The sequence below is a fragment of the Antechinus flavipes genome, chromosome X (assembly GCF_016432865.1).
Source record: "Antechinus flavipes isolate AdamAnt ecotype Samford, QLD, Australia chromosome X, AdamAnt_v2, whole genome shotgun sequence".
NCBI lineage: Eukaryota > Metazoa > Chordata > Mammalia > Dasyuromorphia > Dasyuridae > Antechinus > Antechinus flavipes.
In genome coordinates this window covers 19637369-19781547 of record NC_067404.1, presented here as the reverse complement: position 1 = coordinate 19781547, position 144179 = coordinate 19637369, and the positions used below count along the sequence as shown (strand labels likewise).

Genomic DNA, 144179 nt, shown 5'->3' with positions numbered 1-144179 from the left:
ATAGCTTCTTTGCCGGACTTTGCCTCCAGGGAACTGTGGGTTTGCTCCATTATTATTGTTCCTGAGCCAGATCTGTTACTATCTGCTTTTGAGGTTATATGTGAAGTTTTATTTATAGCTCTCCAATTTTGGCTTCTCCTTCTAATCCTCTTCTTGGTTTCTCTCTCTCTCTTTCTCTCCCTCTCCCTCTCCCTCTCTCTCTTCCTCCCCCTCTCTCTCTCCCTGCCCCGCCCCATCTCTGTCTCTCCCTCTATCTCTTCCTCCCTCCCTTCCTTCTTCCCTCTCTTTCCTTCTCCCTTTCTCTCTCTCCCATGATATTTTCATTATTTTAATAGTAAGATTTTGCCCTTTGGAAGCTTGGGGTACATCTGTGTATATGTGTAAGCACTCATAAGACCAGTATGGATCAGAGCCTTCCAGATTCACCAGAGTTGGTCCTATGAGATGCCCTATCCAAGATATCTCCCTCTAAGTTCACATTTGCTATTGTGAAGAACGGATTGGGAAATAAAAGTCACTGAAAGACCTCAGGGCTCTTATACTGGCTTTCCTCTTCACCGTGACTTTAGGCCTCAATTTCTACCTCCACAGAGTAGGGAGTAGCAATCCTTGCTTTGCTTACCTCATGATATGTCATGAGATTCCAAATAAATCAATGGAGGTGGAAAAGGTTTTTGAAAAGTTCTAAGTACCACACACACACACACAAAGAACAATTACAATCTTCTTTTATGGTTAATTCAGGTTAATTTTCTATATAGGACAGCCAGGGACCCATTCAGAAAAGGAACCAGGCCATCATTGGAACCAACAGCTCATCCCCTGTTGGCAATGGATCAGTAGGTGTATGTTAAGCACTTGTCAAATTGAAATGAATCAACAACCTGGATTTTAATTCTATTTGTCAACCCCAAAGTAATCTTTCTTAACTGCTTAGCCCACCTTATCTACTCTAATCTGTACATATAATTATGTGTTGGTTATTGCATTCTTTATGTTCCACTTCCCATTTGGCCTTTGCATACAGTTGCTCAACAGTTTTCCTATATATTTTCATAACCTATTTGTTCTGGTTGGCTATCTTCCCTGGGTCTGACCATTCTAAGTTGAATGCACTGGGAAACTAGACTGACAAAACATGACGGATCTGTTGCCTTAGAATTTACACTACGGGCAGCCAAGTTACCATGTGCTACCACAGAGAGTGGACAGCAAAAAGAATGGGCAAAATGTCCTGTGGCTGGCTGGAAGCCCAACTTAAGGTGGCAAGAAAGAGTTCAAAACCAGGTGAAGCATGTTCCACTTGAGCACAGAAGTGATTGTATGGAATAATGAACCAAAGACCAGATAACCTGGGCTCTAAAACCCATTGAGTCAATGAATCCCAAGAAGCTCCTAACAAAGAATCAAATAGCAGGCAATGGGAGAGACAACTGAGTACATGCCATCTATTCTACCAAATATCGGCCACTAACTTGTCTCCCCACTTAGCCTTTGTCTCATGGCTCCCTGTATCTGATCTGAATCGTTTGAACTAGCTATTTTGTTATGTGACTTTGGGCGAGTCACTTGGCTCCTACGGATCTTATTTTCCTTCTCAAATGTAAAATGAGGCAGCAGGGATGAAGTCAACTTCTAGGGTCCATCCCAGCTTTACCATTCTTTTTGTCTCTCTGAGTAGTAATGACAAGAGATGATGGAAAAATAGAGCCACAAAGTCAGAGAGTGATAAGTGCTTCTAAGCCATCAAAGACAGAACCGAAATCAAATTGTCTCATGCTATATAATGACATAGAGAATGTTGGAGCTAGAAAGGAACAGAAATCACCCAGTCCGACCCTGTTTCCATCTATGTAGCCTACCTTCAGCACTGACTGCTTAAATGTTTTTAGTAACAAGTAACTCACTACTTCAGAGTTCCACATCGGCCAGTTCTAAATATCAGGACATTTTCTCTTTAATTCAGGGTATAATCCTATTGGTTTGGGCCAAAATCTTAGAGAGAGAAAGACATAGGAAATCATAATAACCATCAATCGTAATCATAGTTAATATTTATATAGATGCTTTAAGGTGTCTAAAGCATTTTACATATTTAAACTCATTTGATCCACATAGATACAACGTGATCTTTCAAACGAATGTCAAAGATCAAAACAACAAAATCCTAGTGAGAATCAGAAGAGATGAGTAGGTAACATGTTATAGTTGATTACATGAAGGGAGTCGTCAGCCCAATACATCACTGTGCTGTTTTTAACTGCAATGATTGAAAGTGCCTGAGGTCTGATTACAGCAAGACACGTGGATGTGAAGCGCAGTGCTACTGCTTACTAGCTGAGCTGGATTTTCTTAGGCTTGTCACTTAATGTTCTGAGCCTTGATTCCATCTTCTGTAAATTGGGGGGGTGTGCTAATCCTTGCACTACCAACCTCGAAGGATTGTTATGGGAAAATAAAAAGGACTTTCTAAATCTTAAAGTGCTCTGGAAATGCTGAGCTAGTGGGTGAAGCCATAGCTTTTCTGCCTCCCCCACCATCTATGGACTCCCTGAAAGTCACCCCAGTTTTTATTCATGTTTCTGGGCAGCATCCACTCAGAAACCATAGCTTGTGAGCCTTCAGCAATGTTTCTTTTATCTGACTAGTTAGAGGACATGATAATTCAAAACAAAAGATATTTTATTAACATCATAGTACAATAAATTGCCGAGAAACTCTCATTTACACAGGGTATATTATTCCATACATTCCCATACCATAGATGGAAGAAGGAGGAGCAAAAAATGCAAACCAGAAGAGACATGCAGGTAAGAAGCACACATGGAAGGGCGAAGGTGTGTAGCTAGAACAACACATGTTCTGAAGGCTGCATCCCAGCTGAACCTTCATTTATGAAATAATCAGTATTTACAAGACACTTTAAAAAGTATTAAATTCATTTTATCCTCATGATAACCCTACGAGGTAGGTGCTATTATTATACCCAATTAACCATAGGGAAAAAAACCAAAGCAGACAGAGGCTGTGACTTGCCCAGAATTACACAATATTAAGTAATATGAACTCATATCTTTCTGACTCCAGGTTCGATGCTCTTTCCAAAGCACCACCTAGAGGTCCCTCTTTATTTCTGCTATTCCACCCCCACACACACCAAACAAACAAATAAACAAATTAGTGGTGTCATCTGCTATTCTACTGCCTGCTGGGCCATTTTCCCAATCCTTTCACCTCCTGGCTCTCCCCAGCACTGTCATTTCCTCTGGGCTACTCTCTGTGAGTCCTATGCTGCCTCCTGCTGATCATCTACTAAACAATATTTGCTATGTATCTTCCCCAAGTGAGCAGGATAGGGTTTGGAGGAGGAGGGAGGTGCTGGGAAATATCCTCTCTTATAACCCACAGCTTCAGAGGCTATTTCAGTTCTTTTGTGACCAAGATCCCAAGCAGCCAGAACAATTTTTAAGCACTAAGAACATCTTTTGCACTGTTTGGTCCTCCCTCAGTTGCCTGATCCTTGAATTCAATCCACTCATTGAGTCAGTGAGATTTCTTTCAACTCCCAATCATATTCACTATGGTCCATGAAAATCACTTTGCTTTCAGACTTTGCAAGTCTCAAAAGCTCTGAGTGAAGCTCATTATTCCTGTCTTCAATGAAGTCACTGCCCTCACAGCATATTAATATCAATCATAATATCATTAATATAACTACTGCTAATAATAATAGCTATCCAATAATAATAACACTGTCCAACACAGCATTTTTATCTTAAGTTCTCTTTCTTGGTATTGTTCTTTCTAGTTAAATTTTTTTTTCCAGAAACTTCCAACATGGTTCAAGACTTAGAGAGACTTAGAGATTTAGAGACTTACACTTAGAGAGACTTAGAGAGAAAGTAAAGTGAGGGATTCTCTGTGTAAGGATCTTGGGATCCTCCTCCTTTTCTGACTCTGTATAAGTTAATGTCTTTCCATGATTCTCTGAATTCCTAATATTCAGTGTTTTGTGGTACAATAATATTCCATTTATTATAGAAAGAACCCTTGAGTATTACAAACAAGATGTGACTGTTTTGCTGACCCATTTCTCCAGGTAGAATAAGATGATCAAAGGCAATCCTAATAGTCCAACCTACCTTATTGACTTAACCTTTTCCAAAGCTCTGCAGGGAAAAATTACCTCCTGTGTGCAGAACCCTGATCTCAAGGAGCTCAGGCAAACCTTCACATAACTTATCTTCCTAATTCTGCCCAATGTCATGATCCAAAGTAGCTACTACCAGACTCTCTGATAGTCCTGCCAGAGAAAACAACTGTTTCCTGCAGTCAGTGGGGTGAGTGTGGGGTAGAATGGGGAAAGAGTTGCATGTAGGGAATAGAGTGCAACTGAGACGTAACAGGAAGGTGCAAGCAGCTGAGATTCCCAGAACTGGTTTGTCATCTTGGTGAACATTGGAGACAGACTCTTGGGATTCAACTAGACCCCAGATACCTTGAAATCCCCTCATTAAAGGCAGCTTTCAAGAGAAACTAGAATCACATGGATGGGCCAAAAACATAGCCCTGCCCACTTGCCCACAGCTTCCTCTGTGCCTCTCACAGTGGACTGCCCTTGTCTCATTGCTGTGGATTATTTCACTGCACTCCCCTTTGACTTATACCAACAGGAATTAGACTTGATTTCTCACCCATCCAGCCCCTTTCAGGATTCAGTGAGCTGTCTCCAATGTTCACCAAGATGACAAACCAGTTCTGGGAATCTCAGCTGCTTGCACCTTCCTGTTAAGTCTCAGTTGCACTCTATTCCCTACATGCAACTCTTTCCCCATTCTACCCCACACTCACCCCACTGACTGCAGGAAACAGTTGTTTTCTCTGGCAGGACTATCAGAGAGTCTGGTAGTAGCTACTTTGGATCATGACATTGGGCAGAATTAGGAAGATAAGTTATGTGAAGGTTTGCCTGAGCTCCTTGAGATCAGGGTTCTGCACACAGGAGGTAATTTTTCCCTGCAGAGCCTTGGAAAAGGTTAAGATCAATAAGGTAGGTTGAACTATTCGGATTGCCTTTGATCATCTTATTCTATCTGGAGAAATGGGTCAACAAAACAGTCACATCTTGTTTGTAATACCCAAGGGTTCTTTCTATAATAAATGGAATATTATTGTACCACAAAACACTGAATATTAGGAATTCAGAGAATCATGGAAAGACATTAACTTATACAGAGTCAGAAAAGGAGGAGGAACAATATGTACAATGACAACAATATAAAGGAAACAGCCCTAAAAAAAGTAGCTGAACTCAAATGGAATGACCAATCTTGACTGATTGCTAAGGAAATATAATTTCCTCCTCCATCAGAGAAGTGATAGACTACAGGTACAGAAGGTTATATATGCTGCCAGACATGATTGTGAAGTCAATTTGTTTTGCTTAACTAGTTTTCTTCAGTAAAAGGAAGGTTTCTATTGGCAAGCGTGGGTTATTGTTGCAATTTTAAAATGGCATTATTACAGGTTCTTTTTTTAAGTACAGGGAACTAAGCAGCTCCTTCCCTAAAATTGGGGGTGGGAGGGTTGTGGAGAAAGGTAATTTTTTTAAGCTATGAGAAAGTAAAAAAAAATTCCCTTTCCTTTTTTCTAGGTCCTCCCATGTGAACAGGAAAATCACAGGGGACATAGTTTAGAGAATTACACCTCAAACCAGGACAGGAATTTGGGAAGAGAAAAGATGGGATTCTTTTGTGGTTTACCATAGCTATATCCCCTGGGATAATGCTCCTTTGCCAAGTAAGAATTGTCCTAGAAGTGTCTGACCTGACCAAGGTTTTTACATCCAGAATTTCTTCTGGACTCTAATGAGTCAGTCTTGCTTTGTAGTAAAATTTTTCTTCCTAGAATTTTTTCATTGAATTCAAATAGACTGCCCAGTTTGGTCCTAAAAACACAACCAACCTTTCCTCTCAAAGTTTTGGTTGTTTTACCTCAAAAGTGAAAGTTTTGAGACTTTCTCCTTAAAATTATTCCCCACAAATCCTTGAGTTAACATATATGTAGGCTGAAGACACAATGTGGAAAGGAACAATAAACTGTACCTTCTTAGAGGGTAAGAACAAAGATTTTTGCAGAGCAGACATATAAAGGTTTGAAGAAAATTTAAGTAGGGTCTCACAGACTAAAATTACATAGCTCAGGAGGAATGAGAAACTCTCAAGAATAAAAGTCTGAAGACAAAGAGAAACACTTATAATGAGAAAGAAAAAGGGTAGTTGATTAATGAGACTTATGTATGAGGAGCCCATCAATCAATCTCAATATTAAATAAATCTGTTACTTCGTCAATGAGAATATCCTCTCCATCAGTGCAAGTCAAAATCCATCTTCACCTACTCATCTTATATGATTCTCATCCATCTTCTTCCATAATTCCTCCAGAAAGAATCCAGCCAAAATTCTGGAAACCTTCCCTTAGGTAATTATATATTTCAAGAATACCAATTGAACATTTAAGATATTCCATCTGAAAATATTGCAAGTATTCAGAAATAAACAAGTATAGTGAAGCACAGTCAGGATAACACAAGATTTAGCAGCTTCTCCATTAAAGGACCAGAGGACTTAGAATATGATATTCCAGAGAGCAATGCAGCTAGGATTGCAACCAAGAATCACCTATCCAGCAAAACCGAGTATAATCCTTCAGAGAAAAAGGTGGTCATTCAATGAAATAGAAGATTTTCGAGCATTCATGATGAAAAGACCAGAGCTGAATGGAAAATCTAGTTTTCAAATATAGGACTCTGGAGAAACATAAGGAGGTAATCAGGAAAATGATATCATAAGGGACTTAAAAAGGTTTATCTGTTTACATTCCTACATGGGAAGATGATACTTGCAACTCATTAGAACTTTCTCATTATCATGGCAGTTAGAAGGAGTATATATAGACAGAGGACACAGGTGTGAGTTGAATATGAAGAGATAATGTCCTTTAAAAATATATGAAATTAAGGGGTGAGAGAGGAATGTACTGGGAGAAAGGGCTTTTGGAATGGTGCAAATTATCTGCCATAAAAAAAGAGGCAAGAAAGAGCTTTTACAGTGAAGGGGAAGAGAGGAGGAGAGGAGGAGTAAGTGAACCTTACTCTCATCAGAATTGGCTCAAGGAGGAAATAACATACATACTCAACAGGGGAATGGAAATCTATTTTACTCTGCAGGAAAATAGGAGGAGAATGAGATAAAGAAATTGGGGAAGATGATAAAAGAGAAGGCATATTAGGGGAGGGAGTGGACAGTACCTAAGCACTTTTGAGGAGGGACAGTGTAAAGGGAGAGAGAGAATAAAGGGGGGAAGGCAAGAATTATAGTTAGCAATAGCAATTGAAAAAATGTTTGAACCAAATTTCTCTGATAAGGCCTCATTTCTCAAACATAAAGGGAACTGAGTCAAATATAAAAAAAAAAAGGCCTTGCTCCAATTGATAAATGCTCAAAGGATATGATCTGTGCCCAAAGGACTGTAAATTCATGCATATCCTTTGACCTAACAACACCACTATTAGGCATGAATACCAAAAGAGATTCAGGGGAAAAAAAGGAAAATGACCTATATATACCAAAAAATATTCATAGCAGCCCTCTTCTCAGGGCAAAAAAAAAGGAAATTGAAGGGATACCCATCAATAGGGGAATGGCTCAATAAACTGTGTTTTTGTTGTTATGTTTGTGACGGAATATTATTGCTCTATGGGAAGTGATGAGCAGGATGCTCTCAGAAAAAAAAAATCCAGGAAAGTTCTCCATGAATTCAAGCAAAGTGAAATGTATTATATACAAAGTAATAGTAAACATTCTGGGATGACCAGCTGCAAATGACATCGCCATTTTCAGCTGAACAATCCACAACTATTCTGAAGGACTCATGATGAAAAATCTTATCCATACCTAGAAAAGGAACTGATTGTGTCTGAATACAGATGGAAGCATTCTCTCTTTTAAAAAGATGTCCCATCTGTTATCCTTTGCTCATATCACACGACTGCCCCACCTCCTTTTCTGATCATACATTTCTTCAGTGATATATTTTCTAATCCTTCCTAAATAATGGCTATAAGTATCTCTCCATTGCTTTTTGGTAACTTGGACCTTTAATTCCTGGCACATAGGAGGAACTTAATTGATTGCTACCTATTTTCCTTATGCAAAAACTTAACCTCTGTGGACCTCAATTGAACCAAATGACTTCAGTTTCTCTTCTAGCTCTAAAACTATAAGCCTGCATCAATGTGAAGAGAGGCTCTACTGAAGGCTCTGGTGCTTGCCTCTGCTCTAGTTAACATTTTTATTAATGAGTTCAAGAAAAGTATTGATAGCTTGGATATAAAATGTGCAGATTCTTGGTCTTGATCACAATATTTGTCATGAAAAAGTCTGAAGACAATACTTGCATTTTTGGAGGGTTAGAGCATCTTGGGAGTTAAAAACTTAATTTAACGACTTAGATTTTTACATCAACAATTTTTGGAATTGCCTCCCTTCCCAAACAACCTGTCCTCTAAATCAAACTCCACCTTGTAACAAAGTAAAATAGTCAGAAAATGCCCAGTACAATGACCATGACAAACAATGTATACAACATTTTGCCCTAGTAGGCTCTCACTTCTCTGTTGAGAAGGAGGCAGATTTCATCATCTATTCTTTAGGAACTTGCTGCTTTTTCAGTTATTTGGAGTTTTGTTTCCTTTGAATGATCTTTTTCATTACATTGTTATAGTTACTGTATATATCTCTTGGTCCTGCTTATTTCAGTCTGTATAAATGCTTATAAATCGTAACATCATAGATTTCAAGTTAGTTGGATGAACCCTTAAAAGTCCATATGATCCAATCAACCATTTCATTTCATAGATAAGGAAAGCTACTTGGCCCAGATTACCCAGATAAGAGTCAGGATTTCAACTCAGATCTTCTATCTCCAAATCCAGAGTTTTGATAGGTAGGCTTTTGTTTTGTTTCCAGTTCTTTGCTACCTCAAACATCACTGATATGAATATTTTGGTGAATACTTTGATCTGTCATTGACTTCCTTGATATGAATTTCAAGTGGTGGTACCTCTGGATCAAAATATATGAACAATATTTTTCACAATTCTAGATAATTTAATAATTTTTTAATAATTGATAATAATTTATTGTAGAGAGATTCTAGAACATGTGGACCAAGCCACAGGTCCCATTTTATTCTCATCTTTTCCAATTTAGAGATTTTGAGGTGAAATGTCTTAATTATTTTAATTTGTATCCATTTTACTATTAGTGACTTAAGGTAGATTTTTATTTGGTCACTTAGCACTTTCAATTCTTCTTTTGAAAATTGTTCATATCTTTTGACCACTTGATTCCCAGATGTCTTCTGATCAATTGCATTTATATCTCTTTCTGTTATTTCCCTAAATGTCTTAGATAGTAGACCATTATCATTGACATTTAATACAAATATTTTTCTTACTTGACAGTTGTTCTTATTCTAAGGTCATGAAATTTTCATGTCAAAAAAGCTTTTTTTAAAATTGTATGTAACCAAAATCATCTATTGTCTTTCCTCTCAACTCTTTCCTTTTTTAGATTAAGAATTTTTCCCTAGCCATAGATGGATAAATAGTCCCGTTGTCCTCCATCATTTTTATGATGTGACTTTTTTTACATTCAAGTCACCAGACCACTTGGAGTTCATTGCAATATATAGTGTAGGAAATCAGTTTAAACCTCATTTCTGCCAAATTGCTTTCAAGTTTTTCCAACAGTTCCTGTTAAATATATCATATTTTCCCATAATGATTGATTTATGGTTTGGAGCTTATCAAATGCTTGGCTACTATTTTCAGCAATTTCTTCTTTTTGAAGATAAGAAAATTGAACCCCTGCAAGATGGTGGAGAGGAGACACTCTTTCTAAGGTCTCCCCATGTTCCTCAAATTAACAGCAGATTAAGCCTCTGAACTGGTTTTGGAGTGACATAACCCACAAATATTTTGAGTGTAATAAATTTCCAGCAGAAGATAATTTGGAAGAACTTCAGAAAAAGTCTGTTTGAATCAGGCATAGACGGAGGGGCTGAATGCAGGCAAGTGTAGGGATCCAGAACAGACCCAGGGTAGTGTGGCATCCTGCATGCTGGGGAATCTACAGGGAGGAATCTACAGCAGTGTTGGCTACTCTGTCTAGGTTGCAAGACAGTAAATGAACAGATTAGCTGTAAGACATCCAGTTCAAATACAAAAGGCAAATAGCCCCTAAACCCCAGAATATCGTGGGATGTGGCCTCGCCCACCCAGCACCAGAAGTTAGTTAGCATGAACCCAGCATGGTCAATGGTTGGACAATCTCCCCTTTGCTCTAAAAGCAGACCTCAACCTTTAAAAAAGAGCAAAAAAGCAAAAAGAACTCGACCATAGATAGTTTTTATGGAGAAAGAGAAGAACAGACTTCAAACCCTGAGGACACTAAAAGCAGATCTCCAGATGAAGCCCTAAAGGGTGATATGAATTGGTCCTCATCTGACAAGGCTCTCTTGGAAGAATTAAAAAAGGACCTTAAAAGAGTTATTAGAAAATGGGGGAAGGAAATGAGAACTTTGCAAGAGAGGTTAGAAAAGGAAACACAGAAATTATCTGAAAAAACTCCTCAGAAAATAGATTTAGTGAAATGGAAAAAGCACATGACTCGTTACAAAGTAGATCTGACAAAATGAAAAAGAAAACAACTCCTTGAAAGACAGAATTTGTGAAATGAAAAAAGAAAACAACTCCTTGAAAAAAACAGAATTTGTGAAATGGAAAAAAAATCCATGTAACAAAACAACTCATTTAAAAATTCAATTGGCCCAATGTTTGTGGCAGCCCTTTTTGTGGTGGCTAGAAACTGGAAAATGAATGGATGCCCATCAATTGGAGAATGGTTGGGTAAATTGTGGTATATGAATGTTATGGAATATTATTGTTCTGTAATAAATGACTAGCAGGATGAATACAGAGAGGCTTGGAGAGACTTACATAAACTGATGCTAAAGGAAATGAGCAGAACCAGGAGATCATTATACATTTCAACAACGATACTGTATGAGGATGTATTCTGATGGAAGTGGATTTCTTTGAAAAAGAGATGATATAACTCAGTTTCAATTGATCAGTGATGGACAGAAGCAGCTACACCCAAAGAAAGAACACTGGGAAATGAATGTAAACTGTTTGCATTTTTGTTTTTCTTCATAGGTTATTTTTACCTTCTGAATCTAATTCTTCCTATGCAACAAGAGAACTGTTCAGTTCTGCACACATATATTATATCTAGGATATACTGTGACATATTTAACATGTATAGGACTGCTTGCCATCTGTGGGAAGGGGTAGAGGGAGGGAGGGGAAAAGTTGGAACAAAAGTGAGTGCAAGGGATAATGTAAAAAAAATTACCAGGCATGGGTTCTGTCAATAAAAAGTTATAATTGTTTAAAAAAAAATCAATTGGCCACTACAAAAGGAGCTAAAAAAGGTAACTGAAGAAAATAATTCACTAAAAATTAGAACTGAACAAATGGAACTGAATTATTCAATGAGACATCAAGAATCAATCAAACAAAATTTAAAAAAATGAAAAAATAGAATAAAATGTAAAATACCTCATTGGAAAGATAAATGATCTGGAAAATAGATCTAGAAGAGACAAGCTAAGGATTATTGAACTTCCTGAAAACCATGATGGAAAAAAAGAGCCTAGATATTATTTTTCAGGAAATCATCAAGGAAAACTGCCGTGATGTCCTAGAATCAAAAGGCAAAATAGCCATTGAAAGAATTCACTGATCACCTCCTGAAAGAGACCCCAAAATGAAAACTCCAAGAAACATCATAGCTAAATTTCAGAATTATCGGACCAAGGAAAAAATACTGCAAGCAGCCAGAAAGAAACAATTCAAATATCAAGGAAACATAGTCAGGATTATCCAGGACCTAGCAGTTTCCACCTTAAAGAATCAAAGAGTTTGGAATCTGATATACCGAAAAGTAAAGAAACTTGGATTACAGCCAAGAATCAATTATTCAGCTAAAGAGAGCATTCAGTAATACAGGTGAATTTCATTTATTTTTGATGAAAAGACCAGAGCTGAACCAAAAAAAAATGATCTACAAATACAGAACTCAAGAGAAGCATAATTTACACTCTTTCTGTTATCATTTGCTTGCATTTTTGTTTTTCTTCCCAGGTTATTTTTACCTTCTTTCTAAATCCGATTATTCTATGTAGCAAGACAACTGCATAAATAAATATACATATATAGTATTTAACATATACTTTAACATATTTAACATCTATGGAATTACCTCCCATCTAGGGAAAGGGGTGGAAGGAAGGAGGGGAAAAGTTGGAACAGAAGTTTTTGCAAGGATCAATGTTGAAAAATTACCCATGAATATGTTTTGTTAATAAAAAGCCATAATAAAAAACAAATATAAAAAATGTAAAGAGAGAAAGAGAGAAGCATAAAAAGGTAAAAAGGAAAGAACTCTTGAGAAGTATATCTCTGTTTTGGATATACATAGAGAGTGCAGATATAATTTTATTTTACTGGGAAAATATAAAAAAGAAAGTAGAGATGGAAAGGGAATTGTAGTGGAAAAAGAAGAAAATGGAGATAAAATGAGGGAAATTAAATGAGAGAAATTACATCTCATGAACAGGCAAAGAAGACCTACTATAATTGAAGTAGAGATGGGGATGAACATTGTGTAATCTTATTCTCATCAGATTTGGCTCAAAGAGAGAACATTAGACATATTTGATTTCAAAGAGAAACTTGTTTCACTTTACAGGGAAGTGAGAGGGGAAAGGAAAGAGGGAGGCTAATAGAAGGGAAAACAAAAGTAGTAGGGGAAAGGGAGAGGGGCTATAAAGGGGGAGGAAAAAGAAATGCATAATTTGGGGTAAATATGATGGCGGGAAATACAGAATTAATCATTTTAACTGTGAATGTGAATGGGATAAACTCCCTCATAAAACGGAAGTGGACAGCAGACTGGATTAAAAGTCAGAATTCTAAAATATGTTATTTATTAGAAACACATTTAAAGCAGAGTGATAAATACAGAGTAAAGGTAAAAAGCTGGAGCAGAATCTATAATGCTTCAGGTAAAGTAAAAAAAAAAAAGCAGGGGTAGCAATCCTGATCTTAAATCAAGCAAAAGCAAAAATAGATTTAATTAAAAGAAGTAAGGAAGGAAATTATCTTGCTAATGGGTACCATAGATAATGAAGTAATATCAATATTAAACATATATACACCAAGTGCTATAGCATCCAGATTCCTAGAGGAGAACTTAAGAGAGCTGCAAGAAGAAATAGATGGCAAAATTATAATAATGGAGGATCTCAATCTTGCACTCTCAGAAATAGATAAATCGAACCACAAAAATAAGAAAAGTTAAGGAGTTAAATGGAATTTAAGGAAAGTCAGCTATGATAGATCCTTGGAAAAAACTGAATGGAGACAGAAAGGAATACACTTTTCTCGGTGATTCATGGAACCTATACAAAAATTGACCATATATTAGGGCATAAAGACCTCAAAATCAAATGTAGAAAAGCAGAAATAGTCAATGCACTTTTCAGATCATGATGCTAAAAATATTATATGCAATAAAAGTCCAGGGAAAATAGATGAAAAATTAATTGGAAACTAAATAATCTCATCCTAAAGAATGAATGGGTGAAACAACAAATCATAGACACAATCAGTAATTTCATCCAAGAGAATAACAATAATGAGACAATATGCCAAAATTTGTGGGATGCAGCCAAAGCAGTTATGAAGGGAAATTTTTATCTCTTGATGCTTACTTGCATAAAATAGTGAAAGAGAAGATTAATGAATTGGACTTGCAACTAAAAAAGCTAGGAAAAGAACAAATTAAAAACTCCCAATTAAATACCAAATTTGAAATTCTGAAAATAAAAGGGGAGATTAATAAAATTGAAAGTAAGAAAACTATTGAATAAATAAAACAAAGACTTGGTTTTTATGAAAAAACCAGTAAGATAGATAAACTTTTAGTTAATTTGATTAGAAAAAGGAAAGAAGAAAATCAAATTGTTATTCTCAAAAATGAAAAGGGAGAACTTTCCTCCAATGAAGAGGAAATTAGAGCAATAATTAGGAGATGTTTTGCCCAACTATATGTCAATAAATTTGAAAATCTAAGTGAAATGGAGGAACATTTACAAAAATGTAGATTGCCCAGATTAACAGAAGAGGAAATAAATTATTTAAATAATCCCACTTTAGAAAAAGAAATAGAACAAGCTATTACTCAAGTCCCTAAGAAAAAATCTCCAGGGCCACATGAATTTACATATGAATTCTACCAAACATTTAAAGAATGATTAACTCCAATACTATGCAAACTATTTGAAAAAATAGGGAAAAAAGGACTCCTACCAAATTCCTGTTATGACACAGATATAGTGCTGATACTTAAACCAGGTAGGTTGAAAACAGAGAAAGAAAATTATTGTTCAACCTCCATAATGAATATTGATGCAAAAATCTTAAAGAAAATATTAGCAAAGCGATTACAGAAACTCATCCCCAGGATGATACACCATGACCAAATAGGATTTATACCAAGAATGCAGGGCTAGTTCAATATTAGGAAAACTATTAGCATAATTGACTATATCAGTAACCAAACTGACAAAAATCATATGACTATCTAAATAGATACAGAAAAAGCATTTGATAAAATCCAACATCCATTCCTATTTTAAAAAACACTAGAGAGTATAGGAATAAATGGACTTTTCCTTAAAATAATGACAGTAGCATTTATTTAAAACCATCAGTAACATCATATGTAATGGGGACAAACTAGAACCATTCCCAATAAGATCAGGGGTGAAACAAGGTTGCCCACTATCACCATTACTATTCAATATTGTATTAGAAATGCTAGCTTTGGCAATAAGAGAAGAAAAAGAGATTAAAGGAATTAGAGTAGGTAATGAGGAAATTAAATTATTACTCTTTGCAGATGATATGATGGTATACTTAGAAAACCTTAGAGAATCAACTAAAAAACTACTAGAAACTATTCACAACTTTAGCAAAGTTTCAGGATATAAAATAAATCCACATAAATCATCAGCATTTTAATATATTACCAACAAAGTCCAGCAGCAAGAGATACAAAGAGAAATTCCATTTAAAATAACTGTCGATAATATAAAATATTTGGGAGTCTATCTGCCAAGGCAAAGTCATGAATTATATGAACACAACTACAAAACACTTTCTACACAAATAAAGTCAGATCTAATGAAGTTCTCTTGGGTAGGCTGGGAGAATATAACAAAAATGACAATACTACCTTAATTATTCTACTTATTTAGTGTTATACCAATCACATTCCCAAGAAATTATTTTACAGACCTAGAAAAAAATAATTAAAAAGTTCATCTGGAAGCACAAAAGGTCAAGAATTTCAAGGAAATTAATAAAATGGCAATGAAGGTGGCCTAGTTGTGCCAGACCTAAAACTATATTACCAAGCAGTGATCATCAAAATCATTTGGTACTGGCAACGAAACAGAGTCGTTGATCAGAGGAGTAAGTTATGTTCACAGGACAAAATATTCAATGACTATAGTAATCTAGTGTTTGATAAACCCAAAGACCCCAGATTTTGGAATAAAAACTCACTATTCAACAAAAATTGCTGGGAAAATTGGAAACTAGTATAGCAGAAAATAGGCCCACACCTAACACAATATTCCAAAATAAGATCAAAATGGATTCATGATTTAGACATAAAGAGTGATATTATAAGCAAATTAAAAGAAAATTGGTTAGTTTATCCTCAGATCTGTGGAGAAGGAAGGAGTTTGTGACCAAAGAAGAACTGGAGATTATTATTGAGCACAAAATAGATAATTTTGATTGTATTAAGTTAAAAAGTTTTTTACAAATGAAACTAATGCAGACAAGTTTGGAAAGGAAGCAATAAATTGAGAAAACATTTTTATATTCAAGGATTCTGATAAAATATATAGAGAATTGACTCAAATTTATAAGAATTTAAGCCATTCTCCAATTGATAAATGGTCAAAGGATATGAACAATTTTCAGATGAAGAAATTAAAACCATTTCCAGTCATATGAAAAGGAGCTCTAAATCACTTTTGATAAGAGAAATGCAAATTAAGACATTAAGTAACCACTAAATACCTCTCATATTAGCTAAGATGACAGGGAAAGATAATGATGACTGTTGGAGGGAATGTGGGAAAACTGGGACACTAATACATTGTTGGTAGAGTTATGAACTGATCCAACCATTCTGTAGAGCAATTTGGATCTATACCCAAAGGGCTATCAAACTGTACATACCCTTTGATCCAGCAGTGTTTTTACTGGCCTTATATCCCAAAGAGATCTTAAAGGAGTGAAAGGGACCCACATGTGCAAAAACATTTGTGGAAGCCCTTTGTGTTGTGGCAAGAAATTGGAAATTGAGTGGATGCCCATCAGTTGGAGAATGGCTGAATAAATTATAGTATATAAATGTTATGGAATATTATTGTTCTATAAGAAATTATCAGCAAGATGATTTCATAGAGGCCTTACATGAACTGACATTAAGTGAAATGAGCAGAACCAGGAGGTCATTGTACATGGCAACAGCAAGATTATACAATGATCAGTTCTGATGAATATGGCTCTTCTCAACAACGAGATGATTCAGGCTGGTTCCAATCATCTTGTGATGAAGAGAGCCATCTACCTAGAGAGAGGACTTTGGATATTGAATGTATATCACAATATAGTATTTTCCCTCTTGTTGTTGTTTGCTTGAATTTTGTTTTCTTTCGCATTTTTCCTTTTTGATCTGATTTTTCTTATGTAGCAACATAATTGTATTGGATTTACATATATTTTACCATGTTTAATATATATTGGATTACTTGCCATCTAGGGGAGAGGGTAAGGGAAGGGGTAAAAACTGAAACACAAGGTTTTGCAAGGGTCAGTGTTGAAAAATTATCCTTGCATGTGTTTTGAAAATAAAAAGCTTCAATTACAAAAAGAAAAAAAAGAAAATTGAACCCTCAAAGATGTGAAATTATGCTTAAGTCTCTGTATACATACACACAGACACACCAACACACACACAACATACATAAGTAATGGTTTTGGGGGCAGGAAAGAGGGAAGGAAGTAAAGGGAACAAGGTACTAAACACTGGGGAACAACAAAAGTTTCCTGTAGAAGCTAGTATTGAAGTGAATCTTGAAGGAAAATAGGGATTTAAGAAGCAGAGGTGAGAAGAGAATACAATCTAGGCATGACACAAAAACAGGAGACGGGGTATCATGTGTGAAGAATAGCAAGAAGGTGAGCTCATCTGGGCCATAGAGTACATGGAAGGAAGTAATGTGGAAGCTGGAAAGGTAGGATAAAGCCAGGTTGTGAAGAGTTTTAACTGTCAAACAGAGGAATTTATATTTTATCCTAGCGCTAATAGTGAGTCATTGGAGTTTGTTGAGTAGAGGAATGACATGGTCAGAATTACACTTTTAGAAAATCAATTTAATAAAAAGTAGCAGAACCCAGATTTATAACCAAATCTGGCTCCAATCTCAGTGCTCCTGACACCATATATTACCCAACATGGAGAAAGAAAGGAACTAAGATCAGAAACAAAATTAATGAGAGAGAAGGGGAGAGAGAGACAGAGAAGCAGAGAGACAGAGAAGGAGGGGAAAAGAGAGAAGGGAAGGGAGAGGGGGGAAGGAGAAGAAAGGAGAGAGAAGTGGGGGAGAACATATGACAGAGAGGGAAAGAGGGAGGGAGGGAGAAAGAGGGAGAGGGAGAGAGGGAGGGAGGGAGAAAGAGGGAGAGGAGAGAGGGAGGGAGAGAGAGAGAGAGAGAGAGAGAGAGAGAGAGAGAGAGAGAGAGAGAGAGAGAGAACGAGAACACTAAACATGGAAGAGCGGTAGAGCAAAGAAATGAGAGAAAAATCAGAAGATTTGAAAATGTTAAAATACCTTGGAGACCACCTAGTTCAGTCTTCTCATTTTATAGATAGGGAAACTGAGGTAAAGGGGGTAAAATGATTTGCTCAAGACCATTTACCCAGCTAGGAATTAACCCATGTCTCCAGACTCCAAATCTACTGCTCTTGCCACATTGTTTAGGTAATAGATAAACAATAAAGATAGGGGGAAAAAAGAACATATCAGCCCTAGCCAGGGTAAATAATAGTTTCCTTGGAGTGGGTTAATGACTGAGATTTATTGTTCATTTCTCTTCAGTGATTTTTTCCCATCATCCCCCTATTACTGGGTGCTATTTCAGTGGTGAGAACCTAAAGGATTCTAGAGAATTCTGTCTGTTCTGCACATATATGGACAGTTCAAAAACAGAACCTTACGTGTGTCCTAACCCTATCTCAAGGGTTTTCAGTCTCCATAGGGTTGTGCTCTCTGATAACTGCCAACATGAAAGAGTTGAGGAAATCAGAGAGTGTCATGGCATCTGGGTCCATCCCATCTCAGTCTAATCCAGGTGGGAGACTAAGCAGCACTAAAGGCAGTTTGTGAGAGCAGCCAGTCAGCCAGTCAGCCAGTCCTAAGTCACCTGGAGTGGTGAGTTGGGGGAAGTTAGGGGAGGGAGGAATAGAGGGGGAATACATCTTGCTGAGAGGACAAGTTCCAAGCTGGTGGTGTCAACATGGGGACTCTAAGGGACTGGGTCAGCTGTGTGCTGCATCTGTCCTACCTGGCACTGACATTCAGCACTTTCTAAATCTATGATCTTATGATCTTGGCTAGAAAATGCCAAAGAAGGAAATCACTAACCATTTTAGGCTCTTGTGTTGAACAGGCCATGAACCCAACCAAGTGTTGCATCATGGTGCAGTGGCAAGAATGCTGGATTTGGAGCCAGAGGACTTAGATTCAAACCTCATCTCTGTGTATGACCTTGGGTGACCTTGGAAGCCCCTGAACCTCAGTTTTCTTACCTAGAAAATGAGGAGGTTGGACCAAAAGATCTCTCAGGTCCCCTCCTGCTCTAGATCTAAGATCCTAAGTGTGACCTTGCACAAGTAACTTCTTTTCCCTGGGTCTCAATTTCCTCATCTGTAAAATGAGGGGGTTGGACTAGCCAGCATCTAAGGTCCCTTCCAGATCTACATCTCACATATAAGCTCTCTTATTTCCAAACCTAGCATCCCATAACCTTAGTTGGAAAACTTAACTAGAAAGACTACTTCTATCCTCCCCCAGGTCTCAGGTTGAGTGACTTCTTTAAGGGATTCCTCTGGTGTGTTGATGATTTCTCTACCATGGACAGTTCTACAGAGCAGAGTGTTTATAGTGGGACATGACAGAGAGGTCCAGTGGCCACTGCCTGCCCCGATGTTCTATCAAATCCTAGAAGTGAGAGGGGTAACTTTGTTTCAGAACCCCTCTAAAGAAAACTGAAGACTTGCCCCGCCTCCCTGACTGGAGAGAGTATTTCCACTAGAAAAGCTCAGGGCAGTCTGAATTTTCCTGGGTCAGTGCATGTCAGCAATTTCTGGAGAATTGTAGCACCAGGAGTTTTTTAAGTGAAATCTCACATCAGCTAATTTAGCTCCTGCTGTCCTCATCTTCTTTTGTTCATGAATAAGGGCCCTTTCTCTTGTCACTATAGCTTTAAAGCAGCCTATCACTGGGGTTCCTCCAGTACAGCAAGTAGGCAGCAGGACCATTTAAGATGAAGAAAGAGAGACCTAAATGACCCTGGCCCTCCCCTATGGAAGCCCAGGCCCCTGAGAGGAAAAGCGAATTGCAGAAACTTAGAGCTGAATGAGACCTTAGAGGTCATCTCTTCAAGCCTCCAACCCAGGACAAGAGACTCCAGTGCCATTATCTTTGACAGGTAGTGAACTAGCTTGAATACCTCCAATGATGGGGGAACTCAGTGCTTCGGAAGGCAGCTCTTTCCAGTGTTGGGAGATTCTAGCTGTTAAAAAAAGCTTCCCAATATTTAATCAAAATCTATTTTTGATTTTGGGTGCTATTTCAGTGGTGAGAACCTAAAGGATTCCAGAGAATTCTGCCTGTTCTGCACATATATGGACAATTCAAAAACAGAGCCTTACATGTGTCCTAACCCTTTAGGAGCAATTCAAAATTAATGTAATTCCCCCCTCTACAACTAGATAAGATATTTGAACATCATTATCAAGACCGTCTTTACACTTTTCTTCTCCACGCAAAATTTTCCCTTTTGTTTGACCGTTTTTTATATGTACTGTATCTAGTCCCCTTGACATCCTGGATGTTCTTCTCAGCACTGGTCCCAGTTTGTCCATGTCACTCTTTGAAATGCAACACCCACAAACGGGCACATTTCAGATATAGTCCCACCAGCAGGGGACATAGGGATTATAGCATCCATATTCAGATCACTATGTTATTATTGCTTCAGCTTGATTTCATTAGCTTTTATTTTTTAATAGCCACTGTTGGCTCATATACAGGATCTTATAGTTCACCCTATTAAATTCAATCTACAGAATGGTGATGATTAGCTGGTGTTGAGTGCTTGTTACATTGTTTAGGCCAATGCTATGTGACATTAAATAAGTCACTTAACTTTTCTGAGGTTCAGTTTCCTCATATGTAAAAAGAAGAATAATGTGCTTGCTATTTGCTTCATAGAGTCACAAATGAGGCACATATATCCTAAACTTCAAACTTCTATGCAGATATAAGTTATTGTTATCTTTTTCATCTATAAACTAAGGTTAGTAATATTTATACTAATAATTCCCTCACAGAGTTGTTGTGAGCAGAGTGTCATAGAAATGTAAGATTACTGCCCATATGACCTTGGACAAATCACTTTTCCTGGATGAGCCTCAGTTTCCTCATCTATAAAATAAAGGGGTTATACCAGAGGCCCTCCAGTTCAAATCTATTAATCTATAAAATTCCTTTTCATTGTTTTAGGGTTTAGTTTGGTCAAGTAAGGACTAAATGTGGAGTGGAATCTTCTGAATGTGTGCCTAGAATAAGCTGGGAATGAAGTTTCTTTGGTGTTTGCTGCAAAGTCTGATGGCAAATGTGTACCTGCAGCTAGTGTGCATCTTGGCAAGAGACTGCAGTAAATGGAATCTGGATTTGTCACTGAGTCCGCAATGAGTTGGGAAAAATCTGAATTTAACATAAGACTGACTCTGCATCCAGGGCAATTGAAAAACAGGATCGAGATTGATTTCAAGGAGACCAGTCGCATTTTGGTCCTGAGTGAGCTAAATCCCCATATGGCCCTGAGGACAACTCTGAATAATGCATAGAAAAATGGCTCTGCATTCCTCTTCAATTTCATTGACTTTCAAAAAACATCTGACCAACATCCCAGAAAGATGCTAGGGAATTCTAGCACCCAGGCCCTCTGAATAACAGGGTTGTCAACACTGGGCGGGGGGTTGGGTGGGGAAGGTGTGCAGAGAGAGGCAAAGCATGCTCCACAGAACAAAAGTCAATCATGAGTCTTTTAAGGAAGCTCTGCCATTTGTCAATAGTGTTTGGAATTGGCCCAGACTGGTGAGTGAGATAAATCCAGGGTAGAATTTGGCCAACTTTCAGAGATGGTGGGCCAAATTTCATTCAATCCATTCACAAGCAACCTCAAAAGTATTTACAGACTACTTGCTAAATCTGCTAGTTTTTCTCTGTATGACTTTGAATAAATTCTTGTTATCTTTTTATGACTTTAGTTTCTCTCTCTAAAATGAGGAAGTTGGTGAAGAATAAGGAAACGCTTTAAGATAGACCAGATGAAACTCATTTGAAGGAACAGAGAGAGGCAGGCAACGTGCTGAAGTGGAGAGAACAAGCCCTGGAGTCAGGAGGAGTCAGGGACAAATCTCACCTCATACATGAGTTGTGCAAGTCACTTCATTTCTCAGTCTGTAAATGAGAGGGTTTGATGCAATGACCTTTAAGGAACCTCCCAACTCTAAATCTATTGTAATAATTATAATAATAATAACATCTATATTGTGCTTACTATTTAGCAGGCACTATGCCAAGTACTTTATAATTATATCATTTGCTATCCACAATAACCCTGGAAAATAGGTGCTATTATTATAGCTTCCCCCTTTTTTGCAAATGAGAAAAGTGTAGCAAGCATAAGCTAAGTGACCTGTCCAGGGTCACACAGGGAGTGAGTAGCTAAGGCCACCTTTGAATTCAGGTCTTCCTGACTTCCAACCTTGCTCTTTATCCACTGCAGTGCTACCTAGCTGCCTGTGTGCTGCAAAAACTTATCTTGGAGAAAAGATTTGGAAGATGAAGGCTAGCAGGACATGAGTGCTGTCTTAAAGTACCTGGAGGGCCTTAAGAATGATCAGGCTTGTTCTACTCGGTCCCAGAGGTGTCCAAGTTACGACGCAGATTGTAGAGAAAGCTTCATAACAGAACTCTCCCAAAATGGAATGGGTTGTCTCAAAAAGCAATGAGTTCCATCTCACTGAAGACTTTCAAAGTCTGAGCAGAGATTCTCATTCAGGTATAGATTGGGCCAATTGACCCCAAAGGTCCTTACCAACTCTTCCATTTTATCATTCACCTCTCTTAGCTGGCTTTTATTTCCCTCACCTATATAATGAAGGTATTGAACTACATGACTTCCAAGCTCCCTTTCAGTTCAAAATCACTGTGCTAATCACTTCAATAGGCAATGTGGAGAGATGGGAATTGGCCCTTGCCTTCCAAGAATCTCACAGACTTAGTTGAGGAGGCATCATACACAAATGAAATACTTCAAGGACAGATCACAGAATGCAGTTCTAGACTTGTCTCCTCAAACCTCTACATGTTATTGGAGTTCAGGGAACAAAAAGGTCATTGTGGGCCAGCACTGTGAGCCAAGACTGAAGACCTCACAAAGTTAGAGCTGAGAGAAGCCATGGAGACCAGACTGCAGAGGAAAGCCATAAGGACCAGACGTTTGGACATGTAAAACACCCTAGAATTGGCAGGGACTACCATCACTGGTTGCCTGATTTGGGCTAGCTCACATCTTGGCTAAATCAAGATGCTCAAAGTTAGAGAGTACACCCCAAATGTACACAAGGACTATTTGTGTCTGACCTGTGGCCAAGTGTTCTGAGCTTGTCTTGGTCTGATCGGCCACAATCGGACACATCGTAACTGGACTCTAACACAGTGATGTCGTTTTGGTCCTCTTCGAATACGAAGGACAACATCCAACAATCCCTGCAACTGTCACCTTCTGACAGTGCCATACAATTTCTAATCATGGAACTCCACAGCCTCAAAAGGTTCCAGATTTCAAGTAATCTAAAGGGTAACAGAAAGATGTATAGTGGGTGTAAATAAGCATGCCATCCAGCAATGACACACATGCCAAATGTCACAAAAGATACTGGAAGATGTCAAATCAGAAAAGAAGGTGGGCTCATGTCCCAAGGACTATTATTAGTTTAACAAATCATTCTGGGTTTTACTGGGACTTGATCATGTAGAACATTATTTCTATGAGAAAATGCATTTTGAACTCAAAAACAATTCTTCGTATGTTGGGGGTGACCTGTCCTTTGTCTGGTATCCACTTCCTCGTCCCTTCGGTGATGGCCATTGAAAATACAAGATCTTAATATTGGTGAATTCAAAGAATTTTCATTTGGACTAAACCATAGCTGTATTGCATCCAGATCCTCATAGGGTAGAAGCGTTCAACATTCTGGTCTTCTCTTATAAGATCTCCAATGCACTGACATTCTTCCTAAAATGTGGGTCCTTGTACTAACTACAATATTCCAAAATTCTGTCTAACCAGGGCAGGGGATGGCACAATTCTCATCCCCCTGTTCCCCCACACTGTGTCTCTCGATACAGTCTAAGACTGCACTAACTTTTTGGGCTGTCATAACTATCACAATTCTCTGTTAATTGACTTTGCAGTCTACTAAAACAATCAGAATTTTTTCCACACAAAGCAACATGCCCCACTCCCCATCCCGTCTTTGTGAAACTTAATTTTGGAGCCCATGTATAGAAGTTTACATTTATCCTGATTAAATCTTACTTCTTTCTATTCAAATTCAGCCCATCATTCTAGACTGTTGAAGTCTTTTTTGGGTCCTGGCTCTGCCATCCAGTATGTTATCGCTTCTTCCTCACACTGTGTTTTCTGCAAGTTTTATTTGCATGCAATCTAAACTTTCCTTTAAATCACTGACAATGATGTTGTCCAGCACAGGACCACGGTCAACTTCCTGGGCTTCCTATGCTTCAGACAGTAACTCCTCCAACTTGACTGACTATTGTCCTTTACCCTCTCTTCACTTCACCCCTTTGCCTCTCAATATACTGATGGTCTTGTGCTATAGAACTTTAAGCCACTGAGACCAGGGAGCTGGAAAATCAGACCATGACTTCTAGACAGCATTTCAAATAAGAACATAGAAACTATGCCTCAGTTTCTCTATTTGTAACGTGAAGGGATTAAACTAGATGATCTCAAGTGAGTGGCAACTATTGGGGATCCCTTGCTAGCTGTAGAATGATGCCTAATAGGGGATTGCAGATCATTTTTGCAAAATGTCCTTGGCTGATTTTGGTTGCCTGTACAGATTCCCATTGATCTTCATAAGCTGCAGAATCTACTCCTTTGGAATCCTGAAAAAGCTGAAGGTCACAGGGTAAAAGTGAACCTAGACCATGACGTAGTTCACAAGCCACTCACAGATGCACAGCATGACACTGACGTGTAAAGAGTTCGACAAAACTCCATTTTCTGGGAATTCTGTCCTGCTAGGCTTCTAAAAATTGTACTCATTTATATTCCTTGAAGTCATAAGCACCTGAAAATAAGGGGCTTAGAATAACAGTGCCTCTTCATCTCTAACTTTAGGGTTGTTAGAATAATCCCTGACAGGTGCAACCAACAAGCCCCACCTCTAGTGTTTACCTTTTTCTGTGGTTGCCCCTCTGCTCCTAGAACAAAGGAGGACTTGGTGACCTGGATTTCCCTTCCAAGGGCCATAGATAAGATGTATCTTACCCTTTCCCAGAGACAATTTTTTGATTCCTTCCTAGAAGCAGCACAAGTATGAAAAATTGTCAAGAAGGGGTGCTCATCAAGAACCTGTTAATAACACGGCTAACACGGAAAGGTGTTTTGTATGATATCACATGTACAATGATATGATATTGCTTGCCTTTTCAATAGACAGGGAGGGGCTGGAAGGAGAAAGAGAATCCAGAACTCAAAAGAATTTTTCAATGAATGTGGAAAAAGACTTTTAGTCAAAGTAGTATCACAGGAGTCAAAAATACCAGTCTCTATACCCCAAAACCCAATTGGGCTGAAAACAAAGGAGGAGGAAATACCTTTGATCTATTTTGAGGATGACAATCATTTAGATGATGGAAAAATGGCCCCAAGAACCAAAAACTCAACCTAACACTATAAAATTATTGCTCCAGAGAATTTTATGCTATAAGTTCCACAAGGGCAGAAACTGTGACTTTGTAGCCCCACCTGTAGATTCATAGCTAAGACACACTAAAGTATATGCATACTGCAAAGGAAGCAGACTTATGTGTTGGCAAAGTTCACTACTGAGGCTTCCGGAAGGAAAATAGCTGAGGATCACATAGGATGAGAAAGCTTGGAAGGCATTTCCATGTACAATGGAGAGGAGGGGGAAGTACACCAACACTGAGGAGGCCATGGTTCTGCCAAAGTTGCAAGGTAAACACAGTAAGCCTTATACGTAGTATATATTTAATACATTTTAAAATAAATGAATGAGATCTCAAAGATCTAAGCCCCTTATTTGACAAATGAGAAAACTGAGATCCAGAGAAAAGTGACTGTCCTCCAGACAACTGAAGGGTACCACTGGGTTTTGGAAGCCAGACCTTCTAGTTCTTGGTTTGAAGTTCTTCTCATACATTCTACTGCCCCTAAATTTCAGGAAACACACACAGAGATACACAGACTTAGGAAATGGAAAGGACTTTAGAAGTCACATAATTCTATCCCTTCATTCTACAGTGGAAGAAAATGAAACCCAGAGAGCACAAGGAGATGACATAGGAAACAGAAGAATTGGGACTTGAACCCAGGTGTTCTCATTACAAACGCCCCACTCATTTCACTAGAATGCCAAAACTGAAAAGTTTGTCAATGAATGTCAAAACTGAAAACCTTGGAGATCATCTAGTTTAATCCCTTCATGTTACAGATAGAGAAACTGAGGCACAGAATGAAGACTGGAACCTAAATTCTCAATCCAATGTGCTGCAGCACCATTACGACAACTCTCCTCTCTCTGTGCTTCCTCTTTATCCTCCATGGAATGGGAATAACTAGCAAGACAGTACTTTTTGGCTCCCCTAAGGAGCTGTGGAGAGGCTTAATGAGAAATAGTTCATTAAGTCCACTGATGCTTCAAAAGACCTCGCGTACTGTGGGTGCTCAACAAACATTGCCTCATCATTCTCATCAGAAGAAACAGAAAAGACAATCTATAAATACAAATTGTCCTCTGCACGAGCCACTGATTAGTCCTGCTCCCCAAAGTACACCTGGAAAAATGCAGTCCCCCTTTTTCTTCCTCCCACAGATACCATCTGCATTTGCTTCTCTCTGTTGCAACTTCTTTTCTATTTCTGGAACATTTTTACGTCGGTCTTTTGCCCAGTGAGATTGCTTCACCTCTCCACCATCTTTTTCCTAGCATACTCAGTTTATGTCTTTCTCCAGAACCCAACTCATCTGGAATAGAGAACAAGCAATGCCCCACACCTACAGTGGAAAAGGATTGAGTTTTCAGTAGGGAGTTGGGGAAAGGGAATGAAAGAAGGAGAAGAGAGAATGGCAAGGGGAACAACCCAGGCAAAGAGAGATTTCTTGACTCGGTCACTGTGGCAGAGCTGGATTTCTTAAAACCTGAATCTATCCCAAGTTCAATGTACTTTCTTTCCATTGTGCCTTATACCTTATTGAGACCCTAACTATAGTAATAACTCACATTTCTAAATAACCTGGTTAGGTATTATCATCCTTATTTAATAGATTAGGAAAATCAGACTTAAAGAACTGAGGGAATTGTTCAGGGTCCCCCAGGTAGGAAGGGCCAAAGTTAGGATTTGAACCCAGGTGTTTTTGATTCCAAGTTCTGCACTGTTTTGAGGGATGCTCAACATACTCTTGGGCAGCATTTCAAACTTTGGCTTTACCACTTGTCTATCTTATATAAGTTACACAGTTCCTATTTCGAAACTTCCCTAACCTGTAAAAATGGAGAAACGAGAGGGAGGTAGGCAGAATGTATATTAGGTGACCTCCAAGTCTCCCTCTAGCTCCGCATCTTTATAAAAATCTCTATCCCACTCCCACTCTCTCCTAGGAGAACTCCTGAAGGGAAGTGAGCCAAAGAAACAGCCCCTTGGGGGTTCTTGTGTCACAGGAGGACCAATTCGCATATTACAGGACTAGAACATAGATTTCAAGGATTGGCCTTATCTCTTGGCTCACCAAAGAGGTTTGCCAGAACTGGATAAACAGGTTCTATCTAGTTCAGTTGTGGAGAACAAGCCCTTTCCCTAGGCCATTTCAAGGATCCTCAAGTAGTGATCCATGCCTGGCTGGTGAATCCCAGAAGCTACCAATGGTGAGCTAGCTCACTAGCCTGCCCAGCAGGCTCAATTTCATGGGAGGCAGGAGGAAGATACTATCTGTGACAGGTGAGGGGAAGGGAAGTGCCTCCTTTTTCTACCCCTACCCCAAAATGTGGTGATGGGGGGCAGCAGATTTCATCACCAAAAAAAGCCATATCAATACAGATATAAATAAAGCCATCTTTCAGTCTAAGATTTTGGGGAAGTGAGGGGCCCGTGGTTTGTGCAAGGTCAGGAGTCAGGGGATCAGAGATCCATCAAGCTGTGACATCAAAAATGCCATAATTCTACAGAGAAGGAACTGAAAAAGGAAAGGGACTTCAGCAAGATCACTCCAACAGTTAGAGCAAGTAGATGTCTCAGAGATGAAACAACTAAGACAATGAGATCTAAAAGCACAAAGCAGGGCGGATGTGAGAATATGCTGTAGACTGCATCTCTGTTTAATAAACTCACAGGAAACCAAGTCTTCATAGAAAAAACCCTTGGTAGCTTCCTACAATACTAGAACCTTTCTTACAATCATCTGCCTGGCTCAGATCATCTCTCAGAGTATTTGGGTTCAGTTCAGGGCAACACTTCTTAGGAAGGACAATAATAAGCTGGAGAGTTCCCAAAGAACACTAACCAAAATGGGAAAGGGAATGTATTCCATGGCATATGAGGACTGTGCAGTGAAAGTGGGTGTGTTTAGCCTGCAAAAGAAAAGATCCAGCGAGAGATAGGAGAGATGTTTTCAAGCACTTCAAGAACTGACCATGTTACTTTCCTGCTCAAGAAAGTTCAGTGGCTCCCCATTTCCTCTTAGATAAAATGAAAACTTTTTTAGCTTTTAAAGCCCCTCATAGTCTGGTTCCAACATGTCTGATTACATTATTCTTCACGTATTCTATGTTACAAACAAATCGGTCTATTTGAAAGTCCCCCAAACAATATTCCATCTCTAGACTCTGTGTAGGGGCATAATCTAGAATATTCTTCATCTCTGTCTCTTGGAACCCCGAACTTACTTTAAGGCCGGACCAAAGAACTACCTCTTGTTGTCCAAGAAGCCCTTTCTCATTTTCCCCAATTGCTAGTGCTCTCCCTTCCCCCATATTATTTATTTTTTTGGCATGATAACTACCAATTATGTGAAATGTATTTTGTATTTATTTATCTGGGTACATGTTGTTTCTCTCCAACAGAAGGCAAGCTTCTTGAAAGCGGGCACTATTTTCATTTTCATCCTTATATCTCTATCTCCTGGCACAAAGTAGACTCTTAAATGTTTGCTGAATGGGATGGAATGGATTTGGAGTAAGACCTCTTCTGCTTGACCCAAGGAGCAAAACTAGAAGCAATGGGCAGAGGGTGTTGCAGGAAGGGAAGATTTTCTGTTTCACTATAAGGCAGAACTTTGGAATAATCATAGCTGTTCTATCCTGGCATGATCTGAGGCTTGAGGACCAGCTAGCAAGGCTCTACATGGGATTCCTACAGAGAAGGATTTGGGAGGGGGAGGAGGCAGGGGTTGGAGTAGCCAAACTCAGAGTTTCCTTCCGGCCTTGGAAGTCACAATTAAAATAAATACAGTTTCTCAAGACTGCTATGATATTCAGATATTCAGCAAACATTTCTTAAGCATCATTGTATACAAAGGTTCAATTCCTGGTGCCCAATGATAAGGACCCAAAGGATGTGTATGTATGCATGTATGTGTGTGTATGTGTGTGTGTGTGTATATATATATATATATACATATACACACACACACACATATATGAAAAAGAAAAGGAAAAGTGGAACTTCCCAGCTCTAATGATAAGGGCACAGGCTCCAGCCCCTCCTGATGGGCTCCTTAAGGCTGGCTCAGTCCCCAGAATTCCTTATTCTCCCCTGGCCCTGTTCCTTTTGTCAGATATGTGTTTTTCTCTACCCCTCTTTTTCCTTCTTTCTCCATGGGTCTTTGTCTCACTGTCTGCTGCCTTAAGCTCTCTCCCCTGCTCTTTTTCTTTAATTTGCCCTCCTTCTTATAGGATATATTTGTTCTTTTATGGGCTTTGTTTTTTCTCTGCTGCCTGCCCTTGGGCATTCTATTCTTTCTCTCTCCCTTCTCCTCAACCTCTCTCTCTGTCTGTATCTCTGTCTCTGTGTGTCTCTGTTCTGTCTCTGTCTCTATCTCTCTATCTCTATGTTTCTCTCTTGTCTTCTCTCTCTTTGTCTCGCTGTCTGTTTCTCTCTGTTTCTCTGTCTCTGTCGCTGTTGCTGTCTCTGTCTGTCTCTCTGTCTCTCTCCTTGTCACACACACACACACATACACACATACACACTCTGATCATCACATCTTTAAATGTTCCCTCTGCTCAGAACCTTGGAAAGGAGCAGTACTGCAATGCCTCCTAGGTTGTTGCTAGGCAACACAGCATCACATGGAGATTACCATTTTTTTTGTCTGCTTCTTCTTCAGAGAGGCTGTGAATCAGCCTTCATTTCCAGAATTCAGCAGTTCCGAGAGGAAAAAGGAGCCAGGGTCTCCTTGAGAGGACAGAACTACTGGGGTAGTAGAAAGATGAGTGGGTCTGGCACTAGTTGACCTGGGTTCAAGCCCTAGTTCTATCTCTTAGTAGTCTTATGGTCTGGGGAAAGATATTTCACCTCACTTGGTGGGACTCAGTTCTGTAAAATGAGAATGATCATAATTTCCCTCCTTATCTCTCAAGGCTAGCATGAGGAAAACATTTTGTTATGTTTTGAACTACAACTGGGATGGGGTGGGGGAGAAAAAGTATTTCCAAACAAATGATCACTGGATAAGGAGTCAGAAATTCTTGGATTCAAGTTCTTGCTGTGTCATTTATTCAGTATATGACCTTAAGAATTTGTGATTTTTTTACTTTGCATTATCCATTGCCACTGTAGAGTCATACACCAAAAATGTAGAGCTAGAAAGCATCTTTGAGGTCAAGTTCAAACCCCTCAAGTTTACAAATCAGAAAACCGAGGCCTTAAGAGGTTAAATGACTTACTCATGGAGGAAGATTTGAAACCTTGCTCTTCCTAATTCGGTCTATCACTTTATCTATCTATCTATCTATCTATCTATCTATATATGTTGCCTCCAATTCATTTTCCACATCCGGTCCAACCTCCAGTCCCCTCACTTCTATCTCTTTTCTCAGTCCAGTACCCCCTGCTGTCGTTTCATTTTTCTCCTTTTACAATTTTGATCCTATAGTTAACCATTTCAACTCCCTATGTGACCTTGGGGCAAATGACTTAAACTCCCTGGGCCTCAGTTTCTTCCTCTGTGAGATGAGAGCTTTGAACTAAATGTCTTCTGAGGACCCTTTCTGTTCTACATCTATGATCTAATGAACAATTAAGTGCTCTACAAACTATGAGAACAAAAGGTTTATCCACACCCCTGTTCCATGCTTCCAAATACTCATAAACCCATTCCCCAGTTTACCCAAAATACTATTTCCAATGTGATCCTGCTCAAACTTTACCGAGCCCACTCAAAATTAATGGGCCTAGGCAAACACCCAGGATATGAGGAAAATATCACTTCCAGGCACACCACATTGAAACAGAGGGGCTTCAGATTGCTTTTCAAATAAGCTTCCAACGCTTTCTCATCATTCTCACTTCAATTTATGGTTCTTCTTCCTTGACCTTTTTATATACATCTGCACCTGATTATTTGTTACTAGTTACACATTCTGAGGTGAATTGATCAGAGGTGAATCTTGGGATATCAGCAGTGTTTAATGCTTGAAGAGTTCACATACACAATGAAGTACATGTCTCATCTCTACAGAACCCGCTCCCCTCTATCAGTAATGCTTTCTGCCTTGGTACATCCATTACTATCCCAAATCCCATCCCAGGTCTTAGCATTACTACTTGGGGGCAAATACCTATGCAGGACCCATATTAATTCTATTCAGAAAGTAATCAAAGGTACAAACAAGTAGGCTTAAAGGGTTAGGCAGGCACCTTATCTTCCTCCAACCCTGAGCAAGACCTATATCTGATTGACTTTAAAGGTTATGTCCTAGATGACCATTTGGGATCTCATAGAAAAGAGCTACAACCTTGAAAAACCCAAGATCTTTCACTGTAGCAATTTCAACAAATCTGGAACCCAGAGAACGGGCTTTCTGGTAGGAGATACATACATCTCTGATCCTATTTCATTTAGGGTAGGTTTACTGGTAAGCTGCTGGCTTCTTTATAGCTAAGATTTTTAATACACATGGGCTTAGGATGTCCACAACCAACAGAGAGTATAAAATATGGTAGGGAACAACCTTTGGCCTAGGATCAAAATTCAATACTTCTCATGAGTATTGAGAACCCTGAACCCTTCTGCTTGGCTGCTTTGACATATTGTATCTGTCTGCTGTTCTCCGCCTTAGATGATCTGCTTGCACTTGAAACTCTGCCTGAGTGAACCTTCAAGATCTGCCAAACTCCTTCACTCTGGTGGAATTCTATTACTGATACTTTCTGACTGGACCTGATTCATTGACATTCATTCATTCATTCATTCTTTTTTTTTTTCCAATCAGGGTTAAGTGACTTGCCCAGGGTCACACAGCTAGGAAGTATCAAGTAGCTGTGGGTGGATTTGAACTCAGGTTCTCCTGACTCCTGACCAGTGTTCTATTTACTGCAGTACCACCTAGCTGCTATACTATTCATTCTTCAAAATGATACTGAAACCAATAAAAGAATGCCCTATTCCAGGAAGAAGAACCATAAGTTGAAGTGAGAATGATGAGAAAGCATTGGAAGCTTATTTGAAAAGCAATCTGAAGCCCCTCTGTCTGTTTCAATGTGGTGTGCCTGGAAGTGATATTTTCCTCCTATCCTGAGTGTTTGCCTAGGTCCATTAATTTTGAGTGGGCGTGGTAAAGTTTATTTTCTATGTTCTGAGATCTGTGTGTGTGTGTGTGTGTGCGCGTGTGTCACACACACACACACACACACATATATGTAGTTAGATAGATATATACATCTAGATATAGATATAGATAAATATATGTATTCTCATTAGAATGTGAGTTCCTTGAGGGTAAGGGCTGGTTTTGCTCTTTTTGTCTACCCTGGACTCAGCTTAGGGTCTGACACATGGCAAGCACTTAATAAATACTTGTTGATTGGTATGAGATCCTGAATCTATAGGGAACCAGAATTAAGTAGTAAGATTTGCACTTTAGGAAAATTAGTTTGAAAGTGGTGTGAAGAATGGATTGAAGAGGGAAGAGACTTGACGCAAGATCAATTAGGAAGCTATTTCAATAACCCAGATGAGTAGTGACCTACTAGAGAGTAGTGGCAATAGACATGGAGAAAAGGGAACATATTTGAGAGATTTCATAGAGGTAGAAAATACAAGATTAGGCAAATCAATGGATATGTGGGGTAGAGGAGATTGAGGTTTTAAGGGTAATGTTGAGGATATAAATGTGAATGACAGAAGGATGACATAAATAAGTTCACAAGAGAATAGGTTTACCTTTTCAAACAAATAAATCTAAACAAAATTGGAAGAATATCAAGTGTTCATGAGTAGGCCAAGTTAATATAATAAAAATGACAATTCTTCCCAAATTAATCTATTCAATGCCATACCAATCAAATTGCCAAAAAAATACTTTATAGAACTAGAAAAAATAATAACAAAATTCATCTGGAAGAACAAAAGGTCAAGAATTTCAAGGGAATTAATGAAAAAAATGCCAATGAAGGTAGCCTAGCTGTGCTAGTTGTAATGCTATATTATAAAGCAACAGTCATCAAAATCATTTGGTCCTGGTAAGACAGAGTAGTGAGTCAGTGGAATAGGTTAGATTCACAAGACACAATAGTCAATGACTATAGTAATCTAGTGTTTGATAAACCCAAAGACCCCAGCTTCTGGGATAAGAACTCACTATTTGGCAAAAATTGCTGGGAAAACTGGAAAGCAGTATGGCAGCAACTAGGCATTGACCAATACATAACACCCTATATCAAGATAAGATCAAAATTGGTTCATGATTTAGACATAAAGGGTGATACTATAAGTAAATGAGGAGAGCAAGGGATAGTCTACCTCTCAGATCTGTGGAGAAAGAAGGAATTTATGGCCAAAGAAGAACTAGAGAATATTATAAAATGCAAAATGGGTAATTTTTATTATATTAAATTTAAAAAAAATTGTACAAACAAAACCAACATAACCAAGATTAGAAGGGAAGCTGAAAATTGGGAAAAAATCTTTACATCCTAGGGTTCTGATAAAGGTCTCATTTATAAACTATATAGAGAATTGACTGAAATTTATAAGAATACAAGCCATTCTCCATTCAGGCAAAGAAATTAAAGCCATTTCTAATCATATGAAAAAATGCTCTAAATCACTATTGATTAGAGAAATGCAAATTAAGATAACTCTGAGGTTCCACTACATACCTCTCAGATTGACTAAGATGATAAGAAAAGATAATGATAAATGTTGGAGAGGATGTGGGAAAACTGAGACACTAATACACTGTTGGTGGAATTGTGAACTGATCCAACTATTCTGGAGAGCCATTTGGAACTATGCCTAATAGTATACACTTTGATCAAGCAGTCTCACTACTGGGTCTGTATCCCAAAGAGATTATAAAAAAGGGAAAAGGACCCCAACATGTGCAAAAATTGTAGCAGCTCTTTTTATAGTGGCAAGGAACTGGAAATTGAATGAATGTCCATCAGTTGGGGAATGGATGAATAAGTTATAGTATATGAATATTGTAGAATATTATTGTTTTATAAGAAATGATCAGCAGGTCTGGAGAGACTTATGTTAAGTGATGGTAAGTGAAGTGAGTAGAACCAAGAGAACATTGTACACAGCAACAACAAGATTATGGGATGATGAACTGTGATGGACTTGGAATCTTTTCAACAATGAGGTGATTCAGGCCAATTCCAATTGACTTGTGATAGAGCCACATGCATTCAGAGAGAACTATGGGGACAAATATGGATGACAACACAGTATTTTCACCTTTTTGTTGTTGTTGTTTGCTTGCTTGGTTTTTTTTCCTTTCATTTTTCTCTTTTTGATCTGAATTTTCTTTTGCAGCATGATAAATGTGAAATATATTTAGAAGAAGTACACATGTTTAACCTATATGGCTTTACTTAATGTCTAGGGAAGGGGGAGATGGGAAAGGAGGGAGAAAAACTTGGAACACAAGGTTTTGCAATGGTGAATGTTAAAAACTATCATTGTATGTTTTTTAAAAAACTATTATAAAAAATAAAATACAATAATAAAATAAAAGAGTAATAAGTTTAGAGAGTGAAAGATGAACTCAATTTTAAATATGGTAGTTGAGTTTGAGAAGGCTGCTATTTGGCATCAATGAAAAACATTGTGTATCCTCTGCTGGGTTCCTACAAAATTTCCCTTGCCTTCCATGCTTACCAGTAGGGAGATACTTATTATTTTGTTATAACTAAGGATGCCCCTTAAACATTTCTGCATCTTAGTTCACCAGGTCACTCACTGGAAACAAAGAAGGAAAACATTTGATGGGAGTTTCAATCTGCATTGAGAGAGGGATGGGATGAAGATGACAGAAAAGGAAGAGAAGTACATAACAGGGCCTTCCTCTAAGAAAGAAAAGAGGGCAAATCCTCCAGGGAGAAAGGATGACCTGGATCTACAAATGCTTTCAGAGGGTCATAGAATTACTTACTTAGTCCTGGAAGGAACCTTAAAGGTCATCTAGTCCAATCTCTTCATTTTCCAAATGAGAAAACTAAGACCACTAAAGCTCCTTCAGATTACAGAGCCCTGATTCAACCCCAGGTTCTTTGTCTACAACCAAATTTAGTATCTTTTCCACTATACTATACTACCCTCATTTTCTTCCTCCTTTTTTTCATGAGGAAAATGGAGGAAAGAGGCAGGCTAATAATAGGTCAGATACACAGGATTTGCCACAGGCTCCACTACCTGCTGAATAATGGAATAATAGAGGTTATTAGCTCATACCATTCAGTGGAAGCCAAAGAAAGAAGACTTGTGTAGTTGTTGTTGGGAATCCCTTGTTCAGGAGTACCAGGACAGCCATGTCTCTATTCTCTCAGAACATGTACCTAGAACATAATAGAAACCTGTCAAACCAGACAACTACTACCCACTTTTTGTCATTCAGCTGGGGACAGATGATACCACCGGGAGACTTCAAGAAGGCATTGTTAGGAATTTTGAAATCCAATGAAATAGAGATTGTGGAGACATCAGAGATATTTTCATCCCTGTAAGAGAAGGGCTCATTTGAGAAGTTATTAGACGGTGCCTAAGAACAAACATTGAATTGCTGTATCAAGTAATAAAATATAGAAATAATGGGCTCTTACTACTAGTGCAGCACACTAATGAAGACTCAGAATTTTGCGAATCTGATCAAGAAAGTTTTAAACTGAAATGGGAGAGGGAGGAGAGAGAAAATTACCCACATATATCTACCAAGTTAGATAACAAGAAGGTATAATAGAGGAAGAAGAATACCAAGAGAGAAGACTTCAAAGATTCCAAGGAGATAAGATCCAGAGATATAGGGATAATCTAGGACTAGCATGGCTTGAACTGTCTATACACACATGCTCAAAAACATGGGTTAATTCTTAGAAGGTTGAAGTATATATTCTAATTCAAGGAGAGAAATTCAGAGGGCATGGCACCCATGAGTGGGAGATGATTCTGGAAAGTTATAACTTATTCAAAAGGAAAAGAAGAGATTTTAAAAGGGCAGTAGACTAACAATGTATATTAAGAAGATCTACTTGTAAGAAAACCAAGGAATCAGAGAAGAGGGAAAATATGTAGAGAACGAGTGAGGATCAAGGGAGGGAATATCCCAATTGATACTGCATTGACAGCATATTACAGATCCCAGAAGATCTGTAATCTAAAGGAAGAAATAAATGTATTCATGAAATGGATCATAAACATGGAATAGAACCATAAACAAGACAGTAGAACAAGGGATAATTTACCTATCAGATCTTTGGAGAAGGAGGGAATTTATGACAAAAGAAGAACTAAGAATATTATGAAAGACTTTGATTATATTACATTAAATTAAAATGTTTTTGCACAAACAAAACCAACAGAAACAAGATTAAAAGGGAAGTATGAAGCTGGGAAAAAATCTTTATAGCTAGTGTTTCTGATAAAGGTCTCATTTCTTTCTTTTTTTGCTGAGGCAATTGGGATTAAGAGACTTGCCCAGGGTCACAAAGCTAGGAGGTATTAAGTGTCTAAGGCCACATTTGAACTCAGGTCCTCCTGACTGCAGGACTGGTGCTCTATCCATTGTGCCATCTAACTGCCCCTAAAGGTCTCATTTCTAAAATACATACAGAACTATGTCAAATTTATAAGAATACAAGTCATTCCCCAATGGATAAATGGTCAAAGAATATGAACAGATAATTTTTCAAATGACAAAATTAAAGCCATCTATAATTATGTGGGAAAAAAATGCTCTAAATCTCTATTGATTAGAAAAATACAAATTAAAACAACTCTGAGATACCACCTCATACCTCTCAGATTGACTAAGATGACGGGAAAAGACGATAAATTTTGGAGGAGATGTGGCAAAACTAGGACACTAATACATTGTTGGTGAAGTTGTGAAATGATCCAACCATGCTGGAGAGCAATTTGGAACTATGCCCAAAGGGCTATAAAACTGAATACTCATTGATCCAGAAGTGCCATTACTAGGTCTGTATCTCAAGGAAATCCTATAGGAGAGAAAAGGATCCACATGTATAAAAATGTTTGTAGCAGCACTTTTTGTGGTAGCAAAGAATTGGAAAATGAGTAGATGCCCATCAATTGGGGAATGACTGAACAAGTTGTGGTATATGAAGATAATGGAATATTAGTGTTTTATTTTTAAAATGATGACCAAGCTAATTTTAGAAACAACTGGAAAGATTTACATGAACTGATGCTGAGTAAAACAAGCAGAACCATGAATACATTTTATACAATTATAGCAACAATGTGTTATGATCAACTATAAAAGACTTGGTTCTTCTCAGTGGTCCAGTGATCCAAAGGAATCCCAATAGACTTTGAACAGAAAATGCCATATGCATCCAGAAAAAGAACTAAGGAGATTGAATGTAAATCAATAAATGCTATGTTCACTTCTTTTTTCTGTTATTTTAATCTCTCCCATGATTTTTCCCTTTTGCTTTGATGTTTCTCTCCCAAGCTGATTCATAAAGCAATGTATATTTAATAGAAAAAAATAAAATAAAAAACACCACCCAGAGATGAGTTTGTGCAACTTTGGTATCTCAAACACCTGCTAGAGCTCTTATTCAGCAAGAAATGGAATAGCTGATAAATTATTAACCTCCCTTAATAGCAATTTAATTGTATAAAAACTAGAGAAACTGATAAGGGAAACTTTCATTCTGAACCCAATGCTGACCAATAAGAAGGGGGTAACAGATGAATGGATGAGACAGAACCTGGAAGAGAAGTGAGAAATCCATTTTAGAATTAATGATAGAGGAGAGAAAGCCAAATGTATATTTACCCCAGAACTGAGGAACTTCGACTTCAAAGAATTCAGATGGAAAAAACATAAATAATTCCACAATGTCCCAAAATTCTACAAGGGATGTGTGCTTAAGAAGGGAAGGGAAGTTCTCAAGAATGATATTCTAGATACAAACAAATCAGATGAAAGAAAGAAGTGGGAGTTGCCTAAATGTGAATGTACAGAGAACTCACTGACCAGAGTAAATTGTTTTAAAACATATACAGACTATGGAAGCAATAATATGTAGCAGAAGATAAATAATAAAGCCTTGTGTGGCTTACGTGATTAGTATCGGAAGCAATGAATCTGACCAAGGAAAGCTGTTCATTAAGATTAAAAACAACAGAAAGGATGTGTTTGGCTCTTTGGGAGACTAGGGAAAGAGTAAAGATCAGGGTGGATAAGACAAGACTAATAGATGACAAAGGAAATTCAGAGCTATTCAGGTCTTACTTGGCTTCTGATTCCTGTACAAAGAAAATCACTGGACTTGGAAGGAAGGATACAGTGAAAATTATCATGGGATTGAAACACAAGCCAAGTTGGGAGATAATGGCTGCCTTCCAAGTTGAGTCATCAGACCAGGACCAACTACATCCCAGTTACTGAACCAACTGGGTAGATGTGGTTCTTGAACCACTAAAAGTGATCTATGAAAGGCCATGGATTATGGCATAAAGATCACAAGATTAGAGTGAAACAAATGGCCTGATTTTCAGAAAGAAAGAAGTGAGAGAGAGCGTAAGGAGGAAAAGGAGGAGAGAGAGGGAGGGAGAAATGGAGGAAGAAAAAGAAGAATCTAAAGCTAGTGAACTTGACTAATTCTGATTTTTAAAATTCTAAAATATAATGTAGGAGTGGTTTGTAAGCATTTAGAAAGGGAAGTAGCAGTCAAGAAGGCCAGCACAGCTTCTTCTGTTCATCATGAATACTTCTTGCTATAACAAACCCATTTCCTTTTCTGATGGAATTGGTACTACTAAGTCTTCCTCAAATACCCCATCATATTATATGCATAACTCGGGGTTCTCCAAGCTCATGCTAATGTAGGGTACCCTTTGGCATGTTTGAACGAGCGGAAAGGCTTCAAGTATGGGCCTGGTAATAGACTTTTTATCTGCTGTCAGAGAACCAAGCTAGCAAGCTCAAAGAGGCTCATCATGAAAATTAGACAAAGAGTGATGAATTTTTAGCTATACAGACTTCTGAAGACAATTGAGTTTGAATAATATCTAATGTTTATAAGGTACTTTTAAGATTTGCAAAGTACACTTTGTATACTTTAACTTGTTTATTGCTTGCAACAATCCTGTGAGAGATCAGTGTCTCAATTTCCTTATCTATGAAATGAAGGGATTGGACTCTGAACTTTAAGGTTCATTTTAAGTCTAAAACTACAATCATAGGATCTTCTGTGGGGAAAATAGCCCAAAAGAAGGTCAACGACTTGTCCAGAGTCACACAGTAAGTTTCTGATATGAGGTTCAAATTTAGGTGTATCTCGTGATTCAGCATTTTAGCTACCCTACCAGCCAACTCCCATATTATAGAGGGGCTACAATCTGTATCAGTAGAAGAAATACCCACACCAATGAAAGCACAAATCCTTAAGGTGCTATTAATCAATATTTATTAAGCACCCACTGTGTGCCAGGAGCTGTGTTAAGCTAAGATACAAAAGGATTCAAAGGACAGTCCCTGTCCTCAAAGAGCTCCCAATCTAATGGTATTATATGGGTATATCAGGAGAATCCCATAAGCTCTATGATGTCTAAATTTGGGGAAAAAACTTTGGACAAAGTTTCTTATGCTATTCTTATGGATAAAAAGAGGTGAGCTAATGTACTAAATGATAACACATTTTGAAGAACTTGGACTGTCCCAAGGAGTGAATAATGGTGTCACCCTTGACTTCTCTCTCACCTTCATTCTACAATTGAGTGACAATGGAAATCCTTGTTCTTCCTCAAATGATATGTTCCATCTCTGGACTCTGGGCCTTTGCACTGGATGTCCCCCATGTCTGGAGTGTTCTCCTTTCTCACCGCTACCTCCTAATTTCCCTGCCTTCCTTCAAATCCCAGCTAAAATCCTATCTTCTTTGAGAAAGCTTTCCCATACTGGGCTTATATCCCAAAGAGATTTTAAAGAAGGGAAAGGGACTATATGTGCAAGAATGTTTGTGGCAGCCCTGTTTGTAGTGGCCAGAAACTGGAAACTGAGTGGATGCCCATCCATTGGAGAATGGCTGAATAAATTGTGGTAGATGAATATTATGAAATATTATTGTTCTGTAAGAAATGACCAGCAGGATGATTTCAGAAAGGCCTGGAGAGACTTGCATGAACTGATGCTGAGTGAAATGAGCAGGACCAGAAGATCATTCTATACTTCAACAACAATACTATATGATGATCAACTCTGATGGACGTGGCCCTCTTCAACAATGAGATGAACCAAGTCAGTTCTAATAGAGCAGTAATGAATTGAACCAGCTACATACACCCAGGGAAAGAACTCTGGGAGATGACTATGAACCACTACATAGAATTCCCAATCCCTCTATTTTTGTCCGCCTGCATTTTTGATTTCCTTCACGGGCTAATTGTATACTATTTCAAAGTCCGACTCTTTTTGTACAACAAAATAACTGTTTGGACATGTGTGTGTATATATTATATTCAACTTATACTTTAACATATTTAGCATGTATTGGTCAACTTGCCATCTGGGGGAAGGGGTGGGGGGAAGGAGGGAAAAAGTTGAAACAAAAGGATTTGCAACTGTCAATGCTGAAAATTACCTATGCATATATCTTGTAAATAAAAGGCTATTTTTTTTTGTTTGTACATATTCATTTGCATGTTATCTCCCCTATCTCCTCTATTAAATCGTGAGCTCCTTGAGGGCAGGAACTGTGTTTTGCTTTTCTTAATAAGTTATTAGCACTTAGCACAATGTGCATGACACATTTAACAAACTTATTAAGTGATGGATTAGTATCAATATGGAGTAATGTCTCTAGTGAAATGCCTCAGGGATCTATTGGTGGCCCTTTGCTTTTCAAAATTCACCTCTGTGACTTGAATCAAAAATCATAGTTTGCACATAGTATGCTTTGTACTATTTGTATATATTGAATTTAAAATATTCAGGTTATGGAGTCAGAAAGAATAGGTAACATATTTGCCCACAGTGTGAGAATCCAAAAATTTAATGAGATAAAATTAATTGAATATAATGATTCAATGATATTTAATGAATAATTTAATAAACATAATGATACATGTAAATTCTTACACTTGATTTCAAAAAATTAACGATATGTCTTTGTGGAACGACCTGGGAAATTTATTGGGCAGCAAAGTAAAATTCAATCATCACTGTGACATGGAATCCACCAACATGTTGTCTCCTTACATGACTGAGATCCTTGAGAAAGGAATTTGTTTTGTTTTTAACATCTAGCACAGTCCCATAATGCAGTAAGTGCTTAACAAATGTTTGTTTCTTAAATAGCATTTGAATTGAATTGAAATGAATCTAGAGGCTTGAGGAACCTACCAGTCAGAGGTCATGGGACCCTGATATTGAGAGATGAACAAGGCCAGAAAGAAACAAAAAGGTAAGTACAATCAGCCCTGCAAAATGAGACGCAACCACTGATCCAAGGATAGAAACTACCTTCTTTCTCTGGAATATGGGTGCCAAGGGAGGGTAAATGGTTTTTCTGCTGAGGCAAGACTGAGATTTGCCCATGCCTGCTATTTCTAATTCTATCAAAAAAATAACAAAGGCTTTCCCATTAGATGAATATATATTACACCTTCTCTCCTATTCCCAGTAGTGTCCACATAGGTCTTGGAAACAAGCCCCTTGAGGAAAGTCCTTTTTTAGGGAGACAAACCTGCTTTACCAGCTCCTAGGACCAGGTCATATTCAGAGTCATAGATATGGAAAACAGAAATATTGGAGTTGGAAGGGACCTCAGAAAGCATCTAATACCACCTGAACTTGAACAAGAAGTTCCTTTTTAAAATCGCCCACAATTAGCCATCCAGCATGTACTTAATAAGGAAGAGTGCCCTAGCACCAGAAGCAGTCCATTCCATTGTTGTAATGCCTGAATTGTTAGGGAGTTTGCTCTAACATCAAGCTGAAATCCATCCCTCGCTGTAAAGCATCTATCCATAGCCCCTTCTGGGACCAAGTAAAACCAGTTCAATCTCTCTCCCATCTGACAGCTCTTCATATGCTTGAAGAAAACCATCTTATTCCACTGAATAATTGATTCTCCCAGATCAACACGCCCAGTTCCTTCAGCTGAACCTCACATATATGAACTTAGTGCCTTTCTTCATCCTGGTTGGCATCCTCTGGATACTCTCCAGCTTATCAATGCCCTTTCCAAAATTTCCTATATAGTTGTTGCTTCTTATCCACAAGGTTGAGCTAGATACTTGCATTTGGAGAGAAAAATCTACATTGGCCCTGAAGCAAGATGTGCAAGAGACTTTCTGATTGGCTGCCAAAGGTATAATAATATTTCCTATGTCAGACACAAAACTTGCTGATCTTCACACTATTTTCATGTCTAATTTCTGTTTTGTGTTTAGAAGAAGCTGCTCCTGAAATCGACACTTTTCTGGGGTGATTTCCGTTTCTCAGTTTAGATCTTTGTTTCATAATACACCCCAAAACCACACTACTGAGGGTCAGAATTGCCCAAATCTAACAGATGGCCACAAAAGTTTCCCCCCATTGCCCACTGACTTTTTATTCTGTGCACACTTAAGTGGTCAAAATCTCTTTTTCTACCATTTTTGTAGGTCATAACAACCACTTTAGTTGTACCTAAGCCAGCTAGAGTCAAAGCCATCAAGTCACAAGGGCTTAAGCACTATAGGCAAGAACAGGGTTGGACAAGCTGAGTTGGTAAAACTAAGAAACCAATTAGCTGATCCAGGGCAAAGAAGCTTGGTCTTTAATCCAAAAATGCCAGGTGGTTTCCAGAAAGCTTACAAAGCAGTGACAGGACTTAAATGTAAGGGTTAATTCAGCCAAGTTCTTTGAAGTAGAAAGGGTGGGGAGGAGGGCTGTGGTAATAGCTGCTCCAATAAATGTTTAAGGGCTTCTGATGAATCAGAATTTTGAAGGGACCTTAGCAGTCACCTGATCCAAATGATATCCAACAGTAATCCTGACGTTAACCTATCCAAGCCTCTGCTCAAAGATCTCCATTGAGGGACAGCTAAGCATCTACCGATGCAATCCATTCCACTTTTGGAGTACCTCTTAAGCTCGAACAGATAAGGTCCTCTTTATCCATCTACCTTACCCATCTAGGTCCTCTGGGGTTATTGATCTTAACATCCGTCTCCTTTATTGTTTTTATTGCAATGTCACATAAATACCCTTTATGGAAAAACATTCATAAGAGAAGAAAATCTCACATCATCATTTTAATTGCATCTGAAACATATAAATAGCCATGTCTCATAGTTTTGCTCACCTGTCTTAAGTGGGGTTGCTAGATCCATGGTCTATCTCCTGGGCTCCAATGTTGACAGTAACTCAGTGTTTTTAGGGCCCTTGGAACTTCTGAAAAGAAAGGGACCTTATAAATAAAAATAACTTTTCTCGACAGAGCCAAGGAAACAACTAACCACATCCATTCCATTCTAAATTGCTACCCATCCCCTTTGTGCCAAGCTGCTTCCTGCTCTAGAACTCCGGCCCCTCTCTTCTTCTATCTCTAGGTCAGAAGATCCAGATGCAAGAAATGAAAATGGGAGAAAAAAGTTCCACTTTTGAGGCACCAATTTTTTCTCAGGAGAAAATTAAGCCTATCTGGCAATGTTAGAGATATATAAAGTCATTCCTTCATCAAACATTTTCTAAATATTGTGTGTGTGTGTGTGTGTGTGTGTGTGTGTGTGTGTGTGTGTAGGGTTCTTCACTGAGCCATACGTGGGGGAGAAAAGGTAGAAAAGATATGATCCCCTTCCATCCCACAGCTTATGATCTGGGAGATAAGAGCACAGCTACAAACAGAAGCAATAAAGGAGAGTAGGATAATCGCCACATGGGGACAGAAAGTATCATAGAGGGAAAATAGGAGAAGTCACTTCTGGCTGCAATGATCTGAGAAGACATAATAGAGGCAAAGAACTCTCCTAGAAAGATGAACAGGCTTTCATCAGGTGGCAATGTAATACCTAGCTTCTAAACCTATGGGCTGCAGCCCCATATAGTCATGAAATTATGATTTGTTATCAAAGTTTCATTTGTAGACCTATTTTATATACCAATATACCTAGGATTACATAAAAACTTCTCAAGCAAAAAGGAGTCCCAAGTACCAAAAGTTTAAGAAATCTGATACAGTGTAAATCTCCCCAAGTGTATACATGAGCAAAAGCATGGGGGCAAGAAAGCACAAGGCATGTTTTGGGAACAGTGAGTAGTCCTGTTTGCCAGAACATCAGGTACAGGTTCAGGAACAGAGGGAAATGGGACTGGGAAAGGCTAATGGTAGATTGTGGAAATCCCCAAATGCCAGGCTGAGCTGTTCTGACTTTATATGGTAGGCAACAGGGAGCCACTGCAGATGAATGATGCTCAGAAAGAGGTTCTTGAATGTTAGAAACATGTTCCAGTCCCAGACTGCTTTGAGAGGTTTTAAGACTTCTCTAGCTTGGTTACTCTTTGAAAGTTCCCCTGTCTTCCTTTCTTCTTCTTGGCCCTTCTCCTTCCTGAGGATAGTTGCTGTTGCCAAATTACTGATACCTTGTACTGTTCTCCGAGGGAATAAGGGATGGGACAAATGAAACCCAAAGAAGGGGAGCAAAAGCTGGATTTGGTCTCAGTCACTCTACCTTCCCTACAATCCCCCCATTTGAATCAAAACAATTCAGAGAAAACAGGCAACCTTCTTAGGCATTCTATATGCAGATTGTGTAAAAGTCCAAGCTGTTTATTAATATTGAGAGCCACAAATACATCTGAGGACAAGAACCCCTCATAGTGAGGGGTGAGTGAGCATCCCTCATAGTGAGCAAAAGAGAGCTTTCTGAGAAACACTCAGCCTGATATTACCCATTGTGGAAACCCAAGTTTATGCCCCTTTGTCATGAGCCGCTAAACGAGCTATTATCTTGCTGGCTAACAATGCCCATTGCAAGGGTTAGTCATCTCACACAGTATCGCGAGTTAACTCATAATGGTCAAAAGTCTACTGGGAGTGAGCAATGCAGATGGCCTGCTTAGCAGCGCAACCACGGTTCCTGGTCTTGGTGAGTGTCTCCTAATGATGCATTTGCAAAGCTTGTTTGCAAAGTATTTGAAATGCTTATGTGTGGGATGTCTCAGTTACTCTTGGCTGGCATTGTGGTTCTACCGGGCCATCCAGAAACCTGGGAAAACCTTTCCAGCGGAGAGTTCAGTTGGCTGGCACCACCTCTCCATTTGCAAGCCCATGGCTTTAATGGTAGGGAAGGATGTCTTATTCAAAGAAGGAAAAAAACCAATAGGCTCAAAGCACTAGTTGAACAAATGAATCGATTTTAAAAACTACTGATTAAACACCTACTATGTGCTAGGCATCATGCTAGGCATTAAGGATACAAATCTCAAAGTAAGAACACATACTCTCAGGGAGCTTCCATTCTAAAAAAGAGCGACAACAACTTAACAATCAGAAGAATCACAGTAGCCTTAAGTCCCAAAATGAGCATTTCTATGTAGCTTCTCTTTTGTCATGGCCACAGGGTGAAGGATTTTGCCTTTTTGAGGCATGCCACACACTGTACTCCCTCTCTCTTTTTTGGGATCTCATAAATATGCAAGCTTATGTTTGAATTGTGAATTTTCTGCACTTGTTTTAGGTTCCACATGCTTGTAATAAACCTTGTTGCAAGACAATATCTTGTGGACTTGTGATATCGTTTTTGGATAACATCCCTCACTCCATGGCCAGAAACATAATGCTCAGCTTGCTCCCAGAAGGTCTACACTGTTGTCCTCTTACAACCTGCTGTACTTCTACCATCTCTTCCTATTCCCACCACAACTGAGTAGTTAGTGGTCACTCCCTTATATACCATTACCAAGGACCCACATGAGAAGAGGTATGGAAAGCATGTAATGGCTAGAAGGCTCTATATAAATGTAAACTTCGGTGACAAAGATGAACAAGAACAAGGGGCACCTGGACAGTGAGCACGTGGTCTGCCAGAGATGGAGAGGCAAATAGGGACAAGGTCTTTGGGTCTTTTCCCCCTCAACTCTAGAACTTTTATTCATACAGGAGGCAACCTCTGAGTCTCCATGTTTACCTGGAGGGTCCTCAGTAACTACTCTCTACTTGTCCAGAGGCTGGAAAGGTAACCCATTTGATTCCCATTCAACACTGGCAGGTCATCTTCTCATGGATCTGGGACTTTGAGAGCATTTAATCCCATTCAAATCAATAAGTATTCATTAAGCACCAACCGTGTGCCAGGCAGTATAGTAGACATTCAATTTACAGGGACAATTTACAGGGAAGCTTACCCTCTCAAGATGCAAAAGCACAATCCACACATGCACGCCTATTCTGTGAGACTTCTTCTCCATAATCTATTAACCTACCCCAAAGGATCATAAAATATCTTAACTAAAAGATTCCTTAGAGATAATTTAGTTCAACTATCTCACTTCACAGTGGTAAGAGCCAAGGTAGTCCAGGAGAAGGTGGACCTTGTTCAAGATCACACGGCAAGCTAGCAGAAGAACCAAGACTAGATCCCAAGGCTTCTGTTTCCCAAGAAGGGCTCCTTCCATTTACCATATTACACAACTCCTGGCCTTTCTGGGAACAAACACAGGCCTCCACTCTATCTCCCACTGTAAGCAATCCTGTGTTCTCAGTCACCCAGGGCCCTACTACCAGTTCTCTGAGCACTGGGGAGGTCAGAACTCAGGAGACCTGCTCCAACTCACTGAGGTTACATATTTCTCTTGACATGACTCTTTTAGGGAGCTTGGTGATTCCTGGGAATGGATCTCTGTGCTGTGACAAACCAAATATAGAATCTTAAGCAGACCCTGACCTAATTTTGCTTGAATAAGAGACAAAACATTCTTTATCAAACATCTCCAAGACTAGCTGTCTAAAGGACTCTGACCCAGTCCACTGAGTTATAGTGACAGTGACTGAGGTTATTAAGGATAAAAGACCAAAAAAGCGCTAGTTCTCTAAGGAAAAGGAAAAACCTTTTCCCCTTGGTTCAGTGCCTTCTTTTCAGAATTGTTTTGTTCTTCACAACTTCCTTAATTGTGGATCAAATACAAACCACATTTGTTTGTTGTCATTGTTAGCTCACATAGATAACATAATAGGCTGCAAATCAATTTCACATCCATTATCTCATTTGATCCCCTCAATAAGCATGTTAGATGAGTGAAGCTGGTAATACTCCTGTTTTACAGATGGGGAAGTAAAGGCTCAGAGAGGGTTTATGACTTGCCCTCAGGGTGCCAGATCCAAGACTAGAGACAGGTCAAGCAATTTCACAGGAAGAGCTGAGTTCAAACCCTAATTTCAATGTTTATTAGCTGAGTGAACCCAGCCAGGCAAGTTCACTTAACCGTTCTCAGATTCTTCATGTAAAAAATGGAAATAATAATAGTACCTGCTTTGCAAGGCAGTTGTATTCACCAAATGGTGAATATTATGGCCAGTGTTCAGCAAATGCTAAAGCAATATAAAATATGTAAGTATATAGAAAATAAATCTAAATACATATAAGTTAAACACAAGGTAGAGAGGGAGAAGAGAAGACGCTAGCAGTCGTGCAGAGACATTAACCATAGGGCCAGTAGCGAGATGCACACCCCACCACTTCCAACTAAGCACAGTGAAAAATGTAAAGGAGTCACAAATCAACACAACTGACCCTCTATGTAACTCTTCCAGATCTCGCCTGCATGATCACTCCACATGCCTACATATTATACAGTGAATAGCACCAAAGATTGACAAATGTGACATTTGTATACCATTGCCATTTTGTAACATATATAAATACTCCCTACCTTCTCCAATGCAAGGACAGATGAAAGCTGATATAGGAACCTAACTGTGTTCCTGCACCAGTTCCTAACACAAAGCTTAAGATTCTCTTTTCTGGACAGTTTGGAATTGTAACCCAAGAGTGGGAATAGAAGAAACTTGTGGACATAGGATCCAGGGAAGGCCCTTAACAATAGTTGCTCTAAAAACTGCCTGAGTCAAGGAACTGGAAACTGAGTGGATGCCCATCAGTTGGAGAATGGCTGAATAAATTAAGGTATATGAATGTTTTGTTATATTATTGTTCTATAAGACATGATGAGAAGGATGATTTCAAAGAGACCTGCAGAGACTCACATGAACTGAAGTGAGTTAGAACCAAGAGAGCATTATACACAACAATAGCAAGCTTACGTGGTGATCAAGTCTGATGGACATGGCTCTTTTCAACTGTGAGGTGATTCAGGCCAATTCCAATGGATGTGTGATAGAGAAAGCCATCTACATCCAGAGAGGGGACTGTGGAGACTGAGCATGGATGACAACATAGTATTTTCACTTTTGTTGTGGTTGTTTGCTTGCTTGCTTTTTTCTCTTATTTTTTCCCTTTTTGATCGGATTTTTCTTATGCAGCATGATAAATGTGGAGATATGTATGGAAGAATTGCACATGTTTAACATATATTGGATTACTTGCTTTCTAGGGGAGTGGGGAAGGAGGGAGGGAGGGAGGGAAGGAAAAATTTTGGAACACAAGGTTTTGCAAGGGTCAGTATTGAAAATTATCTATGCCTAGTTTTTGAAAATAAAAAGCTTTAATTAAAAATAATAACTAAAAAAAGAAAAAGAAAATAAAAACTGTCCGAGGGCTTCAACTCTTTTTTGGCTTTGGCGATCCGGGACCATTTGCCCACCTCTACTTTGTTAGGGAAGGACTCTTGGATTTAGAGGGCTCTTGCTACCATCTTGCCAGGCTCCCTCATTTTGTCAATGATTAAAGCTACCATATCCTTGAGACAGACTTAAAAACTTACCAAGAATTCTGTACCACTTAGGAATTTAAAGACAGGGGCTTTGGCTTCATCCTCATTAAGGGGAAGGAGTCCTGGCTGTAGGAAACGTGACAAAGAGAGAGGAAGAATGTATTAGACTTTATTTCTAGAAGCCTTGGTTTCTAGGGAGATGAAAGTTCTTTATACACAGTCCATTTCTCCTAGAGCCTTGGGAGTAGGTCAGGAGTAAGTCAATATAGAATTGCCATTCCTACTCACGGCAGGCAAATGAGATACATGAAGAAAGCCAATGTTTTGTCTTGTGCCCAACATCATGAATCAGTGACAGATCTCAAACCTCATGTTCCTGCATCCACAGCTATAGCTAAGATCAGACTGTTGATAGAAAGGTATAAATGGCCAAAGCCTGGCTACTATAGAAACTGCATTGAGAGTGTGACTGGAGAGGAGAGAGGATATATTAGTTCCACTTGGACCAATAGCTTCAACAGAAATTGCTGGAAGCTTTGAAAGTGTGCAACATGAAAAACCAGCTCTGGTTAATTATTTGAAACTTTAAGGGAAGACAAGAACTATTTGAGTTTACGACACTCCAAAAGTGGATAGCTAAGTTTCTGGGGAAAAAAGTCTGTAGACAGGAGAGGTTGAGTTCCAGGTTCCCATAAACAATCTATGAAGACTTGTTCTGAACTTTGTGAATTATCATAATCAAACTAAGCTAAGGGTTAAAGGTTATTTTTAAATTAATGAGCTTGGTTTATCATTAGATACATAATTGGGTGTTCTAGATAGCTTTTCTGGATGGAACTTCGGGGTTTGTTGAGTCCAGTCCCCTCGTTTTATGAATAAGGAAGCTAAGGCCCAGGAGAGGAATACAACTTTGCCCACACAGAGCTAGAATTCAAACTCAGGCTCTCTGTCAGATGAGTATTCAGTGTTCTCTGCATTCAGGAAATTGAGATTTGAGTAACAAGCAAAGCTAAGAAGAATACCCTACTGGACTATACCTCCAGCCCTCTTTTCTCCTTCTCCCTTCCAGTCTTCCCTCTTCTAGTATAACCTCAGGATTCAGCCCAAAGGCTATTCAGGAGTTCTCTGGGGTTGCCTACACTGCCTTCCCTGAGCTAGCTGATAATGAATATGGTGATTTTTTTAAGGGTAAGGGGATAACTAGTCTTTTTTTTTTAAATCAACTAAAGCCAAGACAGAATCCCCAAATTGGAACAAGAATTTCCATTTATTTTAATCAGACCAAAATGAAGTTCTCCAACAAGAAAGTGTCAGACTAAAGCATTTCATTGGACAGAGACTCTCTTGACTTGTTTCTATTTAATAGAGTATAAAGAGGGTTACTTTGACTTCATCTGGAAAGCTCATGGCTAAGCAGTGCCTCTTGGGTCACAGCAAAAATGTCATTGACTTGCTAGCTTCAAAACAGAGTAACAGCATCATGAAATCTTGGTATCAGAAAGAATCTCAGTGGCCTAGAACGGGCTGAATTAAATAGCCCTTCAACCCCCATCACCCCCAAGAAGTCATCCAGCCTCTGCCTAAACCCCTCCCGTTATGGGGAACCAACTAGCTCCAAATGAAGCCCATTATACTCTGGAATAGTTCTCAGTTGTTGAGAATGTTTCCCTATATGGAATCTCTATCTTCTTTTCTGCACCTTTCACCCTTTGCTCATAGTTATACCTTCTGAAGCCAGGCTGAAGAGAGTTAATCCCTCTTTCACCTCAAAACAGCTATTATCCCCTCCCTCAAATTCTCTCTTTCTGTGGATTAAACTTTCCCATGGCACCATCCTGTTCATCCTCCTCTGGATTTCAATGGGTATCTGATTTATATTTATAAAAATATTCAACCAGCAAGTATTAACTAAGTATGTCTCGTGTGATGTGAATATACATTTGACTAGAGCTCTCACAATCTGTAGTATTTTTCTCAACCTCCATCACCCAGTTCCATGGAACTTTCCCAGGACTCAAAGTACGAACAAAGACAAGTCTTCCTCTAGTCCGTGATTGTACCTTCATGCTCCACCTTTAATCAGTGGACTCTATATATAACATTCCCCTCTGAAATAAAGAGCATCGGGTAGAGTTAAAGATGTAGATGATCAAGGCCACTGGAATGAGTGATACTAGATTTAGAATTGGTTGGGTTCAAACCCAGACTTTGCCACTTACTATTTCTGTAACCACCAGCCAAGCTCTTCCCCTCTCTGAGCCTCAGTTTTCCCCTTGGTAAAATGGGAAAGTTGGACTATCTCAGAGTCTCTTCAACTTTTTGTATGCTGAACCCTTCTAGAAGCCTGGTAAAGCCTATGGATACCTTTTCAGAATTGTTTTTAAATGCACAAAATAAAACATATAGGATTAAAAAGGAAACCAAAAGATAGTAAAAATAAATAAAGAATTTTCCCCATCCAAGTTTAAGGACCTTATTAAATATCCATGCATCTTAGGGGGATGAGAGTCCATTGATTTCAAAGTAAGAATCCCCTGACCAATAGACAGATGATCTTTGAGCTTCTTTCCAGCACTAAACCATATGATTCCATTCAGTAGAAATCCTGGAGCTATGCAGAGGCCTAGGATATGCTTTTCTAATTGAAAATATCATCATGTGTAAACTCCTTCTACTAATGTAGCTCAACAACTCCTCTGTAACTTAATATTTTGGAGAAATACCTGGGGAACTGAGATTTTAATTCACATAATGAAGATTGAAAAGTCAGTATGTGTCAGAGACAGGACTAAAACTCTAGTTTTCCTGACTCCACTGCTGTGCCCCCTATCCACTATTCCATATTGCCTCTCCAGCTTATTTTATTATATGGTAATTGGTGTGCCCAAATACATTCTGATGTTCCTGTTCATCTGAACTCCAATTTGTGCTGCCTATTTTTTCATCTGATTCAGAAATCAGAGTAGACCCATATGCTGAAGTCCAAAATAGAGACCACTTCCATTATGAAAAATGCTTGCAATCCCTGAGAACAGGAGTACCGGCTTAAGTTGCCAGAACTTAGGCAGTATAGTCAAGAAAGCCATAGATAGCTTAAGAAAACAGCCCCAAGATGGTGAGGTAAAGACAAGAACTTGCCTGAGCTTTCCCAAATTTCCCTCCAAACAACTTTAAAATAAAGCCTCAAATAATTCTGGAGCAGCAGAACCAACAAAAGGACAAGGTGAAACAGTTCTCTAGCCTAAGACAACTTGTGAGGTCAGCAAGGAAGGTCTGTCTCACCATGATAAGGATGGAGCAGAGTCCAAGCCAGGCCACACTGGAAAAACCACTCCAAAGGACTATAAAACCATGTATGTCTTTTGACTCAGCAATACCAATACTAGGTTTATATCCCTAAGAGTTCAAAAAACAAAAAAAAAAGGACATATGTATAGAAACTCTTCTTGAGCTGGTAAAGAATTGGAAATCAAGTGGATGCTCTTCGACTAGGGAATGGCTGAAAAGACGGAGCATATTATTGTGAAATAATACTAATATTCTATAAGAATTAACAAGTGGGATGCTTTCAGAGAAACCTAAAGGAACTTACATGCATGGATGCAAAGTGAAGTAAGTGAGAAGAACCAGGAGAACAGTATACAATGTAACAGCGATATTGTACGATGTTCAGCTTGGTATGTTTTTTGGGTCTGTGTTTTCTTGCATGATGTGACTGATATGAACATTTTTCTCATGACTTCACATCTATGTATAACCTATATCAAATATCTTGTCAGCTCAAGGAGAGGTAGGGGAAGAGGGAAAGAATTTGGAACTCAGAATTTTAAAAAATGTTAAAAATTGTTTTTACATGTAATTAGAAAAAGCAAAATATTTAAATAAAGCATCAGTCTGCAATTGAAAAGAAAGAAAACATAACTCCTTTTTCTCTGATAAACCAGGTGAGCGACTGTCAGCTCTATCATCTGGTGTGGATTACATCCATGCACCTTCTTCTTGAAATGAAATGTGCGTGACCCATAATAGTCTTATCTTATATTAATCAGCCCTGTTCCCCCACCTCTGCTGCAGCTCTTCTTTGTAAGACAGGGGTCTGAAAAATATATCATGCTGAAAGAATGGTGACAGGCTGCCACTGTCAGCCAGATCCTTCCAGTCTGATCCATTCCTTTCCCTACTTAGCTGGATGAATTCTAGCCACTTAGGCATCATTTAGTACAACAGAGAATTTCCTCTCTGGCTTGCCAGATTTTCATTCTCCTTGTTGCCAGTCACAATGGGACTCAATTATTGTTTTTCAAATCTCATGTGTGAGATGTTCTCCTTATCACAGCCTCCCTTGGGTCAGTGGGGCTGTAATAAAAAGAGCATGGGGCTGCGAGGCAGAAGAGACTTACCTTCTGCTATAAAGTTTTTCTGTAAGCCTAAGCAAGTAGCTTTCGCTGTCTGGGCCACAATTTCCCCATCCATAAAATGAGAAAACTGTTGTCGCTCTCCAAGGTACCTGCCTAGTGTAGCATTCCATAGATTTGTGTTTATATAACATGGAGTCCAGATTGAAGAAACAGGGAAAAGCTGACTGAGAAATAGGGTTTGTTTGTTTTTATAATGGAGGGAGTACTGGAGAATAAAATAGGAGATGACAGAAGGAGTGACAGGAAGGTTTAGAAAAATCTATCGGATGTGGATTCAGGCAATGAGGTTTTATGTGGTAAAGAAACCAATTCTGCCCATAGAGAAGTGGGACAAAGCCCAAAGAAGCACTGAATGGCTGGAAGTCCACCATCTAGTGATTTGCTGGCTTCTATTTCTTGAGGCAGGCATGTTTCATAAAAAGCCTCTTTCCCCCAAGGGGGGGTAATAGTATCCCACCCCCAACAAGGCACTGATGGTTGAAATTTTAGGCAAGGTTAATTCTAATTCAATAATCCAACAAACTGCAGCATATACAAAGATAAAAATACAATAGTCCTTACTCTCAAGGAGTTTACATTCTACTGGTGGGAAACATGTACACAGAAAAATCTATACAAAATCTCAGAGACACGTTCTGACTCTGGATCTGTGCCTCAAACCTTGGCTCTGTTAGCTCTGTTAGTGGTTCTACTCATTCCCACCCTTCCTTCTGTACTCCTCCCCTAATTAACACACAATATTCCACTCTGATATCCTTAGGCCTCTTGTTCCTTTTCATTCTCTGTCCTGGACTAATGAAGACATCTCAATTCTATTTTAATTTAATTCAATACATTTATTAAGTGTCTATTATGTACAAAGACAAAAAAAGGACATAGTCTCCATTCAACAAAGAGCTCACTTTCTTTGGAAGAAGGGATATAACATGAACTAAATATAATCCAAAGTAGAAGGGAGGAAAGCATGATGAGGGCAAAGGTGAGACTGAGACTAAGTTCTCAAGGAATATTTGAGAAGGGAAAGGACATTTTTAGACAACTGTGCTGGGTACCAGGTCTATAAAGACAAAACCAACAGTCCCCCTCCTTAAGGGTCTCCAATTCTATTGGGGAAGAGGGTCGATACAATATGTAACGCCATGATTTAGTAGGATCTTGAAAGGAGGTGGCATATGGTACAAAGGATCAGGAGATAATTAAAGTCAACACCAGGTCACCCTGGAGCCTGGTATTCGGATTTCAGGGTACACTGAAGGCTGTGTCAATTGAGAAAAGAGGTATTCATATACCACAAGAGAAAGATGAGCTGTGTAGCTCGCAGAATGAGAGCACTTCCTTATACAGTCATCCTGTAGCATGGAAAACATCTGGAGAAACTTTTGAGAAAAAAGTTCATCCCAGCCTGCCATGATGGTGGCTAGAGTGAGGATAAACTATTGTCCTTCACATAGAATATCATCAAGCACCATCCCAACCTCTGTCTTCATGTAGCCGAGGATCCCCCTCCTTCCCACCTGCTCTATCAGTCTACTGTGGCTTCAGGCAGCCCAGAATAGCGGGGCTCCCCCAGATCTCAGTAGGCCCAAATGTATCTCTCATTCTCCTTCCTAATTTCTTCTCACTGCTGTCCTTATTCCCATGCCCCCTTTTTTGTTCCTCCTAGTCATCACCCCACCTGAGTTTTCTATCAGTGCCATCCCTGGCCTCCCAATTTCTACTTTCTTCAGCCATCCTTCCTTCTCTAATGAATCCCTGTATGTACTCCCCTTCCCTCAAATTGAAGAACTAGGAGTCTTTCACAAGAAAATGGCAGAAGAATGAATGAGGATATTAAACTGGCCAGTTGAATCCCCAAATTCACTGGAACGTGGGACCCAGAGAATCCCATGTCATTACAGCTGGAAAAGGCCTTGGAAGTCAGCTAATCTAGGTCCTTCAATGGATAAAGGAGGAACCTGAGGTCAAGAGGAGAGAAAGAACTAACTACAGTGATCTGCACTGCAATCAATAGACTGTAAGCATTTTGTTCCTAGGGAAGCCAAGGAAGTCAAACTCCATAGGTGGTTTTGCCCCCAAATAGTAACAACAGGGTTTTCCAAGGAACCCCTCTGTATTCTGCTGCTAATGTCTACATGTGACGTACCCAGAGTTGGATAGGGCAGAGCAGCAAAAGTCCCTCTTTAACTAACTTTTATCAGGAAAAACACAGAAGCTTATTTCCCCCTTCCACAGACAGCCTTTCAGACTCAGGCACCATCTCAGCCCTGATATGGTAGATGCCACGTGTAGCTCTTAGAGGAAAATTAATTTTACTCTAATACAGAGAAGGCTCAGATTTTCAAGCAGCAGTCCCTTGATTAGTAATAACAAGGAAGATGTTCCCTAAAATTGAAACACCATCCCTTTTCATTCTCCTCCTTCCCCTTCAAGGACCTGCAGAAACTGTCTAGTGAAATCCAATCCTCTCAGTCACAGATTTAAAAACATCTTCCATTTCTGTAGGGTTTTAATCAGAGACCATTTTGATTTATTTTCTATCCCAAATGCTTAGCACAATGCTTGGCACATACTGCATGCTTAATAATATACCTTTTCACTCATTTATTCATAAGAATTTTGGCTCAACTCAACCAGGGGAGAGAATATAGACCAGCTTTTAGTTTCTCCATTTCATGAGAAGAGAGTCTAAGGCTCAGAGAGCAGGGACTTCTAAGGGTCCCCCATTTAGCAAATAGCAGAGGCAGAATTAGAACCCAGGCATTCTGACACTAGGTCCAGCCCTTTCTTCTATGTCAGGCCACCTCAAAGGATAGATAACAGTCCTTTCCCCTTCCCCTTTTCCCCTCCTCCTTCCCTCTGTATATTAAGCCACATTGAAAGTTGAGGTGGGGGGTAGGTACACACAGTAAATGTATTTTTAATCATTAAAAAAGAAAGCAAGAATGCTCAGTTCTATGGAACAACACAGAAAGAGATCATGGTGACTCCAAGTTTCAAATTCTTTGTATACCATGCAATTTTCTAGGAAGTTTTGAGTTAAAATATGTTCCATCCAGACATTCTGGTAAAGAGACAAATAATAACCAGTCTAAATTCCAGGGTCATTTTGGCCCTTATTGCTTCTCCATCCATTTAGCTGGTGATTCAGCGGCCAATTATAATAATTGGGAGGGGGTGGCAGAGTTGTGAAAACAACCTGCCATCAGCTCCCCTGAATCTTAGGCAGGAAACAGACATAATGTCAAAATTCTGGGTCCTAGAGAAGCTCCACAAAGATGGGCAATGAGCCCCTAGATGTGATATGTGGTTGTTTCCTCCATCAAAATCCTCTTCCTGCAAACTAGATGAGATGCTCAAAGGGAACCTTAGAAACAGAGGTAATAAGGTGTCTGAGCTGGAGGGGTACCCAAAGATTCTCGACTTCAACTCCTTCATATTCAAATTTCAGACGAAATTGACATCCACATCCTCTTTCCTACTGGGGAACATTTGCCTGTCTTTACCACTGTAGCACCTGTCTGGATCTCCATTTTTCAAAGACCACTCTCAGTGTCTTAGAAATCACACAGTGATTCTTTCCAGTTCCCAAAATTTAGTTCATGAGGGCCTACTGACTTGCACTTCTGGTGGGGAGCAAGGTGAATCAATGTTATTCGAGCCTTCCCCAATCAGAAAATTATTCTCCTTCGTGAAAACAAATAACCTCCCCCCAAAAAGCCAAATTAAGTTGAGTAGTTCTGCCTTTTCTTAAGAGACAAAGGCCAAGTGCAAATTTTGGTTCCACCTAAGAAAAACACTTTCTAATAATGAGGGCTATCTGAAAAGAGAATGGGTTTCCTTGGGAGGCAGTAGGTTCCTCTTCATTGGAGGTCTTTGGGGAGAGGGATAGTGTAGACTGGATTCATGCTTGGGTACAAGTTGGATAGTTATTTTTAGCGTGTACTTGATGACCTGAGCAGGTGACTGTGTCAATGAAGGGCTTTTCCAATTTGGAGATGCTGTGAATCTGTGAGAAAAAAGAGAAGGGGAAGGCAGGAGAAGCTGGGGTCCTGAAATGCATCATATTAGCAAAGGAAGATGGTGGAAATAGAGAGAATTGAATAATGCCCTAAAGAGTCCCTAAGGCTTGTATTCAGTCCTCCATTGAGGGAGGAGGAGAGGGAAGCCATATTATATATTTTAGTTCTCCACCCAGAGTGGTTAATATATATAAGAATCTTAGTCCTTAAATTTTCAGCTATATAGCGAAGCGCAGATTTCCAGGATGACTTGGTCCCTGAGGCATCCAGACAGCCCTAACGTGACTACTACAACAGGCAAAAATATGCAATCAAACCTCATTTCCCCAAAATACCCCCAGGATTGGGGGGGGAGGGAGTAGACAGGGGTTGGAGATCTAACTAATTGAATTTTCTGCCCAGCTGTAGGTGAATCTGAAATCCCTTTTGCTTTCACCCTTTTAAAATGTATTAGTCATGTTCTGGTCTCAGTAAACACAGGCTAGTCTAGTGAACATGGCTGACCTTTTAAAAGAATTATTATTATTCCCCTCTTAGAGGAGGGAGGCGGAATGATCAACTTTCCAATCATAAAACCGAAGAGGCCAGGACCCCAGCAGAAGGTTGGGGTGAATATGCTCTGACTATCCTGACCTAATGTGCGCACGCACACACACACAGACACACACACACACACACACACACACACACACACACACACACACATTCATTGGTCATTGGTCTCTTTTTTTGGTAATAAAATCTTCAATATGAGCTTGATCTAGTATCATTTGCTCCTTTCTCCTAAAGTGAGGTACTTGAACATGTTTTTAAAATCTAATTGTGGGTTCTGCTAAATAGAGGTTTTACTCTATAGTCCCCCAAAAAAGCAGAAAAGAGAAAATCCCTTTCTATGGAGAGAGATGCTAGGAGCAAGGAGTATCCTTCACTTGGCTGCCCCTCCCACCTCTCTAGCAGTTAGAGGCTGCTCACTTAGAATCTGCGGCAAAAATTGGGCAGGGCTGTAGTGGCCCCTGCCTAGCACCACCACACACACATACACACACTATCTGCAGCTTGTAGCATTCCAGTCTCTTTGTACAGCGCCCCCTGGTGACCAATCGAGTAAGCAGCCGGATGCACAGAAGCCACTAAGGCACCAATGTCTGGTGGAATGAGTGAGATTTCACCCTAAGAGAAAACCCTGGCATGGGAGTCAGGAGACCCAGTCATGAGTTCCAGCTCCGCCACTGACAAACCGTGGAACCTCCCAAGAGTCACTCAACGCCGGGCCTCGGTTACCTTCTCCGTAAAAGGGGAGAGGCTAGACTTGGTCACCTACAAGTTATCTTTCAGCTCTGACATGTCATTTCCAGCCCACTGTGTGAGTCTGGGGCTAACAGGGGGGAGAAGAGAACAAGACAACAAGGGGACAGGAGGCCTCTTAAATCCTTACCAATGAAGCTTCTGTGGGTGATGAGCAAGCATGAATATCTGTCTCCATGTCAGCTATGCTTCACTGGTTGGCAGATTGGTCCTAGGGTTCCCAGAGGCTGGAGCTGAACCCCGGCTTTAGTCTTTCCCTGAAGTTTGGAGGGGTCCTTGGATGGACAGCAGGTTGCTTTCTGCTAAGAGGTTTCCATCTTGGTTTCTGCTGGTCAAACTGCCCTCCCAGTGGCTGGCCCAACTTCCTAGCACTTGACTGGTCATAAGTTTACACTTGTGGCTGCCATCACTCAAAGAACTGAAGGCCCCTACCAGTCATGCCCTCGGTCAACAGCTCAGTTTCCAGTTCTGGCAGGAGGCAGACTGCTGCACACTGCTGCACACTGCCTTCCCCCGTGCCAGGAGAGCCTTTGGGGAGTGGGGCGGGGTCCCTCAGAATCTTCTAGAGGCAGACTGGGGCTGAGAGCTCTGAAAAGGGCATCCCGAAGCTGGGAGTACACTAGGCTGGCTTTTCGGGCTGAGGCTCCAACTTCTTTTCCTGGCTTCCCAAATGGCACCCCAAGAACCTCAAATGCTCCAAAATTTCCCAATCAAATCTCCCCTCCTTCCCAAACCCCTTCTGAGCTCTAGCACTGCTTAATGGTGTCAGTTATGACGTGAGGATCCCAATTGCCCATATATATATATATTTGTTGATAATCTACAAACTCCTCTCTCCATCTCCTTCGTCTACACCCCCCCCCACTTTGCAACGAGCAGAAAAACTCCCCAGAAGCCGCAGCAACAAGAGAAAAGCAATTTTGTCTTTTGTAGCCATTCTTTCTGCAGCCCTGGTTTTGTCCCTCATCTGGGAGGGAGCGAGAAGGGGATGGGGGGTCGCTGGCCTGGGGTGCGAGCTCCCCCTTTTCCGAGCACCCTTTCCCCCCCTCGCCCTGGCGCAGCTGCAAGGGCCGCAGTAACAGCAGAGGCGCCATCCTAGCACCCCGACTTGCAAAGCCAGACCCCAAAGGGAGGGGGGAGAGGCGAGACAAAGAGGAGGGGAAGGGGGGGCTGAAAATCTGGAAGCAAACTGTGTCGCCAGCTAACTCACCCTGCTCCTCCTCCTGCTCCCCCTTCCATCTCCACCCGCCTCCCTCCCACCCTCTCTGCTTTTTAGTCCCCTCCCCTCGCTCTGTGCATCGTCGTCTCAGAAGGTGGGCAGCCCCAGCCACACTGCATCTGCAGAGCCCGGGTAGCAAAATTGCAGGCAAGAGGCAGAGAGCTCTTAGAGCGGAGGGCGCAGGCAGGCGAGCGGGAGCAGAGACCAGAAGGCTAGGAAGCAGACTGGGAGGCAGGGGTAACGGAAGGCAGGGGGACAGGGCAGGGCTTCCAACCCTTTTCCCTGTCCCTCGGTATATCCGAAACCCTTTCCCCGAGCCCGTGCTGAGCCCCTCGGGAGAGGCTGCTCTTCTGCTTTTCCTCCTCCTCCTCCTCCTTTTCCTCTTCCTCCTCCTCCTCCTTCTCCTCCTCCTCCTCTTCTCCCCGGGTATTTCTCCCTTCGCCTCCAACCCAAAGCGCCGCTAAACCTAGTGCTCCTTCCCAGACAGACAGAGCTAGTGAGAGCGAGGGCTCCGTCCCCTTTCGGGTCCTCCCCGCTCCGGGGGAGGGTTCTCCCCGCCTAACCCTACGTCCCTTCCCCCTCTCCTCGCCCACTCAGTGGCAAGCTAGGGATCTCCCGCTCGAGACAGCCCCGAAGAGCTCTCCTCGCCGCGGCGGCGTCCGAGGTCCTCGTGTCTGTACGGTTCGGGCGGCACGATGTTGGCGCACAGGTGGATCGGAATCCTGGCTACGCTGGCGCTGCTTTGTCTAGCCGGCCGCGCGCAAAGGTAAGGTGGCCCACAGGGCCGGGAGTGGGACCCTGGGGCGGGGAGGGGAGGGCAAGGGGCGCGGACCGGGGAAATAAGGTCCCGCCAGCCAGCAGGCCCCCAAACCCCGTGTTGGGTCCTAGGAGGGCGGGGGAGAGAGGAAAAGGGGCCAGAGAGCGGAATAGCCGCGACATTCAGTTCCACAAAAAACGGGGTCTCGAGGATTAGCGTTATACCATAAACACGCTCGTTACCCCAAAAAGCACCCCCCCGAGCGTTTGCAGCATCTCTGCAGCCCCTGCGCAAAAGCGCAGAGACCCCCCCCAACACACACACTCACACACACACGGGTGGCGCCCACAGACGCAGAAAGGGAGGGAGGACTGGGGTGTGCCCACTAGCCCGAGGGAGGGGGAGGAGGAGGGATAGGGGAGGGGGGAGTGTAAATTCAACCATTTGAACCTGTTACTGCAGTGCCCGAAAATATGCGCAAACGCACACAGCGCGCGCACACTCGGGCGAGCCTTTGACCCACCCACATTTGCCCGTGCGCATACACTAGACCATATAGCTGCAGACACAGGTGCGTGTCTAAAGACACCCCTCGTCTCCCGAAATCGATCCTGGATAATTAGTACTGTCCAAGAGCCCAAGCTGTGCCTGAAAAGGGTCTTTAGCCCCAGCACGAATGAACAGGTGGTGGCTACCAGACAGGGGCAGATTGCACGTGTGTGGCTGAGCGTGGAGGCGGATTCTCGGCAAATTGCCGCTTAATAAACACAAGATAGAACAGTTTCCCTGGGCAGAGTTAAGCCGCAGCACAGATCCTGGTGTGATGGGGGGGGGGGGGGGCGGTGAGTGTGGGGGGAGTAGTCAGCGCTTTCACGGCACCGACTTCTTGGCACCTTGACAACCTGGGCTCTGACGAATGGTCTTGGCGTTTCTCGAGGGGCGGGGCTCTGGGCGCATCCGCGCTCCTTATAGACTGCCCCCCCCCCACCTCACCGCACCAAAATCATGAGCACAGCTTCCCGAATGCAGGCTTTCCTTGTGCAAGGCTGCGGGTTCTGAAGGTGCAAAGGGAGCTATCCATAGTAAGGCTTTAGAAAGGAGATCCCGAATTCTGCCAACATAGGCAGGAGGACTATCCAAGTGCAAAGGTGATCTATGCATACATGTGCATATATGTACATACCAGGACCAATAACTATGGGCTGATCAAATAGATATACACCATTGAAATGAGGAATCTTGGAAATAGCCCCGGGGTCCCCTTATTCATTTATGAACAATTAATGTCGACTGTGGGAGTACTCCAAAGTTCATTTTTCTGCATGACAACGTTGAATAATTGATCAAATCCAGCCGTAAGTATATACCTAAAGGTAATGAAAATAAAATAAAATAAAATAAAATAACAGTGCACAGAGCCGGGAACAGGCAGAGCCTCTGTCTGCAACCTCACACACCTAGAATGCACATACAGGCAAGTGAAATCAAATTAATTTTCCTGATCAACAAATGAAGCCAAGATGCCCAGGGAAGATTCAATTGTCACTTACATAAAAGAAGATATATCCTGAGCTTTGAGCATTATTCTGCAAGAAACTCTAACCCTAACCCTAACTACATGAATGCCCAGACACACACACACATACAGACATAGTGTCAATCAATATCTCTCTCTCTTTCACACAACACACACACACACACACACACACACACACACACACTTCCCCTAGATCCAGCCATACAATGTCAATCCCTCACATACATCACACATACCTCTAAATCCAAACATACACTTTGTATCAATCTCTCATACACACACACACACACACACACACACACACACATCCAGACATGCAAACAGTGAGTGTCAAGATCCCCAGTTGCTACTTTCTACCACACTGGCTTTAATTTTCAAACATAAATGCTTCTATTCCCTCCCAAAAAGAAAGCAGTACGCCCAAAGATCCTGAGACAGTGGGATGTGGTGTGGTTGAATAAATACATTCACCAAGACAGGATCCTCTCAGCTGTGGACTTGTCATTAGACATTTATCAACACACAGTTGTCACAGATTCATACAACAATATAGGTGTGCACAATGGCAACCAGGACATATGGATCTGCCATCAAAATCCTCAACCCTATTCCGATGTCAAGGCTGGCAATGGGAACATAGCATTGCAGCTTTAGAGGACCCAGCTTGGGAAAAGAAATTTATTTTGAAAGATGTGGCTCAGGGGTTGGAAGACTGTTTTCCAGCTTGGAGGGGAGGGGGAAAACTAGGATCTAGGGTGTGAGGACCAAAGTTCCTGGGAAAAGAGCAGCTGTATTTTTTTGTAAGGCAAAAAAGGATGCAATAATCACTCCTGGGATTGGGGGTGGGGGGATTCGCTTTTCTCTCCACTATCTTTAGTACTCCAGCTCCTGTTTTGTTCCCCTGTGTTTAATTAGCTGCCCGGTAGCCCATTCTCGGCCCTCAAAAGATCTTAAGGACTCAGAAATCCAAGGCAATGGGAAGTTCACACATAAGCGCGCACACTAGCGCAAAGACAAGTGCGCGCGCGCACACACACTCCATCCCAGTCTCTGGACTACAAATAGGACTAGCTGGGATGGCTCTGCTAATAAGGGAGAATGGCTAATTATTATCCAGGCAATTATCACAGCCAAAGTTGATGAGGGGAGGGGGTGGCCACAAGATGCTAGAGACATTAGTGAAGACAGTTCTCTCAAGAATTCTGAGGAAAAGAAACCATAAAAGGAAATAAATCTATATGAGCGGAGCAGAACGAGGGGAGGGGAAGGGGGGAAAGGGGAAGTTGAGATGGGGTAAACAGAGAAAAGCAAAAACAGATGGGAGGAAATGATCAAAACTAGCCCCATGAACGGTGTCCCAATGTCTGCCTGGAGAGAAGAGAAGTGGCTACGGAGCGGGAGAAGCAAGGTGCGCCCGGGGGGGCACCCACCACGGAAACTGCTCGAAGAGTTAACCACACACGCAGACGTGGACATATGCTCTCGCATATATAAAGCCGGTTGTGTTTCTCCGGAGCTTAATAAAAATTGGGATGGGGGGGAGGGGAGGGAGAAAACACAAGAAGACGATGCTTGGGCAGATGACACTGAAACCCTAGGCTAGAGCGGAACTTCGGGAGATCACCCAGGCTCCTTTCTGGTTCCCTAGTGCGTAGTGTCGCAAAAGATCCCCCCCTACCGTCCTCCTCCCCCCCTTCAAAAGGCTGGGTTGGGCTAAGCGGGAATGGGGAGGGGAGGGGAGAGGATGACGTAAGAAGTGGAGGAGCGAGGACGGACGAAGGAGGAACCCACGGCTGTTTGGCGCCACTACATGGGGAAGGGGGGGGTGAGGAAGAGTGAGCGGGAGGGCGGAGCAGGTGGGAGTGGCCCTCACTCTGGATAGGCAGGTGGGGGGGGAGACGTGCAGCACCCTTTAGATAGGAGAAAGCTCCCTCGGGGTTTTGCCCCTAACATTAACTTCTTTTTTCAGCGAAACTTCTGCGAACATGACTCAGGTCAAAGAGATCGTGGACCGCCTGCTGAAGGGCTACGATGTCCGTCTCCGACCTGATTTTGGAGGTAAGTCATACCTTACCTGCAGAAGCCCGGGGTGCTTTGTGGTCAAGGAAGCCGAGAGGAGATAGAAGCCAGTCCACAGTTGGTTCCTGCCGATTTCCCAGCCTGTGGACTCCCCATTTTCCTTTACTTCAAATTGGTTTTTTTTTTTTTTTTTTTTGCATTTGCCTCCCATCCCACTCTCTTCACGAAGACCCTCCCCCGCCCCGCACACAATGAATCTGGCCAGGGCCCCAGGTCTCTGCAAAAGTAGCGGCATGGGGGGTGGCACTTAGAGCTTCTGGAAACCCCGTGGGCCCAAATTTGGGCTGTCTGTGTGGCTCCAGCTTCAGCTCTGACTTCCCTACCACATATAACACATAAAGTAGGACATAGATGTCTGACACCAACCTCAGCATGCTCTTTTCCCCTCTTTTTCCTTCTCTACTTCTGTTATGGCAGAGAGGAAGCCTGAAGCTACCCTAATGCAATCTAGCTATCCACCTACCCTGACAAAATGCCTACTGTACATGTATAGGCATGATACTAGGCACTGAGGATCCAGGGACAAAAATCTGGTACTTTGTATTCTCCTGGTGGGGGGTGGAGGGACAGATGAATGAATGAAAAAGAACTTATTTTGTGGTTACTATGTGCAAAGCTCTGTATATTACATGTACACAAATAATTGAATATATGCTGATGGAGGGAGGTGGGAACAAGTTTTCCAAAGCGCTTTGGTCCACATCCTCTTCTAGGCAATCAGGAATTGAGGAAATCCCTCATCCCAAGAGTCCAGGGGCAATTGGGACTATCTTATTCAGACATTTCTTCCAGGGTTGGGTTCAAGTCCCACTTGGAAGTTTGTGTAGAAGTAAAGAGATAAGTACAATTAGTCACTTCCCTTTCTTAGCAAATGCTACTTTACGTTTGGAGAATACGATTTTCACTTCAGTGATTCCCCTTCAAATGGGAACATGAAAACAGATTTTCTGTATTTGTGCAAAGAGGAGTTTGTCTCTATAGAAAGCTTACACAGCCTTAAGGGAGCAAGAGCCTACACAGCTCAGCTCCATCTCTGCGAGATCTTAATTAATGTTCCCAGCTCAAATTCTTCACAAACCTTTCATTTATATAGCCCAGCATCGGGGGGGGGGGGGGGGGGGGGGGGGCGGTATGCAAAGCATATCAAACACTTATGAAACACCAACTATGTGCAAAGACTTATCCTAGTCACAAAACAAAAACTAGTCCCTAAGTATATTTCACTCGGTATAACGGTGGGGGCAGGGAGGATGGGAGGGGAAGAACAGGACAGGTAAACAGATACCAGTAGGGATCACCTCAGCTGGAATTGAAGGCCTCCTGGACAACGCATAGCAAAGGTAAGAACAATAAAAGCAAGACATGGAGAGTGACACAATTCCACAGTCACTTCTAATATCTGTGCACCTGCTCAGAGATATTGTTTCAAGTAATAATTTCCGCCTGCCTATAACACTTAATGGTTTGCAAAGTCTTTTATATATATTCACCACCAGCTTGAGAGGTAGGTGATTATGAACCACAGCTTGCCATTGAGGAAAAAGGCAAGCAGAGATAAAGTAACTTGATTTAGGTCACACAGGTAAGTAATGAGTTACAGAGTCCAGATTTTTGCCCAATCCTTTGCTTCTCAATCCCGTAGACTTTTACTCATACCATAAGTCACAGGTGGATGGTTTAGGACAAAGGGAGGAGAAGACTTAAGAACACAAAAAGAAGTAATAGACTTCACCAAAAGGCACTGAAAAGAGTCTTTGAAGGCAAATGGTGAGAGTGGTAAGCAAAAGGAATCAAGGAAGTAAGATGAAGACAGAAAATGAGAATAAAGGTAATGGGCAAATGAAAAAAAACTGAGATGGGTGGGAGCAAGAGGGAAGAAGAACAAAAAAAGAAGATAATCTTGATTGGTAGGAAAGAGAGAGAATTCCACTTAGGAAGGACAGAAAGGATACACGAATAAAAAAAAATTCTGAATCTCTCTATCCTAAACTGAAAGGATGGGGTGGGACTAGAAGGCCTCTTCTTTAAAGGCAGAATGTTGGAAAATATGGCCTCTGAGATCCCTTCCAGATATAGATCTAGAATTCTAAGTGTGTCTTTAGGCAAGCCACCTAAAATCCATGGGCCTCAGTTTTCTCTTCCGTTAAAAAAAAAAAAAGGTTGGAGTAGATGGCCTCTGAGAATTTTTTTAGCTTTAGATCACTTAAGATCCCTGGATTTCAGTTTTATCCTCTATTAAAAAAAAAAAAGTTAAACTAGATGCCTCCGAGATCTCTTTGAGCTCTAGACCTAGCCATCCAAAATCCTTGGGCCTCAGTTTACTTCTCTGTGAAAAAAAAACAAAAAACAAAAGGAAGTTGGACTAGATGGTCTCTGAGATCTCTTTGAGCTGTAGACATAGCCACTGTAAATCCATGAGTCTCAGTTTCCTTTTCTGTAAAGAAAAGAAAGTTTGGACTAAGTGGCCTCTCAGATTCTTTTTAGCTCTAGACCTAGCCACTTAAGAGCCCTAGACCTCAGTTTCCTCCTTGGTATAAAAAAAAACCAAAAATTTTAGAATAAATGATCTCTGAGGTTTCTTTGAGCTCTAGGCCCAAGCAATTAAAATCCTTGGCTCTCAGTTTCCTCTTTTGAAAAAAAAAGGAGTTTGGACTAAATGGCCTCTGAGATCTCTGAGCTCTAGACCTAGCCATCTGAAATCCTTGGGCCTCAATTTCTGCCTTTGTAAAAGAAAAAAAGTTGACTAAATGGTCTCTGAGGTCTCCTTGAGCTCTAGACTAGCCACTTAACATCCATGGGCCTCAGTTTCCTTTTCTGTAAAGAAAAGAAAGATTGGACTAAAAGGATACTTTTTAACTCTAGAATTAGCCACTTCAGATCCCTAGACCTCAGTTTCTTCCTCTGTAAAAAAAAAAAAAAAAAAAAGGTCACTTAAAATCCCTGAACTTCAGTTTTATCCTCCGTAAAAAAAAAAAGAAGAAGAAGAAGAAGTTTGGACTAGACAGCCTCTGAAATTCCTTTGAACTCTAAATGTAGTTTCTTAAGATCCCTTGACCTCAGTTTCCTCTTCTCTGAAAAAGAGAAGGTTAGAATAGCTAGTCTCTGAAGTCCCTTTAAGTTCTAGACCTAGCCATCTAAAATACTTGGGCCTCAATTTCCTTCTCTATAAAAAAAAAAGAAGATTGGATTAGATGGCCTCTGAAATTCCTTTTTTAGCTCTAGACCTAGCCATTTAATATCCCTAGACCTTAGTTTCCTCCTCCATAAAGAAAGTTTAAGGCAAATGGTCTCTGAGATCTCTTTGAGCTCTAAATCTAGTCTCTTAAGAGTCATGTACCTCAGTTTCCTTTTCTGTTCAATTAAATGGTCTCTATGGTCTCTTTGAGCTCTAGACTTAGCCATCTAAAATCCTTGGGCCTCAGTTTCCTCCTCTGTAAAAAAAAAAAAGGAGGTTAGACTAAATGGTCCCTGAAATACCTTTGAGCTCTAGACCTAGCCATCTAAAATTCTTGGGCCTCAGTTTCCTCCTCTGTAAAAAAAAAAAAAAAAAAAAAAAAAAAAAGAGGTTGGATGAGATGGCCTTTGAAATCCCTTTTTAGCTCTAGACCTAGCCATCTAAAGTCCTTGGGCCTCAGTTTCCTCCTCTATTAAAAAAAAAGGAGGTTGGATTAGATGGTCTCTGAAATCCCTTTATAGCTCTAGACCTAGCCACTAAATATCCCTAGACCTCAGTTTCCTCCTCCATAAAAAAGTTTAGACTAAATGGTTCTCTGAGATCTCTTTGAGCTCTAGACCTAGCTATCTAAAATCCTTGTGCCTCAGTTTCCTGCTCTGTTAAAAAAAGGAGGTTGGACTAGATGGCCTCTGAAATCCCTTTTTAGGTCTAGACCTAGCCACTTAAAATCCCTAGATCTCAGTTTCCTCCTCAATAAAAAAAAGTTTAGACTAAATAGTCTTTGAGATCTCTTTGAGCTCTAGACCTAGTCACTTAAGATTCATGGGCCTCAGTTTTTTCCTCTGTAAAAAAAAAATTGGACCAAATGGTCTCTAAGGTCCCTTTGAGCTCAAGATTTAGTCACCTAAAATCCTTGGGCCTCAGTTTCCTTTTCTGTAAAAAAAAAAGTTTGAACTAGATGGCTTCTGAAATCCCTTTGACTTCTAGACATAGCCTCTTAAGATCCCTCAATCTCAGTTTCCTTTTTTGTTTAAAAAAAAAAAGGAGGTTGGACTAGCTGGTCTCTAAGATCCCTTTGAGCTCTAGACCTAACCATTTAAAATCCTTGGGCTTCAGTTTCCTCTTCTGTAAAAAATGGGGTGTGGAATACGTGGCCTCTGAGGTCCCTTTGAGCTCTAGATTTAACCACTTAAGTTCCATGAGCCTCAGGTTCCTTTTCTGTAAAGGAAAGAAAGTTTGGACTAAATGGCCTCTCAGATTCTTTTTAGCTCTAGAAATAGCCACAAGATCCCTAGACCTCAGTTTTCTCCTCTGTTAAAAAAATTTAGACCAAATAGTCTCTGAGATCTCTTTGAGCTCTAGATCTAATCACCTAAAATCCTTGGGCCTCAGTTTCCTTTTCTATAAAAAAAAGGGAAGGTTGGACTAGATGGCCTCTGAAATCACTTTGAGCTCTAGATATAATCTCTAAAGATCCTTTGACCTCAGTTGCCTCTTCTGTTTAAAAAAAAAAAGGAGTTTAGACTAGCTGGTCTCTGAGGTCCCTTTGAATTCTAGATCTAGTCATCTAAAATACTTGGATCTCAGTTTCCTCCTCTGTAAAAAAAGAAGGTTAGACTAAATGGTCTCTGAGGTCTCTTTGAACTCTAGACTAGCCGCTTAAGATCCATGGGCCTCAGTTTCCTTTTCTGTAAAGAAAAGAAAGCTTGGACTAAAAGGCCTCTTAGATAGTTTTTAGCTCTAGAATTAGCCCATTAAGATCCCTAGACCTCAAATTTCTCCTCTGTTAAAAAAGTTTAGACCAAATAGTCTCTGAGATACCTTTGAGCTCCAGACCTAGACATCTAAAGTCTTTGGGCCTCAGGTTCCTCCTCTGTTAAAAAAAAAAAAAAAAAAAAAAAAGGTTGGATTAGATGGCCTCTGAGGTTCTTTTGAGCTCTAGACCTAATCACATAAGATCCACAGGTCCCAATTTCTTCCTCTTAAAAAAAAAGTTGGACTAAATGTTATCTAAGTTCCCTTTGAGCTTTAGATTTAGTCACCTAAAATCCTTGAGCCTCAGTTTCCTTTTCTGTGAAAAAAAGGAAGGTTGGACTAGATGGCCTCTGAAATTACTTTGAGCTCTAGACATAGCCTCTAAAGATCTCTCAATCTCAGTTGCCTCTTCTGTTTTTTTTTTTTTAAAGGAGGTTAGACTAGCTGATCTCTGAGGTCCCTTTGAATTCTAGATCTAGCCATCTAAAATAATTGGACCTCAGTTTCCTCCTTTGTAAAAAAAAAAAAAAGGTTAGACTAAATGGTCTCAGATCCCTGTGAGCTCTAGACCTAGCCATCTAAAACCCTTGGGCCTCAGTTTCCTTCTCTGTAAAAAAAAAGAGAGAGATTGGACTAGATGGTCTCTGAAATCTTTTTTTAGCTCTAGACCTAGTCACTGAACATCTGTAGATCCCAGTTTCCTCCATAAAAAAGTTTAGACTAAATGATGTCTGATATCTTTGAGCTCTAGACCTAGTCACTTAAGATCCATGGGCCTCAGTTTCCTTTTCTGTAAAAAAAAGTTGGATTAGATGGCCTCTGAATTTCCTTTGAGCTCTAGACTTAGCCATCTAAAATCCTTGGGCCTCAGTTTCCTCTTCTGTAAAAAAAAAAGTTTGGACTAGATGGTCTCTGAGGTCCTTTTGAGCTCTATACTTAACCATCTAAAATCCTTGGGTCTCAGTTTTTTCTTTTGTTTGGGAAAAAAAAAAGGAGTTTGGACTAGACCTCTGAGGTCCTTTTGAGCTCTAAATCTAACCACTTAAGATCAATAAGCCTCAGTTTCCTTTTCCATATAAAAAAAGTTTAGACTAAATGGTCTCTGAGATCCCTCTGAACTCTAGATCCATCCATCTAAAATCCTTGGGCCTCACTTTTCTCCTCTGTAAAAAAGGAGGTCAGACGAGATAGCCTCTGAAATCCTTTTTTAGCTCTAGACCCAGCCACTTAACATCCCTAGTCCTCAGGTTCCTCCTCCATAAAAAAGTTTAGGTTAAATGGTGTCTGAGATCTCTTTGAGCTCTAGACCTAATCACTTAAGATTCATGGGCCTCAGTTTCTTCCTCTGCAAAAAAAAATTGGACTAAATGGTCTCTAAGGTCCCTTGGAGCTCGAGATTTAGTCACCTAAAATCCTGGGGGCTCAGTTTCCTCCTCGGTAAAAAAACAAAAAAGGAGCTTGGATTAAATGGTCTCTGAGATCCCTTTGAGTTCTACTTCTAGTCATCTAAAATCTTTGGGCCTCAGTTTCCTCCTCTGTAAAAAAAAAAAAAAAAGAGGTTGGACTAGACAGCCCTGAAGTCCCTTTTTAGCTCTAAACCTAGACAATTAACATCCCTAGACCTCAGTTTCCTCCTCCACAAAAAAAAAAAAAAAAAATTAGGCAAAATGGTTTCTGAGGTCTCTTTGAGCTCTAGACCTAGTCACTGAAGATCCATGGACCTCAGTTTTCTTTTCTGTAAAAAAAAAAAAAAAGAAGGTTGGACTAAATGGTCTCTGAGGTCTCTTTGAATTCTAGATCTAATCACTCCATATCCAGAGATATGTTTCCTTCTCTGTTAAAAAAAAAAAAAAGAGTTTAGACTAACTGGTCTCTGAAGTCTCTTTGACCTCTAAAGCTAGCCATCTAAAATATTTGGGCCTCAGTTTCCTCCACTGTAAAAGAAAAAGTTTAGACTAAATGGTCTCTGAGGTCTCTTTGAGTTCTAGACCTAATCACTCAGGATCAGGAGACCTCAGTTTCCTCCTTTGTAAAAAAAAATATTTAGACAAAATGGTCTCTGAAGTCTCTTTGACACTAGCCACTTAAGATTCATCAAAGGAATATTGGACTAAATGGTCTCTAAGGTCCCTTGGAGCTCGAGATTTAGTCACCTAAAATCCTGGGGGCTCAGTTTCCTCCTCGGTAAAAAAACAAAAAAGGAGCTTGGATTAAATGGTCTCTGAGATCCCTTTGAGTTCTACTTCTAGTCATCTAAAATCTTTGGGCCTCAGTTTCCTCCTCTGTAAAAAAAAAAAAAAAAGAGGTTGGACTAGACAGCCCTGAAGTCCCTTTTTAGCTCTAAACCTAGACAATTAACATCCCTAGACCTCAGTTTCCTCCTCCACAAAAAAAAAAAAAAAAATTAGGCAAAATGGTTTCTGAGGTCTCTTTGAGCTCTAGACCTAGTCACTGAAGATCCATGGACCTCAGTTTTCTTTTTCTGTAAAAAAAAAAAAAAAGAAGGTTGGACTAAATGGTCTCTGAGGTCTCTTTGAATTCTAGATCTAATCACTCCATATCCAGAGATATGTTTCCTTCTCTGTTAAAAAAAAAAAAAAGAGTTTAGACTAACTGGTCTCTGAAGTCTCTTTGACCTCTAAAGCTAGCCATCTAAAATATTTGGGCCTCAGTTTCCTCCTTTGCAAAAAAAAAAAAAAAATAGACGGTTGTACTAAATGGTCTCTGAGATCCCTTTGAGCTCTAGACCTAGTCACTTAAGATCCATGGGCCTCAGTTTCCTCCTTAAAAAAATAAGATGTTGTACTAAATGGTCTCTGAGATCTCTTTGAGCTCTAGACCTAGCCATCTGAAATCCTTGGGCCTCAGTTTCCTCCTCTGTAAAAAAAGGAGGTCAGACGAGATAGCCTCTGAAATCCTTTTTTAGCTCTAGACCCAGCCACTTAACATCCCTAGTCCTCAGGTTCCTCCTCCATAAAAAAGTTTAGGTTAAATGGTGTCTGAGATCTCTTTGAGCTCTAGACCTAATCACTTAAGATTCATGGGCCTCAGTTTCTTCCTCTGCAAAAAAAAATTGGACTAAATGGTCTCTAAGGTCCCTTGGAGCTCGAGATTTAGTCACCTAAAATCCTGGGGGCTCAGTTTCCTCCTCGGTAAAAAAACAAAAAAGGAGCTTGGATTAAATGGTCTCTGAGATCCCTTTGAGTTCTACTTCTAGTCATCTAAAATCTTTGGGCCTCAGTTTCCTCCTCTGTAAAAAAAAAAAAAAAGAGGTTGGACTAGACAGCCCTGAAGTCCCTTTTTAGCTCTAAACCTAGACAATTAACATCCCTAGACCTCAGTTTCCTCCTCCACAAAAAAAAAAAAAAAAAATTAGGCAAAATGGTTTCTGAGGTCTCTTTGAGCTCTAGACCTAGTCACTGAAGATCCATGGACCTCAGTTTTCTTTTTCTGTAAAAAAAAAAAAAAAAGAAGGTTGGACTAAATGGTCTCTGAGGTCTCTTTGAATTCTAGATCTAATCACTCCATATCCAGAGATATGTTTCCTTCTCTGTTAAAAAAAAAAAAAGAGTTTAGACTAACTGGTCTCTGAAGTCTCTTTGACCTCTAAAGCTAGCCATCTAAAATATTTGGGCCTCAGTTTCCTCCTTTGCAAAAAAAAAAAAAAAATAGACGGTTGTACTAAATGGTCTCTGAGATCCCTTTGAGCTCTAGACCTAGTCACTTAAGATCCATGGGCCTCAGTTTCCTCCTTAAAAAAATAAGATGTTGTACTAAATGGTCTCTGAGATCTCTTTGAGCTCTAGACCTAGCCATCTGAAATCCTTGGGCCTCAGTTTCCTCCTCTGTAAAAAAAGGAGGTTGGAATAAATGGTCTCTGAGATCCCTTTGAGCTCTAGACCTAGCCATCTAAAATTCTTGGGCCTCAGTTTGGTCCTCTGCAAAAAAAAAAAAAAAGGAGGTTGAATGAGATGGCCTCTGAAATTCCTCTTTAGCTCTACACCTAGCCATTTAACATCCCTAGACCTCAGTTTCCTCCTCCATAAAAAAGTTTAGACAAATGGTCCCTGAGATATCTTTGAGCTCTAGACCTAGTCACTTAAGATGCATGGGCCTCAGTTTCCTCCTTAAAAAAATAAGATGTTGTACTAAATGGTCTCTGAGATCTCTTTGAGCTCTAGACCTAGCCATCTGAAATCCTTGGGCCTCAGTTTCCGCCTTTGTAAAAGAAAAAAAATTTAGACTAAATGGTCTCTGAGGTCTCCTTGAGCTCTAGACTAGCCACTTAACATCCATGGGCCTCAGTTTCCTTTTCTGTAAAGAAAAGAAAGATTAGACTAAAAGGATACTTTTTAGCTCTAGAATTAGCCACTTCAGATCCCTAGACCTCAGTTTCCTCCTTTGTAAAAAAAAAAAAAAAAAAAAAAGATCACTTTAGATCCCTGGATTTCAGTTTTATCCTCTGTAAAAAAAAAAAAAAAAAAAAAAAAGAAGTTTGGACTAGATGATCTCTGAAATTCCTTTGAACTCTAAATGTAGCCTCTTAAGATCCCTTGACCTCAGTTTCCTCTTCTGTTAAAAAAAGAGAAGGTTAGAATAGCTAGTCTCTGAAGTCCCTTTAAGTTCTAGACCTAGCCATCTAAAATACTTGGGTCTCAGTTTCCTTCTCTATAAAAAAAAAAAAGAGAAGATTAGATTAGATGGCTTCTGAAATCCCTTTTTTAGCTTTAGACCTAGCCATTTAACATCCCTAGATCTTAGTTTCCTCCTCCATAAAGAAAGTTTAAGGCAAATGGTCTCTGAGATCTCTTTGAGCTCTAAACCTAGTCACTTAAGAGCCATGTGCCTCAGTTTCCTTTTCTGTTTAAAAAAAAAAGGTTTAATTAAATGGTCTCTGAGGTCTCTTTGAGCTCTAGACTTAGCCATCTAAAATCCTTGGGCCTCAGTTTCCTCCTCTGTAAAAAAAAAGGAGGTTGGACTAAATGGTCCCTGAGATCCCTTTGAGCTCTAGACCTAGCCATCTAAAATTCTTGGGTCTCAGTTTCCTCCTCTGTAAAAAAAAAAAAAAAAAGGAGGTTGGATGAGATGGCCTTTGAAATCCCTTTTTAGCTCTAGACTTAGCCATCTAAAGTCCTTGGGCCTCAGTTTCCTCCTCTGTAAAAAAAAAAAAAAAAGAGGTTGGAATAAATGGTCTCTGAGATCCCTTTGAGTTCTAGACCTAGCCATCTAAAATCCTTGGGCCTTAGTTTCCTCCTCTATAAAAAAAAAAAAAAAAAAAAAAAAGGAAGTTGGACAAAATGGCCTCTGAAATCCCTTTTTAGCTCTAGACATAGCCACATAACATCCCTAGACCTCAGTTTCTTCCACTATAAAAAAGTTTATGCTAAATGGTCTCTGAGATCGCTTTGAACTCTAGACTTAGCTATCTAAAATCCTTGGGCCTCACTTTCCTCCTCTGTAAAAGAAAAGGAGTTTTGACTAGATGGCCTCTGAGGTCCCTTTGAGCTCTAAATCTAATCACTTAAGATCTATGAGCCTCAGTTTCTTTTTCTGTATAAAAGAGTTTAGAATAATGGTCATTGAGATCCCTTTGAGCTCTAGACCCAAGCACTTAAAATCCTTGGGTCTCAATTTCTTCTTCTGTAAGAAAAAACAAAAGAAAGAAAGAAAGTTGGACTAGATGGCCTCTGAGGTCTCTTTGAGCTCCAGACCTAGCCATCTAAAATCCTTGAACCTCAGGTTCCTCCACTGTAAAAGAAAAAGTTTAGACTAAATGGTCTCTGAGGTCTCTTTGAGTTCTAGACCTAATCACTCAGGATCAGGAGACCTCAGTTTCCTCCTTTGTAAAAAAAAATATTTAGACAAAATGGTCTCTGAAGTCTCTTTGACACTAGCCACTTAAGATTCATCAAAGGAATATTGGACTAAATGATCACTCAGATTCTTTTTAACTCTAGACCTAGCCACGTAAAATCCCTAGACCTCAGTTTCCTCCTCCATAAAAAAAAGTTTAGGCTAAATTCTCCCTGTGCAACAAGAGAACTGTTCGGTTCTGCATATATATATATTGTATCTAGGATATACTGAAACATATTTAACATATATAGGACTGCTTGCCATCTAGGGGAGGGGGTGGAGGGAGGGAAGGGAAAAATCGGAACAGAAGAGAGTGCAAGGGATAATGTTGTAAAAAATTACCCTGGCATGGGTTCTGTCAATAAAAAGTTATTATAAAATAAAATAATAATAATAATAAGTTTAGGCTAAATGATCTCTGAGATCACTTTGAGCTCCAGACCTAGCCACTTAAGATCTATGGGCCTCAGTTTATTTTTCTGTAAAAAAAGGAGGTTGGACTAGATGAACTCTGAGAACCCTTTGAGCTCTAGACCTAATCACTCAAGATCCTGAGACCTCAGTTTCCTCCTTTGTAAAAAAAACAAAAACAAAAACAAAACCAGAAGGTTGGAAAAGATAGCCTCTGAAATCCCTTTAGCTCCACTTAACACGCCTAGACCTCAGTTTTCTGCTTCATAAAAAAGTTTAGACTAAATGGCCTCAGAGCTCTTGGAGCTCTAGATCTAGCTATTTAAGATGCTTAAGCCTCAGTTTCCTTTTCTGCAAAGAAAACAAAGTTTGGACTAAATGGCCTCTCAAATTCTTTTTAACTCTAGACCTAGTCACTTAAGATCCCTAGACCTCAGTTTCCTGCTTTGTTAAAAAAACATTTTAGACTTTCTGAAATTTCTTTGATCTTTTATTTTGTAAAAAAAAAGAAAGGTTGGACTAAATAGTCTCTAAGGTCCCTTTGAGCTCTAGATCTAGTCACCTAAAATCCTTGGGCCTCAGTTTCCTTTTCTGTAAAAAAAAAGTTTAGACAAAATGGTCTCTGAGATCTCTTTGAGCTCTAAACCTAGCCATCTAAAATCCTGGGATCCCAGTTTCCTCTTCTGTAAAACAAAAAAAAAGAGCTTGGAGTAGATGGCCTCTGAGATCTCTTTGAACTCTAAGCCATTTAAGAGCCATGTGCCTCAGTTTCCTTTTCTATAAAGAAAAGAAAAGTTGGACTAAATGGTCTCTAAGTTACTTTTGAGCTCTAGATCTAGTCACCTAAAATCTTGGGCCTGAGTTTCCCTTTTTGTCAGAAAAAGAATGTTGGACTAGATGATCTCTGAGGTCCCTTTGAGCTCTAGACTTAGCTAGCCATCTAAAATCCTTGGACCTCAGTTTCCTCCTCTGTAAAAAAAAAAAAGAAGGTTGAACTAGATAGCCTCTGAAATTCCTTTTTAACTCTAGACTTAGCCACTTAACATCCCTAGACCTTAGTTTCCTCCTCCATAAAAAAGTTTAGACTAATGGTCTCTGAGATATCTTTGAACTCTAACCTAGTCACTTAAGATCCATCGGCCTCAGTTTCCTTTTTTGTAAAAAAAAATGAAAAAAAGAAGGTTGGACTAGATGGTCTTTGAGGTTCCTTTTAGCTCTAGACCTAGCCATCTAAAATCCTTGTGCCTCAGTTTACTCCTTTGTAAAAGAAAAAGTTTAGACTAAATGGTCTCTGAGATCTCTTTGAGCTCTAGACCTAGCCACTTAAGATTCATGGGCCTCAGTTTCCTTTTCTGTTAAAAAAAAAAGGAGGTTGGACTAGATAAACACTGAGGTCCCATTGCGCTCTAGACCTAATCGCTCAAGATCCTGAGATCTCAGTTTTCTCCTCTGTAAAAAAAAAAAAAAAAGAAGGTTGAACTAGATGGCCTCTGAGAGCTCTTTGAGCTCTAGATCTATCTATTTAAGATGAATTAGCCTCAGTTTCCTTTTCTGCAAAGAAAACAAAGTTTGGAAATGGCCTTTCAAATTCTTTTAAGCTCTAGACGTAGCCACTTAAGATCCCTAGACCTCGGTTTCCTCCTTTGTAAAAAAAAAAAAGTTTAGACTAAATGGTCTCTGAGATCTCTTTGAGCTCTAAACCTAGCCATCTAAAATCCATGGGTATCAGTTTCCTCTTCTGTTAAAAAAAAAAAAAAAAGAGGAGGTTGGTACTGGACGGCCCCTAAGATCTCTGAACTCTAGACCTAGTCACTTAAGATCCATGGGCCTCAGTTTCCTTTTCTGTAAAAAAAAAGTTGAATTAAATGGCCTCTCAGATCCTTTTTAACTCTATACCTAACCACTTAAGATCCCTAGATCTCAGTTTCCTCCTCTGTTAAAAAAAAGGCTTAGACTAAATGGTCTCTGACATCTCTTTCAGCTCTAGAATAAATGCTTTCTGAGATCTCTATGAGCTTTAGGCCTAGTCACTTAAGACCCATGGGCCTGAGTTTCCTTTTCTGTAAAAAAGGTTGGACTAGATGGTCTCTGAGGTCCCTTTAGTTCTAGACTTAGCCATCTAAAATCCTTGGACTTCAGTTTCCTCCTGTGTTTAAAAAAAAGGAGGTTGGACTAGATGGCCTCTGAGAGCTCTTGGAGCTCTAGATCTAGCTATTTAAGATGCATGAGCCTCAGTTTCCTTTTCTGAAAAAAAAAGTTTGGACTAAATGACCTCTCAAATTATTTTTAGCTCTAGACCTAGGTACTTAAAATCCCTAGACCTCAATTTCTTCCTTTGTAAAAGAAAAAAAAAGTTTAGACTAAATGTTCTCTGAGATTTCTTTGATATTTTCTGTAAAAAAAGAAAAAGAAAAAGAAAAAAGAAAGAAAGGTTGGACTAAATAGTATCTAAGCTCTCTTTGAACTCTAGATCTACCTAAAATTCTTGGGCCTCAGTTTCCCTTTCTGTAAAAAAAATAAAAAGAAAGTTGGACTAGATGGCCTCGGAAACCCTTTGAGCAGGTCTAAGCATTTAAAATCACTAGACTTCAGTTTCCTTTTCTGTAAACAAAAAGTTTAGACGGAATAGTCTCTCAGATCTCTTTTAGCTCTAAACCTAACCATCTAATATCCGTGGATCCCAGTTTCCTCTTCTGTCAAACAAAAAAAGAGCTTGGAGCAGATGGCATCTGAGATCTCTTTGAGCTCTAGACCTAGCTATTTAAGATCCATGTGCCTCAGTTTCCTTTTCTGTAAAGAAAAGAAAGGTTTGACTATATGGTCTCTAAGATCCTTTTGAGCTCTAGATCTAATCACCTAAAATCTTGAGCCTCAGTTTTCCTTTTTGTGAAAAAAGAATTTTGGACTAAATGATCTGAGGTCCCTTTGAGCTCTAGACCTAGCCATCTAAAATCCTTGGGCCTCAGTTTCCTCCTCTGTAAAAAAAAAGGAAGTTGGACTAGATGGCTTCTGAGATCTCTTTGAACTCTAGGCCTAGCCATTTAAGATCCATGAGCCTCAGTTTCCTTTTTTGTAAAGAAAAAAAATTTTGGACTAAATGGCCTCTCAGATTCTTTTTATCTCTCTAGACCTAGCCACTTAAGATCCCTAGACCTCAATTTCCTCCTTTGTAAAAAAAAATAGTTTAGACTAAATGGTCTCTGAGATCTCTCTAGCCATCTAAAATACATGGGCCTCAGTTTCCTTTTTTTGTAAAAAAGAAAAATGTTGAACTAAATGGCCTCTCAGATCCTTTTTAGCTCTAGACCTAGCCACTTAAAATCCCTAGACCTCAGTTTTCTCCTCTGTAAAAAAAAAAAAAAAAAGCTCAGACTAAATGCTCTCAGATCTCTTTGGGCTCAAGACCTAGTCACTTAAGATCCATGGGCCTCAGTTTCTCTTTCTGTCAGAAAAAGAATATTGGACTAGATGGTCTCTGAGGTCCCTTTGAGCTCTAGACCTAGCTAGCCATCTAAAATCCTTGGGCCTCAGTTTCCTCCTCTGTAAAAAAAAAAAAAGCAGGTTGGATTAGATGGCTTCTGAGATCTCTTTGAGCTCTAGATCTAGCTATTTAAGATCCACATGCCTCAGTTTCCTTTTCTGTAAAGAAAAGAAATTTTGGACTCAGTGGCCTTTCAGATTCTTTTTAGCTCTAGATCTTATCACTCAAGATCCCTAGACCTCACTTTACTTTTCTGCAAAAAAATATTTAGACTAAATGGTCTCTGAGATCTCTCTAGCCATCTAAAATACATGGGCCTCAGTTTTCTTTTCTGTAAAAAAGAGAAATGTTGAACTAAATGGCCTCTCAGATCCTTTTTAGCTCTGGACCTAGCCACTTAAGATCCCTAGACCTCAGTTTTCTCCTCTGTTAAAAAAAAAAAAAAAAGCTCAGACTAAATGCTCTCAGATCTCTCTGGGCTCTAGACTTAATCACTCAAGATCCCTAGACTTCACTTTCCTTTTCTGTAAACAAGAAAAGTTTAGACTAACTGGTCTCTGAGGATCCTTTGAGCTCTAAACCCAAAGACTTAAAATCATTGGGCCTCAGTTTCCTCTTCTGTTAAAGGAGGAGATTGGACTAGATGGCCTCTGAGGTCCTTTTCATCTCTAGATCTAGACTCCTATGATCATAAAATCTATCAATCAATTCTTTATTCAACATCTAGTGGGCCTGATGAAACTCTGCCAGGGACTGAGAACATAAGCATCAAGAGTGAAGAGATCACTACTGATAATGAACTTCCATTCTAATAATATATAATAAATAATAATAAAGGCATTGTGTGCTCCCTCTATGCAGAGCCCAGCCATAGGCACTGCAGGAGAGCTTCCAAGAAAGGGAAGGTGTCTCCCCCTTCCTCAGCCACCTACTCTTTCATCACTGGTCCCCAGCAAAAGAGTGCCCCAACTTCTTGGGACCAGGTCCCTGGCTTCAGGGTTCTTCCCTGCTTCTCTCCAGTCAAAGTTTGCCCATCTTTGTCCTGTCTCCTCAGGATTCAGCTCTCTGATCCTGGCCAAATGAGTAATGCTAAGATAAAGGATAGTGTGCTTCAGTGGGAAGGGGCCCTGGAATAAACGAAAATGGGATATTTGTGTAATAAAGTGGGGCCTCTGAAGATCCCATTCCTTAGAATAAGAGCTCAGTCAGATGTGGGCATTTACACATCTTAGGGGTAGGGGAGAGAGAAATTTTGAAGCTAAATAAAGAGGAATTCCAAGTAGAGCTATGTCTGGCGTAGAGTGTGGAATGACTGCCCAAAGTCCCATACTTGGAAGGACCCCAGCTTGCCCCCTAAGCCAGTCACCTGCTGTCTGAAGAAGAAAGGTGCCTGCCGTCTGCTTAAGCAAGTTCCTGCAGGAGAGATAGCCAACTAAGCAAGTAAAAAAAGAAAGATAAAGACAGAGAAGGAAAGGAGGGGCCTCACAAAGAAAGAGGGAGAGAGAAGAGACAGACAAAAAGACAGAGGGAAGGAAGGAGAAAGACAGGGAGAGAGGAGAGAGACAGAAAAAGGAAGGGGAGAGACAAAGGGAGAGAGGAGAGATAGGTAGAGTGAAAAGATAGGAGACAGAGGGATAGAAAAAGTCAGGGAGAGAAGAGAGACAAAGAGGGAGAGAGAAGAGACAGGGAGAGAGAGACAGACACACAGTACGTGCTAGTGCAGATATATAGGTTACCTTTCCCCCAGACAGGTAGAATCAGACTGAAAGAACTGGAATTGAGAAATATTTAACAAAATGAAGAAAAATATAATAAAAGAGATAACATTTCATTTTAAAACTAAAACAATATCCGTATAAATTAGTGGCCTCTTTTTCAACAAGCATTTATTAAACCCCTACTATGTGCCAGGCACTGTGCTATGGCTATGAAAGTGAAAAGCCCCTGGAACCCCTATCATGGAGTTTCCATTCTATTCAGAGGAGATAATATGGCTCTGTAGAGTTATGTACTGAATGTAGAAAATTAATGCACTGAGTTTTCCGGGGCATAGCCCTAGCAGCTGGAAAGATCAGAACAGGGATTTCCCAGCCACCCTTTCCATGTTCATTGTAACCTGATTTCTTCTGTTTACAAAGGAGTGTTGGAGGGGGTAAGTAGAGAGAGGAGAAAAACCAGGAGCTAGTGCTAGTACACAGGACTTGTAGCAGTCACGTGTGAACCATTATTTAAAATAATAGTATAGCTACAAGGTATCGCATAAACCATGGTCAGCCACAGATTTCAAGGATGAAGGAAAAGGAAGGATGCCCTGGAGGTACCAGGGGTTTGAAAAGGATACCAGCTATGGGGAGGCCAGGACCAGAGACAAGGAGCAGCTGTCCTTTGCCCCCACCCCCTTGTCTCTGGCCATACCTAGACCTCATCCTTTCACTTCTTCAGGTTGTACAGTTGAGTAGTGGGAAGGGCTTCTCTGGAACAGCGCCCACCCCAACCAAAAGAGGCAGCACAACTGAAGTCTCCAAAAAGAGGGAGAGATGACCGAGCCAGTCCCTTCAGCCTCCCCTTCACCCATGTCCAAGTAGAATGGAGAGTGGGCTTCAGTGTTCTACCATCCTTACACTGCTCCCTCTTCTCATAGGAACCCCCCTTCTCTACCCCTCCCCTCAGAACTAGAAGGAGGGGGACTCTCTCTCTGAAAAGATCCTGGGCTTCCTTAGGGGAAGGCACCAGCTCCCATTTTCAGGCCATCCATGTAGTGGGGTACTCTTCATTCAGATAAGATGTTTGATGTATGCTTGAGTGAATTCTGTTGAAAGCCCACTTCATCTTCAGCTTTCCCCTGCGCAAATGGGCTAACTCCATGTCTACAGCATTTTTTTATTTGCATCTAAAGACACAAGGGACCCACTGCTCTTTTGGCAGCCCCTCCAAGTACTGGGTTTGTAATATATCTCCAAAAGGCGCCTTACACTGGTCTCTATTCTGTCTCTTCCTGTGCCCTAGTTATCCTCCTCCTCTGAGGTTCTGAAGTAGTGCTCCTTTCTTTTACCCATGGGTCCCAGGATTTGGCTAGTTGGCCTCCCAGGCTCGCTCCCTGATCCTTGTCCTCTCTAGTCTGCCTTTTCCTTGACCCTCCATTTAATCTCTCTGGCAAAACAGAAAGAAAGCTACAGATGAGAAAAGAGATGAGGGTATGGATTTTTCAATCAAGTCTATGGGGGAGAAATGATCTTAGAGATTTTTCCTTTCTCTGTCTCTAGAGAAATCTATTTTTCCCAATGATGCTACCTAGTGTTACTATGGCACCTTAAGGTTTACAAAGCACCTTAGCTCATTTATTTGATATTTGAATCTGAGGTAGGTGTTACTGATCCCATTTTACACTGGACGAAACTGAGGTATAACCATTTGCCTGAGGACACCTTTAGGAAGTATGAGAATGGATTCAAAGCCATCTTGCTGACTCCATGATTCAACACTTTCACTTCACCTCTTTTCGATGGTCAGGAAAGGGCAAGTTTCTCCTCCACCCAATCCTGGCAAGGCCACTGTACCCTGCTTTTGCTCAGGTGCCCATTCTTAGCAAGCACCCATATCTGATATTCTGACACACATACTCCACTTCCCTTTTCTTGGCTATACCTCTTTCATAATATGGAGAAACTGACACAGGGGAGATAGGTAAACTAGGAAGGTAGAGGAAGAGAGGGCCCTGGGACGGGTTTGCCACAGAATCTGAGCCCAGGCAATACTAAACTGACAGCCAGGCCCCCTCTTAGGGGGTCGGCAGCCTGGTGCTGAAAATCTTTGTGTCTGATGTCCACCTCCCTCCCGCCACCCAAGGGGCATTGTGCCCATGCTACTTGGCCTTGGGGATTTCCCCAGCCTTGCTGAGCTGGACCCTTTCAGCCTCTATCTCCCTGATGTGAGCCTTTCAGAAATAGAGCACAATCTCTATCTGATACCAGAAGGAGGACATGCCCACTGGGGATTGTGGTTCAGTTTTACATTTTAAAAGGTCTCCTTAGCTTCCCACTGAGCTCAGCAGGAACAAGTCAAGGTAGAACCCCTTTCCTCCCCCCTCCCTCCAGGGTCCCAGCCTTAACCCCTCCTTTCCTCCAGGTATCAGTCAATGGAATTTCCCAGGTAGCTCCAGCACTCTCATCTAGGCCAGCTTTTCAAGTAACCAAGGCTTCCTGCTTTCTTGCCTGATCTCTGGATCAGGCCCCTTGAGGCACGAGTGATAGGCCAGATTTCTCAGTAGACTGACAGTCCATGTCCAACAACTTTTTAACGTGGGCATGAAGGCAACATTGGATCCAGAGGGGGACCCTAGAGGCCATAGAATGCAGTCCCTTTGTTTCCTAGAGGGGGAAACTGGACTGCTGGGAGGGGCAGAGACTTAGTCCATGCCCTCATGGGCAGGATTGCAGCCCAGGTCTCCTGACTCCCCAGTTTGGTAGAAATGAAAATGCCTGGGATCTTAAGACATGGCCGGTCTAGGGATTTGTTTTGCTTGACTATGTAAAGCCTTTATTACAAGGGTTTTTTCCTTTTCATTAGGGGAGAGGGAGATGAGAAGGAAAAAATTACTTGATAATTAGAAAAATATATAATTCTCGAGCTTCTGCCAGGGTTGGCATTCTGATAAAAAGGGAGAATGAGCCTTAGATAATGCTTACAAACTTAGGATGGAAGGCACCTTGGAGGTTATTTAGCCCAGTCTCCTCTTTATACACAGGAAGAAACTGAAGTCAAGGTGACACAGTTGCTCCATAGCAAAGCCCCCCTCTTCCCCACTGCCCCATGGTGGTCCTGTCCTGACCTCCATGTGCATCTCAAAGGCAGAACTTGCTGTTCTGATTGGGGTTTTTACTTAGGAAGAGGACAGTTTTAGGGAGTTTAGGAAGAAATCAGAAGATGGATGATAGGGTAAAAACATGGAGCCAGCATCCAGAAGCATAACTAGAACTACAAGTCAGTCTCAAAATCTAGGCTGTGCACTCCAGTGGGTGAAAAGAAGCCTGGTTTCTAATTCTGTCTCCATATTTAATTACCATGTGACCCTATACAAAGCATCCCTTCTCTGGGCCTGAGTTTTCTCCTCTATGAAACGGGTAGATTGATGCTAGCCTCGCCTCTATATCACAGACCTATTGAGATGTTCTAATGATCTGGCAATATATAAAAATACTTTAGATATGATGGAACATTTTTGACACTGATGGAAACTGATGAAAATCTGATTGTAAAGGTGAAAATAGGGAGGCCGATATTTGGCAGTTACATCAGGCTGTAGAGAGGCTGGGAGATTTGGAGGGGATCCCAAGATGGAGACCCGGGGCAGTAGGGTTTCAGTGGGAGGGTCTGAGGGCTATTGACTGGCTAGAATGAGAGGAGAAGTAAAAATTCCTCAGAAGGGGAATCACCAGGGCTACCTGTTTAGCACTTAAACAGAAGGGAACTCTGCCCAAAAAACGGTGTCTAGAATGAAGGAGTGGGGCAGTCCTGCCATGTATAATCTGCCCAGAAGTATTGTTTTCAGGGAGGGAGTCGCATTTAAGAAAAAAATTAAGAAGCTGGAGGTAGAGTATGAGAGAGCAATCAGGATGACAAAGAACCTTGAGTTCATGCCATATAGTGATCTGTGGAAGAAAAAGAGGGTGCTAGGCCAGAAGATAGAAGGCTCAGGGGGGACAAGATGGCTGCCTTTAAATAGTAGATACTGTATCATATGAAGCAGAGATTGGGATTGTTCTGTATTGGTCCCAACCATGAGTAAGGCAGAAATGTTACAAAGCAGTATGGGATCAAGATAAGGATGGATCTTGATATGGGAGCAATCCCTGCATCAGCTGTCTGTATGGAATCAGGTCACCAACTTACCAGATCAAAGATTCGATTTAGTAAAAAGCTAGAAGAAATAATGATAATTAGAAAAAATATGGAATTCAATTGAAACAGACTCCTGACCTATTATCTATTCCAACAAGTGATTGATAAAGAAAAATGGATAATAGAAAAAAATGGCACTGAGGCATATTATAATTTTATTCAGAAGTTTGACTAGAACATAAATCATTTTTTTATTATAGAGCACAAATCATTTTCCAAAATAAGGAGGCCAAAAGAACCACAAAACACTTTTGTAGACAATCGGTGTGGTTAACTTGAGATTCAGGCAAGGTACAAAACCGAGAGATGTACACCCTCTAAAGGTGTTCACCACTGTGAGGGAAGAGACTCAACAGAGTCTCAAGTTGAAACAGGAATCAGGAGTCAAGAGTAAGGGATGACAGGTAAACAAGAGAAAGTGTGGAAAGTCTCCAGTTCGTTGGGAGCCTCTTAAGAGGAGGGCATAAACAAGAATCACATGGGAGAGACCCATGTGGATGAGTTGTAATCTGTCATCAGGAGGAAACATCCATATTGGTGTGAGCACAGATCCAGTTTAATGAAAGGACAAACTTCCAAGTAATCATAAACTCAGTAGTACAGCAGGCTCCCTTTTAAGTAGGTGAGCTCCCAATCGCTGATGGTTTCCTAGCAGACAAATATCATCTTCTCAGAGATGCTGTAAAGGGAATTCTGACACAGGACAGAAGGGGTTGGGGTGTCAAAATGCTCTCTAAGGTCCCTTTCTACCTCTGAGATACTACCATCTTGCCCCAGATTCCCAAACGTTAGAAACAACAAGAAGAAAATAGTTAACTATAGTTCACAATATCCAAAGAGTTTCAGATTTGGGTCAGAGTGTAGAGGAAGAAGAGCTCAGAAGTCCAAAGAGTCTTTCCCAGAACCCTTTTCTTTGCTTTAGCCAACACTGAAGGACCATTCTCCTTCTCAGGCTCTAGGTCTGCCCCATCCTCACCCTCTCCATAGTAGACTAGAGAGCACTAGACTCAGAGCGTGGTGGACGTTAGGCAATGGACAGAGAAAGAATGCTCTTTGAGAGTGTTCAGAACAAGAGAAGTCTGCCCTGACCAAAATCAGGTCTGGGAGCCATTTTAAGGATACTGACAAGCTGGAGAAAGTTCTGAGGAAGCCAAATGGGATAATGAAGAACTAGAGACCGTGCCATGGAGGTGAAAGTTCCCCTGGATGTCGAGCTTCAGTTCCATTTAAAGATCTAGTCAATGCCTGCTGTATGCAAAGCAGTGTTCTGCTGACTGGGAGAGACATAAAGTTCAGCTAATGCCTAGTCCTTGCCCTCACAAAACCCCAAGTCTAGCAAACTGTAAATTGAGCAGTTGCAAATGCAGCACTAGACTGCATTTAACTGGCTGAGTCTTACTTCTTTCATCTGTAAAAGTCAGGAGGTCAGACTAGATGCCTCTGATGTCCTTTCCAGTTTCAGATCTGTGAGTTTGTGCTAGAGCTTAGGAAAGAATCCAGAGTTAAAGCTGGAGATCTGGGATGGTCTATTTCTGGGGAAGATCTCCATCTGGGGATGAAATGAGAGGAGAAAGGAGCAAAGAAAAGCAGGAAACAACAGCCTGGAGCCTTAGGGGCAATCCACATTTAGAGGGTGGGGAGAATAATAAATGAAGGGGAAGCAAGTGGATAGCTTAGCAGAAGTCAGAGGAAGAGAACTGAAGAAGCAGAGGTATTAGACAGCAGCAGCTTCTGCCTGGAAGTTTGGAAAAATGAAGACTGAGAAAGACCACTGGATTTGGCTCTCCTGATCACTGAGGATTTTCAGAAGAGCAACTTGTGAAATTCTGAGGTTAGAAGCTAATTTGCAAGGAATGAAGGAATTAATTGGGAGTCAAAGATTATTTGGGCAGTTAGGGTAGATGACTCCTTTGAAGGGCTTCCCAGGCTGGGGCTTGTTCAAGTTAGGCAAAAGGTCAATTTCATTGACATAGGTCAGACTTCTCGGACCAGTTCGATTCAATAATTTATGGTGGAAAGGTGAGAGAGGAAGAGTAATCTTTTGTTGCTCTTCAGTCATTTTTCAGTCACGTCTGACTCTTTGTGCTCCCAACTTGGGATTTTATTGGCAAAGGTACTGGAGTAGTTTGTCATGTCCTTCTTTAAGTCATTTTATAGATGAGGAAACTGAGGCAAACAGGGTGAAGTGACTTGCCCAGGGTCACACAGTGTCTGAAACCAGATCTGAACTTGGGTCTTCTTGACCCCAATCCACTACAGCACCACCTAGCTGGTAGGTAATTGCTAGAGGGATTCATAGGATCAAGGAATGATTTGTCAAGCAAGAGAAGGCCAAGAGTTGTACAGCTCTGCAGCCCAGTAGGCTATTGTCAAGGGACCTAGCTGGGAGATCACCTAGACCTCAGGAGATTTAATGCAGGGATTGGAAGAAGGAGTAAGGATGGAGGCTAGCGATAAGGAAGGAGGAAAGGGATGCAGAATGCAGAAGAAAGAATTTGGAAAAGAAAAGGATGAAAGAGAAAACTGGATGAAGAATAGGGTACAAAGCAAAGGGGCAAGAAAGAAAAGGGTAAGAGGGGAAAAACAAAGAGAATGAAGGAACCTGTAGGTTTGGCAGGAAAACAATTAATGCTCCCCCAGATCCCTGCCAATTGAAAAAGATTCCATTTTTACCTTTACTGTAACATAAACCACACTTTAAGTCAGTCAAAAGTACATCAGCGATTCAGCCATGCTGAGATCAAGCTATTCTCCAGGACCATCTCCCTTCACTTCCTCCTGCCCATGAAAGCAAGGGTCCAAGCTCCATAGAGCCTTCCTGGGGAGATCACATAGAATACAAGATTAGTTGCTCTCCAGAGGGGTGATACCCTTACCCAGAGGTCTGATATAGGAGACTGGGCCAGGTTTCAGGATGCAAGAATTACCCCAGCCCTTCACGGGCAAGCTCCGGAGGAAGTCAGCCACACGGACTGCCGCCTCAGACTTCTGCCTCACAACCTCCCAATTGGGCTCCCAGAATCCACACTCATTGCTCTGGTTTTCCTTTTTTAAAAAAGATGAAGGGAAAATAGGATTTGTTTGCTCCCAAGAAAAGGAGCCTTAGTACCAGTAGAGCAGCCAGATACAGTAGAACAGCCCAGTGCCAGAAGAATCCTCCCATCCTTTTCCTTCCAACCAGAGGGTCTCCCAGTATCTCCATAGAGCCAGTAGTAAGAAAAGGGCAGCCATTCTATAGCTGCCTTCTGTCCCCTAGATTCTCCCCAAGAGCTGGACAACTTCCCTGGCTGGAGCTTGGTTCAAGTTAGGTAGAGGGTCTGTCTCATGGACAAAAGTCAAGAGACTTTTCAGATCAATTCAATTCAATAAGCATTTTTGGCACTTCCTGTGTGCCAGGTCATGTGCCAGGTTCTGGTGAGACAGCAACAGAAATAAAAGGAATGATTTTTTTAAAGTATACTCAAAACCTTAAGGCCTTGAGGAGTTTACATGGGTTAAAATTATATTAGGCCTTCTAAAAAGACCCATATTGCCCACGGTCCCCAGATGTGCCCCACCTTTCCTCATACTGTTAAGTGGAATGTCCTTTACCCCACTCCTGTCTTTTGCAGTGCTGATCCAATTAAATAGCATCATTAATGGAGAGCTCACTATCTTTCTAGAAGCAGCAAGGCATAGATCAGAGAGTCTTAATCTTTCGTATGTTATAGACCCCCATGGGCAAACAGTTTGGTGAAATCTATGAATCTCTTATTAAATAATACTTGTAAATGAATAAAATATATAGAACTGAAAAATAAAGAATATACAGAATTACACAGGAAACTAATAAGAAAATTAGGAAAAGAAAGCTAATTATAAAATGTAATTAGCAAAATATTGAAAAAAACCAAGTTCACACACCCCAGGTTAAGAAGAAAGGATAGAGTTCTAGACTTGGCAATCAAAAAGCCTTGGATTTAAATCCAGCCTCAAATATTTACTATGCCATGTGGCCCTAGGCAAGTCAGTTTGCCTCTCTCAATCTCACTTTTCTCATCTGTATAATGGGAATGACAATCTCACGGTGTTATTGTGAGGCTTAAAGAGAGAATGCACGTGATAAATGTGGAAATATATTTAGAAGAATTGTACATATTTAAGCTATATTGGAATACTTGCTGCCTAGGGGAGAAGGGTAGGGAGGGAGAGAGAAAAATATGGAACACAAGTGTTTTGCAAGGGTGCATGTTGAAAACTATATTTGCATGTATTTTGAAAACAAAAAAAGCTATTATTAAAAAAGAGAGAGAGAGTGCACAGAAACGCAATTTGCAAACTATAAAGTGTGGTAAACATGGCATCTAGTCTGCTGGGTGACTGGGTCGTAGGAGAATATACCACCCTTATTTCGTTGGAGAAGTGGTGGTTTCTGGTTTCCTGGGAGGCTGGGGATGGGACGAAGGAGGGAGTGAAGGAGCTATGGAGTAGAATATTATACTCATACTCAGTCACTGTAGTAGTTTTGTTTAACTTTTTCTTTACTACAAAGAAAGACACACTGGAAGGGAGAAGCAAAGGTTTATCTATAAATTATTAGGCTGTTACAAACAAAAGGTCACAGTAAAGATTTTTTAAAAAATAAAATTTTAAAAAGTAATGGGGCAGCTACATGGCACAATGGATAGAGCACCAGCTCTGGAGTCAGGAGGACCTGAGTTCAAATTGGATCTGACACTTCAAACTTACTAGTGTGGGATCCTGTACAATCACTTAATCCCAATTGCCTCGGAAAAAGAAAAAAATAATAAAATAAAATAAATTGAACAGTAATCTTGGGAGACGAGAGATCAGAACTGTGATCCTAACTCAAAGCACTGCCACTCACTCAGAGTACTACCTGGCACAAATCATCTGCTGTTCTGTTATTGCTTCCCTTTTTCAATCTGTAAAATGCCTAGAGTGGTGTTTACTTTGATCCTCTCAGGGATACCATGGAAAGAACTCAACATGAGGTAGGAAAAGTCCAGTGAAACCAGAGAATTACTACAAATCACCTTTCTGGACCTTCATGGGTCCGGTCTTGGATGAAAAAGAACAAAAGGCGATCATTAACATTGCAGTGGGGGAGAGGCAAGTTCCTTCTTGACTTTGAACTTACCTAGGATATAGGAAGATATTTTATAGAATTCACAGACTTTACTGATATTAGAAGAAAAGTCAGTCACCTTTTTACCTCAAGATGGAAACCTGGTGATTCTACTTGCCATCGAAGTTAGAAAGCAGCACTCCTGCCCCAGAAAGTGCACTCTTGCCAAACACAGGTAGAACAAGCCCCCGCCCCTGGATCCTCAGCTATGGAGAGGCAGCAGAGGGAATCAGGAATACAGCCAAGTCCATGGCTTCATCAGCCTGGTTTCAAAGTTAGAGCTCTGGGGAAAGAGGTTACTTACTGTTTGCAATCTCCAAGGCTGTCCTGATGCGTCCTGGTGGGTTTTTCATGAAGAAAGGAAGCCCGAGGGTCTCTGAATGCAGTTGTCATGGCTGTTTCTCCTTACAGCTTCCATTACTTTGGCCCATGCTTTTTTCCATTGGCTATGGCCAGATGTGAGAACTCGTTAGAAAATGGCTGATTTCTCACGTGCTAGATTTGGAGCTGGTTCAAATTTTTTGTCCAGAGGGCATGAATTCAGGCTGGAGGTGACCAGATCTGTGGCATGATTAGAAAGCTGCCTTGATCATAAGGGCAGCTTGCTGCCATCCATGTATCTGTCATAGTCCCATGGTCACTAACTGCTAGGGCCCCATGACCCCTAACCAAGGCCCAGCCAAGAGAGTAGAAGAAACTCAGAGGAGATTGAGTGCAGTTGTCATTCATCTTTTGAAACTGAGTCATCACTCCCAAACTTTCGATGCTCTCTCTGCCTAAGACCTCAAGCAGCTTGCGGCACATAAGGGAACAACAAAAGAAAAAGCCACACGGGCAGCCATACCTGCACTATCGTGCTACACCACAGTCTTACTTGACTCTCCCTTTGGTCAACATAGGCTGCTCTGTAGTCAAAGAGTGAGCAGCTAGCTCAGAGACAGCTTTGATAGATAGATACAGTCAATCTCAGAGTGGAAGAGAAGTCAGTGTCCTCCTTAAGGCTCTTGATAGCAGCTCCTTGCCTTCTTAATCCCATGGCTCACTTTGCCCTGCTCCTAGATGGTAGTAACAGTATGGCCTTCAATGATTCGTGGACAAGCTTGATCAGTTTATCAGTGAAAATAAGCTTTTTGAACTGTTGATAGTAAAGGCTCAACCCCAAGGAGCCTGAACTGCAACTACATTCAGGGGTCAACAGGGAAGACTGATGGTACCATTTTAACCGCTAGTTATGCTTCTAAAGATTTATCATGAGGCCACCTCCAGGAAATGTAATCTATAGCAATAGACCATGTCCTGAAATAAGATCCACTCTGGGACCATGTTCTCTTTATTGGTGATTGCCTCCCACATCACCATTTCAGGAAAACTTCAGCCATTCTTCAGTCACTCCCGCTTCTTCAGCCACCTCCACCTCTGGAAATATAACCATGATTATATCAACACTGCCATTGTTTCTGGATGGAATTTGTCAGATTACTATCCTGTGGCCTCTCTCATCATCCTTGAAACTTTCCAGTCCAAAGTGTCCCTCCCTGGCCCCCAGTCCCCCACATGTATTGTTTCACCTATTAGAATATAAGCCCATTGAGAACAAAAACTGTCTTTGTATTTGCATGTATGTGCTTGACACATGTATTTAATAAATGCCTTTTTATTCATTCGTGTGCTTTTTGTAATAAACTGGCTCAGGGCATCAATGTCTTCAAGGGCTTCTTGTATCAGGACCTCTGTCCCAGTGGGGAAGAGGACCCCTCTGATAAATGTGGACTTCCCTTTCTGCCTCTTGACCCGAGATAAGCCCTGGAGATCATGGACAGCTCAAAAGAACTCCAGATCTGGCCAGAGAATATCCTTCCCCAGCGGAGACTAAGAGCTCCTGGCTAGAAGAACTTTCATCTGGGTGAACCTGGCATTTGGGGCTGGCCAAATAGGGCCAAGCCAACCAGGACAGAAGTTTCTCACCATCACTCTTGAAGTTGTTCCAGTCTACCAGTGATGCCTCGGCTCTCCATCTCCCTGACCTTGAACTCACTTAGCCTTCTCTATTACCATGAGACAGGCTAATTTACTTGCTACCCATGACAATATAAGCCTGCCTTACCTTAACTCTGCCCTACTTACTGCTACCTGGATAATCCTAGACTCGACCAAATGCTGGAATATTCAGCTGATTCTTATGCTAATGTGCCCAGTTCTTCTATCTTTCCTGACATAAAAGTGTCTGTCCTGTTCTGCCTACAACTCCCTGCCAGTAGATCTCAAATCAAACATGGAGTCTGTCTTTCTTAGCCCAAGGCGCAGAGGATGCCTGGAAGGGCAGCAGAAGAAAGCCATTTTATGGGGTCCGTTGATACTATATAGCACATTGAAGAGATACCTTCACAATCACTTTCAACTAAGATATTCTAGAAATCCAATTTACTTTTCATCTCCTTCCTGAGCACTTCTTTTCAATTTTGCTTTCCTGGCTAAGGTTCGTGTGTTGAAACAACGTATCTCTTCCATGCTGTCCAGTTCCTTCCACAAACCCCCTAGAAGTAGAAGGGAATCCCCCTGAATTTGTGGGATCACCTCTGTCCATCTCTATAGTAGCTGTGTGATAAAATGAGCATTTCGATTCAGACTTGGTTACAGAAATGAATGGGATCAACATTTAGCTGCTGAAGTACTCCCAGAGGCACTCACCTGAGTTTCTGCTGCTGGAGTCTGTGGTCCATAGACCATTCCCACGGAATTGACAACAGTCAATAAAGCAGAGAAGAGTCAAGGCCTGGCATTTCCAAGAAGCTCCAATCTTCCTGTAACCTCCCTAGAGAAGCAGCAAGGGAGAAGTGGAAGACGGCGTCCCTTCTGGCCTGTGGCCTGATTCGCTGAATTGACAATGAAGCAATGCTCTTCTCACCGGCTCCACCGGTGGCCAGATGAGACCAGATGTCTATGTGCATTGAAGCAAAAGGGGAGTCCTTGGTGGGTCAAATACGGGTGTTCACCAAAATCACTAGGCTGTGGTTAGGGATGTGGCATTCATATCTCCCACTGGTCTCCCTCCTCAGCCACCACCAGTTCAAAGAATCTTAGAGCAAGAAGGAAGCATAGAGTCACAGAGTTAGAGCTAAAAATCATTTCACCTTTCTAAGCCTTTTTCCTCATCCATAAATTGGAGATGCTAATGACACATTCCTTTCATATTGGGGAATCACTGAAGCGCTACAGAAATGGAAGTTATTCTCATAAAAAAAAATTCCCTTTGGGCTCTATCAACTCCTAGAGTCAGGAAGCTCTGGGTTCCAGTTGTGCCTTACTAGTTGTGTGACTCTGGATAAATCACTTCAGTTTTCTCAGACTCAAATGTCCTCATATGTAAAAATGAAAGGGCAGACTCAATGGCCTCTAAGGTTTCTCCTAGCTGGAAATCGATGCTATTTGGCTACCCTAGATGACTCTCTTGCTCTCATACTGGGAAATAAAGAAAGGACTTTTGTACCAGGGAAAGATTATTGATCATAAGTTGACTGCCATGTTTTAATTCCCTTCCTGAGGAGACAGGGGGCATGAGCACATTTCTCTGGAGCTAACCAGAATGAACAGAGTTCTCATCAGATGAGTCAGGCTCAGCCTTGGGTTGTAGTGATACAGAACTAGATAAACTGACTTATAAACTTGAAAAAGTCAAACTTTCTGCCACATCCCATATGTAATGGCAAAGGGTTCCTCCCAAGGCCATGCTGAAGCTCACTGAGAAAATTATTACCTAATGCAGGGAAAATGCGGCAAATTTTATAAACAGAGCTGCACCCCACATAGGTTTTAAAAACTGTCCCCCGTGTGTCCATCAAAGATTTTAACACTACCTTGACTCATATCCCACCCAATTTATCATGAAATCAATCCCTTTGAGCTGTAGGGGGTGATCATTTGAGATGTCACCAAACCTATGCCTTTATACAAAATTGTTAAGGAACAGTCTTCGTTGAGCCCTATGGTATATATTGCATGCCCCAGAAGGCTGCTTACCTTGCCTGCCCCTAGTTGTGGTACTACTGCCAAAACAAGAAAGATTGAAACTATACATGAATAAATAGAGGCTGAACTGGGTCTGGGTAAGAAGCTGAAGTGACCATCTGAGCATCTCCATAGCAGGAGATGAGCATGGAGACTGAAGGAAGCAGGGATGTATGAGATGCACATGCAGGCCTGCAGGAATGCACATAGCAGGACATATCCGGAATGGGAACCCACTGAGACAAGACCATTATTGGCAGACTCTATTTATATATTTGGAGGAAAATAGGCCCTTTCACAAAGTCTCCAAATGCGCCATTCTTTCTGGGCTCAATTTTCGCTGGATTTCTATCAAGACAACATTTAGAAATTAGCACTTGAGTGTTTTTGTTTATTAGGGAAATGATGAGTAGGGAAATGTGATTTATTCTGTCTGAATTGGGGAGGGGGAGCATGAAACCTTTCTCTCCATTGTGTGGTTGATGAGTTTGGAAAGGCCACAGATTTCCTGGACTGAAAATACTTTTATTATTTGGTAATGAAATAATGAGGTTCTGCTTGACAGAATGTCTCTCATCACCGGCTCTCAAAATGCTTTAGAAAAAGACAGGCTTTGCTATTTCATTTCAGAAATGGGGTTGTTGAGACCAGATCTACCCAGACATAATTATCCAAATAATTCAGACATCCAAACCTGCTTTTGCCTAAATTCCTCATTTAATTGAAGGAGCAGGATTGTGTCAAAGGAATAGATACTTGTGAAGGATTTAGAGAAACATAGGAAGATGTATATGAACTGAAATACAATGAAATGAGCAGAATGACATGATCATTCGCAAAACCTAAAGGCAAACACTGAAAAGGCTTCAAAAGTCTGACCAATGTAGTGATCAACTGTGGCACTGGGTACTAAGAAGCTAAACTGGCCTGCCAAAGGTAATCCAGAAAGATGGCGGTAGTAGTGAGAAGGGATTTGCCCTCTTGGTGCCCAGCTCACTGCTGTCTTTCCCTCAATGTTATGTGCATCTGTTTCTCACAGTCTGTCCATCATATTGGGATAGTTCCCTTTTAAAAGATGCCCAGGGCTGACAGACAGCCCCGGTAGCACCTAAGGGTAAATAACTAGAAGAGGGAGAGCTATGGTGAGTCCGGAGAAGGAAAGGGAGCCCTGGGCCCCAGAGTAAGTCAGCCATTCCCAGATATGTTCAAGGTGGTCACCGTGGCCTTAGAAAATGAATACAGGTAGACCACCAGAAGCAGCCAGAGCACCAGCTACTTGATACTCTGAGAACTCTGGGAAGACCCAAAATGCTTGACAGTGATGAGGACCCAGCTAACAATGGGGCTGTTCTATTTATCCCATCACCACAAGATTTCTTCCATGTCACTTCTGGGTGTTTGTGCTTTGACAGCTCACCGCAGCTTACTCCCTAGGTTCCTGAGGGGAGTCATGTCCCTCCAGACCAATGGCTAAGGCTTCATTAGTACCTCTCCAGTCCTCCCTATTATTACTAGCAGCTTCTCCCTTTCTAGGATAAGTGCCCAGCTGCCCTCTTTTGTCTAATAGCCTGGGCAAGTAAGCTGGCTGCTACTTAGATCAGTCCAGGAGACGCCAAGGAATTTGTTGTCACTCCCACTGGTGCCAAGAGGAATGCCTTTTTCCTCTCATAGATCTCGGGCACCCAGGGCCTTTTTCTCAGCCCCCACCAAATTCTCCCGATAAGGTGCCAAACATAAGCTCCCTCTTCTAAGAGGACAATGACTCCCCGCTTCCAAAGCACCATGAGCGGTCACCATCTCTTTGGATCCTCACACCTACCAGCTGTTGCAGACTTGCTAAGTGCTTTAGGAGACTAGGAAACCTGAAAGTCAAACCCTAAGGGCTTTGATTAAACCATAGAGGTTTTTCTTATGCTGTTCCTCTTCTCCCATCTCCCACCCTCCAAAGAGATGAACACCATCTAAGTTGACAAGCGAACATATTTTTCTCCCTGCTCGCACAGCAGTAGTCGATCTGTATTATCACTGGCAGGAGCATGGATGATAGTCAGCTACCAAATTCTAGAAGGAGGAAGCAGCCAAGTCACTAAAGGAATGAAAAGGCCATCCGTTCAAATACAAGCAGAAGGGTTCCGGTGCTAACCAACTCCAACCCCCTCCCCCCCCCCCACATCCATCTAGCACTTCCCAGCTTCCCAGATCATAAAGCACTTTCTTCACAATAAGCAAGGAATGTGACTTTCATTTTAATCCAATCTTCCATCTGTTTGGAACTCATATGTATCTACTTGTCTACAGCTTGTCTCCTTCTTTAGAATTTAAGCTCCTTGAGGGTAGGGCCAGTTTCACCTTAGCACCATGCCAAGCATACAGTTAATAGACATTGTCTATTATTATTACTATTAAGACATTGAAGGCATTAGTAAGCCAATCAAAAAGCAGTTAATAGACATTAACTGCTTTTTGATTGGCTTACTAATGCCTTCAATTTACAGCAGAAGAAAGAGAGGTCCAGAGTACCTTGTGAATATTTGTATCTATTCTCTTTTCTATTTACTCTTTGTTTACACTTAGATAAAAGTCTTCCTTACTTCCAGTATTAGAATACAAAGAATGAAAGAAAGCAACCCAGTTTTCAAGGACTATTGAAAACTGGGTTGCTTTCATTCTTTGTATTCTTATTCATAATGCCTACCATAGTGCATACACTAGGTGCTTAATATATGCTTGCTTGATTGCTCAGGAATATACAGTAGTATCTTTTTTTCTGAGGCAATTAGGGTTAAGTCACTTGCCCAGGGTCACACAACTAGGAAGTGTTAAGTGTCTGAGATCACATTTGAACTCAGGTCCTCCTGACTTCAGAGCTGGTACTCTATCCACTGCACCACCTAGCGGCCTCTATACAGTAGTATATGGACAAGCCCAGAATCAAATTCAAGTCTGGGACAAGCATTATTATTATTTCTATCTTATAGATGGGGAAACCGAGGATCGTGGGGATAAGATGATGGTGGAGGCACCACAAATAAGTTAGATACAGAATTAAGATGAGAATCAGGGGCTTGGGACTGCCAAGCCTTGTCCGCTTTGATTTCAGCTTTCTCAGCTCCAATTTCCCCATATGTAAAAATGAAGGGGCACACTCAATGGCCTCTAAGGTCTCTTCTAGCTGGAAATCGATGCTATTGGGCTCCTCTGAATGACTCTCTTGCTCTCATGCTACCCAAAGTTAGGGGAAGCTGGGAAGATCTTAGAACATCAGAGATAAAAGGGCCTACAGGCATCATTGACTTCAGCAGCAGCACCCAGCACACATGGGGACACTGGTGCCAGATCACACAACAGGTTACTGAGAGGGTTAGGACTGGCCCCTGACTCTCACCCCATGATATTTTCCACTCCCCTACTGGTCCTCCCATGTCACTTCCATTATTCCTCCCTCGCCCCCAACCAAAACTCAACTAATTCCCAAGAGATGCTCCCTAGAAATGAATCACTCCCTTCCTACGGGCTGTGAGATCAATACTGCAGGTATCCAGATCGACACCAGACACTTGCAATTTCCATTTTCTCTTTCATCTTACCTAGCGTGACAAGATAAGTGGGAGGGAGAAGAAATGCCATCAAGTTGAGAAGGTATGGAAAAAGGCATAAGAACAGTGACAGAACATGAGTGCACATGGGACCTGGGCTCATGCACAATCATGCAGGGGGCGGATGGGAGGGGGAGGGGGCAGAAAAGGGAAGAGGAGAAGTTTGAAAGAACAAAGGAGAGACCCAGATTGGCAGAAGGAGGTGGGGGAGGACTAGCACATAGAAACAAACACAACTGTAAGATCTGAGTGCACAGAGCCCCTTGGTATATGCTCTCAACAGCAATCTGAGGGATCTACTCCAAGGGTTGTTATCTCCCTTCTACAAATGGAGAAGCAGAAATTTCAATGTTAAGTGACTTTGCCAAGATCACACAGTTAGGACACTTTGGAGGTTGCATTCAAATCTGAGTCTAGAGTTCCTCATGTATAAGAAATTTCCACTATCTCTTCCAAAGAGTTGTTCTAAGCAAGAGCTTTGTAGACATCATAGTCCTCTAGAAATGTAAGCTCAGAATATTATTATTTATCAGGTGACTCTGGAAAATGGAGCCAGCTCTCTGATCGACTTCCATGTCCTTCTCCTACGATGGAGATACTCTAAATAGGCACTCCAGCTTCCTGCCTGGACCCAATTCCTTCTATATTTATTCATGTATAATTTTAATCTGTATAATTTTGGAAGCAGTACCAGAACTAGGGACAAGCAAGGTAGGCAGCCACCTCGGACACACAATATATGAGGGCACAACAGGAACTACTTCTTCATATAACTTTGCATCAATGCATCAGACCTCCATGGGGGGAGGGATAGGGGCACAACAATATTCCCAATCACCCTCAAGCCCTGGGAGATCTCAGTGCTCCAATGGACCCTGGCATGACTTTGGTGGTAGTTAGAGTCTTTAGAGTCTTTCTAGCCTTACCTCAGTGCCATTGAAACTGGCTGGAGTGACCTTCATTCTTCACTCATTACCCAGGCTTCAAGAAGGGAGTACAGTGTTCAGGATGAGCCCTCCTCCCTGAAACAAAACATCCCAAAGATCTCTAAGCCAGGGTGCTATCTCTTTAAGATTTCCAAAAGTGATCCTCATTTCTGTCACTCCTGGTGATGCCATTTTAAATGGCACTGTAGGGGAATATTGGCTGGCTGGCTGACAGGCTGGCAAGGATCTGTCTCAGTGACGATACAGCACACCTAGTCCCTAAGAAGCACTAATGACACCACTTCTCTGCTCACATTAACACATAATTAATTCACCATTTCATTTTCAGCTTCTGGCTTCTTTTTTTCCCCTCCACTTGGATCATTTTGCTCAGTCCTCCCAAAGGGCGCTGAGTGAGTTGGAGCACTGGCTAGCTCTACTAGATGGGGCAGAGGGATGATTTAAGAAGAGGAAGTAAAGAGGGGGATGGTCTGGGAGAGTGGGCAGAAAAGGGGGGGTGTCTTTGAATCTTTATCTGTTTCCTCCATTTTCCATCACAAAGACCACTGAGAAGGGCTAGGTTCTCTCCAGGGTCCTGAAAATCATCCCCAGCCCAACTTTTCCAGTTAACTTCCGGAACTCTAGAATTTCTCAGTTCTGGGTTGTGCTCAGCTAAGGAAACAGGAGCTACAATGCTTTTCTTATTTCTTGATTGTATTAATTACTTTCCAATTATGATCGCTCTATATGTTGCATCACCAAGGCATGAGTTGTGTTCCCAGGGACAGACCGCAGCACACTTGCAGCTGAGCTGGCACTAAGTCCCATGTTATTTTAACTGCTTCCCATGACAAGCAGTGCTCCTTTTTGGGAGATATCTAGATAGGGTGAGGGGAGGAGTGGGCATAGAGCATGGCCAACTGCCAGGAGAAGGGAAGGACTGAACCAGTGACCTCGGTCCCACTGGCAGAGCAATCTTCCATTCAGGGTTAGGGGCCACAAGCGAAATGTCCATATAAGCATGTCCCAGCAGGGAAAAATGGATTTACATGTATTTGAGAGCAGAAAGGGGAACAATGAGGTTAAATTTGGTGGTTCTTGAGGCCCTAAGTCCAGAGGTGATATCCATCCCTCCAGTGACCCATACTATGAAAGAGAGGACTCTATCTTCCCTTTAGCCATTTTAGCAGTGATAGCTTCTTCATAAAGACTTGAAAGACTAATAATAAGAGGTTCTTTATAGAAAAGAGTCTTAGATTCAGTTCCTGGCTCTCATTTGCTATCTGTGTGACCATTATAAAGTACTTTCCCTTCTCTGGGTCTATAAATAGAGAGGATTAAAAATGGTCTCTCAGACCCCTCTTAAACTCATATTATGGAATTCTAGGGCTCAACACATTGTGGGCATGACTGAGATGGGATGTGGATGAAAGATTCCATAGAAGGAAGTAGCCCCTCTGGAGGGATGAGAATGACACTCTAGATGGGACTACTGCCACCCTACCTTTTCCTCTTATCTTTTAATTCAAGTCTGGCATCTAACCCTCCCTTAGAATTCTCTCAGGCTTTTTAATTCCCCAATTGTCAGGGTAACTTTCATATTTTATCTCCCTTGATCACAATATCCTGTTGGAAAATATCAGAGCTCCAAGGACTTCAGAAATGACCTAGACTGATCCTTTCATTTCAGAGATAAGGAATGGAAACTGAAAGTATAAATGATTGGAGTTTAATTTTTTTAAGCATTCATGAAGCACCTACTATATGCTAGTTGCTAAAGCTACGAAAACAAAAATGAAATAGACTAATCATTCTGCAAGCAGGAGGGACAACATGAGCTAATACAGTCACAGATTTAGAGCTAGAAGGAAACTTTGAAAGTCATCTAGTCCAAATGCCCTCATTTTGTAAATAAAAAATTGAGACCCAGAGATCTTCTGTGCCCAAGATCATACTGGTAGTAATGACAGTCAACCCAGATTCCCTGATTTCTCTTTTCCTCTAAAACACTAGGCAGAAAAGGAAATATAAAATGTATTTCAGGGGGTCAGGAAGCATTTTCAGAGGCAGGGATATATCAAAAGACATGGCAATGCTCAAGCTGAACCTTCAAGAAAACTCCAGATTCAAAGAGATTCTAAAAGATGGGATTGCATTTCAGACAAGAGCATGGAAGTAGGAAGCAGGATGTTGCATTAAGGAACAGGGAAACATCTGAGAAGTGATATAGTTGGTACTTGTATCCATCCAAGTCCGTGTATCCTGACACACAAAGATGGGGATTCTTGGTCCCCATTTTCTAGAGCAGGAACCCAGATAGATTGTGTGTCTCATTTCTAAGCACATCTGAGCTCTCTTCTGCCCCAGTCCTCTGCCTATTCCACTTCACCACGTTAATCAGGAAACTTTCTTCTTTATATCGGGGACTCAGTAACTACCCGTGTTTGCCATTCTAACCCATCCCTCTATGTCACAGGAAACCCTGTCACCGTGGGCATGAGCATCCACATCTCCAGCATTGACCAGATTTCGGAAGTCAACATGGTGAGTCCATGACAAAAGACACTTTGGCCAAGCCCTACATAATGTCCATTTTTCTGGGGGAGGGGGAAGGAGATCTGATTATGTTTGAAAACCAATTCACCAGGAAAGCAAAATTTCTGTCTGTTCCTAATCAACAAAATTTGGTTGTGTGAAGCCATTGGCTGGGTGCTTTCCTGAGGTGGAGCCTTCCGCAGGCTAGGGACCATTATGAAAGTGTGGGAGTCAGGGTGGTGGCTGAAAAGAGTGGGCAAAGTCTGATTCCTAAGTCCCACTATGCATTGGAAGATCTCGTTCCTATAAAGAGAATGGAGGGTCACCTTCCTGTTCAAAAACACTGCAGAGGAAAGTGAGCTGTGTAAAGAAACACCTCTGGTGGGGAAGGGGACAGCACTTACAATTGAGCTCCAGCCTTCTGTAAAAGATTTCCTTTTTCTGAATCAACTGTAAGGGTATCTCACCTTTCTCTTCATGGCTATTGGCTCCTTCCTGACCTCTGGGCTCCCTAAAGGCTCCCAGGTCTGCTAACCATGGCAAAAACTAAGTTCTTTCACCATAAGGAGCAACCGGGTTGAAGCAAAGCACAGCTTTCCTAAGAAATGACCAGGGAAAGAAATTCTAGTGAAAAACAGAGGGCAAGTTCACTTGGTCAAGTAAAAGCCTCTCTCACTCTGATTCCCTACCTGACTTTTCTGAATATGTCCCTGCCCCCTCCCAAAGAAATAAGGGAGAGAGAAAAGAGAGGCTAGAGTGAGTCACTTCCAAAATCCTGTTGGGCTTAAGATCTTACAAGATCTCCTCTCCTCTTCCTCTTAAGCTATGCCAAAGCAGACTCTAAGGTGAGCCTTTGGCAGGGGGGAATAGGACCAAGAAAACAGGAAGAAAACATGGTGAGAGGCAGTACAGTATAGTGGATAGGACACTGGGCTTGAAGTCAGGAAAACCTGGGATAAATTCTACCTCCAACACTTACTAGATGTGGGAGCCTGGGCAAATGTCTTTACTTCTCAGCCTCAGTCTTACCATCTGTAAAAATACAGAGTTAACACCGAATTGTCTCTAATGTTTTCTCAAGCTCCAAAATTATGTTCCTCTAAAACCTCCCACCAGGGAGAAGTCATTTCTTTACACAGCTACCTTTTGGGTTGGATATCTCTGGGCCAACATGAATTGGCCAGGCACCCACCAGACTCACCAGTCTGGAGTCCTTGGGTTGATGGCCACACTTTGGCCAGATGGGGTGGGGGGAGAAAGAGGGCTGTCTCCACTGGGAGACACTCAAGAGGAGGAACAGGCTGGGATGGAGGTTGGGGATGAGAATAGGGGGAACTGTATCTAATAATTATTACATGGGATGGGAAATATTGAAAAGGTCTGCTTGGTGCCATGTTTCTGAGCACCAATTAAAGAAAACTAGGCAAGATGGAAAAAGAAAGGTAGGTGCTTCCTTTGGACCTTGCCTGCAACCGTATGCCAGGAGAATGGAAAATAAACACCGGCCCACCATGCGCTCCTTGAAGAAAGGTTTGTCAAGGTAGAAGTATTAGTGCATGCTATTGGTGACTGAAAATGGTACTAACAATGGATTATTGCTACTGGTAGCTTGAGGCCTGCCCTCAATCCAAGCTCATGGCCACAAGGGAGAGGAAGGTACTATTTCTCAGTGGGGTGGGTGGGGTGGGTGGAAGAAATAGGAAGAGGCCAGAGAATAAAGCAATGAAAAGTGCCTAAGCAGAGCTGGCTTTCCATGGAAATAGTTTAGCATCTCTCGGTACCCAGCAAAATCTTACAGTCTCCTTTCAGATCACAGCTGAATCCAGCTGGTATGGTCTCCAAATTGTGGGGATGATTAGCGTTATCCAGACTCACCCAACGGGATGAGAGAGCCTTAATAAAGGATGATCACTCCTTTCCTTCCCTCACAATTCTCTTCGGAACTTCAGTTTTTTCACCTAAAAAGCGAAGGAGTTAGTGTAATGGATACGGCACGTAATTTGGAGTGGAGAGAAACCTAAGTTCAAACCCCACTTTGGATACTTCACTGCACTGAGCCTCAACTTCATGATCTCTAAAATGGGAATAACAATAACCTACAACATATCTCCCTTACAGAGTTGTTTTAAAAGCAAATTAGATAATGTCTGCAAAACACCTTGCAAACCTTTAAAATGTTGTATAAGTAGTGGATAATGGAAGCAGATCTGTGTTTTATACCCTGGTGGATTTGGGGTGCTAAATTGAACAATAGATACAATTAGAGGGAAATGATGTAACAGGTGCACATGGCACAAATTTGTGTAGAGAATTCCAAGAGCTACAGGCCATTTGGGGCTGGCCTTATCAGAAAAAACATCCTGAAGCAGATGGTACCTCAGGTGGATCTTGAAGGATGGGAGGATTGGAGTAGGGAAAAAGAAAGAAGAACCAGTATTTCAAACAGTCAAAGGTACAGTGGAATTAAGGTGTCGAGATAGAAATGAGTGTTGTGTGTTGTTTTGGAATGACCAGAACTGCAGTGAAGAGATCAGTCCAGAAGGAATTTGTTTTTCATGGAAATGAGCAGCGAAAGATACGGTATGTCGGACCAGATTGTGGAGGACCTTGAATGTCAAGTAAGCGTAGACCTTATACTGGAGATGATAGGGAAGCATTTACAAGTAATTGTGAGGAGGAAAACATTTTAGAAAGGATAATTTGGCAGTGGTGTAAATAATGGCTTGAAAGATGAAGAAGATTAGTAGCGGGATAAACCAAAGCAGTTTGTCATCAGAGTAGACAGCAGACCATCTGGACAGAAAGAAGATATAAGGGAGTTCAGGAAACAGATCACAAGTCTAATATAGTGGCATGATATAGTCGTGATGTAAGCATTTCAGCGATTGATAAAATGCAGAGCAGCTAATAATTTCTTCACTTAGAGACAATTAGATTTCAAATGGAATTTGTTCTTGTTGGTCCTTCTAGCCTTGAAGAATGAAACTATCTTTAACCAGAGTAGAACTGATTACTGGGGTTGAAAGGAAAGGAAATCTGCGTATATTCTAATTTTAGATTTTAGAATCTAGATTTTAGAAGAGGAAATCCCAAGGTGTTCAGAGGAAGGATAAGGAGTGTCCTATGAACTAAAATTTTTCAGGCGAGATAAGCACAAGAAGGATGGGAAACTATTAAGTATAGAATCCTGAAGACACAAAAGGGACACAGACCTGAAAAGGAAGGAAGAACAGGAATCATATGAAAAGACTGGTGTGGCTGCACAGGGAACTTACCAAACAACCTCTATTTTTAAAGCCACGTGTAGAAGATGGGAGCAAGGATAGAAAACAGAGGATGGCTCCAAGAGCATGGTATCATCACGCGAGAATAGTGTCAGGATGAGCTGAGGCTGGTGAGGAAAGCTTAGGGAGCAAACAGACATGAAATACCTACAGAGTAAATACCAGGGAATTTTTATGAGGCGATTAGGAAAGCCCTTCCATAGATAGTGGGTCTCGAGCTGTGGTATGAACAAAGTTATGGATTCCACTAAACAGAGGTGAATAGGGAGGGTATGCCAAGCATGGGGGACTGCCTGTGCAAAGGATGGAGAGAGGAAGGGAAACAGGAGATAGAATCTTCCAGTGAACAGCAAGAAAGCCAGAATATACAAGTAATATGAGGTCAGTCTGTAAAGATAGCTTGGAGGGCTTTAAATGCCAAACAGAAAAGCTTGTCTTTTGTCCATGAGAAAATATGAAGCCCCTGAAGCTTCTTGAGCAGGCAAGGGACATGATCAGACCTGTGCTTCAGAAATAGCAATTTAGCAACAAGGCAGAGGATAAATGGAAGAAGAAATCTGAGTTAGAAAACTAACTAGACATCTACATGAGGAATAGCATTAAATTTGGAGTCAGAAGTCCTAGACTTATTATTTGCTGCCTCAAACCTAACCAAGTCACCTAATTAACCTGGGCCTCACTTTCCCCATTTTATAGAATGAGATCTTTTCTTCCAGCTCTAGATCTGTTATAGTCCTATGAGCTATCCAGTAGGTTATTGACAATGTGGACATTAAGCTTGAGTGACAGGTTGGGAATGGACACAGGTTTAAGAGTTATTTTCAAAGAGATGGCAAGAGGTTGCTAAGTGGAAGAATATGGCCAAAAGGTGGAAGAGAAGGGACTATCCCCACTGGAACTAGACAACAGATAGTAGATCTTCCACCAGAGGACAGAACAATTTTCTATGGAACAAGCATGACCCTATGCTTCACAGAACAATAAAAGGAGAATTCAAAGATGTAAGGAATGCTCTTAGCAGTCTCAGGAAGAAGAAATGGGTAGTTATGGCTAAATCCTCTCTGCTGAGGGCAGAAAGGAGACCATCTGTGGCCACGTGGGAGGTGTGCTGCCTTCCTGGGATGCAGAGCCAAGATGAGCCGGAGAAGCGGCCAAGTCTCCAGCCTACTTCTGCTGATTCACATGGGGGAGAATGATACCACCAGAAGAAACCTGGGATGGATCTCTAGGGAAGTTCACAGTAAGAAACTGAAGGGTTTGGGGGAGGTGGGGACACACACACACACACACACACACACGTGATGTTTTCATCACTTTTTTCTATTTGAAAGGTATGTATTACTTTAAAAGAGAAGAGAGGAGATGGAAAGCCAACAGGTAGCCAAGTAGATGCTATCTAAGAATAAGATTTGATTTCCTGATCATGACTCAAGATATCAGAATGATGGGCAAAGAATGGAGCACAACGTATGGGAATTGGGATGAATGTATTTGGCAGAAGACTTGCTGTCCTGATCAAGAGGGCATTGAGATAAAATCGAAGGAGGAAGGGAAAATGTGCTCAGATAAAACTGCAAAGCCAGATGCTTCCAAAGTTAACCATGCTATCATCAAAAACAGCAAGCTTGAAGGCGGTATCCTGTCATTCTCAACATCAGGGGAGGGAGTCTTCTGCCTTATGATTTCAGGTACCTTCCTGATCATTTTTTCTCAGGAAGAGGAGTAAGCAATAAAGGCAGTGGTACTCTGTATCTAGTTCTGAGCAACAAGGAAGGAGTGGTTGGTGAAATGGGAACTTTGAAAGAAACTGAAAAAAGTCATCTTTGAGTCCATGGAAGTTAATGAAGCAAATCAAGAGGAACGTCAGTCACTAAAAAAGAAAATTCCATCGATATAATGAAGACACACTTGGTTCTCTATCCTTTCAGAATATTTCTTGCAACTATCAGTTCTTCCTTTACACTTGCGCTAGAAAGTGTGCTCTTCCATGTGCCTGTGCAGAATCAAGGGCAATTGATCTAAGTAAGATTCTGCTGATCTTAGTCACAAAAGCAGTAGATTAGAAAGAAGTAGGAGTTAATCTAGTCCATCCCCCTGCCTCCAGGCATGTTAACCCTTGCTTTTCGCCCTCTCACATTCTGTCTTGGGTTATAGTTATGTCTTCCAAAGAGACAAAGATTTCCAAGACAGAAGACAGAGATTCTACCTTCTTCATCCTCCTGGACCCCTAGCCTAGTCTACCTCAGGGATAAGTGCTCAGAAGAGTTTTGTTGATTCAATGAATGAATGTCCTGAGGAAAAGAGTGAAGACCAGTGAAAGTTACAGAGGAGCAGGTATTGTCTGGAAAAACCTTCCTGGTCATTCAAGCTTTCCCAAAATGGAATGGACTGCCTTGAAAGGTGGCAGTTTTTCCCTCTCCTAGTCTTCAAGTGAAAGTTTGTTGAAGATGTTATGGAAGGGATTCCTGAACAAATGCAGGTTGAATGAGAAAGTCTCAGAGGTCCTGTCCAGCTCTGAGATACTGTAATGCTTCATAGATGCGTTCTTTGGTGGCCCATTTCAGCTCTTTCTTCCTTTTGCCTAGCCTCTATCCTGCTCGTTCCAATGGAAGCCCAGCTCCTCTTTGGTGTCTGTCCCCAGTAGAGAAAGCCTGTGTTCCTGCATGGCAATGAAGCTCATGTCCATTGGCCTTCCCCTCCAAGAGGTAGGAGGGACAATGGCTGTTCTGATGTTGTAGTCTGTCTCATCGAAAAGCAAAGTCCTTTGGTCACATAGCTAAGAAAACGAATTGATAGCGGTGGAAAAGTAACTACATCCTCTGGTTCACCTTCTCTCTCAACCCAGAGAGCAAGAAGATAGTAATGGCAAGATTAATTCAGGTATCTATTGCACTATAAGGTCTGTAGAATGCTTCCCTCATAATAATTCCATGAAACAGTTGGAAGCGTTACTGTCCCCCATCTTACATTCGAGGAAACTGAGACTCAGAGGTGATGGGACTAACCCTATGATTACACAGTCAATAAGTATCTGTTAGGATTTGTACCCAGGTCTCCTGATTCCAGATCCAATATACATTTTACCACAGGACACTGACTTAAGGATCCAAGGAGAAAGGAAGGATGGTAGGTATCTTGGAGAGCCATTGGAAGAGTAGGAAACCTCTAGAACAGGGTATCTTAACCATTTTATAGACGTTTGATGACATCTATGGACTCCTCAGAATAATGTTGTTTAATACATAATATAAAACATAGTATGATAAAGAAAACTGATTCTAGGAAATACAGTTATCAAAATATTTTTTTTCAAAACAGGTTTACAGATCCCAGACTAAGAATCTCTAATCTCAATAGTACATGCTTGACAAATGCTTGTTGAATGACTGATTAGATAATGTTCTAAGCCCCGTGCTAGGTGCAAGGATAGCAAAGATAAAAATGAATCCCTAACCTTAAGAAACTTTCATTCTATTTATACATTTAAGTATATATCAGCATATACCATATATAAGCATATACTAGGTAAATATTCATTTTACAGGGAAGGCATTAGCAACCTGGTGGGGGGGAGAAATTAAGCTAAGCTTTGTGTAAGAAGTAAGCAGGAGTAATGACAAGTAGAGGGCACTCCTCCCTCATCTCGTCCTGTTCCATATTTGCTTCCCCTCCTTTAGTGCAAGCTGGAGACAGTGATCTGAGACAGTAACAGGTGAGCAGAGATGTGGGGCCACATCTCTGGGGCCCAGGTTTATCCAAAGAGATAAGTTTTCAGAAAAATAAAGCCGGGCACTTTGATAGAATCCTGTAATTCTGGGCAGCTGGACATACTATTCTGTGAAGAATAACACAAACGCGAAGGAAGCCAACATTTTGGTAACAGATAACCCTCCAGTGTAGCATTTGGCATGCTAGCAAATACAGGAGGTGCTCGACTAACGAAGGACCCTGGGCTCAGATGTCACAGCCAACGGCCAGAGAGAACTCGTACTCAAAACTTACCACATTTTATATGGTTTTAAAATGCCAAACCTAATTTTGCATGAATCTGTGAAGCTAATCACGCCATTGTATGGACAATCCTCCATACTGTATGGCTCTCAAACTTTCTCTTAAGTACAGAGTTCCAATTTTCTCCTTGTAGATGGCAGAAGTGATGGGAGATTGGTTAGCCTGTCCCCCACAAGAAGAGGTAGCCAGAGACAGTATTCGCTAGAGATAAAAGATCAGCTGCTCTTTACCTTTGACTTTTTACCGTTTGCACACTAGCTCAGCTTCTGGCCTTCAGAGAGAATGGCTGTGTAGGATCAGAAGCAAATATTCTCTGGTTCTGCCCTTCAACCTAGAGAGTGATGGATTGGTGGCAAGGAAGATAAGTAAATGTCTGTAACAGAGGTCAGAGAGAGGCAGCCAAGTTGTAGTACAAAGAACTCTGATTTTAGAGACTGGAGAGCCTCAGTACTGGGCCTGTGTCACTAACTCCCGGTGGGACTCAGGTTCATTAATTTCACTCATTTACTCCTTCAACAAGCATCTTACTAAGCATTTACAAATTGCTAGGAGCCAGCATTACAAAAAATGAAACCATCCCTGCCCTCAAGGAAATTTCCTTCTAATGAAGGAGACTACATGCAGAGATAAATAAATATAAAGTAGATATGGATACAAAATAAATAGGAAGTTCTACTGTAGGCTCTGGAAGGGCTTAGTGAGCAGCAACCTGAAGGCCCGGCTTTGGTTTTCTGTGGTGTTGGGAATGGTGAACCATGCCACAGCAGAGCTGTGCTCCCAAATAATAGCTCCTTTGGTTGGATGTCCACAAATAACTTCTAGTGCAGCTGATGGCAGAAAGATTCAATGGCCAGTCCCAGCCCTTTGGCATCTCAGTTCAAGGGTAAATGTTCATTTATTCCATCCAGCAGTCCCGAAATATGGAGTAAGGTCAGTTGACTGTCATTAGAGAAGGAAAGATTTCTACCATTTGTGGGAGAGAGAAGTTGCCAAGGACAGGGTCCTTGTCCATGGCCAGTCATGAATTCCACCAAAGTAGAACCTGAGTCTGAGGAGTTATAGGGTCTTGGATCTAAGCCCTTTTGTAAACAGAAAAGCTTGACTCCCTGAAGCCCACTCCTCCAGGCGACCTCAGCTTGTTGCTCCTCTCTGCTATCTCTGCAGAACAGAGGTAGAGGAAGAATGTGATGATTCCCACTCTTCCCTGTTGGTTTAGGTGACACCAATTTCAAGCCAGTTTTTCCAAGGCAATGTGATGTAGTAGAAAGAGCCATGAGGTTCGAACAACCTCCTACCCTAAACATTCCCCTCCCCTCTGCCCCCCAAATCATGAATGACTACACCTCCCAGCAGGCTACATGTCCCTTAGCACTTTGACAGCCTCCCGTGGAAGAGCCCTCTAAACTTCCCCATCCTGTACAACATGCACAAATACTTCACTCTTCATAGGAAGGAAGGAAGGAAAAAGAGAGAAAAAAGTAAAGAAAGGAAGAAAAATAAAGGGAGGGAAGACTAAAGAAAGAGAAAAGGGAGGAAGAAAGAAAGAAAGAATAAACTATGAGCTCTGGGAGCCAGGGGACCTGGATTCTAGTCTTGCCCTGCCATTTGCGGCTATGTGACCTCACGGATTCTCTTCCCCATTCTGTAAAGTAGGGTGAGGGCGGGGGAGGCTGGTAACCTAAATAACTCTTTCCATCCTTTCCATCCTAAACATTTTGTGGTTGCATCCTTCATGATTGTTGGCTACTGACCATAATTATGTCTGGTTTTGTTTTTCCAATCTAATTACTTTGGAAATCACCTCAGCTCCTTGAGGAGTTGAAGCAAAGCGGTGGCCCCTTACCAACTGTCATTTGTACTGCCCAGATAGGAATAAGGAAAGGGTATTAGCTGATTGGTGGGAGCCTGGAAAATCAGGAGCAAACTAGTCCCAGTACATTTCTGGCTAGGTAATTAAAGGGAAGAGACATCTCTTATTTTTAAAAATCTATCACATAATCTGAGAGTTTGAAGGGACCTCAGAGGCCATTTAGTTCAAGCCATATCCAAACAGGAATCCCTGGTACAAAGTCCAGAACAGGTGGTCCTCCAGTCTGAAGCCTTCCAGTGAAGGGGAGTCCACTGACTCCCAAAACGGGTCATTGTGGAGCTGCTAGGGGTCATTGCAGTGGATAGAGCACTGGCTCAGGAAGCCCTAACTTCAACTCTAGCCTCAGACACATCCTAACTACCCCAATTGTTGTGAACGCATTCTACCTTTAGACAGCTCTCATAGTTAAGAAGTGGTTTCTTATACTGAGCAGAAATCTGTACATTTTCTACCCACCCTTCCTAGTTCTTCCCCCCCAAGGGCCCAGATAGTCCTTTCAAAACAAGAAGAGATATTTGAAATTCTGCCCTAAGTTTCTTCTTCTCCAGGTTAAACAATTCAGCTCCTTCAGTTGATTTTTGTAGGACATAATTTCCAATCCTCTCACCACTACCTCATTGCCCTTCTCTGGATACCTCCAGTGTGTTAATGTCTTTCTTAAAGTGGGGTATCCAGATAGAATAGAATATCCCAGGTGTGATCATCTGCATAGTTCTACACAGTGTGCCTCTTTTGATGAAGCCTGCATTTGCTTTCGCTTTCAGTGACTGAAAACCCCCTGATCGTTTTTTCAGACAAATTGCTGTCTAGCCACAACTCCCTCTTTTTTACTTGTTGATTTTTTGACCCCAAAGTGTAACACTTTACATCTATGAGTCCCCATTAAATTTTATTTTATTAGTTTTGATCTTGTCTATCATTTGTCTAGTTTTTTTTTTTAATCCTGACTCTCATACAGCATGTTATCTAACCCTCCTATCTTCGTGTCATCTGCAAATTCAATAAGCTTGTCATCTAAGCCTTGATCCAAATCATTAATAAAAATGCTAAATAGCATAAGGTCAAGCCTGAATCACAGGAAAAACTCCAATAATATTCTCCTTCCAAGTTGAAATTGAACCATAAATAACTACTCTTCTGATCCTGCCTTTCAGTCAATTGTAAATCCACCTAATTTTATTATTGTTTAGCCCACATCTCTCCATCTTTGCTCCGTGTAGGCACTTGGGCCATCTGTAAAGATGCAACTTTGTTCCTCCCATGAAAAATCCCTTGAATTATATCTTTCCCTTCCTTCTGAAGGCCACTTAAATCTTACATCCTCCCAGAAAACCCTCATCAGCCATGGCAAATTCATAAATTTCTTCTTTCCCCATCAAGTAAAGATGTCTTTATTTATGTCTGTTTCATCTCTTATAAATATTCTGAGTCACACCTGAAAACTGGCCCAAATGTGGATAGGCAATCAATTGCCCTGGGGCCATTCTCACCTTATAGGACTTTTACCTTTGACTTTCATTCGTTCTTCCAAGAAACATTTGTTAGGCAGCCAACCATGCACAGCGCAGATAAAAGATGAAGGACATTCTTTTCCAATGAAATCTGGTTCTGCTGGCTATCTAAATCTCTCTAATTTATCAGTGCCTGAATGGCTCACAAATTTCTTCTAGTAGGTTTTTTTGTTGTTGTTTGCTATGCTTATCCCAAGGAAAGAGAACTCTACTTCTACATCTCAATTATTTTTTTCAAACCTGCCCACATCTCAATGGGTTGAAAATGGTTCTTAATGTTTCTCAGCATATGAGGCAGGTGAGTGGCCTCTCAGCCCCAACTAGAAACAGCTTGGTTCTTCATGTAGGTAGTAACATGTACTAAGATGCATGTGTTTGTGATGACTACAGATATACCTCTTTTGGTTCTTCCACTGGACCATGAGTTCTTAACCTTTGAGGGGTATCCTGATGAAGTACATTGGTTATCTATGCCTAAGTGGGTACAGAAAGTGATTTAGGGCTCTCCAGAGTAATCCACTGGAGAAGACTTAGGAAATATGAGAATGAGCCCCACAGATGAAGATAAAGATTGACTAGTGTGAACAATGTAATCTGTATAGCCCTGGAGAATATAGTACTGAGAGAAACACATTGCCTTAGGATAACCAGGACTAAAGCCCACCAAGAGCAACGTGTGTGTAATCAAGCATAATTGTCAGGTATAATTGGACCTCATTTTCTTTTGTCCGGCAATTAAAGGGGCTCAACCCATGATTTCCTTACTATGAGAAACTACCCTTCACCAATCTGCTCTCCCTCCTCAGGATTTTCTCTAGATAATCACTGTCTTTCCTAAACTGCCTGTCCCAGAACTGAACTTAGCATTGCAGATCTGATCTGACTAGGGTACAGTGGGACTCTCCTCTCCCAACTCCTAAATACTATACCTATCTTCCTGGAGCCTACGTCTTCATTAGTATTTTTGTCAGTGATTTCCCACTGTTTACTCACACTGAGCTTACAATTCATTAAAACCCCCAATTTTCAGATGAGTGGCTGGCTATTGAGGCAAACCTCTCCCATTTTACACGTGTGAAGTTGCTTTCTTTTACCCAAGTATAAGACTATAAAGTTTCATTTATTCCCATTGAATGTCCTTTGATTAGATTCGGTTCAGTATTGTAACCTGTCCAGATCTTTTTGAGTCTGAATCGGTTATAAAAAATGTAAACGAATCCTACTAGCTTTGTGTCATTTGCAAATATGATAAGCACATCCTCTATGCCTCTATACAAATCATCGATAAAAATATTAAATAACACAAGACCAAACATAAATCCCTTGAGCAACCTAATGTCAGAATCCTCCAGTCTGAAGCCTTCCAGTGAAGGGGAGTCCACTGTCTCCCAAAACGGGTCATTGTGGAGCTGCTAGGGGTCATTGCAGTGGATAGAGCACTGGCTCAGGAAGTGACATTGAGCCATTAATGACTATTTCTTGTATCTAAGCATTCGGTCCTTAATGTGACTCTTCTCTAGTTCATGTTATGGAAGTTCTTTCTAAATGAGAAATTGGCTCTTGAAATTTTACATCAATCATGTGAGTTTCTCTTGTATGAACCCAACAAGTTCAGGGTTCTAGACCTATATGAGAAAGCAAGTCCTGGATTGTAGAAGCAGAAAACCTTGAGATGTGATCTAAATCTTCCAAAGAGCTCTCCTCTTCCATCTTGCTGTTGATGAAATAGCAACAGCCCAAAGTTCAGTATTCCTATTCGACTTGGTTTGACTAACTACCTCTCCCTGAGTTCTGGGTTAACTCTTAGCCCTCAAATGGGTTTCACAGAACCTCTTCCAAAGCATCCAAAGGATGTCATTGACCTCCAACATCCCAATATCACTCTCTTTTCTTCTTTCTAATCATTTGCCTTAAATATTTATCCTTCTATATCATGCCTCCCCTTCTTGTCCATCAGCCCGAAAATGTTGATGCCTAGAGAGAAACCTCATGCTAGTCTTTATCAACAACATAGGAACTCTTGCCATTTTTTGCTTGAACTCCATCTCATCAGGAAACATTTGGGGGAGTTCTCCCTTCATGCTTTCTAACCTGGAGGACACAAATCACCCAAACCCAGAGTTCTCACTGGCATTTTCCCTCCTAAAGATGCCAGCTATGCTTAAGGCTTCTGGTGGGTGTCTCTAGTGACTGTCATATCTTCTGTAGCAGTACTCCTACAGGGCCCGATGCTTTGATTCAGTGACTCTTGAAAAGTCCCAGTCTTTTTTACAGAAGTATCTATTAATCATAGGGTAAGAGAATGCAGACAGAAAAAAGTCAGCCTTCCTCCTGATAATTCCAAAAGACAGGGATGTCGTCTCCTGGTTTTCTCAGGGTAGGCTTTTCTTCCCATGTGGGGTTAGACTGGACAAAATTAACAGAGGCATTTTTCACCAGTTTCCATTCCAAAAGCTTCTTTCCATGATGAGGCACAGATATTGGCTTCGCTCATCACAAAGAGAGAGAGGAAAGATATGCAGGAGAAGGGAAATATAGAAGGTTGTATTCTTCTAATCACAAAATCTCAGAACTGGGTGAAACACTGTCATCCTGCCTATCACATTCATTTGGCCAATAACAACAGCAATAGCTGATGAGAGGATTGAGAGATGACCCATGTGTAAAAGTGAAAGACTTCAATCAGATGCTTTCAGAGATCCCTCCCAGCTCTAGGATTCCATGGTTCTGAGAAAGATCTGTCACTCAGACCTCTGTTTTCTGCATCTCATCTATAGTCAAGTCAATTGAGATGGATGAATGTGTCAATCATCTTTTTTAGATTAGTTCAAGGTTCTCAGGACTTGATTGTGGAACAAACAGAAAATCTTGAGATCCTCAAAAATGCTCTCCTCTTCAGTCCTGCTGTTGATGAAATAGCAATAGCCCAAAGTTCAGTATTCCTATTCAACCTGGTTTGACTATCTGAAATTCAGTAGTATTCCTATTCAACCTGGTTTGACTATCTGAAATTCAGTAAAAAGAGTTGTTGTCAGTTACCAAAAGGCTAAGTTATTTTTAAAAACTGTTTCTGGATTTTGACAACAATGTAATCAGTCCCCAACCATTAACAACAGAATGGCCAGTTGACAGCTTTGAAGGAACTGCCAAGATCATGCAGAAGGACTCCAAAATCATAACCTAGACACTCTACTTCTCCCAAGTCCCAAGACCTTTTGGCTGTATGAGGAGGTAGAAAGAACTAGGTGTAGAATCAAGGGAACCTCAGGTCAGATCTTGGTTCTGCCCTTACAACCCATGAGACCTAACTTGTTTTACTTCCCTGAGTTTTTGGCAATTGCTCTGAGAGAATCATATAAATAGATTGCTATCCTTCTTAATGGAAGCAGAACCCTCACGAATAATGTTCTTAATGTATCCATGCTATTAATGTGTTGACAGTGTGTACAGAGCATTATCCCAGGCACCGGGCATAGAAAGATGCTACAGAGACCAATTAAGACTCAATAGAAAGAAAAATTTACTAACAACTAGAGCGCTCCCAAAGTGGAATGGACTGTCTCATTGTTGAGGAGATACCTGTTATGGTATTGACTAACTATCCCCTTAAGACCCTTCTAAGTGATGTGCTGTGAATCTGTGAAGCTAGACATAATCCTTCCCTCAAAGAGCCTAGAGTGAGGAAAGGAAGATGTGGACACACAAACACACACACATACACACACACACACACACACACACACACACACACTTACTTAAAGAGTTCCTCATTCAACATCATTTCACAATTAGATTGATAATCCACTGTAGTCAATCCCCACCCAAAAGTTGGGTCCCTGTTTCCTTATTCCTCCCTTAATATAATCACTTGCTCTCCTTACCTACTGGGGTTATTGGGAGGTAAGTGTTTTGTGCATCCGAAAGGTATAGAAATGTGAGATATTGAGTAGCATGTTAAATACTTGATAGAGTTTGTCTTAGCAGTAAGCAACAGCCCTATTACAACAAAGAGGTATTGAGTTAATAGTTTCACCTAGTTGCTTCTGTAAGACAAAGGGAAAGAGAACCCAAAAAATCAATTAAGCTTAAAATTTTTCAGACATTTAGTCCAATCTCTGCAAGGTCAAAGTCACTGCCCCACTGGTGGCTGGATTTCCTTGAGTTATTTGAAGAAGCGTGACCCCTTTCTCCACCCCCAACACAGCTTTCTGCAGTTTGTGCTAGAACTCAGTATGCCTTTTATGAATGCCTTTTGCCTCTAGAGGTGATGTATTGTCTCTTTCCAAGCTGTGAGCAAAAGATTGCTTTCTGAGAAACAATGCCCAGACTCATTTGAGAATAGTTATCTTTAATGAGATCTTAAATTACAGATGAGAGGATTCCCATTCTCCACCTAGATGAATATGTGACATTTGGACTCCTTATCCTTAAGCTAGTCATGTTCCTATCCCCTTCCTACCCACCCCCACCAGTCTTCCTCAACGATCCATGCAAAGATTTAGGGTTTTTTATCTGTACACCTTGAGTCTTCCAGCATATCCAAGCAGCCTGCCCAGCTTAGCCCTGTTATAATTGCAGGTCTCTCTAAAGACACTGAAGCTTTTTTTGTCTAGATTTAGGCTGCCCAAGAACAGCTCTTCCATTTATAACTCTGTTGCTATGGAACTAACTGCCCCCCATAAGTATGTTTCACCTAGAGTTGTATTTCCACATTACCAATGAATGCCATTAGGAGAAGTATTCTGCACCACGCCATTTAGAACACAATAATTGCAAGGGAGAGATCAAAGAGAGAAACATGAGAAAACTGAGGAAAGAGAAGTCATGTCTAGCTGATGACATCAAGGGAGACTTCATGGATTTGCTTAGAAAATTTGTGAAGGAAGAGAAGTGTAAAGTCAGGCTGGAAATGTGGGTTGGAGCCAAATTGAAAGGTCCTGAATGCCAAAATGAGAAGTTGGCGACTAAGCACTAAGGAGCCACTGCAGCACTACTTTTTGAGTAGAGGAGTGACATGATCAGAGCTGTATGTTAAGAAGAACATGCTGGCAGCAATAGGAAATACAGATCAGAGAGGGAAGCGAGCAAACTATTTAGATGGCTACTATTATAATCTAACCCCAAGATAATGATCCAGAATGGATCTGAGATAGAGGAAGAATCAATCACTATGACTTGGTAAAAAACAAATTGGATGGAGAGGGCAGAAAGTGAAGGAGAGAGAAGAATCAAAAATGACTTCAGCTTTAAACCCTGTGACTTGAGAATAAGGATTCCATTGGAATTACGCTGTGGATATGTTGGGTTCAAGATCTGGGCAGAATACCCCTGTGGATATGAAGCAGATAATTGAAATCCTAGGCCATGAATGGAAGGTAGAAGGTTCTGGATGCTGATAAGTGGGAGAGCAGATGGAGCCTTCAATGGATCTACATGGGCCCAAGGGCTCTCTAGGCACACTGTCCACCTCACATAGTAACTGTCTGCATGGATGGCTAGGAGGGGAACTCCCTAAGATCTCTCCTGATAAAAAGAGAAGTCCAGTGGCAAGGAGCAGAGGACTTCCTCTAGACAGCTGGTAGCTAGCAGTGAGGATAGCAGCCTAGACTACAGTGCTTCTTCCTTAATGGAAAAAAAATCTTCACTTTTTTTAATCATGTGGATTAGCTGTGATGTCACCATTCTGCAGATCCCCTTTCTTCTGAAGAGTTCTAAGCAGCCACGGGCAGATATAGACACAGACATAGTCCAAGCCAGGGAATAACTAGAGTGGCTCAAAGTTCTGTAACACTTCTGGGATTATAAAGTGCTTTTCTCCCAACAACCCCTCAAAGTGTCCCCATTTCATGGGTCAGGAAGCTAAGGCTCAGATAGATGAAAGTATTTGCCCACAGACTCAGAGCAGGAATCCAATTATCCTAGATCCATAAAGTGTTCTTTCTACTACCTCTAGGTCCAGCCCTGGTACAGCAGCCTGCTGTGCCCCTTAAGGAGAAACTGATCCTGCTAAGTGGTCAGCCCTCTTCATTTAAGGTCCTCAAGCAGAGACTACTTAAATGTTTCATAGAAATGTTAGAGAGGAGATCCCTGTTCATGTATGAGTTGAACTAGATGGCCAATTCGGTTCCTTCCAAGTCTGAGATTCTGATGCTCTTCATTGTTAAAATCTTCTTGTAGTTCATATCTTCTGGATAAATGAAGGATACCAGAAGGGAATCTGACTGCCTAGAGGGCTTAGGAACTGGTCAGATACTGGGGGGGGGGAGGGGAGAGAACACTAAGCAGGAATCCTAGATCAATCTCAGTTTAAAACATTGGCAGCAAAAGCCCTTGGGCAGCTATTGGAGCAGCTACAGCCATTGACTCCTCTTGCCTGCTATATTCCAGAGATTAGTAGAAAAGTAATTCTTTGCCTCTAACCCTGCATATTTCCATGTAATGTGAGATTCTTTATTAAACTAGATCTCTTTGTCCTTGCTCAGCTACCTGGCTTCAAAGCAACTAACACATCCTGCCCAGCTATGTTCTTGCATTGCTCCCTTAACTCTGCATGACCCAAAGCTGAAAAACAGCTGGATGGCTGAGCCACGGCATTGTGTGTATGCATGTTTGTGGGGAGGGAGGGAGGGAGGGAGGGAGGGAAAGAGGAAAGGAGGGAGGGAAGGTTCATTGGAAAAGGCTTCAGTGTCCAACAATCACTAGGCTACTGGTTTATACTCACCATTTTTTTTGGGGGGGGAAGGAAGGAAATGCAACTAATGGTGTGAGGACCTTGGAGAGATCAACTAAGAAGTCAGGGAATGAGTTACACTGATAATGGGTCCCCTTGCTAACTCACTTCTTGATAATGCTGAAATGCATAGGGAAGATTGTGATTTGTGATGTGTGACTGTAAAAAACACCCATTGCAGCTCAATGGAGATAGTTTGTGAAAAAGGACGGTGCCTTCCTCATTGGTGTCCCCACAGGGGAATGGAAATTTCAGGTGGGATCTCTATTTGTACTACAAACACTACAAGTGGACTGAATCCCTCTTTGCATCTTGCTCAGTCCCCCTTCCAGTGAGTGTCCTGCACTTGGGCTGGGAGGGAAATGAAAGGAGCCACTTATGCAGAGGCTGATTTAGCTTAGGAATGTACACATTCCATGGGAGTTTCCCCCCTTAGACAGAACCTAAGCTGGAAACCAGGGGTGAAACTTAGCCTGAAATGCCTCATATCAGGATGATCCCAGTGTCACACTTAGGTATGGAAGTATCAGAACATTAGCTTAAAGAGAAAGGCCAGACGGGAATTTGCATGCCAATTTTTTCAAATGAGAAGACTGATCCTCTGAAGGCTAAAAGGGGCTTGCCCAAGTTGACACAGCTGGTACCCAACTAGGAAGCCCTGGATTCAAATCCTACTTGGACATTGTAGACTGCAAATCTGTATGACCCCGGGCAAGCCACTTAAACCCGCGACCCTCTTAAGAATGGAAGTTGCAGAGAAAGTTCTTACCTGTGTTGGCGGAGGCAGTTTCTCCACCTGGGAATTCCCTATGCTAATCAAATCACAGGCCCCCATCTCTGCCCCTATCCAAGTTAGGAGTGGAACCCAGGTCTCTTGCCTCCCAGACCCATATTCTTGCCATTGCACCAAGCTGGCGCAATACAACTCAGAAAGGTCTTGAGTCTCTCTCTCTGTCCTATCAGCCATGCTGTGTTCCTTGACTTATCCTCTCCAGAGTACTGATCCAGATAGCTGTAAGATTGTATCCCACCAAGGCCTCTTCCATCTAACAGAAACTTTTCTTTCTGAGAACTGACAGAGGAAGGCACATGGCTTGGGTGGAGGTAAGAGAGTTTGACCTCTTGGACACTGGCTACAGTGTGGTTAAATCTCTACCTCCCCAGAAAACCAGGACAGTAGTTCATCCCTCAGTCCCTGGTCTGTGTCAGCTTCCTCCACTTCTCTGGCTTGCAAGTGGAGGAAGACTTGATGAACCACTTGGAATGATGGGTAGCAACAGCATCTTTTTCATCTCCATGCCTACAGGGATTCCTTTAGCCATCACTCCCCAGACAGAGCCCTAGCATCATTCTTTATCCACTAGCTGTGTTTGTTCGTTCTCTCTGTCTCTCTCTGTCTCTCTCTCTCTCTCTCTCTGTCTCTCTCTCTCTCTCTCTCTCTCTCTCTCTCTCATACACACACACACATACAGGCACATGCACATGCACACATTGCCTTCAACATATTTGCTTTTCTTTATGTTTCCATAGGACTACACCATCACCATGTATTTCCAGCAGAGCTGGAGGGACAAGCGCCTGGCATACAGCGATTTTGATTTCAACCTGACTTTGGACAACCGTGTGGCTGATCAGCTGTGGCTCCCTGACACCTACTTTCTGAATGACAAGAAATCCTTCCTGCATGGAGTGACTGTGAAGAACCGCATGATCCGTCTCCATCCTGATGGAACGGTCCTTTATGGCCTCAGGTAATTTTAGGAGACTAGAACTCACAATCAATTAGGCAGAGAACCCACATCATCACACTCAGTGGCCACTGCAAGAATAAATGGCTTCGGCATTTAGCAACATCCACCAGGTGTGCACTCTTTTCAAGGGCCCATTATCTAGTCGGGGGCAGGGGGAGAGGAGTGAGACAGACAAGCAGGTAGAGTTGCTATCCTCAGGAAGCTTCTCATCTAATAAGAGGAAAAAACCATAAAGTTTCTGAAGAACACAAATAGCAAGAGAGACAGACTGACAGACACACTCACAGAGGCAGAAACACAGAGACAAAGATAGAGACACACAGAGAAAAAGACAGTCAGAGACAGAGACAAAGAAAGACACACAGAAAAAGACAGAGAGAGAGATGCAGAGAAAGACGAGTTGGAGACACAGACACAGAGACTGATAAAGGTGTTCTCTCTTGGTGTCCAATCATAGGAGTGGGCTCAGTCAGCACAATCACACATGCAGCTCTCTGCTGAACCTAGGCTACAGGTCACCGCAGAAATGAGTGCTGTGTCCATAGCATAGTCACAGCCACAACTGCTCATGCCCCACTTCTCTTCCCCAAGGACTGGTGACCTGCAGCCTGCATCCCTTTATGGGTGCGCACACATACACTCACATGGGGAATATACTTGGGATCCAGAGACCTCCACTGGTGCCCAGTCCTTCCTCTGATTCCTGCTCCTCAGATACACCCCCCAAAGTATAACATTCAGTCAGCCCATATCCTCAGAATACGATCTTTTCATTTAAAACAAATCAGGTTTGCACTGTACTTCCTGCCTCCCACTGAAGTCTGAGCCTTTTCTCACATTCACCAGGATAGGGTGGGGAGAGCCAGGCCTCCTCTACCTAAGGGTCTCCTCCTCTTCCCCGCCCCGTGAACAGTCTGTCTAGCTGCTTCCCTGGTGACATCTCTATCATTCCCACGATGCTGTCACAAGCCTGGGATTAGGACTTTGCTGTGAAATTGGCAGGCAAGGAAGCCAAGCTGCAGGGAAGGAGAGACATGAAGCAGGGGGAGGTGAGGAAGCAGAGGGAATTTGAGCCTGGAATCCTTGACCCTCTTCTGGCTCCAAATCCTCCCTGCCTCCATTCCCAGAGTCCTTCCTGAAGGACAGCAGCTGCCATCAAAGTGCAGTTTGACATGTGCCCCACTTTTGGGGCTCAGAACCTTTGTGGTACTTTTTGCACCCTCACTTGATCCTGCCCCACCACCTTCAGCAGCAGCACTCTCACCCTGTGGTCTTAGCCCTTCTCAGGCAGAATTTCCCGTTTCAAACCCTGTTCTCTTCCAGGGGACAAGCAATTAATCTAGAAACCCAGGGTTCAAAGTGCTATACTTGGACTCAAAATCTAAATTCCTATCCCGTCTCTGGAACCTACTAACTGTGTGACCAGGGGTGAGCTATTTCCTCTCTAAGCCTCAATTTCCCCAAGGGTAAAATAGAAACAAGATTACCCACCTCACCGAGCAGTTGGGAGCCTCAAATGTGAAAATGGACATAAAGAACTTGGAAAACTAAGCTGCCATGTCATTAGTAGTCATGTAGTACCATGGAAACAATGTTGGCTTTGGGGCCCAAGGACTCAAGTTCAAATCTCACACTTCTGCAAATTTATGGTCTTGGACAAATCACTTCATCTGTCCAGACCCCAGATTCCTTCTTCTGTTCAATGATGGAGAGTTGTCCCTCCTCACTTCAAATCCATGATGGTGCTTATGAATATGTCTGTCCCCAAACTAACAGACTTTGCCGATGTGAGTCTTTCCCCAACTTCAGATCAGCTGTACGAGAGAATCTTTCCTAATATCCCTCAAGTCACAGCCTCTGCTTCTAGACAAACTTGCTCTGTAGCAGATGGGCCCCTGAAAGGTCAACATAGCTCCCTCTTGCTGTATCCCAAGTCCTGAGTCGCTTTATATCTATAGCCCATTTCGACCCCTAGCTTCAACCATCTCCGAGTTCAGAAGAGCCTAAAGGAAGGAGGACCTAAGCTCGTTTGGCTCTTCTGCCAAAGTAGTTGTTGCCCTCAGAAGTCATAAGAAAGGAAGACTTTGGTACCCAAACCAATGTCACCTAGAATCACCTGTATTCAGCAGGCCTAGAGTTGGCATCTTCCTGAGTACTCAGACATGTCTCTGAAGAAAATAAGGTGGAAGTCCCTGAGATATCTACCAGGAAGATTCTTTCCTATAATAAAGCAACCACGCCATGATTCCAAAGGTTTCCCAAGATGGCAAGCAAGCTTTGGAATCTGCTACATTGGGATTGCTGAAACAAAGTAGAGTCTGGAGGCCAGTCAAAACAAACCCTCTGTCTTTTTTCAAGAGGGCCCCCATCACAGAGATGGACAAGCTCCTCTGATCCTCACTGTGGCCATCTGAAACTTGGGTGGAATCCCCCCATCCTTCCAGACACTGTAAAGCTAGCTAGCCAAGGATTGGGCAGACTTTTCTTGACCTGCTCTGGCTGGCTCTCAGCCTCTCTTTCCACTAGATCCTTGTATGAGGCTCCAAGCTCCCTGTAGTGAAGAACCCTTAAGAACTCTCAACAGAATTTGGTTTCCATCTTTCTAGCCAAGGCCTGGTCTTCGGGGGTGCTCGAATCTCTTGTAGACCCACAATAGCCATTGAAGACGCAAGCAAGTGAATTGAGCCATGATCCAGCTCCAGCTTCCAACTTCCCTCTGTCCCCTCATCAACCCGTCACCATCGGAGAGAACAAAGAACGTTCTCAGAAAGGGAATGTTACCACCAACGCTTCACCCGATGCATTAAACTTTAATATCAAAATGGAACATGGCAGAGCCTTCCTTATTGAGGACTCAGTCTGAGCTCCTCTTTGGTAACATCAGACTCTTGCTAAATACTTACAAATGACAACCTATCCATGCCTTCTCATCCTGTGTAATTCTCATCCATATCCTCCGTAGGGGCCTTCCTCTAGGAGTCAAGAAGAGGTTCTCCAGACCTCTGAATGTGGCACAGATACCAGTGGAGCCACAGTGGGCTCTCCATCTGGTATCCTGACCTGCCCACCTCCTTTCTCAGCATAGACCTCTCTGATGAAATCCTTGATGCAGCTTCTCTTGGACAATTCTTCACTGGTGATACTTGGTCTTCTCATGAAAACCAAACCCTTTGGGTGTCCCTCAACTTTAACTCTGGCAAATTCCCATTAGGAAAATAGAGACCCTCTCCCTTGGAGCTGCCATGAGAAATGTTGTTTAAAAGAGTTATGGAAGCTGTATCGTAAGAGACGAAACATATGACTTGAATGAGGAAGTCATTGGATTGGCCTGGACCTACATCTCAAGATGGAAACCACAGTGTTATGGTGTCAAGCCAGCAGGGTGGCTTGATGCCTCTTTTCAGGTAACAGTGATCCAGTTAACTGGATACACAATGGTAATAGGGAAGGATAGGCGCCTCAGGCTGCTATTTTGTTTTTTCTTCAGGTTTATTTTATTTTCACTTCCAAATTGTCTCCCTCCTACTTTCCCATCCTAGACTCATTGAGAAGGCAAGAAAAACGAAACCTGTTACAAATGTGTATAATCAAGCAAAACAAATTGCTACAGTTGCCGTAGCCCCCAAACAAACAAAAAGCAAACCCAAAAGGAAGGAAATTACGCTTCATTCTACTCTGAGTCCATCAGCTTGCTATCTGGAAGTGGGTAGCATGCTTCCTCATGAGTCCTTTGGATCTGTGGTTCATCATTGTGTTGAACAGTTCCTACATCTATCGAGGTTGTTTTTCTTCTCACTTTTGTTACCATTGTATAAACTGTTCGCCTAGTTCTGCTTACTTCACTTTGCATCAGTTCATATGAGTGTTTTCAGATGTTCTGAAGCCATCTCCTTAATTATTTCTCAGAGCATAATAGTATGCCATCACCTTCATGTACCATTGCTTGTTCAGCCATTCTTCAGCTGATGGGCAACCTCTCAGTTTCCAGTTGTTTGCCACAATGAAAAGAGGTACTGTAAATATTCAACCCAACATTTTGTCCAGCTGTTCACCAAGACTGAAAAGCAAAGTTCTTCCTTGCTACTGGAAGAGCCTTTAATCTCAATGAGTGGTAGTTTTCACCACAGAGAATAGGCTTTGACCAAAAAAAAAAAAAGAAAATGCCTTCTTGCAAAGATAGCCATGAGATTTGGAGAGCAGTGAACTCTTTGAGATCAGGGGGAGGCTGCCAGTGAAGTTCAAACCTCTCCAGTGATATCAGAGCCAGTCTAAGATCCCTGGCATAGGAGGTGCTGGAACTTCTCTGTTGCTTTGTGGCTCCCCTGGATTCTCCTAAAGATGACAGGGTATTGCTGTCCCAGATTGGAAGAGATGGGTTGCTACCATCATTCTCTCCACCTTCTGTGCCCATCTCATCTAGCACCATGTGATCCAGGTGGCCTGATAAAGACTTTTGGCTCCCAAAACCCTGAGGGCGAGAAAGAGCACACAGGAGCAATGGTACTCCTTTCTTGTATTCAGTGGTCTGAATTCTCCCTCTGGGCCCCAATCCCCACTGAGGAGTGGAGATGCATTCCTTACTAATTAGTCAAAGTCCTTTTTTTTCTGTTACCAGCTCACTTTCAGCATATCTGGCTTAAGCCCCAACTAACTACACTTCCTCCAGACCTCTGAAACTCAAGAAAAGAGCTGAGTGCACCATAGCAGGGCAGCTAGGTGGCACTGCAGTGGACAGAGCACTGGGACTGGAGTCAGAGAGACTCTTCTTCCTGAATTCAAATCCAGCCTCAGCCACTTCCTAGCTGTGTGAACCTGGGCAAGTCGCTTCATCCTGTTTGCCTCAGTTTTCCTTATCTGTAAAAATGAGCTAGAGAAGAAAATGCAAACCGCCCCACTATCTTTGCAAAGAAAACTCTACACGGGGTCACAAAGAGACGAACACAATTGAAATGACTGAACTATTACTACATTATAGCCAAATGTCAATATTAATGCTCTCCAAATCTTGGCAAACACCTGGAATGATAGCACCACTGTACCAGACAAGAAGACAAGCTACAGGCAGTAAGACTGCCCCCTAGAGAACCTTAGGGGAGTTCCTGAAACATTTTCTCTGAGAAGCTGGAAGACAAGACCATTCCCTGAGAAGAATGCTGGTGGCCGCTTCCAGCCCGCAAGCGCTAGCAAGTTGCCTAGAATAACGTTTGTCTCCTTCCTTTATTCAACTCACATGTTGAGAGAAAGGAAGTGAAGCCCCTTCTAGAGAGGCTCCTTCTCATAAGCAGGTGGAGGCCATGAGGACCCTCTGCCCTGGCTAATCTAGAAGAGAAGGTGGATCCTATGGTACAATGTCTCCCCCGTTCTCCCTGTCTGGCATTACTTCAGAAGCAATGGCTACTGCCTGATCTCTCTTCCTGGTCCTCCCTGAGAAACCAAACTACATGGACTCCATTAATCACAATTTTATCATGGGTGACTTGGTTCCCCTCTCCACTCCTCCTCTCATCAGCCAAGCTCCAATGGAAGCCCCTCTCCTTCCCCTCCCTCTTAAAGGGTGGTTTGTATATTTGAGTCAAAGGCATGAAGAATGGAGGGGTGTGTGTGTGTGTGTGTGTGTGTGTGTGTGTGTGTGTGTGTTTGTGAATGTGCACATGTGTGTGTGTGGGGGGGGTGCATCTGTATACTCCCTTAGTCTCTCCAGATCTATTTATAGCACAGCAGGCAATGGCAAAGAGTCTCCTCAAGGCTTCATCTCCCACAAAGAGTCTTCCCAGACAGGCGAGAGATAAATTTAGCACATAAGATTTCTTAAAGAGACAGTGAAGCAGCCACTGCAGCTTTCTCTGCCCTTCTTCCTGTGTCTTCCTTTAGGTCACTGCCTGCCCCTTCCCTACCTTGGGCTACCCTCTCTCTGGGGCTTCTCTCGGCTTCCCTTTCTCTGCTCAGGTCTTCCCTCTTTGTCCTTTTGTTCCCTACCCACTCCTGTTTCATCCAGGGCCCATCTCTTAGACCACGGGGCTCTGCTCAGCTCCCAGTGAACAGTTCACTGCTTTTCCCCGCTCCATAAACAAGTATGCCAGTTGATGAATGCTTTGGGAATTGCTAAAGGGGGGAGGTGAACAGACACACATACATACACATGTACATGTGCACACACTACATGAAATGGAAATGGAATGCAGTAAGACTGGAAAGAGAAAATGGACTTTGAAGGGGAATGGGATAAGAGGACAGTGTAGATTGACAGAGGAGGCTTATGGGAATGATCACAAAAGACATGAAGGGTTTGGTTTTTTTATCCCATCCATTACATACTTCTATCCCCCCAATCCTCTTTTCCTCCCCAAACCTCATCTAAGCCACATACACACTTCACTTAACCCATAGTCTAGAATTGCCCATCTGGCCCATCTGCCCTTCACATCCACCTATGCATAAACCTTCACCCTCTCTCTCTGATGCACACGTATGTTCCCAAGCTCCCAAATAGCTGTGTGTAATCATACAGGCCTATCTACATACATACATACGTATATCCACCAGGACACTGGAAGTCACCTCCATTCTCATGACCTCAGATACTGGCAGGTGCATGGTACTTGGGAAAATGTGCTGTACTTACAGGCACAAGAGTGTCAGAACCTATCTCTGCTACTCATGGCTGTATGACCTTGGGATGCTCTGACCTCCTAGGTTCTTACCAGCTCTGCCTAGGAATTGGCAGCAGGCACCTTGGCTCTGATAATTTTGCTCCTGTCTTTCCAAAGATAAATATCTCTCAGCCATTCCCAGGGACTCAGTTTTTCCATTTGTAATCTTGTCAGATTTCTAGATTCCCTTGTGGCACACACAATACTCTTTCCTTCCCCTCCAAACTTAAGCTTTTTAATCTTCTCACCAGATGGGTATAGAGAGTGAAGAATAGAGAAGACAGAGAGAGAGAGAGATGGGGGAAAAGAGAGAGGTAGTGGCCTAGTAGCAAAAGCTCGGGACTTATAGTCACAAGACTTAGGTGCAAGTTCTGGCTGTTACTAAATTTGAAACCTTAAAATACCTCATACCTCATTTCCCCTATGTAGGCCTCAGTTTCTCCATCTAAAGTGGGTAAAGTAGACCAAATGGTCCTTTCAGCTCTAAATCCTATGATCCTTTAAATTTTTAACCAAATCATTGTATACACTATCTAAGCAAACTAGTACAAATCATAAAAACAAGCATATCAAGCAAAAAAATACAATAAAATTGGGGAGGAGAGATTAGAATGAGTCTAACATCTCTTAGACTTTGAAATCTTTTGGTACAGAAGAAGCAGTGCCACATTTGAACTGAAAGGTCATGGGTTCCAGTTCTCTGGGCTCCCATTTACTAACTGTGTAACTTGGGTGTTTCATTTGGCATCTTCCCAGACCAGCCTCAGTTTCCCCCTCTGTAAAATGAAAGTAGAAGACCAAATGATCTCAAAAGGTTTCTTCCACCACACCTATCCTGGGAAATCAACAAGTCCATGAATAAATTCAGCCAGACTGAAATGTCTCACAATATTGGAGCTATATGTCATGGAGGATACAATGCCTACTCTTCCCCTCCTGGCAGCCCCTCACCAAATCTCCCCAGCTGCCACGGAAACAGCAGCCCCTCCTGCCATCTAGCTCTTATGTCTTCTTTCATGTTCTTTCTTCTGCCCAGAATCACCACCACTGCCGCCTGCATGATGGATCTGCGAAGATACCCCCTGGACCAGCAGAACTGTACTCTTGAAATTGAAAGCTGTACGTATTTCTCCTTGGTCCCTTCTCTTCCCTCTGCTCTAGCTTCTGTGGGTCAGAAGAAGGAAGGAGCAATGGCGGGGGTTGGGGAGGGGGGCTTGGAGGCAGCCTGTGCTTCCTCTTTGCTTTTATTCCTGAGTCCCTGCCTCTAGATGCATGCCAGCTGAGTTAGAGCAGGGGTCCTGAAACTTTTTAAATAGGGGGCCAGTTCACCGTCCCTCAGACTGTTGAAGGGCCGGACTGTAGTAAAAACAAAAACTTTGTTTTGTGGGCCTTTAAATAAAGAAACTTCATAGCTCTGGGGGAGGGGGATAAATGTCCTCAGCTGCCACATCTGGCCCGCGGGCCGTAGTTTGAGAACCCCTGAGTTAGAGTCTCCAGCTGCCAGAGACACCCTTGATCCTTTCTTCTTGTTGACTGATGAAATTCAATCAAAAACCTTTTTTTAATTCCAACCACTCTCCAAATATATTACCTTTTTTGCTTCCCATTCAAATGAACATAAGACAATGAATTCCAACACGGCATTATCCAAAAACATGATGCTCTGTTTGTGAACGTTCATCTGATAAAGTACTAGTTATGTTCTTGAAAGTTTAGGGTAAACAGCCAACTGGTGCACTCAGCCTGATTGGTCACAGAATGTAAATGAGAACCTGAAGGCACTAATGACTGATGTCATACTTGGGAATTCTTGGTATTTGGAGAATAGTTTATGACCAAGAAAACAATGGGTTGGGAATTGTACATATTGCCCTACACTGTAATTTTGTTTTGAGACACTCTTGGGAAATTTGCTACTGTTAAAACCAGTTTTTATTTTTGTTTATCATTACTCGGAAGCCTTACTCAGAATGTGGGAAACAAAATTCTATCCTTAACATTTTGTCTTGCCACTTGAACACTTTGAAATGAATTCTAGTCTTTTGAGTTGGCTTCTGGTTCTCTGAGAGGGTCGCTATTGACAGAAGTCAACTGAGGGAGGGAAGGCCAGTGACCCTTAGGAGCCTAAGAATAAAGACTTCATCCTTTTCCATGCTTTTTCATTCATCCTGAGTACAAATATTAGCCAAAGACTCGGGGGCAGACAGCTGACGACATATTGGCTCGTACACAGATGCTTCCCCCTTTGTCTGTGCATAACATGGGGCTTGCCTCACTGGGAAGCACCAAGGGCTAGGTTGAAGGGAAGAACTAGGGACAAGAGTTGCATTGGTCACTGGGTCAGTGGGAAGACATATGGTTAGCTGAGAAGCCATTGAGAAATGAAATCCAAGGTATCCACAGATCGTGTGACAGGATGAGGTGCCATTGCCTCCTTAGCTCAGAAATTCTCAAATTGGCCCTCTGTCCACATGGCCCCATAGCAAGTTCCCCCTGGTGGCTCTCTGTCCTACTATGGGGTCCCTGCTGAAGACCTAGAGGAAAACTTTTCCCATTTTTATTTCCATTCTCCTGATTATCCACCCCCCCCCCGCCCAGGAAATACTTGCTAAGAAAAGGATACACATGACCCTTGCGGGTGTATTCTGAAACTGACCCATCTCCCTGTCTCTCTTCTTCCACCTCCTCCTTCCAGATGGCTACACCGTTGATGACATTGTGTTCTACTGGCAAGGGAATGACTCGGCTGTGACTGGGATGGATACGTTGGAGCTGCCTCAGTTTACCATCATGGAACAAAGACTGGTTACCCGAGAAGTGGTGTTTACCACAGGTGGGCCCCGGAAACCCACATGCCAAACCACTAACTACCCTTCTCCTACCCTTTCTTACCTCTGCCTCTGTTTCTGTCTCTGCCTCTCTCTCTCTATGTCTATCACTTTCCCTGTCTCTTTCTGCCTTGCTCTCTGCCTCTACATCTGTCTCTGTGCCACTATCTCTATCTCTTTCTCTCTCATCCTCTCGATCTCCTTTTCTCTCTCTTTCTCCTTCTCTGTCTCTCTGTCTCTCTCTGTCTGTGTGTGTCTCACTCTGACTCAACCTCTCCCTATTCCGCTCTCTTTCTACTTCTTTATCACCCCTTCCTCCTCCCTCTCTATTCCCCTCTCCCCATCCCCTTACCTGCTCTGGACCGCCTTTGCTTTTTTCCTCTGTATCCCTAGTGCTTAGCACAGTGCTTGATACATCATGAGCGCTTAATAAACGCATATTCATTCAGTCAGAACAGGCTCCATTTCTCTCCTGCCCCTTTCCTCTGTCTCCCTTGTCTGTGCGTCTCTTGATTTTCTCTTTCCCCTGCCCTAGCTCAAGTGTTCCTGGGAGGGTGGTCTCAGGGAGGAGCCTTCTCTCCCAACCCCCCTTTGCACCCTCACCCCTATCTCACAGAATGAATCTGTGCCAGGGCCTCAGAGGGAGCTCAGCCCAGAGAGGTCAGCTGCTCTTCAAAGAACCACACCTCACCTGTCTTCCTGGCATCCTCTGCTCTATAACAGGGGCTCATGAGGCAACTGAACCCCCCATGTCCTGACTGAAGGATCTTCACCTTCAGATGGTCCTCAGAAGTCAAGCAAGAAAAACAAGACAAACCAGACAGCCTCCTGAGTTAGGGAATCGAGTGCTGAAGTGACAGCTCTACACCCAGGGCTGCCAGAATTGAAAGGTTCTCTATCTTAGTGGTCATGTAGTCCAGCCCCTCTCCTCTTGGGTCACAGCCCCTAACTAGGTTAACATACAGATCATGGAAAAACTTCTTTATGCCCAATTCAGAGTACCAAGAAGTATACCTGTGGAACCTCTCTAGGCCTCAGTTACTCGTGTTTTGAATAAGAGGGTTAGACACGATGGCCCTGGAACCCTTCCAACCCAGAATCCTCTATTTAGTCATAAGGCCCAGCATGCAGGGCTCCCTCAGTTGGCCTACCTGTGAAGCTCATTTTCAGTCACATGGAGTCCCTCTTCTCATCAGCCCCCCATCCTGGAAGCAGCTGCCCCTGTAGCCAGTAGCCTAGACTTCCATTGGGCTCTCCACTGTTTTTCTAGGAGTATGCTAGGTAGTTTTTGCCTTTCATCACAGCATTTCGTAACTTAGTTTGTATTTGCTCCTAAGAAGCAAGCTAGCAGCTTAGAGGGGCTAGTGGCTACCATTTGAGAGAGTCCGGGTTTCTGGTTGTTCTAGCCCAAATGACCGTCAAGCTGATGAGTCAAAGAATAAGACAAAAGTTTTCCCAAGTCCAGCTGTCATTGGCCAGAACCAAGCCCAAGCAGAAGCAATGATTTCTCACTAGAAGCTTTAAAAATGCCCATGCTCTTCACCAAGTTTGGTGAAATGATCTCTCCCCTGTCTATGTTTTGACCTTAGGAATATTTAGGGAAAATCTAAAAGATAGAGAGGTCTAGGGGCAAACTCAGCCTTTACAGCTCAGAAAGTGCTAGAAAGACAGCAGGCCTCAGATTCCAGCTCGGTCCCTTCCTAGCTGTACGGCCTTGAACAACTCCCTCTCCCTTCCCCACTCCCCCACCAGAATCTCGGTTTCACTTCCTGTAAAGGAGGGGAAAATAATCCTACCTCCCAGGATTGTCATGAAGAAATCACTGTGTAAACCTTAACATTCTCCAAAAACATGAGTTAAAAAGGGACCCTTATCATCATGGTGACCTCTCTTCTGCCAAAGGCCAGTCACATGGCTGTCATGTTGCCCTTCCCTTCCTTCGGTTGGAAGGAGCCTAACAGGCTACTCATCATACCCATAGTTGAGTTCATTATGAACCAGTACGACAGAGACAATTGAGTTCCTGCCTACTGGGGACCTGGCTTGCTAACTCCAATGTATAGCCTATGTAGTAGCCATCAGATCATAGTGAGCTGAGTGCAGATTGGCCAAGTGCTAGTGGCTTGGCATCGTCAGTGCCTCGAGCAAGGACTGGTTTGCCGATAAATGGACAGACGGGTGGAGAACATCCTTCCGAGACGTTAACACTCACAATCATTCTCTTGTGTGCCTGCCTCTTCATACTCCTCCCTACAGATTTTGTTCAACAATTCGATCTAACAAGCATTTATTAAAGGGCCCACTGTGTGCCAGGCACCATGCTAGATGATGAGTATACAAAGTCGAAAATGAAAGAGCCCCTGCCATCAAGGAACTTCCATTCCACTGGGGGGAGGGGCAATGGAATATACACAAATAAGTCAATCACCACAAAAATTGGCAGGGCACAACTGGGGAGATCAGGGCAGGTCTCATGTAGGAGGGGGCACTTAAGAGACCCTTGAGGGAAGATGGGAATTACAAGAGGCAAAGGTTGGATGGCATAAAGGACAGCATATGAAAGAGCCTAGGGGCAGGAGAAAGAATCCCATTGGGAAACACAGAGTGTGTGAAGAAGAGTAATACAGATAACAAGACTGGGAAGAGAGATTGGAAATAATTTTGGTGAGCTTTAAATTCCAAAAAGATACCCGTTTTGAGCCTAGATGCAGTACTCCCCACTGCACTGGAGTGCTCCCCATTCCCATTATCTTAGTAGCATTGGCATCAACTGCCAGATAACAGGAATGGCCGGCTGGGGTGTCTCCTCCTTAGGTTCATACCTGCGTTTGTCACTGAGTTTCCGGATCAAGAGAAATATCGGCTACTTCATCCTGCAGACTTACATGCCCTCTGTTCTCATCACCATCCTGTCCTGGGTCTCCTTCTGGATCAATTATGATGCTTCTGCTGCCAGGGTGGCTCTAGGTAAGTCTCTGCTTCTGGAGTAATCGCCCTGGATTGCAGCCATTTTTCAAGGATACAGAAAAGGAGAGATGGCCTCTGAGATGCCACCCTCCCCACACCTTTCCCCAAGGAAAAGATCTCTAGGCGCTTGCCCTGGCACAGCCTGTGAGGGGCTAGTCTGAACTTGAAGGCAGGACTGGGATCTTCAGAGCACTGGGCTACGTGGCACCGATGCGGGCAGTGTGGAGAGAGCTCACAAAGACAAGCAGCTCTATCCATCCCATGCTACTCAGTGGGGGTGGAGAGTCAAGAATTCTGGGCCTGGAGTTGGAGTACATGTTTTCAAATCCTAGCTCTGCCCTTTACTTGTATGGATAACCTTTGCCAAATCCCTCCCCCATTCTGGGCCTCAGTCTCCTGTTTTGTAAAAAGAGGGGATTAGTCCATGTGCTGAGCTCTCCAGGTCCCTCCAGCTCTAGGCCTATGATACTGTGCTCCAAAAGTTCTCATCAAAATAAAACAACCTCCTGCAAAGAATAAGCCATGAAGCCTTCTGAAAGGCCTTTTAACCTGAGCCAAAGCAGACCTGGGAGACATGCTCAGGAAGAGGCTGGAGATGGAGGGATACTAAAGACAAGCTTGTTCTCCTTTGCAGTAAGACTGAGAGTCAACTGAGTCCTCCCAGTTGTGGGAGTGCTCCTCAAGTCCCAGACCCGCATACATGAACACAGTCCTCCATCCTCACCAGTATCCTACTGGCCATGCAGTTTAAAAAATTGGAAATGAGTAGAAGTAAGTTTAGGAATGTCATTTATTTTGACATCAAAGTCAGCTAGTAAATGTCTGAGGTCACATTTGAACTTGGGTGCTCTCGATTCCAAAGCCGGGGCTCCATTGCCACCCAGCTGCTCCAACGTCAGAGTCCCTCCCCTTGAAATTCATCTATCTCTTTAACTAAAAAGCAAAACAAAACACCTCAGTTAAGCAAAGGCACCAAGCCGGTGCACTGTGCGGCTAGGCCTCCCCTGCTTCTCCTGCATCGCCTACTTGATTCTAATTTGCTACAGATGCAGCAGTCTGTAGCCTTAGTGACAAAGGGGCCCCCAACATCCGAGTCCTCTCCAGCTCCAAGCCCTCTGACAGGTTTGGTGCTATATCGTTTGCAGGTGTAACTACAGTGCTCACCATGACCACCATCAACACTCACCTGAGAGAGACCCTTCCCAAGATCCCATACGTCAAGGCAATCGACGTCTATCTCATGGGATGCTTTGTCTTTGTGTTCCTGGCTCTTCTCGAATATGCCTTTGTTAATTACATCTTCTTTGGACGTGGTCCCAGTGAGCAGAGCAGACAGGCCCAGGCCGGCAAACGCTCCCAGTCTCAGGGAAAGCGAGGCAAAGGGCGCAGAGGACCTCAGGTTGGTCACCCTCTTCCACATCTCCTAGGGTTTTCAAAGTTCTAGAGCTTTCCCAGACTGAGCCTGACAGGGTGTCCTAGCCTAGGGATGAAAAGTAACCCCATGATTTTCTTTGGAGTCAGGATTGCAGGGTCGACTCAAGCTCTAGAAATCATCTGGGGATGACAGTGCCTCTGGATTGAGTCCAGAGAAGCTCTAAAACAGCTGAAAGAGACTCGGGCCTCTGTGTCCTCCCCAAAGACCATCAAATATAAGGAGCCATTGCTCCAGGTCTTTTCCCAGACCTTATTGGGACAACTCCTGATCTGAACTTCTACACTGTCACTCATTGGTAACCTGCCAAGAAGTCACTCAATATCCCTACTCAAGTTTCCTCTCTGAGGATAACAACCTTGTTGCTGCTTTTGTCCCCCTCCCAGGTGGATGCCCATGGCAACATTGCTTTGAGTGTTCTGGAAATTACCAATGAGATGGAGGAATCCGAAACAGGCATTTCTGGAGCATCCATTGATGTCTCTGGGCTTCGGCTGTGCAGGGGGGCGATTTCTCAGTCTGCCCTTAACCAGCCAATGGAGCCAGCCATCAGTCCTCTTGGAGGTCGCCGCCGCCGCCGCAGCTCTGGGTGCCGCCACCGTGGTGGCCGCCTCCGCCGCCGTTCCTCCAAGCTGAAGCTCAGAATGCCCACCCTGAATGATGTCAGCGTGGTCGATAAGTGGTCTCGACTTGTCTTTCCTGTCACCTTTGCCTTCTTCAACCTCTTTTACTGGCTGTACTATGTCAATTAAGTTCTATGATCTTTCGGGAAAGATAATTAGGCAGTAGGACCCGGGCGCTGTGGTCTTTTTCACTTTGCTTTTTCCTTTTCTTCCCTTCTTTCTTCTTCCATTATTTGGTTCATTAGTTTGGTTCTAGGTTTCTCTTACTGGCCTTCGCCGAGTTGATCCCTGCTGTGGTACTTTCCATGTAGTAGGCACTTGTTAAAGATCAACTCTGAGGACCAGGACAAGGGAAGCTCTGACTTTTCCAGAACATTCAAGTTAAGAAAAATTGGTTTTTCACTTCTTCCATCTTTTCTTCATCTAGTTCCTGAGTGGGACACCTATAGAGTTCCCCAGCTGGACTTTCTGATTTTTCAGCAGGGAAATTGGTGAGCATCTGTCTCCTAAACAGTCAGGAAATGGGGACAACATCCACTGGCATAAGGATTAGCTGGAGATTTGACCTAAAGGTTTGTAGGGAGCAGACTTGAGTTTGGAGAAGGGAGGGGTAGTTGTAAGGCTGGAAAGAGGTCTGATGTTGGAATTTACTGGAGTGACCAATGGTGTTGTCCCCTCTTCCTACTGCCCCACAACCCAAGTCACAATGAGAGTAGACAGGGTCCCCTAGCCTGCCCCAGTCAGCTCCCAGAGTGGCGTGGGCCTCCTCTGCAGGCAGCAAGTTTGGCAGAAGGATTGAGTTAAGAGGGAAGCTATGACAGCCATCTAGCTGATCCTCACTCAGCCTAGTAGGAACCAAAATGAGAGGACCAAGGGGAACAAAAGCAGACAAAAGCTCATCTATTTCTTTGAGTTAAGGCTAGCTTAGTATTGTCTTCCTGCCTGCTGTGGGATAGTTAATCAGCCAGTTTTCTTATCCCCAGCATCCAAGAGTCCACCTCCCACCCTCCAAAATAGATCTCATGAATAATGACTTGGAAAAAAGTGAAAGATTCTAACAACCTTTTCAGCATTACCACACATTCTGTTTCCCAGTGCCCTGGTAAAACGAAAAAGGCGTCTTAAGGAACATCCCAAATGCAATTTGAAAAAAAAAATGTAACTCAGAGGTGGATGCCTCTGCTCGATACATAGTACTTAATGTGGCTTTCACCTGTCAAATTCTAGTTGACTCCTAAGAGAACTTTCCCGAAGTACTGATATTTTAAAGCAGAATTCCTTAAGCAAGTACCTTTTTTGAGAGTAACCATTATCTTATGTTCTAAGCCCTGCCTGGCAAAGGCCATAAGCCAGGTGGTGATCGCTCGTACTTTGAGATGGCCTCTGCATTTTGCTTCTTCCCTCTCTCCTCTTCTTCTATCAATATTTTACTCCCTCTGGTCCCTCTGCCACACCAGAAGAGACGATCAAAAAAATGCCAGCTCCTTCCCCGCATAATGGATCGGGGCTTTTGCTAAGGGGCATCCTAAGGGTGGTAGGAAACTGCTGCCCTATAGGAGCTGAGATTAGAACCAAGGCCTCCCTCCCCCCCCCGGCCAAATGGTCATCTCGGCATAAGGCATTATTACAAGGTGCTCCTTCCACCCCGTTCTCAAGTTGAGTGCATTATATATAGGGGTTTCTTTTTGTATTCCTGCACTCTTTGGGGGTGGATCATCTTTGCTCTTCTCTGTGGCCCCCTTATTTCTATTTTTAAGCAGAGGTGATAAACCCTGCGTGGGCCTCTACCCCCGAAGCAGGGACCAAACCCTTAAGAGGAGAGAACAATCCCTTCCCCACCGTGTATCGTGCTTTCTACTTGTCAAAGTGTTTTTTACATGCTTGATTGTATTTAACCAACCTTTTGATCATAATACACATTTTAAAGATTATAACATTTTGAGGCCAGATGGGAAAACCAAAGTCTCACAGGAAGTTGGAAGCAGAGCCAACAGCAGAACCCAGTTAGGCTTTGTGACTCCCGGCCTAGAGCTGACTCCATCATCTCTGCTGCCCCCACTGAGCAGCAGCAGCAGGACCTGCAGGACACCTGTGACTTGGCCCCTAGGAACCCTTGAGTGGGATGAGCTGGTATCAGAGGTAGAGGTGAGCTCTGGGGGGTGCCGGGTGAGCTCAAAGTCAGCAGGAATCTGAGGGTGGTAGGATAGAAATGGTTGGGGTTCAAAAAACCAATAAGTAACATCTGGCCATTCAGACCAATGGCAGTGGCAGGAATATTGACCTGGATTAGCCACAATTATAACAAAATGACAGGATCTACAAATGGAGCTCCACCTAAGAACATTTGGCAAAAATTTCCTTTCAAGCTAGTCTAAAACTCAATTTCTTGACTTCAGGGGCAAAAGTGAATATGCTATTCGAAATGGCAACACAGCATTGGAGGCCTTATCAACTCTCCTGGTTCCCCAGTCTTCTTGGCCCTAAACTACTTGCTCCCATCTCCCTGTCTGTTCAGCGCCCATGAAGCTCCCCCTTACCAGGCTGTATATACTTCCTCAGCTATCTAACCCACAACCCTCCCCTCTACCCCTGCTTTAGCCTCCATATCTCTCCCCACCCTCCAGGTTTGATTCCCTTTCTTACATGTGCAGCTGTATGTAAAGATCTACTTGACCTTCTCATTGAGTGGGTCTGAATTCACCCCCACTTTTCTGCCATGTCTGTGTATATGTGTGTGTGTGTGTGTGTGTATCACTAGTGTCAAGGTGACTGACTGTACTTGTGTGCTTGTGTAGTGTGTGCCTGTGTCCTTGAGTCAGTATCTATGTATGTGAGAGACTGTCTATTCGCCGCGCACATTTGTGTGTGATAGTGCGTGTCTATATCTGCCATGCACCTTTATCTTTGTGTGTATGTATATATATGATAGAGAGAAAATGTGTGTCTGTCTACCATGCACCTTTATGTGTGAGTGTGTAAGAGAAAGTCTGTATGTCTGAATGTGTACATGTGTGATAGTGTTTGAAAGTGTGAGTGGATGTGAAAGTTTGTGTGTGTGAGAGAGAGAGAGAAAAAGTGTATGTGAGTATGTGTGTGTGTTGCGGTGTGTTTCTCTCAATGATGGAGAAGTATACCAGATGATCAGAGTCTCTGTCATACACCTGGATCTTTTAAGTAAGAAAGGTGTGTGTGTATGTGTGTGTGTCTGTCTGTCTGTCTGTGCCAGAGTGCCACTCCAGGTGGCATGTGAGAAGGAGTGTATGCATCCACTTTGGAATGATGTGATCGATCTGGGATCACACCATTCAGACCATGTACTGGTATATGTCTGCTGTCTGTGGGTGTCTGCTAGAATGACTGTGAGAATGAGTGTGCCTGAGATCATGTGTCTGTAATCAGCACTTCTTGAACTAGGGACCACACATGTATTCTCCCAAACCGACAGAAATCTCTGTCACTTTTTTGCAGAAGTCTTTTCTGGTGTACTAGCTGTCTGTTGAAGAGGGTGTGGCTGAAGTTCCTCACCCTGCATGTGCTCAGTGGAAGCCTAGTTCAGGATTTAAGGCCAGGTCTTCATCTGGCTTGAGAAGCCAGTGCAGAAACCTCTAGCTGCCCAGGGCATAAAAAGTGATTGGTCTTTGGAAGGATGGGACTGAGAAAGAACATGAGGAACAGATTTGATCGAAGCACTGATGACTCGAACCAATGGGCTTTCAGTTTCTTGGCATCTAACCAGGAACAGGTACGGCTGCCATTGGTGTTCCCAACACACTGACAAGGTTGTGGCTGAGCAGACTGTCAGGACAAGCAGGCACTATTTTCAGATTGTCTCACACTTAGAGGTTTCTAATCTGGGTCAAAGAGAGCCAAGTCCTACTGTAGGTGGTAGATAGCTTCCTTGCTATGTGTGCATGTATATGGACAGCAGATGACAGCACCAATAGCTCCAGTCTTTCAAATAAGCAGGGCCTCTTGCCACTGCTTGATCCCTTTTCATCTTAGATCGACTCCCATCTCGTCCCCGCAGAGGCATCCCTAGGGCCAATAGTGGGGCCGTTTCCAATAACCCAGGCCTCTCTCCTTAGCAAAACAGGCTGCACCTTGGGCACTGACCAGGGTTCTCAGGATTGAGTTGGTGCTCTCTGACTGAGAGAGGCAGGAAGTCAAAATGAGGAAGGGGAAGAGGGGTTAGAACTCGGGATATGTCCCAAATGGGAGTGGAGTTGGTTGATGGTCCAATGAAGCATCTGGAAGGCAAAACTGGGATTTCATTTAAGCTATGGAGAATAAGGACATGTCGTCATCACAAGTTACTAAGGCTCCAGTCGCAGTGCTGGACAGGAAGTCTATGGTCCATAGATAGGATAGGTTTGGGGTCAGAGACTGACACCCTCTGCTGAGGTGTGTGGCCTCAATCTCCCTGCTCACAGACGGCTTAAGACAGATATGCTTTTCTGTACCCAAATGGGAGCCACCAATCTAGAAGACAGGCACAGAACTCTAAATGAGTCCTTTCACTTGGGTCTTGCTGAGTCCCAGATGGAGAGCTCAGAGGACTAAAAGGCATGAAAGCCAGAGATGGAAAGAAGTGACTAGATTAGGTGGTCAGAAGATACTTAAAGAAATACAAGTCAGAAGGGGAGAGAATCTTGAAGTTACATGGAAAAGACATAACAAAGAGCATGGAGAGGAGGTAGGCAAAGCCCTAGAGAAGGGATTGTGTATATAGTCCCCTTAAATAAGTCTCTAATTTTTGTTTTCTTGTAAGCCAAATAAACATGAGGTTGTGTGCTGAGGTTAGTGGAGCAGCCCCATACTGAATAATGCACTAAGAGAAAAGACATCCTGAGTCTGCTGACTCAGCCATGGATGACCTTTGTCTCCCCTAACAGGAGACGAGTACACGGTGGCACAAAATGGCATTTTGGGGACGTGCTTTCACTTGCCAGGCCTGGTGGCCTTTTGATCAGCTTTTTTGGCCTTTGTGCTATGTGTACACCTTTACACCTGTGGGAACGTTGTCTAAAGGGCCAAGGTCAGAAACAGAGGTGAGCAGCAATTCACGTGCACCAGGAAATTGGCTAACTCATGAAATGCTCAGTCTCTGTTTCTGTCTCTGTCTCTTGTCACTCTCTTAGTCTATCATATCCCCCCCCCCCAAAAAAAAAAAAAAACCTGCGCGGCGTACACACACACACACACACACACACACACACACATCCTCTTGCTTGCCTACTCATTGGCTTATACACATGCATAGTGCAGTAAATGCCCCTTTCATTTTCAAGACCTAGCCTCAAACCAATCTAAGGCAGCTAAAATCTATAAAACACTCAAAAAGCATCAAAGGAAAATCTGCTTAAGTGGCATCCCTTGCTCAGTCCCATCCCATAAGGATGGGGGGGGCAAGAGCCCTGGGACTGGCTGCTCAAAGTCAGCCTGTTCAGTCATCTTTAAGAGCAAAACAGATTTACCATATTGGCCACTCCTGAGATCCTAGATCTGGTCACCACTGCGGGGGGGGGGGGGGGTGAGGTGAGAAAGGATGGTTCTTTGGAACCTAGAGACAGAGACAGTGCCCCTGCCCGCTGGTCACTGAGTCCCTCACCCCATCTTCCTGAGATTGGGGAATAGGGCTTAAGTTGGAAGCAAAAAGGAGCCTCAGGTTTTTTCCCTTTTGTTTTTTAGGAGGTTGACTATTCAGGTCTTGTACCTAATGCCCATTTAATTGTGGTGAACTTTATTTATGAGCACATGTTCATTAATATGCTGGCCCTAAGTAGGGCCTAATGATGTGAGCAAGATGGAGCATAGCACTTTTTAACCTCAAAGTCAAGAAATTCAAGACAGGAAAAATTCCTAAGCCAAATGCATCTTTTCTTGAGCACTCATGCTGTGCCAGGGAGAAATGCAGCAAAAGACGACTTCAACTCCACCATTGGAGAAGCTCCCATTTCAGTAGGTGAGCTAAGGTAGTCACACATGCAAAAAGCATTCCATACCCAGGGCACACCAACCAAAATCAGTGTGCCCTGTGACTCTGACATACACCAGGGCTTTAAGGAACTCTGAAAGAAAAAGAATCAGATCAGAAATGTGATCAAAGTGATATTTTAAGAAAATTACTTGAATGGTGGAATTGAAATCACATCACTTTAGATGATAGCATGATGTAGCGATCAAGAAGTTTCCTGCCCTAAATGTATCATACAGACACATTGAGCCACATAGTACCCAAATGAAAGGGACATTTGGCATTGACTGCATAGACAGACCCCCCTAGAGCATATGATTGTATCCTAAACTCAAAGTCAGCCAGATCAAAGGAATCTGAGAAGGACCAAATCTCCTCTTCCTTTCATGGAACCAAGGTGGTCTCTGTCAAAACTTACTGAACCCCAAATGCAGTCCTACTGTTGTTCACCTGAATGGACTCTACACACCATTAAGCTGGCTAGCAACCCACCTTGTCCACTCTGTGCCATTATGGGGTTGCCTTCTGGACCTCCACAGCTGTGCTGGTCCCAAAGCCAGGCTAGACCTACCTCCCTGCTTAGTAACCACAGCCAGACACCCAGAGTTCTGGGCAAATCTGAGCCATCCCTGGCAAAGGAAACTGGTCTTAAAAACTCTTGGACTAACTGGCATGCAAAAACACAGTACATGGGACTGAAAAGCAGTCAAAGAGGAATTTTTTTTTTACTTCTTCCTCTTCCTCCTCTTCCTCTTCCTCTTCCTCTTCCTCCTCTTGCCTTTCTTCTATTTCTCTCCCATTCCCCCTTTCTCTAGTGTGGCTGGAGCTCCAGCTTTCCCTACACACATCAACACCCACTTCTCCCCACCCCCAGCTGTGGAAGCAGGTGATCTATTAGGTTTGAATTGAACCCATCAGATGTAACTGTAAAAATCTATTCAGTCCTCTTGCTAGTCACAAAGCAATGTTGCCTCTGCATATTCCAAACTGAATGTTGCTGAGAGAATGGCCTTTTCCAATGATATTTCCTTGTTGTGTGCAGAAAAGAAGCGATGTGCTGGGGTATTCAAGACAAGCTGTCTTGGAGTTACCCACCCACATTGGTAACCTAGCAGTAGAAATAGCAGTTGCCTTTTGAAAATGGGTGAAATGTCCTAATGGCTGCTATCAAATGGGCTTTTGTCTGGGATGCCTCTGAGAGCAGAATCATCCGGTGGGACTGGAGGAAAGTAACATATGTCGCACTGATGAGTTCAAACCTGAGAATGCCACATGTACAAAGCATGGGCTGGGTCACTATCAATGACTCATCCTCGAAGGAACTGAAACATCTGCCCAAGCTGCCTGCCCTGGGGCTGTTTGGGCCTCAAGTGGCTCTAGAGGGGATGTACCATGTGCTGTATCTTGCCTAAGCAAACCGTAAAGACAAGCAAGAGGGAATGAGTGGTACAAGTTGCAATGCCATGACATGCCATCCCACATGGCACAGTCCAGACCCAGCTTGACTACTCTGATGCCCAAAGGAGCAAAGCAGCCCGGGACAGCAAGGAAGGGTGTTGCCACCCTAAGGCATGGAGACCAGAGAAAGGAATCACTTGGTCTGCCCCCAGCCAAGTGACAGAAGAGGCTGCACTGCATTGTGTTCAGTGTTACCAAAAGATATCTACAGCAACAAGGAACCAACACAGCCTTCTTTTCTTTTCTTGTTTTTTTAATTTATAAAACCTTATATTTAATTTGCATCTTTGCATGAAATAAGACCTTGCTTATCTTTTTCACAAGCTTAATGTGTAAAAGATAAGACAAGACACTTAACATTTCTAGCAAAGTGATCCAACATATATACCATTTTGTTTAAAAAAAAAAAAAAGAAGAAAAGAAAAAATGACAAAAAAAATTTCAGAAAGCTCACAAGTGGCCTTTGGAGCCATTTTGTTTACTCTCCTGTGAGCAGCTGGCTGCCATCTCCTATTGGGTGGGGGTGGGGGGGTTTGGGGAGGGAGGGAATTCAGTGGGTGGGGGGTTAGGGTGGGTACTAGGGAGGGAAAAGGAGATTGGCTTCAAAGTTCCAGCGGGCCCCAGCTTGGCCCTGGCCACTCTTGGCCTTAAGAATCCTCCACTTGGAAGGATATAGCTGCTCGCCAGCCTACCTGATTCTCACGCTTGCCTTGCTGCCTTTTAATTGACCGCCCTGTGTGTGGGGGGGGAGGGGGCCAAGGTCAAAGCCACCCTTGAGTTAGGGAAGGAGGGACTAGCAACATTAAACTTGAAAAAGTTTACAGTTTTGTACAAAATAAAACAGAAAGGTTTTTTCTAAAAAAAATTTTAAAAAAGCAAATATACCAAAATAATGTACCTTTTATGTTTCTTTCTTTTCTTTTTCTTTCTTTCTTTTTTTTTGGAAAAAAAAATGGGGGTATAAAAATAGAAAAAAATCATGTTATTGTTTTAAGCAACTTGTATGTTATATGGCTATAAATGTATATGAATGTTGCAAATTACTGATTGGTCACGAGTCTTTCTTGGTGTGTTCTTGATGATATTCTTTTTCTTACCCAAATTGGAAAATTATATTTTAGAAACAATGTCCTTGAAAAGAGAACTGTGTGACTTGATTCCAGTTTGTTAAGTTGCAAAAAACTGGATCAATAGGATTTTGCCCCCAATTACACACACACACACACACACACACACACACACACACACATGCTCCTCCTGTACAGGCAAAGTAGATTCTCATGTGCCATGACTGGCCTTCACAGATCTAATGGCCCCACTTCCCATGACTAAATTGAGCACAGAAGGCTCAAGACCCTATACTGCAACCTTCCTCTCCTGATTTCTACCTTGCTGTCAGTACTGCCATAACTTGAAATTAGCCAACAGGGTATAAGTTCCCCTTACTTTACAACCAGAGTTCAAGGAGCACTTTCATTTTACTATGATCTTTCTCTTCCCCCAAAACTGGTAATTTTTACAGAACTCTTTAATATAAGAAAGTTATACATGGATCCAACAAAAATTATCAAAAAAAA

The 144179-nt window shown here is 42.0% G+C and overlaps 1 protein-coding gene and 2 long non-coding RNA genes across 4 annotated transcripts; 2 read left to right on the top strand and 1 right to left on the bottom strand.

The window, feature by feature from the left end:
- The first annotated feature begins 60527 nt into the window (after positions 1-60527).
- Positions 60528-143645, top strand: GABRQ (gamma-aminobutyric acid type A receptor subunit theta). Its single transcript, XM_051969339.1, has 10 exons — positions 60528-61140; positions 64638-64726; positions 101455-101522; positions 107383-107502; positions 120450-120670; positions 128357-128439; positions 130016-130153; positions 132963-133115; positions 134261-134514; positions 134934-143645. The coding sequence occupies exons 1-10, from the start codon at positions 61070-61072 to the stop codon at positions 135297-135299; spliced, it is 1563 nt and encodes a 520-aa protein (XP_051825299.1). The 5' UTR covers positions 60528-61069; the 3' UTR covers positions 135300-143645.
- LOC127543269 (uncharacterized) lies at positions 65856-83938 on the bottom strand. Its single transcript, XR_007949181.1, has 4 exons — positions 83071-83938; positions 73394-82716; positions 68355-70985; positions 65856-68239 (listed from the first exon to the last, which is right to left on the bottom strand). It is a non-coding gene; the product is annotated as an uncharacterized LOC127543269 (long non-coding RNA).
- LOC127543270 (uncharacterized) lies at positions 70979-75931 on the top strand. 2 transcript variants are annotated; one of them, XR_007949183.1, is made up of 3 exons: positions 70979-71435; positions 72180-72279; positions 73247-75931. It is a non-coding gene; the product is annotated as an uncharacterized LOC127543270 (long non-coding RNA). The 2 variants fall into 2 exon arrangements; XR_007949182.1 differs by lacking the exon at positions 72180-72279 and having other exon boundaries at positions 73149-75931.
- Positions 143646-144179: the final 534 nt, after the last annotated feature.

Bases quoted from the DNA above. Each gene is read 5' to 3' on its own strand.
- GABRQ (XM_051969339.1), top strand. From the start codon at position 61,070: ATGTTGGCGCACAGGTGGATCGGAATCCTGGCTACGCTGGCGCTGCTT. The intron at 64,727-101,454 runs GTAAGTCATACC...TCTATGTCACAG, and splicing joins TCTCCGACCTGATTTTGGAG to GAAACCCTGTCACCGTGGGC. The intron at 128,440-130,015 runs GTACGTATTTCT...TCCTCCTTCCAG, and splicing joins TACTCTTGAAATTGAAAGCT to ATGGCTACACCGTTGATGAC.